Source organism: Mesocricetus auratus, unplaced genomic scaffold, assembly GCF_017639785.1.
Source record: "Mesocricetus auratus isolate SY011 unplaced genomic scaffold, BCM_Maur_2.0 Super-Scaffold_100007, whole genome shotgun sequence".
Lineage (NCBI taxonomy): Eukaryota > Metazoa > Chordata > Mammalia > Rodentia > Cricetidae > Mesocricetus > Mesocricetus auratus.
The window spans coordinates 82,251,823-82,381,041 of record NW_024429191.1 but is presented as its reverse complement, the minus strand read 5'-3'; the positions used below and the strand labels follow the sequence as shown (position 1 = coordinate 82,381,041).

Here is a 129,219-nt window from a genome sequence, read left to right as displayed (position 1 = left end):
TTTCTTTTTTTGGTTTTTCCAGACAGGGTTTCTCTGTATTGTTTTGGAGGCTGTCCTGGAACTCTGTAGACCAATCTGGCCTCGAATTCACAGAGATCCGCCTGCCTCTGCCTCCTAAGTGGTGGGATTAAAGGTGTGTGCCACCAACACCCAGATGTTATATTTTCAATTACTGTGGCTTTCTGGATATTTATTTCTCTCTATATAAGACAACTGCTAAAATGTTTTACTGTTCTCCATATACTTCCTTATTAAAATATTTGATAATTCATTTATTGGATATACAAAGCATTAATATGAATTAGTCTATATAATAATTGGTTTGGGGATATATGCGAGACATTGATAGGATCTACAAATCATTCATGACTAAGAGAAGTCAAAGTTGCTAATTCTCTCTCATGCGCTCAAGCAGCTCAGTACTTCATAAACCACAGAAAGTGAAGTGTGTCACACTAAGGCCAAAGCTTAGATGGAGAGAAATTAAATAAGTAATAGAACCATAGAATTGAGAGAAAAGTCGGTTCTTAGAAAAATTCAATAAAATTGGCAAATCTTTAGCCAGCACCATAAAGTAGGAATGAGAAGGATGCTTTCCAACACTTGATTAAGAACCAGTGCTGCCGGGCGGTGGTGGCGCACACCTTTAATCCCAGCACTCGGGAGGCAGAGGCAGGTGGATCTCTGTGAGTTCGAGGCCCGGCTGGACCGATAGCCTCCAAAACAATACAGAGAAACTCTGTCTTGAAAAACCAAAACCAAACCAAACCAAACAAAACAAACAAACAAACAAACAAACAAAAAAAAAACCAGTGCTATTCCAGCACCAAACTCAGATAAAGAGAACGACAGGCCAATCTCTCTGTTGAACATAAACATAAAAACTTTCAGTAAAATGAATGTTTTCCAACTTTTGTTTAAAAGTCAGTGTTATTCCAACACCAAACTCAGATAAAGAGAATGAACATAAACACAAACATGAAAACTCTCAGTAAAATACTTATAAACCTCATTTAAGAACACACAAGATCATTCACCATCATCAGCCTGCTTTCAATCTAGAGATGAAGACATGGTTCAATACATACAACTCAATAAATGTAATACATCACACAGCTGAATACAAGTACATGAATCACATGACAACTCAAGAGAAGCAGAAAAGGCCTTTGAGAAAACCTAACATCCCTTCATGATAAAAATCCTGAAAATAAAGGGATAGAGAGCGCATATCTCAACATGATGAACTACAATGAATTATTTCTTGGCCCTGCTGGAATTTCATAGTTTCAGGACAATCTAAGTATGCCATATATTACAGATATCTGGAGATAATTCTTTGAACTTCAAAAACACTGAGATATTATAATTTCCTGCTCACCTTTGACTACAAGCTTATCTCTTAGATTTTTACGTTCTTTCTCTGTAAGTTCAATTCCCATGTTTCCAAGAGCTTTGTCCAGGTCACTGAGATTAACCCTCCCTACTTAGAAAAAGAAAAGGAGACAGGTAAATGGCTTCAGTGCATTCAAGATATTACCACAGCTACATGTTACTTAATAGATGTTATTACCTAAGAGGTGTGATGGAAAGACAATGATACAATAAGTTATACCAATGATATAAAGTTAGTAGAGGAATGGAACTTGTTTCACTAAACATTGAATGGAAGAAAAAAGGGGCCATATAAAAAAGAAGAACTCTTGGAACTAAAGCAGAAGCAATTTACCTTTGTTTCAGAAGTAATAGAGGTTATTACTTGAACGCTTAGACTATTTGACACAGTTATAAAATAACTCTTTATTAAATAAAATAATTTTAAACTTACCTTTTCCCTTCTGGTAGAGTTTGGGAAAACTCAAGGTTATATGCAGAAATACAAATAAGAGTATTTCCTCATAAAACCAATTTGTAAGAAAGCATAAGTAATTAGTGTCTAATACTTATAAATACAGATAGGAATTTAATATTTAAATTGTTACCTTTAAGAGACTTTACAGCATCCAGCACCCTATTTTGATATACCTTTCCAGCAGCTATGAGAAAAAGGAAATTTATATCAGAATGACAATCATGTAGGTAACGTTATTTGTGACTCTAGAAATTTACTCTAAATTGCAAGTTGGTAAGCAATAGTGGGGAGGCTACCTTAAATGCCCTTCCCTGATAATGGGATTGATGACTGCCTTATATGCCATCCTAGAGCTTTCATCCCGTGGCTAATGGAAACAGAAGCAGACACCCACAGCTAAACACTGAACTGAACTCCTGGAACCCAGTTGCAGAGAGGGAGGAGTGATGAGCAACAGGGTCAACACTGGGCTGGTGAAACCCACAGAGACAGCTGACCTGAATAAGGGGGAGCTCATGGACTCCAGACTGATGGCTGAGAGGTCAACTTGTGACTGATTCAGAGCCCTTGAATGTGGGTGTCAGTGAGGAGGCCTGGGCAATCTATGGGGCCTCAGGTAGAAGATCAGTATTTATCCCTGGCATATGAATGGACTTGGGGAGCCCATTCCACATGGAGAGAGGCTCTCTCAGCCTGAACACATGGGGGAGGGCCTAGACCCTGCCCCAGATGATATGACAGACTTTGGAGATTCCCCCATGGAGGGTTTCACCCTCCCTGGTGGGGAGGAGGGGGAGTGGGGTGGAGGGGTTGGGAAGTTAGTGGCCAGTGGCCTCACAGGGGAGGAGGAGAGGGAGGGGAGAGGGAGCTGGGATTAACATTTGAAGCAAGCTTGTTTCTAATTTAAATAAAAAATGCGAGTTGGAATGGCAAACCTTGAAAAAGTGACAAATCTCTATGAGTTTTGTTACCTATGTCACTGTGTACTATGGCCACTCTCAAGATTCACCATTGCTGCTTCTACCACCATCAAGATGGCCATCATCACAGCATCCCATCACAGCAACTCAGTCATTAACGTTTGTTGGTGTTTAACTGTAGACCAATCACTTTTCAAGGTGCTTTATCCAATTCTAATTCTCATTTTGAAGATGTGGGACTCAGGATGCAGAGTGGTTAGAAGTAGCTTGTCCAAGATTATTGGGGAAGTCCTGTGCATTTGTCAATAAAGAATAAAGCACTGTCTGGCCAATAGGGAATCTAGATAGGAGGGACTAGGAGTCCAGAAGGACTCTGGGTAGGAGAAACACGGAGAGTCGACATGTAACCGCATGGGGTAGGAAGCCCGGGACTATTCTCCGGTAAGAAACATACTTAGATTAACAATTATGGGGTAATTACTTAAGTCAGAGCTAGCCAGTAAGAAATAAGCAAGGCCAACAGCTTCATAATGAATATAGCCTCTTGTGTGTTTATTTGGGACTGATGCGGATCTGGAACCAGGCTGGCGTGGCAGAGCCCAGGCGGATGGTGGGAGATAAACCAAAGCAGCTAGCAAGATAAAGCTTCTCTTAACACAAGATAACACAGTGACAGGTAATGGAACCAGGATTTGAACCTATGGACTCAGACTTGGGACTCTTCACTTCACTCTATCATTGCTTCCATTTTATTTCCACTTGATTTCTCCTCTCTAGTTCTGTACTAACTCTTCACTCTCCTCATTTTTCTTTCTTTCTCTGATCATAACTAAGCTTCATAGTTTGGGGGAAATACCAGGCTATAGCACTGACTTATTAATCAAGGTTTTAATGATTTAAGGGGTAAAATTTAATTAATAACTACATGGCTTTCATATAACCTAGAATCTAATTAATTAGTTAATAGAGTTCTAGAATTATTAGTGAGAATGGCATAAAAAGTTCTTACAAGTGCTCATAAGTAGCCATAAAGCGAATCCCTTCATAAGGCTGAAGAGGTAACTATATGGCTTACCATCAGTAGGCAGAGTTTTCTTGAGCTCTGAGCATTCTGCATCTGTTAGCTCAATTCCCAGATTTCTGAGATAATTTTGAAGATCGCTTTCATAAACCTTGTTTCCTTTAAAAAATGAGAATTCAACTATTTGAGAATTTAAGGACCATTTAATGAGTTCAAATAATGCAATACTCGTGCCTCCTAAAGAGTCACCTACAACTTGAGATTAAGCAAGGGAAAAATGAAAATATCCCTTTTTCTGGAAAGGGAAAAGGAGAGGGAAAAGAAAGAGGAGGGGGGAGAGGAAGAAGAAGGAGAAGGATGGAGGATGAGGAAGAGGATTAATTTTAATGAAGGAATCATTAAAATCATTAACTTATTGAAGCAGCTCTCTTAACACTGAATTTTGGCTGCATAACTGTCTAGTGATCAGAACAACATAGATGAGTGATTTAAACATTCACACTCTAGCTACATACTTTTTGATTTGATTTATGTGGTTAAGTGGTTGCAGTAACAAGGACAATGATTTTATGTATTTACTATGTCTATCTGAATTTTGAATAAACAATGCTTTACAGCAATTGGTATTTTTAGAAACAAAACTACAGAGTGAAACAATATGCTATGAATATACAACCCATTGGTCTACTTTAAAAACCTGAATTATATAATATCCTGCCGTAGTAAAACAATCTCAGCAACAATAAAACCCCACACATTTTCAAAGTCAGTGACTGGTAGGGAGAAAATTTAGTAAGAAGCAGTGTAAAGCTCAAGGGTGGCAACTTCATGACTACTCACCAGATATGTTTTTTACTTCATCCATTATCTTTTTAAGATCAACATTCCCATCAGCTACAAAATAACAGAAAGCCAAGTCACCAACATAGATTAAAATTTTGATAAAAGGTACCAAAGAATGAACCTTCTAAGACTTGCTCTAGAATCGTCTTTATAATTCTAATTTTTTTCAAGGTTGAAAGGGACATGTTGCCCTACATGTTAAAAATCCTGTAACAATCATGTTCCTCTGTGTATTCTATCTTTTGACTGACTCTGGATACAAAAAAATTGAATTTTGAGTCTTCTTTGGAACTAATTTCCTTGCTTGGAAACTGTAGAGTATACCTTCCTCTTTAATACATGAATGAAGCAAAACCTAAAACTGGTTCATATCACATTGGTGTGTGATGCAACTGGATTAGGGAGACTGTCCAATTTACATATGATTACTAATATTTTCATTTTAATTTGACTTGCTATTTGACAGTAAATATTGATATAAAAATTTTAATATATTATACTTAATTATATTACTTAGCAATCAACTTTGAATATTGTAGAAACTTACTAAATTCAATTAAATGCAACAGTTATTGAGTACTTCCTTTGTAGTTGGTTTGGTTTTAACTTTTTATGTATTTGGTGTTTTTTTACATTCCAATCCCAGCTCTACCTCCTTCCTCCCCTCCCCCTTCCCCTACTTTTCCCATCCCATTTCCCTCTGCTCCTCAGGGAGGGTAAAGCCTTTCCTAGGGTGTCAGCTAAGTCTGTCCTATCACCTTGATGAGGCAGGACCATGTCTAGGCTGAGCAAGGTGTCTCTCCATAGAGAATAGACTCCACAAAGTTAGTTTATGCATTAGAGTTAGATTTTGGTCCCATTGCCAGTGGCTTCATATACTGTCCAAGCGACACCATTGTCACATGTATTCAGGGGTCCTAGTTCAGTCCTATGCTACTTCTCCAGTTGGCATTGTTTCTTAAACAATAGGTACATAGTAATGCACAGCACAAAAACTTGTATGGGGTATTAAGAAATGGCAGCATGCCTTCTCAAGCACACATGTGGTGCACAGATATAACACAAATGCAAGCAAAACACATGAATCACACACACACACACACACACACACACACACACACACACACACCACATGTCTCACAGATCTTTTTCCCTGCCTAACTATACAGGAGAACAATGCTGCCATGCCATGTAAGAGCGAACTGATGAGTGCAGGTGTTTGTATTTGTAGGGAGACCCCTCTGCTCCCAAGAAGCTCATTCTTACCATCCTGCTGCAGACTCTGAATCAGGTCTTCAAGTTCCTTTTCTTCGAGTCTTATGCCCATGCTCCCCAGGAGTGAATCCAGTTTATTGGCACTAATGGTCCCTCCTTGTAAAAGACATAGGCACATGAACAAGATTGAAGGAACCCAAAGCTTCAAAAGTATCATCTTCAGCAGACACACAAGACCCACAGCTCAACAAACAGTAACAGCTAAGAGAATCCATAACGGACTTAGCTTTCCAAGTGAACCTGGCCTCAAGCACCAGTCTACACAGCACACAGTTTGAAAAGATTCACATCAATTGCATTGTCAGTTCAGCAGAGGTGGTGACAAGTCTTGCCGTTTTGTTTCATTTTTGCCAGTTATGTACAATTTGCTTTTTGTTTTCTAAAGCTTCAGATTGTTTCTACTAAAGACCAAATGCCCCTCATAAATCAATCTTTATTTTTTCCCTTAAAAAAAAAACTTCAAGTGAGGTCTACTTCATTTGTTTTTCCTTCAGTACCACACTTACCAGGGCATGGGTTTCTTTCTAAGAACAACAAAATCAAAGAGAGCAAATGGCAAGAAGCCCACAAGAGAATTCTGAGTGTAATAATTACAGCACCCATGATACAGTGACAGAAACAGCAATTACAGATCTATCGCATGTCAACAGGGCTCTAACTCACCTTTAAGGGACTTCAGGCTGTCCATCAACCTATTTTGATAGACCTTTCCGTCCTCTGTAAGAAATGCACATTTCAGGTCACAGACACACAGGAAAACTCACTAAGGTAAACTATAAAAGCTATAATTTGAAAAACAGTTATTTGACTATATAGATACACAAGGTCAAGGAGCAGAGACAGCTTTTAGCAACCTCTTCCTCCTCATGAGCAGAGTGGCAATTCGTTCTAGCTAACTTGCTTTCTTTTCTACAGCTTTGTCATTAATCTATTTCTCTATTATACATGTCCCAGTCTGTTTCTCAATCATAACTTAATGTTTAGTCTTTCTACTCATGGTTGCAACATAATTCTGGGCTCTTTCTTCCATAATCAAATAAAAGTCATTTTCAAGCTTGCCACCATCAGGGACTACAGAGATATCTCAGTTGGTAAAGTGTTTACCGAGTGGATCTGAACCCAAAACCCATGAGGAAACAGGAGGATATCTGGGGCTCCCTGGCCAGCCACATAAGCCTAAACAACAAGCTGGACGATTTCCCCTCTCCCACACCACAACCCTGCTCTCTCGCTCTCTCTCTCTCTCTCTCTCTCTCTCTCTCTCTCTCTCTCTCTCTCTCTCTCTCTCTCTCTCACACACACACACACACACAAACATATAATACTCCATTCTCTTTTCTTCCTCCCTCCTTTCTTTCTGTCTTTTTTCAGACAGGGTCTTACTATGATGACATGAACTCTCTCTTAGCACTCAGTTCTTTTAAAGAACTAATGCTAATATTCAAAATTCTCACCATTGACTGGCAAATTTTTTAGCAGCTTCAACATTTCTTTTTCCTTCAGGTCAATCCCCATTTTTTCCAGAACATGTTTCACATCATTTATATCAGTCTCTCCTCCTTCAAAACACAAAATAAAATAATTTAAATATATCCTACTTCTACAACACATATAAAACCCTATTCCATGTTAATTTTACTGCTTGATAAGGAGTAAGGACAGTGTAACACACACATATACATACACACATACACTAACACACACACACACACTAACTCTCTCATACACACAATTGGATTTGTGAGTAAATATTTTTGCTTAAAGCTAGTGAAATGCTTCATTTCATATTATAAAAGTAAGACAACACAGTTAAAACCTGGTGTGGACTACCAATGCAAAAGATATATATATATATATATTGCGTACTGAATTGGGACTTTATTATCCAAGTAAGAAAGTTATGTCAGGTTTCTGAACATTTTATATAATAAAATCAGCTACCTCTATATCATAACTTTACTATATCATTCAATGATTTTGTCTAGAATTTGCTTTTTCCTCCATATTGGAATATTTTCATGTTGTATATAAATATCAAGTAACTTTCTACCAAGACACAAAACTAAAAATTTATAACAAACCAAAGATAATAAAAAAACGTATTTTTAGGACATTAGAAAAGTCAGATAAAAGATAAAGTGGTAAGACAAACTAAATATAATTTATAATTTGATTTATATTAGTTTATTACCTGTGAGAGCTTCCACTTGGTCCATCAACGTAGTAAGTTCAACCTTCCCATTAGCTGTAAGTAAAGGTTAAAAAAATAAGATGATTTAGCACAATGGAATGTTAAAGAATGCTATTCCCTCAGTTCAACCAAATAGATGAATCCGGAAGACATAATGCTAAATGAAGTTAATCAGCAGCAGAAATAAAAGTTCAACAGCCCACCCCTTACCCTCATCCTCAAATGTGTGCTGTTTCTTGTTTTGTTTTTGTTTAGAAAAGCCAATAAGAATCTAAGACGAGTGATTTCTAGAATATCTGATAGGTAGAAAGTGAAGGGATATTTGGAGATTAGCTAGTAGGTGTCCACATGCAAACAAAAGTAAGTTCCTGTGTCCTAAGGAACAGTGAGGGCCTACAGCTCAAAGAACCTAGAATATATTTTATTAATTAGTAGAGGGGAAGAAATAGATGGATCTAAACACAAAATAATCATAAGGATATGGAAATAGCAAAGAAGTAGTATGTATTATCAAACCATATTCTATTAATTCATACACAAATTCCTTGTACTATAAAGTCTGCGTTCTGCAATTGTGCCCTACCTACATGGCACTTCGATATACAAATCTTGGATATGAGGGATTCTCTAACAGGAAATCATGCTCTTTCCCTCAATTCAGAGCTTGACAAACTATGGTTCAGGGGTCACATCCAGTTCAGAACCTTTTATTTTTACCATTTATAATCTCAGAGTTGCCTTTTAGGTAGTTGCAAACTACAAAAGAAAACATGTGTGTCTCATAAAAATTACTAAAGTTGTGGTGTTCATATGCACTGGGACACAATCTGCTTGATTGTCAGCTTTTGTTTTATAGTATAGTATCAGAGCTAGAAACTTATGATAGAGGTCACAGGGTCTGAAAAACCATAAGTCCTAGATAATGGGCTTGTGAGTTAAGATGTATCTGACTTTACGGGCTATAGAGAAACCATTATTGATAATGGCCATATTCTGCAATCCTGCTCAAATGTGATATAGCCATAATGCCTATATGCCATTGTATAATTAGAGAAAATGATAATACCTTGCACCCACAGATTTCCAGGGAAACCAGGAATGTTAAGCATGCTGGATTGTATTCTCAAAGAAAAGGATGTATAACCTGTTTTTCTATCCAAAAGGCTGGGAACTGGAGGTGATTGACAGACTAGTGATCTGCATTATCTGAAGGAGCAGACCATATCAAGCTCCCACAACCAGGTCTGGAGGTGGCTAATAGCCTAAATAACCCTTACGTTATCTGTATAGCCAGAGGCTCCTTGAAGCTCCCACAATAAGGACCAGAGACAAATGACCTCTGTGCTATCTGTATGATTGAGACCAGGCCATATCCTTCCCTAGATCTTTTAACAAATACAGATAGCCTATCTTTAGAACCCATCTTCTTGGAAAAAATCACGTGTAGTTTGAGTTGAGTTTTGATGTAATTATGCCTCCTTGAGTACTTGGGATTGCATTACACCAGGGAAATTTCCTCCAAATTGTGCCACATTTAAATATGCTGGCAATAAACTGCCTGGCACTGGACTCCCGAAGTTTGATCCATCCTGGCTAAGTTGGGATGCACCAAGTTTTCTTTCTCACCTCTTTGCAGATTGTTTTGCTGCTGGTTGTGATGCCTGCAGGAGACATCCCACGTACCTTGGCTAAGTTTTCAAATATTCCCAGTATTAGTCTTTAGAAAAAATTTTCAGTTACTATGGCAATCTTAATTGGCTAATCAAACATTACTGTTCTATCTTTGAATACCTTGTCATAGCCAAGATTTCAGTCTTATTTTCCTTTTATTTATTTAGTCATTAAACATTAATTTGTCAGTCAGGCAGTCCCCAAGAAGCTGTATAGCATTTTGAAAAGTCACAAGGATCACTGAATACTACTGGCTTTGCCACACTTCCACAGAGTGGTTCACAAGAAATTAACAATCCCAAATAGATTCACTTTATTCACACAGAAAAAGATAGATCAACATGGTTATCAGACCTCTGTTTCCATTGTTCTACATGACAACACTGAACAAGATGGTTGAGGTGACGAGTGGTGAATATAGAGGATTATCACGCTGCCCAGTGTCTCATGCCAACCTTGAGATGTTAGGTTTATCAAAGAACCAGATGGAGGGACACACATCTGTAATCTGAGAAATTGGGAGGCCAAGGCAGGAGAGGTATTGAATTTGGGGGCCAAAGTCTCTGTCTCAAGTCAGAGTCAGCCTTCTATCCTCAAGAAGCCAATTAAAAGAAACAAATTACTAGAGGGAAGAAGAAAAGAGGATGTAATGTGGTCACACTGGAAAGGAGGACAAAGAGATCCAGGGACCTAAGTCCTTCTTAAGGGTCCTAAAGAGAGAATTAGGAGGCTAAAGATGTACACATTTAACTAGTTCCAGTAAAGGTGTGACCCTGAGAATCACTGACTCATCCTTGTCTGGGCTTCAGTCTCACTGTTAGAACCTTGTGAAATCTCTCTCAGGGAGATAAGTTCCTCTTCTGGCTAGTGCCTTTTCCTTCCCCCGGCATGCGATTCCTGGGGGAGAAATTCTCATTTATTTGGGATCCATTGTTTCAATAGACTGATAATCAGATTGAGAGCCACAGGTATCTTTTTTCTTTTTTTTTTATTTAAATTAGAAAGAAGATTGCTTCACATGTCAATCCCAGCTTCCTCTCCCTTCCCTCGCTCTCCCCCCCCCCCAGTTCTCCCCCACCAGGTCTCCCAACCTCCCACCCAATCTCCACTTCATTCCCCAGGGAGGGTGAGGCCCTCCATGAAGGATCTTCAGAGTCTGTCATTTCTTTCAGGGCAGGGCCTAGGCCCTTCCCCAAGAGTCCAGGCTGAGAGAGCATACCTCATTGTGGGTTGGACACCCAAAGTCCATTTGTATGCTAGGGATAAATGCTAATCTACTACCCAAGGTCCCATAGATTGCCTAGGCCTCTCTGACACCCACATTCAGGGGGTCTGGATCAGTCCCATGCTGTCCTCCCAGTCATCAGTCTGGGGTCCAAGAGCCCCCCCCTTGTTCAGGTCAGCTGTTTCTGGGGTTAAACCAGCCCAGTCTTGACCCTTTTGCTCATTAGTCCTTCCTCTCTGTCACTGGACTCCAGGAGTTCAGTTCAGTGTTTAGCTGTGGGGGTCTACCTCTGCTTCCATCAGTCACTGGATGAAGGTTCTGTTTCCCAGACTCTCTGTCAGTGGGATTGTAGGCTGACACTCCCTTGATCCATGTCGAAATCCATATATGAATGAGTACCTACCATGTTTGTCTTTTTGTGACTGGGTTACCTCACTCAGGAAGGTTTCTTCTAGTGCCATCCATTTGCCTGCAAATTTCAAGATTCCACTGCTTTTTTCCCCACTGAATAGTACTCCATTGTGTAAATGTACCACATTTTCTCTATCCACTCTTCAGTTGAGGGGCATCTAGGTTGCTTCCAGGTTCTGGCTATTACAAATAATGCTGCTATGAATATAGTGGAACAGACCTCTTTGTTGTATGAATGTGCATCTTTGGGCATATGCCTAAGAGTGGAATTGCTGGGTCTTGTGGTAGACTGATTCCCATTTTCCTGAGGAATCTCCATACTGATTTCCAAAGTGGCTGTACAAGTTGGCACTCCCACCAGCAGTGGAGGAGTGTTCCCCTTTCTCCACATCCTCTCCAGCATAAACTGTCATTGGTGTTTTTGATTTTGGCCATTCTGACAGGAATAAGATGATATCTCAGAATTGTTTAGATTTGCATTTCCTGGATGACTAGGGATGTTGAGCACTTTCTTAAGTGTCTCTCAGCCATTTTAGACTCCTCTATTGAGAATTCTCTAGTTCTTTACCCCACTTTTTAATTGGATCCTTAGGTGTTTTGGAGACTTGCTTCTTGAGTTCTTTGTAAATTTTGGAGATCAGCCCTCTGTCAGATGGAACCTTCTCAAAAATCAATCACATACTCAGCAACATATCAAACCTCAACAGGTATAAAAAAATTGGTGGCCGGGCTGTGGTGGCACATGCCTTTAATCCCAGCACGAGGGAGGCAGAGGTAGGCAGATCTCTGTGAGTTCGAGGCCAGCCTGGTCTACTAAGTGAGTTCCAGGACAGGCTCCAAAGCAGTTCAGAGAAACCTTGTCTCGAAAAACCAAAACAAACAAACAAACAAAAAATTGGAATAGCTCCATGTATCTTATCAAACCACTATGTGTAAAAGTTGGAATTCAACAACAACACAAATTGCAGAGACCTTACAAACTCATGGAAATGGAATAATGCATATTTACATCATTCCTGGGTCAATGAAGAAATAAAAAAGAAATTAAAAACTTCCTAGAATTCAATAAGAATGAAGATACAACATACCCAAACTTATGGGACACTTTGAAAGCAGTGCTAAGAGGAAAGTGCTCACATGAAGAAACTGGAGGATAGTTATACTAGAGAATTAACAGCACAACTGAAAGCTCTAGAACACAAAGAAGCAAACTCACCCCAGAGGAGTATATGCCAGGAAATAATCAAATTGAGGGCTGAAATCAATAAACTAGAAACTAGAAAAACAATACAAAGAATCAATATAATGAAGAGTTGGTTCTTTGAGAAAATCAACAAGATAGACAAACCTTTATCCAAACTTACCAAACAAAAGAGTGTGAACATGCAAATTAACAAAATCAGAAATGAAAAAGGGGACATACCAACGGACACTGAGGAAATCCAGAGAATTATCAGGTCATACTTTGAAAACCTGTACTCCACAAAATTTGAAAATTTAAAGGAAATAGACAATTTTCTGGATAGACATCACTTGCCAAAATTAAATCAAGAACAGATAAGCAATTTAAATAGACCTATAACTCCTAAGGAAACAGAAGCAGTCGTCAAGAGACTCCCAACCAAAACAAACAAACAAACAAACAAACAAACAAAAAACCCAGGTCTAGATGGCCTCAGTGCAGCTTATACCAATTCTCCTCAAAGTTTTCCATGCAATAGAAACAGAAGGGTCTTTGCCAAACTCTTTTTACAAGGCTTCAATAACCTTGATACCCAAGCCACACAAAGACACAACTAAGAAAGAGAACATCAGACCAATATACCTCATGAATATTGATGCAAAAAAAATAAATATTCAATAAAATACTGGCAAATCGGATCCAAGAACACATCAGAAAACTCATCCACCATGATCAAGTAAGTTTCATCCTAGCGATGCAGGGATGGTTCAACATACGAAAATCTATCAATGTCATCCACCATATAAACATGCTGAGAAAAAAAATCACATGATCACCTCACTAGATGCTGAAAAAGCCTTTGAAAAAATCCAATACCCTTTCATGATAAAGGTCTAGAGAGATCTGGAATAACAGGAACATACCTGAACATAATAAAAGCTGTGTACAGCAAACCAACAGCCAACATCAAACTAAATGGATAGAAACTCAATGTGATTCCTCTAAAATCAGGAACAAGACAAGGCTGCCCACTCTCTCCACATTTCTTCAATATTGTACTTGAAGTTCTAGCTAGAGCAATAGGACAACAAAAGGAAATCAAGGGGATACAAATTGGAAAGGAAGAGGTCAAACTTTTACTATTTGCAGATATGATAATTTACCTAACTGACCAAAAAATTCTAACAGGGAACTCCTACAGCTGATAAATGCCTTCAGCAAAGTGGCAGGATACAAGATCAACTCAAGAAAATCAGTAGTCCTACTATATACAGACGACAAAAGGGCTGAGAAAGAAATCAGAGAAACATCACCCTTTACAGTGGTCACAAACAACATAAAATACCTTTGAGTAATGCTAACCAAACAAGTGAAAGACCTGTATTGTAAGAACTTTGAGTCTTTAAAGAAAGAAATTAAAGAAGACACCAGAAAAGGGAAAGATTTCTCATGCTCTTGGATAGGTCAATGTAGTAAAAATGACAATCTTGCTAAAAGCAATCTACAGATTCAATGCAATCCCCATTAAAATCCCAGCACAATTCTTCACAGACCTTGAAAGAACAATTCTCAACTTTATATGGAAAAACAAAAGACCCAGGATAGCCGAAACAACCCTGTTCAAGAAAGCAATGTCCAGATGCATTAGCATCCCTGACTTCAAGCTCTATTATAGAGTTGTAGTCCTGAAAACAGCTTGGTATTGGCACAAAAATAGATAAGTAGACCAATGGAATTGAATTGAACACCCCAATATTAACCCATACACGTATGAACACCTGATCTTTGACAAAGGAGCTAAAATTATACAATGGAAAAAAGAAAGCATCTTCAACAAATGGTGCTGGCATAACTGGATGCGGGCATGTAGAACACTGCTGATAGATTCATGTCTATCACCATGCACAAAACTTAAGTCCAAATGGATCAAAGGCCTCAATATAAATCCAGCCACACTGAACCTCTTAGAAGAGAAAGTGGGAGATACCCTTGAATGAATTGGTACAGGAGACTGCTTCCTGAACATAACTCTAGTAGCACAGACACTGAGATCAACACAGGTATCTTTTTAGAATGTCTATTTCTGCCATCCAGAAGATCCATAAATATACCTAGTGAGAGCCTGTCTCAAACAAACACCATAAAAGAATTAGCGAAGGCTTTGAGTCAGTTATTGAATTTCTTTTCCTGGAAGGAAGGGTAAACCCAACTGAAATGAATGGAAAAAGACACCTTTAGCAGAGAATAGAAACTAATTAAGCAGATAGTGAGCAAACAGACAATGAAGATAGTTAAATGAAAACTAAGACAATCTGAAGAACTGAAAGAAGAAAAGGAACTTTAGGGAACTGAGGCACATAGAGACTCAGACGTGTTTCATTGTGGGAGTTTGAGAAAAAAAAAGAAAAGAAAAAAACCCAAACAAACCAACCAACAACAAAAAGCACTAGAATTGGACTGATCCCACAACTGAGACAATTTCTTTCCTATGAATCTGTGAATGAGAAGATGTCACATAACAAAGAGCGTACTACATGTGTGTGCACATGTGTGTACGTGTGTGTGTGTGTGTGTGTGTGAGAGAGAGAGAGAGAGAGTGAGAGAGAGTGAGAGAGAGGCGGGGTGGGGGTGGAGGGGTGGATCAAGCGGTAACAGGGGAGATAAACTGGAAAAATCTGAAAAGGGACAGAGCAAAGTCATAGATCCAATTTCGGTTCCCTTGGAGGAGGTGATGGGGAGGGGAGACAGTGGCCCAGAAGATAAATGGACTGGCAGTTCTAGTCATGAGAGAAGTCCATAGTTCTGGAAGGGGGGGATTTGGTGTGATAGTGTCTCTACCTGTGTGGGAAGATAACACTAGAAAAGAAATGTATTTGTCACTCACTGTATTTCAGAACCTACAGCCAGGAGCCATCTTGAGAGGGGATTTATTGTTTGAGTCTCAAGCTATGGACACACCCTGTCACAGTGAGTAGATGGGAGATGGCCACAAAATGAGGAGGGAGGGTCAGAGGCAGACTCATGGGTGTAGGCAGCAAGGAACTGTGAACGTGTGATGGCTGGCAGCCTTCCCTTTGGAGCCAGGAGCCGCTGCTGGAAAACTGTGACAGACTTGAGCGCGCCGAATCCATCACTGCTGCATTTCTTCTTTACAGTGTTGCTTCCTGGCTGGCCACATAGAACACTGGGCAGCATTCAGATGTGAGCCTTGGTTCTGTGTACATCTTCATTTCTAAAACACCCTCTCTCCTGCACTGTGGGTCATTGATGTACAGAATCTAAAAGTACTGAGACCGGCGAGTGGGATCCTTTGTTTCTTCAGGGCTGTCTCTCCATAAAGAACTCAGTATTTTGTCCTCCCCATTTCCTGAAGCACATGGGGGACACCTCTCAGCTTGGATGTTTGCTGCTGTATGTACAGATGTGTGGGCTTGTAGATAAGTGGGAACTTGCTGTACCCACAGGCGGTGAAGCTCATTGGGGGGTTGAGGTGGAGCATAAGTGGTTCCTGATAAGCAGGAAGAGAAATTTCTAAAGTGGATTCAACCCTAAAAGTGACAACTGACTTTTCAGTGGCTGTCCCTCGGCCTGTATCAGCAATAATTAAAATAGATTCCAGGTTAGAACCAAAGTTAACCCATAATCCCCATTTCCTGGGATTCTGGGAGTTGTAGTTCTTGGAAGATGACAAGAAAGCCTCATGGAAAAGTATGATGGCCTATGGGTTTTGCCCATATAAGCTCCACCAACACTTCCCTCGAGGCCACTTAGCTGAAAAACTTCCAGGTAATGGTCCTGACTAAAATTCTGTCTTGGTCACTATTTAATATTTTCAATAAAAGTTTGTTTAATTTCTGTCAAAATGGTAGAACTGTTTTTCTGGTGAATTTCAGGATTAATATATGGAGGCCCCAGCGAGATAATTCCACCCCAAATTCTGAAGCCTAGGTCTTTCATTTGGGCTCTGGGGATACCCTTCTAATGGTGAACAGCCATGTAGCAAGTATTTTTAATTGAAACCTCCCTTTTGTTTTTGGTAAGTCATAGAAAACTTAAAACTTTTCTGCCTGGGTTTTGGATTTTGGTTTTGGGGTACCCTACTAAGCATTAGTGGGGTTTGACAAGATTCACAAAATCCTTCATTCAGGGCCCAGGGAGATGTCCCACAGTCCTCTAGTTATTTCTGGTTAATTGGGGAGTTCAGCTAGAGCCACCCGTTGTTTCTTGACCTGCCTTAGACCTCTGACTGCACGCTCTGGTGACACTGTGGACCAGGTCAAACTCAGGGAGGCCCAGCACCTTGGTGCTGTCTGCAGAGTTCCAAACACTTAGGCTGAACAAGGGAGCCAAGGATGCCCCAGGACACTGGGGGCCAGACAGAGTTTGGAGGGGCCCGGTGTGAGGTGATTAGGCAGTCCAGAAGTTGTACAAGGAGGTAACTAAAACAGCCTTCTATGTGTTACAGTAATTCCATGATATTGTGGGATAGGTCCAACACAGAATTGGGGGTCGTGGAAACCTGGAATGGTCAGCCTGATGGATAGCTAGCGTCTGGGTTGTACAGAAAAACTTAATAGAACTCTGGGACAGAGAACTCTAATTGTTAAATGTCATTGTCCTGTTTTTCCTGTTGTTGTCTTTTTGTTTTTCTGTTGTTTATGCCTTATCTTATGTGTCTGATCTTTGTGCATTATGGTTTGGGTCAGGCAATGTGGAGCTGCAGATCCCACAACCAACTCAGCTGATGTAGCCCCACCTCTTGCCCAGGAAAACTGAATTCAGAAGCTCACGAGGAACTCTTTCCCTGGAACTCCAGCACTAGAAGATGTAGGAAAAGTTTTGTTTAATTATGCAGTGTGTGGGGGTATATACACATGAATTCAGATACGCATGGAAGCCAGAAGAGGGCAGTGGATCCCTTAGAGCCAGAGTGTTCGGCAGCTGAGAGCCACCCAACCTGGGTACTGGGGACTGAATTCTGGTCCTAAGCAGAATCATACATGATTGTAACCACTCTGTCATTATCTCTAGCACAGAAAATAATTTTGGAGTTTCAAAATACTTTGCTCTTGTATGGCTATGCATCTAGAAATGCCATGAAAATAATAGATTGGAATTTTGCCTTTGGGTTGACTAACTTAGAGGATATGTAGAGATGTATGAAACTTAAAATCGTAGAGCAGGACTTACAAAAAAAAAACACCTCATTCACTTGTTTTCATTTATCTATTACTTTCTTTCCACTACATTTTTAGCTTTTATTTTAAAAAAACATTTTGCGTTTTGTTCTTACCTTTACCCAATTTTACTTATACATCTATCATTATCATGTAGTCATACTTTTATGCCTGATTTTTATTATCTTTTTTCTTCATACTGTTTTCTTTTTTCTCTTTTACTTAACATTGTTCCCTTTTTATTCCCTTGCTTCCTCCTTTATTTCACTTATTACTTATACTTTATTAATCTTCATCTTTTATTCTACCACATTTTTATTGTTTCATTTTCCATGGTGATAGATGGTATAGTAATTGGTGTAACTGAGTTTAGCTTTTTTTTCCCTACATTTGCCTTGTTTCTGGTATTGTTGCTGTTTCTGTTATTTCTTCTTTTTTTTTTTCTCTCAGTGCTAATGGAAATTGAGCCCACAAGAGAAGATGGCCACTAAAGAGATCCCCATATAAAACCTGGGACAGCTGTCCAGCTGCAATGTCAACTTAAAAAATCAAAATGAAAATTCTATCCATCACAGTGAGTAGGTCATTGTGGGGCAGACTATTGCACCTTATGGTGGTTGAGGAAGGAACAAAGGAGACCCATGGGTCTTCCTCTTCCCCCTTTATTCCATGGGATGCTGTCACCCACATCTAGGGGTGTCTTAGATCCTCAGTTAATCTCCCTGGAAATACCCACACAGACACATCATTGTGTGTCTCACCCATTACCTGGATAATTCTAAATACAATCAAGTTGAAAATTGGCCATCACAAGGTGACCTTGCCCCATGTATTGTGGGTAATGGGAAGAACGCCTACAAAATGGGAGAATGAATCTGACTAGTGAGTCACACCCAGGACTTGTGTGTCTGACTAGAGGTTTAAAGTTAAAGAATAGAGTTTCCCAAGTGAAATGAGCACATGCATCATCTGAGGAGAAGTTAAAAAAGAAAAGAGGCTTAAGCGAAATTAAGGACAAGAGATCAAGAATTCTTGCATATGTGTGTAATTAAGACTGTGGAAGGACATGATTCTTAAGCAAAGGATGGTCCTGCAAATGAAGATGCTGGAAAGTCTAGATTGTCATGTAAAGACATGTTCTCTGACAGGTCTTGACATGTCCCTGAAAAACAATGTGCTTACTATTTGAATTAGGTCTGCATTTTAGATAAATCATTGCAGCAGCTCAGTGGACAATGCATTGCAAACAGGGTAGAAGATGTGGCAGAGGGAGGGGAAAGCTGCAGTGGTAATGGCTAGTATTCGGGCATCTGTACTGGCGTGTGCTTGGGGTTCTGACAGGATACACCCTCAGCTGCAGCCACTAGGAATACCTCCTGTGCACATTCACTATGTTCCCTTTTAAAAGAGCCCTGCCCACCTCCCACCCTCCTCTCTCTCTTTCTCTCCCCCTCTGTCCCCACTTTCCTCTCTCTTCTTCTCTTTCCTCTCTCTTGTCTCCCCCTTCTCTTCCTCCCCCTTTTTTGTTTTTTCTAGACAGGATTTCTCTGTGGCTTTAGAGGCTGTCCTGGAACTAGCTATTGTAGACCAGGCTGGTCTCGAACTCACATTGATCTGCCTGCCTCTGCCTCCTGGGTGCTGGGATTATAGGCGTGCACCACCACCACCTGGATCCCCTTTTCCCCTTTTTTATGATCCCTTTCCCTAATAAAAACCCCTCTGCTTGAACCCTGTCTCATGGCATCTTCCTCTTGGGCACTGCTTTTCTTAAATTACAATAGTAATGGAGAGGCAGCTCAGTGGTTAAGAATATATACAGCTCTTGCAGAGAACCCAAGTTCAGGTTGGGTGATCACAACCACCTATCATTCAAGTTCCAGAGTATCTGATTCTTTCTTCTGGACTCTGTGGCATCACACTCACATGTATGTACTTAAACACAGACACATAATTTAAAAATTAAAGAAATCTTTAAAAATGAGGTTGGAGATATGGTTCTGCAGTTAGGAGAACAGGCTGTTGTTGTAGAGAACTCAGGTTCAATCCCCAGCACTCACATAATAGCTCACAACTGTCTATAACTCTGGTTCTAAGGGATTCAATGCCCTCTTTTGGCCTCTGTGAGCACCAGGTACATATATGGTACATAAACATACATGCAGACAATCAACCCATACACATAAAATAAAATTTAAAAAATAATAAATTGAGAAAAAGTATAAAAATCTTTTTAAAGACAATATGGAGAGAACAGTTATATTGCTGTTATGAGGGCATCAATTGGAGGTACAGGCTTGAAATATGGTTATTGTTAGAAGAAGAGCAGATAGGGATAAACTGAGGAAATACACATGGGCCCATAAAACAATTTGGGGAATAAGGGAAAGAATGGCAAAGAGGATGACAGTGTAGTTAAGTTTGGATAAATGAAAGGCAAGTGGTCATCAACTGAGAAGATAAAGAGTGAGCTTGAGACGAAAGGGAATGAATTTCAACTTGGAAATACCGAGACTGAGTTTCTAAAGAATCATTTAAGAGGTGAGGTCTGGTTAGAATGCAGCTGTATGAATCAGAAGCTCGGCCTAGACTGGAATAGAGATGTGGGACACAGAGCTCATGAGTGATTTGATGAAACACCAAAGGGACTGGCTGAGGACTACTGTTTATTAAGGTCTCTGAATATCTGTTCTGTTCCTTAACTTTTTTTTGAGGTAACTCTCAAGCATATCTTAACTACTTTGAGATGGGATTGATGACTTTGGGTCTTAACAAAATAATAGGATTTCTTTTTATGTTCCTCCAATGTCTTTTTGAGGGGAAGAAGAAAACAACTAGAAATCCTTGTATAGCTTAGTGAGGACACAACAAAAGACATGTAGCTGTTCTGTAGTGCTCACCGTCAACTGGCAGGGTTTCTTCTAGGCTTCTAAGCTCCTCATTTGTGAGCTTAATCCCCATGTTTTCCAGGATGGTGTCTATGTTATAGACATCAACTTTCCCGCCTTTGAAAAAACATTAATTTGGAAATGTACAAAAGTGAATACTTTAAAACATTATTTCAACAATTACATACCATTGCTTGGTTGAATGAACATACACTAATATTAAAACAAAAAACCTTGACGATTCACATATTTATATTATTATTCCAATTCAGCATATGACTACTAAAACACCAGTCTGACTTTGTGCTCGGGAGAACAGATAAAGTTAGTGGAGTCAAAACATTAAAATCAGAGGCTGTCTCCCTAAGGTTTCATGGTGAGTCAAACTCACTTGGTGTTACCAGCCTCTTTGCCAGCCATACTTTTGAACAAGAGAGCTTACTTGTTTTTCCCAAAGCTTTGAGTTCAATATTATCACTACTGCTTGCTTAATTAACAAAACAAACAAACAAACAAACAAAAACCAAGACAAACAAAATCCCAGTAATTATATTAAGCATAAATAGGAAATGGCCTATAAATAAGAAACAGGGTTTCCACCAGGTGGTGGTGATGCACGTCTTTAAGTCCAGCACTCGGTCTATAAGAGCTAGTTCCAGGACAGCCTCCAAAGCCACAGAGAAACCCTGTCTCAAACACCTCTCCCACCAAAAAAAAAAAAAAAGAAAGAAAGAAACAAGATTTCCTAAAAAATGTGTTACTATCTACACCATGAGATTTTTGAAAAATTTCTGTTTTCTTACTAATTCTCTAACTTACCTTTCAGATACTTCAATTCATTCCACAATCTATTCTGAAATACCATTCCAGCATCTATAATAAAGTAATATTTTATATTCTTATAACATTTTATATGCATTTGTTTACATAGTAGATATCAATGTTTTATTTCATAACAGGAATATTAATAATTATTACATGCACTATGTTACATAGAATTTAAAAATTATATGTGTTTAGATATTTGCATTACATCGCCCTCAAATATAAATGAATTTGAGAACAAGAAATTTCTGCTTTATGATAAACCTACAAAGTTCATTTCATGTTCACTGCTATGCCTCAGTGAAGCTCCAGGAGTGTCTTTGAGGCTTACCGTCCACAGGCAGGGTTTCCTGCAGATCTGAGAGCATCTCTTCTGTGAGCTCAATGCCCATGTTTCCCAGAAAGTCTTGGAGATCGTCCATAGCAACCTTGTTACCTTTGAAAAGACAGCAGTGTTAACAGTAGGAAAACCAGATGTTTAACCGTACTTGTAAGGCATGATATACAAATTAAAGTCTAATCTTTAAATAATATTTGTCTAAGTAAAACCATTGGGGGAGACATTTAAATAACTGTTAGTTTGAAAATGAGATTTTCTAATTCTGGAGATTTGACAAAATGGCAGGGATAAATATGTATATAACCAGAAAATTAGATGCCTAACCAGAAAAACTAGACATTTCTACAAGTATAATTCTTTTGATTTAAAAGACAAGAGTAAATGTTCCAAGCTGGATAGTGGTGGTTCACTCCTTTAGTCCCAGAACTTGGTTGCAGAGGCAAGTAGATCTATGAGTTCAAGGCCAGCCTGATCTACAGTGCCAGTTCCAGCCCAGCCAGGGCTACACAGAGAAATCCTGTCTTGAAAAATAAAAAATAAATCAATAATATTGTTTCTCAGAGTAACAAAAACATTTTGAGTCTCCAAAATTGTTTGTTTTTGAGGCAGGCTCTCACTATATACTCTTGGCTCTCCTGGAACTCACTAGGTAGACCAACATGACCTTGAACTCACAAAGATTCTCTTGCTCTGTCTTTTGAGTGTGGGATTAAAGATATGTAGCACCATGGCCAGCATATCTCTCCAATTTTGTCTTGCTGTTTGCTATGGTTTTCTAGGATATATGTTTATGCATATGTCTATTTCTCACAATAATATATGTGTATTTATATCATAGTAAACAAAATCCCCTATATAGAGTATCTCCAGAGACAATAAAACTAGTTCTAGGAGAAAACAAATAGCTTTTCAGTGCTAAAATGTTGATAATATAATACCTGCTGATGGGGTATCAGAAGCAGCAGATTAATTTTACAATAATTTATTGTTTTAAATGTATATGTGGATGGTACATTTGCCCCCCCGTGTGTGTGTGTGTGTGTGTGTGTGTGTGTGTGTGTGTGTGTGTGTGTGTGTGTGTGTAGGCTGGAGGCTGACTCTGAGTGTCTGCCTTTATTGCTTTCCTATTTATTCTTCTGTCATGGAACCTGGAAGGTTATGATGGCTAAACTGGCCCCGTAACAAGCTCCCGGGATCTAGCTGTCTCTGGCCCGCACTTTGGGTGCATATGTGTGCTACATGCCTGACTTCAATGCAGATGTTGGGGATTTGAATTCAGTTCCTCATGCTCATGTGCCAAACCCTTTACCCACTGAGTTGTCTCCCTAGCCCCCAAAGAATTATTCTTCAGCAATGAGTAAAAAACGAAAACCTTAAAAGCTAGCACATACTACTGGTAAAATGCCACTTAAAACAGCACAGGACGAGAGCTTCAGTATTATGTTAAACTCACCCACCTGTAAAGCTTTTCATTGTGTTGATCAACTTTTTCATTTCAACTTTTCCAGCTGGAAGAAAATAAGCATTCACATATGATCCTAAGACTCAAAAAACATGACTCATGCTATTAAATTAAACAGCATTTTAACATTTTAAATACTTCACAAGCATGAACTAGGTGTGAAAACATTTAAACATGACAAACATAAAAATTCACAATCTATTATCTTTTATCATTCAAAGAAATAAAAACCTTAATAGTGACAGGATAAAAGCTAAAGTAGATTGCTTCAAGCTTACTAGGATTGTTTGCAGTTGACATCTAAAAACTGTTCTTAGATTTCTATGTGTTGGAACGTTTGGTCTGCATGTGTGTCTGTGCAGCACATGTGTGACTGGCATCCATGGAGATCAGAAGAGAATGTCAGATCCCCTGGAACTGAAGTACTGGACACGTGTGAGCTGCCATGTGGGTGTTGAAAATTGAATCCTGGACCTCTGCAAGTGCAGCAAGTGCTCTTATCCACTGAACCACCTCTCCAGCTAATTGACAGTTTTGTTTTTTATTGGGACTACAGTACAAAGACATATACCAATGTCTTAATATAGGTTTCAGAAATGACTCCAATATAAGTGGCCCATTCTCAGTACTTCTTTGACAAGGAAGCAAACTACTTAATTTATTTGCATTGCATGTATAATAATCTTCTCTCTTTTCTAATTTAAATTAGAAACAATCTTGTTTTACATGTCAATCCCAGTTCCCTCTCACTTCCTTTCTTCCCTGCTTCCCACCAACCCCCACTCCACCCCATTTCTGCTCCCCAGGGAGGGTGAGGCCTTCCATGGGGGGATCTTCAAAGTCTGTCACATCATTTGGAGCAGGGCCTACGTCTTCCCCTGTGTGTCCAGGCTGAGAGAATATCCCTCTATGTGGAATGTGCTCCCAAAGTCTAATCATACACTAGGGATAAGTAAATGATCCACTACCAGAGGCCCCATAGACTTCCCAGGCCTTCTAACTGACACCCACAATAAGGGGGTCTGGGTCGGTCCTATGCTGGTTTCCCAGCTATCAGTCTGAGGTCCATGAGCTCCCCCTTGTTCAGGTCAGCTGTTAATGTGGGTTTCTCCAGCCTGGTCTTAACCCCTTAAATTGCAAATAAGTTTGAGGGCATTTTTGCATTCACAATGTGTATGGGAATTATGTAAAATAAAAAATGGTGTACGCATATCCCATATCTTAATTTAAAATATGATTTATTTGAGGGCTGAACAATACATTTACATCTTTTAAAGGTCAAGTACTACAGAGGAATTTTTTTTTTTGGTTTTTCAAGACAGGGTTTCTCTGTATTGTTTTGGAGGCTGTCCTGGAACTAGCTCTTGTAGACAAGGCTGGTCTTGAACTCACAAAGATCTGCCTCTGCCTCCAGAGTGTTGGGATTAAAGGCATGCACCACCACCGCCTGGCTTACAAAGGAATATTTTATTACATGACTCTCTAGGGATCTCTGGTACCCCATCTCCTAGTAATCTTGTTCACTTTAGAAGCAACTAATATGAGCACCTTCCCTTTAACTTAAAAAATGGATAAATAATAATTGAAAATATAAGTACAGTGTAGTCTTTTAAAAGAGGTATACATTGTAGAAAACTAATCATGTAAATAAGCCACCTGCTTATTTTCTGATGAGAATGCTAATTCACTTTCAATAATTTAAAAATATACACTATTATTTTTCTGGTCTTATTTTTTTAATTTTTGAAATTATGCTTAAAAATTATCCCTTCTCTTTCCCCTTTCCACACTCCCACACACTCCCTCCCTGGTCTCCTTCAAACTCATGGCCTCTTTTTCCATTATTATTACATGAATATATATAATAATACAACTGTCCTCAGTCTGTACAATGTTATTTGTATGTATGTTTTTAGGGCCGATCACTTGCTACTGGACAACTAGTTGGTGTGCTCTTCCCTGGGGAATACTATTCTTTTCAGTCCCAGCATTCCTTAATTGTCTGTGGTTCTTTTTTGTAGTGTTGAGGCCTCATGGGATTTCCCCCATTTACTTTGGCACATCTATTGGTGTTGTCATTGTAAAAATGTACACTATCATTAACTATAGTAAACATGTTGTACAACTCAATGATGTTCCTATCAAATCAGAATTTTGAACCCTTTAAACATATATCCCTTCTTTTCCTACCTCAATTCTCTCCAATCTGGTTGCTTCCAGTTTCCCTTTGGTTCTATGAATTATACTTCTTAAAGATCCAACATAAAGAGAGACAGATAGCATCTACCTTTTTATGTCTAGTTTTCCTCCATTGCTTTGGTTCTTCTTGGGTGTTCTCTCAAAGCACCAGGAATGCTAATAGAGGTGGGTCGTGTGTCTAGAGATTTGTCCCTCTCTTCTGTGAGCTTTTGTGTTTCTATGATATTGCTTGTAATGTCTCCAATTTTATTACTGATTTTGTATATTTTAACTTTCTTATTGTTTCCTTTATTAGGCTAGCTAAAAGTCTGTCAATTCTCTGCTTTCAAAGGCTCAACTTTTAGCTTTGTTGACTTCCCATTGTTTTTCTAGACCATGTTTCACTGATTAGTATTATACTCTTTATTTATATCCTTCTAAATTTGGACTATTTGGACTAAAATTCTTTCTAGTTCCCTGACGCATAACTCTAGGCAATCAATTTGAGACCTATCTTCTTCTAAAATTAGTCAGCAATCTTTCTTCTCTTTCTCCTCCCCCTCCCTTCCTCCCTTATTCTCCCCTGCTCCCATTCTTCCTCTCTTTTCTTCTTTCATTGTAACTTAACTGTTTTGAAGTGGAAGTTTTTAAATGGCCTTGATACTCACTATATACATTTGGATGGTTGTGAACTTTCAGTGACCTGCCTCAGACTCTTAAATGCTGAGATTACAGGCATATGCCATTTATGCCCAGCTATGTTTAATCATCTTTTTACCTCTTTTGTGATCGTTTTTATGGTCTGTTCTAGAGAGCTACCCATGTACTCAAGGAGAGAGCAGAGTCTGATGATGTGTTCTAGAGCATGTGTTTCTTTATTGGTTTTCTGTCTAAGTCTGTTCATTTGCTAAACCTGAAGTGTTAAAGTTCCCTATGATCACTGTATTACAGTCTGTTCCTGTCTTCTGCTTTATTAATAAGCGCTTTTCACACATAGATATGCTCCAGTGTTGGGTGCAGATATATCTATTCTGTATCATTTATTATAGCTGCTGCTCTTTGTCACAAGCTATGGTGAAAGAAAAAGATGACACTGCTACCAGTCCCCCCTATTCCTTGTCTACACCACAGTCTGAATAATTAAAGATACCTTGAAAGCTGTATCCTTACCAACTGTCTTTACCCAACTCCAAACCCCAGTTTGCATTCTTTCCTGGCATGCTGCCATTTCTTTCTATATGGCAACTTTGAGCATGCCAAATAAAATACATTATCTGTATGAAGCTACTGAACATTTTACAAGTTATTCTTATTTTAAATCGGAGGCTTTTGTTGTGGTTCTTTGGATTTTCTCAATACTTCCTTGTTGCCAAATACAGCTTAGAAGTTGTCATAATGGTTAAGCCCTGCTTGCACAAGATCAAGGTCATCATTAGCCCATCATGGATAGGGGAGAATCTCACTAGACCCTAACTGAGTTGCTGCTATATGGTGATGGCTGCTGAAGGAGTCAGATTTCCTTGGTAATTCAGCCTGTGGAAGGTTGTTCTGGCAGATGGTCCTATACACATGTGTATATGGGCACCACTAACTGTAGTCAGTAGACCTTAAAAAGAGAAAAGGAAAGAACAGAACAGGAAAGCAAATAAAAGATATGGAGGCATGAAATTGAGAAATTGGGAAGAGGTCGGAAGAGAAGCCTCTGGGAGGAGGTGGAGGGGAAAATGGAGTGTGTATATGATCTAAATATATTTTATTCACATATGATATTACCAAAGAATATAACTAAAAATAGTAAATTGATGAACAAAAACCTACTACCACCACCACAATAGAAAAACCACCCAAACAAAACAAGAACTCGAGTTCCAGTACTCTTGGGATTGTGAGATCCTACGCACTCACCATCCACTGGTAAGCTCTTGATCAAGTCCTCAAATTCCGTTTCGGAAACTTTCATCCCCATGTTTTTCATCATTGAGTCCAGTTTTCTGACATCAACCTTCCCTCCTTAAGGGAAAGAAAAGACCATGAAGACAAACTGATGACAACTGTGACAAATACAGTTATTTCCTGGCAATTACGAGATTTTCAGTATGAGGGTCAAGACCCACAGAGGTCAATTAAGACGCTCAAAATTACAATACAGGGAAAGTAAAATTTCTTTTCTGAGTCTTTTTTATTAGAATCAGTCATATTTTAAATGGGTTTAGAGATATTAATATCTATCCCCAGAATGAAACAATAAAATCCCTTTTAGGGGATTTTGGATAGTGCAACGATCATTTGTTTCTCTGATATCTCCATGAGTTTTTTCTAGCTCTGCAACAGAGTTTTAAATTGCTAACAATTTTCTTTGTTAGTAATTGTTCAGATTCCCACTCTTTTCTGCTGCACCAAAGACTTGAAAGCTCTAGTACATGGTGCATCTATCTGCTAGACAGTCAAAAGGACTGGGTGCCTGTAGATGAGGCACAGACAGCAAGCACAGATTAACAGGAGACATAAAGACCCGTGATGGACTAAAGAGTTGGTGGTTCAGTAACTATAAAATGTTACAAGCAGAAAATACTGATATCAGGTTTCATTGCTTTTCACTCACCTTTAAGAGACGTCAGGGCACTCATCAGTCTATTAAGGTAGAAATTCCCATCAACTGTAAGAAAAGCCATAATTTAAGTCAATGTAGGGTGACTTGGAGTCAGTTAACCTTAGTCAGTTAACTATTATTATTAGTTCAGCGTGATTAGTACTAATTATGACTGAAACAAACATCTTAATTTCTGATCATCTTTTTTATATCTTTCCAGGACATTTCTATATTTTTTTTTGCCTTATTCACTGGGATCAAACTTCTTTGTGGAAGTGAGGAAGATAAACGTGTTTTGAGTATTGAGGGTAACACTGAAAAATGTTTTATATGTTGGAGGGTTTTACCTGCATGTTTGAATGTACACCACATGAGGGCAGTGGTCATGGAGCTCACAAGAGGACACTGAATTCCCCTGGAACCAGAGTTACAGATGGTGAGCAGTCATGTGGGTGTTAGTAACCAAACCCGGGCCTTCCGCAAGAGCAGTAAGTGCACTTAGCTTAGCTACTGAGACATCTTTCCATTTTGCAAGGTTAATATTTTTGACCTAATGCAGTGGATTATCAGATTTTTTAAAACAGATGATTCATATAGATATAAATGTGAAAGGCAAATTTTGAAGCTTTCAGGGGAAAATGCAGGATATTTTTATGACTTTGCAGTAACGATACATAAAAAAATCAAATCTTAAAAGGAGTTCACATAAATTTAAAGAGCATGTGTGTCACAATGAAAATGTAAAGCTGTGCCAATGTCGAGGAAAAATTTAAAAACATAAACAAGAACTTAGCATTTAAAACAGGAGAGCAAGTGTTGCTGCAGAGCCACGTTTCCTGTGCCTGCTTTAGAAACACAGTTTTACTGGTGGACAGCTATAATACCTTTCTTTTTTAACCCATTAACCATAGAAAATTTTGGCCTACAACAGCAGTTTTGACAGAGGCAGTGAAGCCTACAATATTTGCCATCTGGCTTTTTGAGGAAATCATTTGCTTGCTCCTGGCATGGAATACAGAGAACTTTTACAAAGAAAAAAGAAAAATAGATGTCAACTAGCAGAATATGAGACCAGATCCCCAAGATGGCATTTTACAAAAGATGAAATACTATTTATAAATATATGGAAATTCATGATGACAATAGTTTTTTAACATAGATTATCATAGATTACCAGACATTTGGCAATACGAGGCACTGGGAAGTGGAGGGAGAATTCTTCTGCAGCAATTATGAGTTTGTTAAATATTCTGGGCTCTATCCTTCCTTTAGGTAAATGGTAGGATTCCCAACCAAACACAGTTACATTTACCAAGGACATGTCTGCCCTAGAATATTTCTTTGCCTGTTTGATAGTCTAAAAATTTAAAGATAATAAAAGAACACAAGGAAGGTTGGTGATGCGACTCAGAGTGTAAAGGCATCTGCTGTCAAGATCGATTACTTGAGTTCTGCCTTCAGAACACACATGGTACATGGTGGGAGGAGACATGGACAACATGGTATGAGGCACACACACATACATACATACACACATAAACACACATTTAAGTATAATAATTTTTGAAGGAGCATAAGGAAAATTCGGAAGTAATGTGTTTAGTACCTTGACCATGGATGGCCACAGAATTATGGGCAATATGTGTACATAAAACACACATGACTTTTTGTCTATCAAACTACTAGCAGAAAAACATGAATGGAAACAACCTAGGATATCTCAATCACAACAAAAATATAGGGCAAACTACCTAAGTAATGACAGTGCAAGTATTAAGTTAAAGGAGGGTTGGTTATTATAACAGGGTTAGTTATTATATATATTCAATATTAAGAATTTTAAGGACGTATCCCCTAGAAAATATATATATCTGTCTGTCTATCTGTCTGTCTGTCTATCTGTATGTATGTATGTATGTATGTATGTATGTGAGTGTCTTGCCTGCATGTGTGTCTGTGTATCATGTGTGGTCAGCGGAGGCCAGAAGAGGACATTAGATCCCCTGAAACTGGATTTGTAGATGGTTGTGGACCATCATGTGGGTGAAGGGAAGTAGACCCTGGTCTTCTGCAAGTGCAGCTACTGCACCTTACTGCTTAGCCATGTCACCATCCCCTCTAGAAATATTTTAAAAGCCAGTTTGCTTTTTGTTCTTCTAGGAAGTGCAACTCACTTAATCAGTGAAGATTCTAATGAGAGTACTATTCCTCTTTATTATAAGGGGTATTTGGAGGCTATAATTTTAATTTTCCTAAAAGATTATTTATCTAAAGAACTGAAGAAAAGTTAAAATGCCCAGTTGACCTTGCTCAAAGAGCATATCTGGACCACCTGTTCCTACTGTTCCCCTGTCCATCAGAATTAAAATTAGTAAAGTCTTCATGGGTGAGCATCTGCCCATGCTCTCCTGATGGATAAAGTGCTGCTTACATGCTTACCTCCAACAAGGAGATTTTTCAACAGTTCTGTGTATTCCTGTTGTGTGAGCTGTACTCCCATGTCTTCTAGAATATTTTTCACATCTTTGATGTTTTCTTCATCTCCTTAAAAAAAGAAAAGGTAACAAATTCATAAGTTACTCTAAGATTAGATATTTTAAAATAATTATTTGTGGGGCTGGAGAGATGGCTTAGCACTGGCTGCTTTTCCAAAGGACCTGGGTTTGATGCTCAGTATCCATATGGTGGATTACAGCAGTCTTTAACTCTAGTTATAGGGGATTTGGTGCCCTCTTCTGACTACCCTGGGCACCATGCATGCAAGTGGTGTCCAGACATATATGCAAGCAAAACACCCATATACATAAAAAAGTAAATAAATAAAACTTTTGTCTCAGGTACCATGGCACATGCCTCTAATTCCATCATTCAGGAGTAGAGTCAAGAGGGTCAAAAGTTCAAGCCTAGCATGGTTGATATAGTTTGAGGGCAGCCTGTACTATTTAGGGAGATCCTGTTTCAAAAAGTAAAATGAGGTGCTAGAGAGATGAATCAGCAGTTAAGAGCTCTGGCTGCTTTCCCAGAGAACCTGGGTTCAGTTCCCAGCACCCACATGGCAGCTCATAATTGCCTGTAACTCCAGTCCCAGGGTATCTGATACCCTCACACAGACATTCATGCAGGCAAAACATCAATATGCATAAAATAAAAAGAAATAAATAATTTTAAAAAACTAAAATGAAAACAAATGAATGAATGAACGATTGTGACTATTCAGTGTTAACTCCAATTGCTAAATGAAAAAAAAGCACAAGCCTCACCTAACCACTTCTCTTTGTTCTAGTAAATTAGGAAATTCAAACAGACATAAAATATAGCACATAATAAGAAGAATTCATTTGATATTTTAACTGTTTAGAAATTGATTAAAATAATTTTATAGTAAGATGTTGAATGGCTTTGTTATTCAAATTATATTTTTACCAAATACTACTTCATAATTTATAATTCTGTATTTTTTAAGGGACAGAGAAATGGAGTTACATTAATTAAAAAATATAGAGGAAAGATATCTTACAGTTAACAAGGAACAGTTAAAAAGAATTACCCTTAAAATGCAGACAATTCAAAGTTATAATGTGACTAATTAGATATAAACAAGAGCGAAAAAGAAAAATAGAGAAATCAAGATTGTTACTACTTAGTGATGAGAGTGACAGTCTTGGATTTATTGAAAATCATGTCTCACCTGTGACAATTTTTACTTCATTCATCAAGTCTTGGAAATTAACTCTCCCATCACCTATAAGAATAGATATTATGACACAAACACTGTCAAAGAGATAAATATGCAAATAAAACTTACTTGACCCAAGCAAATTCTCCTTATTATATTCTTAAAACCATCCTTTAATTTTAATAATTGGCTCTTAGGAAGCCATGGCATATTAGTCAAAGACATTCTGTCCCCATGTCTTAATGAGGAAGTGATTTAAACAATTTGTTTTATGTGGTTTTCTTTTTCCTTTTCCTTCCTTCCTTCCTTCCTTCCTTCCTTCCTTCCTTCCTCCCCTCCCTCCCTCCCTCTCTCCCTCCCTCCCTCCCTTCCTCCCTCCTTCCTTCCTTTCTTCTCCTTTTTCTTCTTTCTCTTTCTCTCCTCTCTCTCTCTCTCCCTTTCTTTTTGTTTTTTTTTTGGGGTTTTTTTGAGACAGGGCTTCTTTATGTAGCTTTGAAGCCTGTCCTGAAACTCACTGTGTAGACCAAGCTGGCTTTGAACTCACATAGATCTGCCTGCCTCTGTCTCCCTAATGCTGGGATTAAAGGCAAGTGCACCCATTGCCCAGCCTTATGTGGTTTTGTACTTACATTTATGTTCTACAATTAAAACACTAATTACAATGAATACGTGGACTAAGATGCCAATTAAAAGAAAAAATATTTTTAGGGAAATTTTAGTTAATGAAGTTTACAAAAAGCATGAAGATTCAGATAGGATGAAAGATGAACCATGTACATGCTAATTACTGTGCTGTGCTTAAGACCCATGTGAGCCCCAAACCAGACCAAATCTACTGAGGCAGCTTGAAGGCAGGGAGTATTAGAAGATATAAAAAGGACATTCAATAGTAATAGGATTATTTAAATGGAAAAATAACCAGATTGTGTATGTACTCAATACAGTTTCACATCTGTAAAGCAAAAATTGTCAAAAAAAATTCACACCTTAGACTAACCCACAGGCATATGCTTGCTAGCTTTTATTTGAAAGCCCCACCCTAGGGGACATAGCTTGTTTTAGGGAACTCCAGCTGCTGCCTTAATGGGGCTTCCTCAGTCCATTTCTACCAGATGTTTATAAGTCCTGCTTTGATAATGTCACTTTCTGCTCATTTGTTCTTTCACTTGGAAGCCTCATGGGAGGGGATGCTCCCTCGTCCCTGGAATTCTCTAATTGAGATCTCCAGCTGACTGCCTTAATAGGGCTTCATCAGTTGGTCTCTGTTGGATGCTTTGAGAACCTTATTTGATGTCTATCTGTCTATCTGTTCTGTTACTTTAGACTGTAATATACTTAATAAATTCTTATAAGCTGACCCACACACAGAAATTTGCACTTGGAAATTAAAAATAACAATCTAAAGAAAACTCAGCAGGGTATGAAAGAAAAGATCAATGAACTAGTTTGCAAGCCACACTCTACACAAGCAGGGTCATCAACTGCAGAGCTCACCGCTCACTGGCAGATTTTCTTTCAAATGATCAAGCTCCTTTTCTGTGAGTGTGATTCCAAGATTTTCTAGAACAGTGTTGATTTTATCTGCTCTAACTTTTCCTCCTTAGAAAAAGAGATATAAAGAATGAGGAACTATATTAAAATGAGAAATGTTTTTAGTATTAGATTATATTAAAATACAAAGTAAATACAATGCATTTCTAGATACTAATATTGCTTTTAAATATGAATGAATACCTTTAGAACTCTGAACTAAAAGTTATGACAGAAGAAAATTAATGAAATACCCAGCAGTGGGACTTTGAGACAAGGACTAGTTGCTTCCACTGATACTTTGAGATCTTGATAGACCTGGTTAATCCATGCTTGAAGACAGTATTTGAGTACATATTGTTAAAAAAAAACTTGTATTGGTTCAAAAATACATGCCTATCTCTATAATCTGCTTAAGATGATATCAGAGAGAACTTAAGTAGACTGCTCTGAAGTGGAACATGGATTAGGGCTGGTAGTGTATGGAGGAGAAAATGTTTTTAAATTGTAAAGCAGGGGCCCAAAGATTAGAGAAGTTAGGTGCTAACATGGGGCCCATAGGAAAAGAGAGCCACCAGGGAATCAGTGCTTCATTTTTTAATGGTGACATTCAATTTACTTGATAACATTTTCAAATTATAAAATATGAAGCACCATGAACTGTCACACTAAATTCCTCAAGGGATATTTTGGATGCCTTCTTCCAAAAGGCCTAGGACACCAGGGAGCACCCTTCCTACAGCTGGAGAGTTACTCCCAACAGGTGTCAAATGTAGAGCACCTAGGTCTGTAATAATTTCCCCAAATTCCTCCTCTGTTTTGAATTAATTGATAGGAAAAACCTTAGCCATAATCTTATGTTTGTCTATAGTTTTTCAGAGCTAAAAATATGTTCTAGCTAAAGAAATAATAATGAAACAATGGACTTTGGTCTACCAGGATTATCAGCTAAAGGCACCTGGCACCAAGTCTGATGATTTGAATTTGACCCCTAGGATCCATATGGCAGAAGGAGAGATCCAATTCCCTAAAGTTGTTTTCTGACCTCCTCATGTGCACACTCCTCTTTTAGAGGAAAATAATGCTCGATATTTCTGACCGTGGGTGTGATTACTCTGGGGTCACCTGTACTTCTTTAGCTAACTCAGAGTCAGTCTTGCCATTGTTGCCATATTTTGTATATCTATCTAGAATTCAAATGACAATATGACAGTTTATTTTGAAAAATATAAGAGACTGTGAGACCTTTCACAAAGACAAAAACAGGTCATTATAGAGGTAAAACATTTATAATAAAGAAGGTAAATTCAGAAAGTGTGGTATGATAACTTTCAAAGCCGAACTTACACGTCAATTCTCAAATTGCTTGTTACTCACCTTTGAAAGACTTTATTCCATTCAACAATCTGTTTTTATAGATCTTCCCAGATTCTGTAATGTATGACACATTAAACGCGATACAGATACTCATAAAAACATAAATTTCTTTCTTTTCCTTATCTGAGTCATTTTGTCTGAGGTGTGCTCACTGTAGCACAGGATGGCCTTGAACTTCTTGCACCCCCTGAGTGCTGCTGCTAGAAACCTGTGCAACCATACTCAGCTGCACACGCCTCTCACTTTCAGGAAGATTTTTTATTATTTATTGAACAGATATTTTTCCTCAATATATGTTTTTATTTAAATTAGAAACATGAATGCTTCACATGTCAATCCTACCTCCCTCTCCCACCCCTCCTCTCTTGTCCCTCCACCAGTCCTCCCAGCCCCCTACCCAATCCCCACATCATTCCCCAGGGAAGGTGAGGCCCTCCTTGGGGGGATCTCCAAAGTCTGTCATTTCATCCAGGAAAGGACCAAGGCCCTTCCCCATGTGTCCAGGCTGAGAGAGCATCCCTCTATTTGGAATGGGCTCCCAAAGTTCATTTATACACCATGGTAAACACTAATCTACTACCCAAGGCCCTAGTGATTTCTATGGCCTCCTCACTGGCACTACATTCATGGAGTCTGGATCAGTCCCCTGATGGAGGAGTGATGAGCAAAGGGGTCAAGATCATGATGGTAAACAAATATGTTTTTAATGCCCCAATAAAACCTGAAGAATTTAGAAATGAGAACTATTAGTCCGATAGACTGTGCAATTGAAACACCTGAGATAATTTTTATTTATTTTAGAATTGCGTACATGAAGACAATGTATTTTTATTGCAGCCACCTGCCTTGAACTCCTTCCTGTGCCCTTTCCTTAAATGCATGTCCTCTTCCTCTACAGTTATTACTGTTCTAGCTATCCCTGTCTCTATTTTGCTGAGTCCCATCGGGTTCCCACAAGTGTGGGCATACAGCTGACCACTTCAACATGGGCAATCTATCAGCAGCTTGACCTCTGACAAAACTGACCCGACCACCCTCAGCAGTTTTTGGCTTCCTGTAGCTCAAACGTTCTACAGAATAGCTGGGAAGCTTTTAGTAGGTTCAACCATGCTGATGTTCATTTCTTTTCTTTTTTTTAATTTGTTTCACACAATCCTAAAAATCGTGTATGCCAGCAGCTTCCCTTTATTTTTCTTCTTAGGCTAGCATTGCTTTGGCTGGAGGGTTTGACAGTACAAGGCCTGCTTATACCCAATGTCCTGGGTTAGGAGTGAGATGATCTTTCTATGTACAACATAAACTTTATTTATAAAATGTTTACAATACTATGTATTAAGAAAAGGGCCTCCCCAGAGTCCTATAAAACTGAGTTCCCATCTCCACAACTCACCATCGACAGGCAGCTCACTTATCAGCTTCATTCGCTCCTTATCTGTCAGCTCAAGGCCCATTTTGTTTATCAAAGCAGGAAGAAATCTTATGTCAATCTTTGGTCCTTTGAAAAATATGAAATATCATCTTAAACATTATAGAATAATTATTTTAAGAAGCAATGTAATGTTAAAGGGTTTTTAGTATGAGGAAAAATTAAAAACAGTAAAATATATGTATACAGAATCAAGAGGGATCATGTGTCATAATTACTGGCTTAAGAAGAAATGTTGGGATATATTTTATGATCTGAGGATGAGTCAAAAGAGAAGGGAATAAATTTTATCTGAACATCTCCTAAGCACGTCCTGTTGTTTGTGTCTTTTCTCATAGATGGGGGGAAGATTGATCTCAATAAGCTTCTAGATGCAGTAAAAGCAATAAGGGGTAAGTATTAACTGCTGAGAATGAACCTAAGAACATAAATATTCTACTAGATCACATTATGATTAGTTCATTTATATATCTTAACCAGAAAGCACTGTGTATTGTCTGTCTTTCTGTTTGTTTGTTTGTTTTGGCTAAACTATATTATTTTCTTTTGACATAGATAATAACAAAGTCTCTCAAGTTTGTTACTTGATATAATCTGGTTTGGGTGTTCATTATTAATGATCCAGTAAATGATACTGCCAAAATAAATGCCCTAGGAATTAATGTTCTACACATTTAACCAGCATAAGGGCAAACTGTAAGACAAAACACACACTTTATCAAGAAAATGTTATAAATTAAAACAAAAAAGATCAGGAATAGAATAGTTTCAGATTTTTTCTGCTATACTACTGCATAAAGTCTGAGGGGTTTGTTAATATGAAAATTCTCACTCACCTGTATATGCTTTTAATTCCTTAAGCAATTTATTCATTGCAATTCTTCCATGTACTAAAAAAAGAAATTCAAAGAAAGTAATGTGTCATGTTACTGAAAAATAGCAAGAGGAAAAGATTCTAGCAACACATTCATGAATTTCTTCAGCCTTAGCCTTTTCACCAGAATGAGTCAGAATAAAGAAACAAAATGCTAAAAATGTAACAATTTCAGTCATGTGACAGTCATTCAGGTCTACTCAAACCTTTCACATTCAAGAGGTAAGACTCCGGCATTTACGCTAAATAACTTTTATTTCAATCAGATCGATAAAACAGGATTTAGAGCGATTTTTATACTACACTTAATGATGTTTCAATTTAGAGTTTACTAACCATTTGCTCACATCATTAATTCTCAGTTAGTATTTAGTTATTTTTCCGCAGACTTGCTGATTCTTTTGAAGTGTGAGTTTTAACTATGAGGTGTTCCTGGGCTGGAGGATTATCCTTACTGTTCTGTCAATGTCTGCACAATAAAGGGGATGCCTCTGAGCGGAAAGTATTTAAGGTATCAAAAATAATGTCAGCGTAATGTTAGAGAGTGACCTTGAGGGGAAGAGGCAGAGGAAGCCGGAGGGAAGGAAGGAGGGAGGGAGGGAGAAAGTAAGAGAGAGAAGCATTGCTAGCACTAAATAAAATGACACTAGCAGCTCATTCCATGGCAGTAGTGTAAGTCACGTAAGAGGAATCTGGTATCTCCAACAAACATTTGAAAATGTTTCATAACTGGCACATCACCAGTGATCATTACCCAGGGAGAACACCTACCATCACTAAATTAGCAAGACTCAGCAAGCCCTGTTACTAACCAAATAGAACTAATTCCAGATTTCTGATGAAGACATTAATTTTGACTTGTTCTTACCTTGTAAAAGTAAATATGCGCCTACACGACATGACCCAGATGTTCTAGAGAATACTCTTTTAGGAAACTATGTGTTCAGTATTTCTATATGTCTATTGAAATTCTTGGACGTGTGCATCATGAGGCACACTTTGGAAAGGAATCATTGTAATGGTGATAACTAGAAACAATGAAAATATCCACTAAGTAGGAAAATTGTAAATACATTGTGGTATATTCATGAATTAAAATAATTCACAGCAACAATGAAGAATCATTTTTGTGGCATTTTTGGGCCTTTGGGGGGTTCAATATTGAGGAAGTAAGTTCCAGAAAAACCTGTGAAACACTGTATGAAAAAATTTTTAATAAAACTCATAAAAAGGTAAATACATTGTTTATTTTGAAGTAATGTTTAGGAACACACACCTATACATCTCTCTGAAATAAGTGCTTTTAAAACAAGGAGCCTATAAACATAAAATTTAGCATAGCGGTTGACTGTCAGAGGTATGAGATGGAGGAAGAGCCCATATGAATGCAAGGATCATTGTTCATTTGTAGTGCTTAAGTTACATTAAGGAATCATGGCTTTTCAATTACAAATACTCTATAATGTGTATTGTATAAAGCATAATTTTATATTTCCAAGTCTCATATTTAAAACTATGTGTTCAGTATCAGTTACATTCAAATCATGCACAGTTTCCTTAGCATAATTCTTGCCAGTCATTGGTAGAACAGTTGGACAGAATTTCAATGTGCATGGCCAAAATCAGTTGGCAAGACATGACATTGTCAATTAAAAGCATTTTTGTGACTTTTTATGCTGCTCCATACTTAACATGTCTTTTATTGCCTCACTTTTTATATCTTAAGAAATTTGGGTGATTTGAACAAAGTGAAAAGAAATTCATTTAGATGAATCTGGAATTGTAATTATTTTTCAAGTTTGAATTTTGCAATTTAAGCACTTCTGACAATTTAACATGTAGCAAGCATATCCATAAAACACAAGTAATACTGTTAGAAGTAAATGAGCACATTTACAGAAATATATCTGAAGATAATATATATCCTACTGAAGGGCACAGCCATCACTGGCAAAAAGAAAATGACATGGCATGGGATCAAAATGAGTACTTTTAGCCCAGAGTTTTCTCCAGGTTCATATTGACCCGTTTTACTCATTTGTGGTGGAATTACTCTGGGAATTGATGCACATAGCTGTTATCACCATCTCAGGCAGTGGCAGCTGGAGCCCAAGAAGACAAAGTCTAGACCAGGAGGGGTAGCTCGGAATAGAGTAGTGTTTAGGGTAGTGTGCCAACAATGCTGCCATGCATGCTTCATCGTCCTCGTCCTGGGCCAGCTGCCGGGTTTTGCTCCGGCTTCCTGGCAAAGGAATGTGTGTGCTCTTCTTGCCATTCTCTCCTGTTCCTTGTTTGCTTTGTTTTCTAGGACAGTGGCAAATGTCTGGATTAAGTGGGATTAGTGATTGTGGAAATGATCGTTTCACAGCTGGGGAGTTTAACTCACTCATCTTATCTTTAATGTTTTAATTGTACTATCACTCCCCTCCAGCTCTTCTTATTCTAGTAGAATACCTGAATAAATTCAACTTCCCACTCAAGTGACAAGAACTGTATCAGGAATGACAACAACATGAGATCATCACTCTCTTTCCTATTTAAAAAAGCCCAACTGTGCCCTGATAAACTGATGCATTCATATAAGTTCCAGATTTCCTGACTCACTTAAAAATGTCTTAAACGCTCACCATCGGCAGGCACATTTTGCTTCAGATCCTTAATTTCTTCCTTTGTGAGTTTCCACCCCAAATTTTTCAAATTATTTTCAATTTTATCGACATTAACAAACCCACCTAGGAAAATCAAGAAGAATTAGTCAAATCTGATGGATTTTAACTCCAAAGTTACTCATTTCAATTAGGGTCTCCAGTTTTAGTGAGACTATTTAGGTCACAGAAAGGTCAATAATGGGCTTAAAAGTGGAGTATATTTCCCCAGGTTAAACTGTGCTAAGTTGACAGAACTCCCATGGGGCAGCATAAAGTCTCAAAATTAAATAATGTCAAGGTGAACACAAGTCAATGGCTTCCTTTCTCTTTCTCCTCCTAGAAGTAGGGGTTGAACCCAGGGCCTTACACATGGCAAGCAAGAACTCTACTACTGGGCTCAAAAACTAGCCCCACTATTAATTTTCAAACAGGCTGAGTCATCTTTTCACTAATAAGTAGTTCTGTTGTGTTTATAAGATTATAAGGTTCATTATTTCAACTCTTACCCAAATTGCCTAAATAATTTCCTCTTATACAACTTTCTTTTTCAACAAATAGGACTATAATAAAAAGAATAAAAGCAAACCCTCCAATGTAAAGCCTGTTTGGTAACAAACACATTTGCAAAGGAAGATAAAGATGGCATTAAAATTTAGGAAAAACAATGGGTCTCCTGTTTTTTAATTATTCTCTTTACTTACGATTAAGTGATTTCAAACCATCCATTATCATGTTCTTGTGGACTTTTTCATTAGCTACAAGAAACACAAATCAGGTCACACACAAATGAATCATGTGGAGAGTCAAGAAGGCAGCAAAAGTCATAATTTAAGGTAAAAGAAATTAGTGACTAGTGGGAAGTTGGTTCTCCCCTTCAACCATGTGGGAATTGAACTCAGCTCATTAGGCTTGATAGCAAGAGCCTCTACCCTCTGAACCATCTTGCCAGCCCTCCACTTTCTCTTTTTGAGACAAGATCTCCGAGTCTGAAGCTTGCCACTAGCTGGCCAGCAAGTCTCTGGGATCTGCCTGTCCCTACTCTCCCAGTGTTGAAACTGTAGCACAGGCTGCCACGCCCTGCTCTCTATGTGAGCGCTAGAGATCTGAACTCAGGTTCCCATGCTAACACACTGTCTTAGTTACTTTTCTACTGCTGTGATAAAACACTATGACCAAGGTAACTTATTAATCATTTAATGTGGGGCTCACAGTTCCAGAGAGTTAGAGCCCATGACCATCATGGGAAGGGGCATGGCAGCAGGCAGGTGGGCAGGCGTGGTGCTGGAGCAGTAACTAAGAGCGCACACCTTGAGACACAACCATGAGGCAGAGAAAGCTAAATGGAAATAGTATGGGGTTTTGAAACCTCAAAGCTTACCCTCAGTGACATACCTCCTCCAACACACCTCCAGTCCTTTCCAAAAAGTTCTACCAACCGGGAACCAAGTATTCAAATATGAGCCTATGAGGGCCACAGTTTTTCAAATCACCACACTTGGCAAGCATTTTACATAACTCTTCAGCCCATGGATATTATTTTTAAGATGAAGTTGGATTATTAATTTCTTTTAAAATTATTGATAATTTTTATCCTATACAAGCTTACATACTGTATAAATTTGGATATCATATACAGTGATACTTTTAAAAGTTGAGTCTTTAGAGAATAATTAAAAATTTAAAGTTATTTATGTGTATGGGTGTTTTGCCAGCATGCATGCCTGATGTACACAGAGGCCAGAGGAGGGTGTTATATCCCTGAAACTGGAGGTACAGATGGTTATGAGTGGTCATATGGATGCTGGGTATCAAACTTAGGTCCTCTGGAAGAGCCATCAGTGCTCTTAACTGCTAAACCATCTCTCCAGTCCCAAAATTTACTTATTTTTATTTTGTGTGTGTGTGTGTGTGTGTGTGTGTGTGTGTGTGTGTGCATGCTTTGCCTAAATGTATGTAAGTGTACTTGATGTCCAGAGTGGTCTGAAGAGAGCATTGGAAACCCTAATGCCTGGTTGTGAGATGTCACGTGTTTGTCAGGAACTTAAACCCAGAGCCTCTAAAAGAGAAGTTACTGTTCCTAACCACTGAGCTATTGTTCCAGCCCCCTCTTATACCTTTTACCTTTTAAAGGTTATTTTCTCTCCTTCACTGTAAACCTTCTAGTGCAGTTATAGATCTCAAATGTTTCTTTTTTTTTTAATTTACGAGACAGGGTTTCTCTGTATTGTTTTGGAGGCTATCGGTCCAGCCTGGCCTCAAACTCACAGAGATCCGCCTGCCTCTGCCTCCCGAGTGCTGGGATTAAAGGCATGCGCCACCACCGCCCGGCTCAAATGTTTCATTTTAACAAGTCACTGTTCTCTCTCTCTCTCTCTCTCTCTCTCTCTCTCTCTCTCTCTCTCTCTCTCTCTCTCTCTCTCTCTCTCTCTCCTGTTTTATCTATCTATAATTACATAGGCATGAGAATTCATCTGACTGAAATTTGATAGTATTGTTGATGCATTTTAGAAAATCTTTGTGGATATTCTCAGAAGCAATAAAAACGTACATTACATCAAGACTACGTTAGTATTTAAAGCGCTTACCGCTGATGGGGAGCTGTTCCAGCAGTGCTTTGTATTCCTGGTCTGTGAGAGTTATCCCCATTTCCTTCAAAACATATCCCATATCACTGATTCCAATGTCTCCTCCTTCAACATCATAGAACCAGGCATATGTTAGTGCAGAGAAAACTTTCCGACCTCCAAACACATGTGGGGGTCTCTTCCATTACAACAGTCACATGGGGGCACATAAATTTTGCCACCACTCACAACTCTCATCAGTTGGGACAGGAACATAATTTTTCACTTGGTGTAATAATAGGCATAAAGATGCAGTATACAAGGGGTAGGTTAGCATATTGTAGGTTTAAAAATCCATTAATTTTGTCAGAATCCTATTTCTTTTCTAGTTTCCCAGTAAGAGCATTTTTATCTTTTTGACAATTTGCTTATAATTTTCTGTGCTAATTTAGATTTTGAAGTCAGTGATAATGACTATCATGATAAATATACCAGATGCAAAAGAATTTTTCTTTCAGACATTTGTACTGAAATAATGTTGAAATGCAAACGCTTTAAACTTCAATTGCAGGTAGTTCACCAACATGGAAGAAAAGGAACATAGTAGAGCCAATACAAAATAACAGTACAGTGTAAACATATAATTTGGTATAAAGTTGACTTTAGATTTATAGAAACTAACCTGTAATAGCTTCCACTGTTTCTAGCACTTTGTCAAGATGAATCTTTCCATCAGCTGCAAGAAAAATCATAATTAGCACAAGAGATTAAAAAATTAAGAATGGAAGCCTATCACAACTTAATCTGAATCAATCCAAATTCTGTGTACAGGAAAAACAAGAATCCATTTTATGTTTGGAGGATGATTGGCAAAGAAAACATTTTCTAAGTTTTATGTTCACAGAAATGATATGGATGGGACTCTGGAAATCCATATTTCTAGTGCAAACTCCAAGTTTTTTCCAGGATTTATACTGATTCAGTGATTTTTACCACCTCTCTCTCTCTGTGGTGTGTGTGTGTGTGAGAGAGAGAGAGAGAGAGACAGAGACAGAGATACAGAGAGAGAGAGAGAGAGAGAGAGAGAGAGAGAGAGAGAGAGAGAGAGAGAGAGAGAGAGAGAGAGAGAGAGAGAGAGAGAGAGAGAAAGGTTTTCCATGTGTAGCTCAGGCTGGCTCAATTTACAATCTTTCTGCCTTGGCCTCTGTGTGCAACTACACATATCCACCCACCCTTAGCTACATTTTATCTGTTATTCTATTTTAAATGATAATATGGGGTAAGGGATGATACACGTTATTAACCTTTTGTTACTAATGTATTTATAGTCTGGATAACTGTTTCTACCATCTATGGGGAAAAAATTAGAGTCATGGGCACATGACATCATTTCACTACCAAGAAAGACCATAATCTCTGGTGTGAGGGGCCATAAGGTCATAGCGGTAAGAGGGAGGTCTGAGGATCAACAAAGTGTGGAGTAGTTGACCCAGAGTGTGTCCTAGGAAGAACCTTCCCAAAGCAACTCTAAGCCCCAGCTTTCTTCTATTTTCATAATAGGTCTTATTAGGAAACATGAATTCAATGCTAAACTTAAGAAGAACATCAGAATATCAAATTGCAACACATTAAATCTGAAACATCATTCTTCTGAGCTTGAGTTTCTATTCACTCTTACACCATGAAACTTGTTCTAAACACATGTCATAAAAAAAACTAAATAAAAGATTCTCAATACAAACAAATTCTTCACTCAAAGGATTCTGAAGGAAGGTTGAATGCATGAACTAATCATAAAATTTCTAGACAAGCATTTTAAATATATGATTATGAGTCACAATACTGTAGAAAAATAACAGAGACATGATGCCCAGTAACTAGAGCTTCAGAACAAGGTTGGCATAGGGTGTTGACAGAGACATTGAGGTCTTCAGGAGAAGGGAGGGGTCCTGAAACTCCCACTCTTTAAGCCAACTCCCCTACTGCAGAATTTAAGATGTGCCTAGGAGGCAGCTCATGACAGGCTTCTTCAAGAATCAGCAGTTTTCGGTTGGTGAGGTTAGGGAGATGATCCAGTCAGTAATGCTGCACAGGCCTAAGGAAATCGAGTTCATGTCCACAGCACCCACATGAGCCTGAAGTCCTAGAACCGAGGAGAAAGAGGCAGGAGGGTCCCTAGCCAGTCTACTCTCATTGGTAAGCGCTAGGCCAGTGAGAACCTGCATCTTAGAAGGAGGAAAAGTGATTACGTAAGACATTTGCCATCGACCTTTGGCCTGTATGTGCCTGCATGCAAACATGCACATACACCTTCTTAACTGGGAACAAAACATAGTTATCTCAAGGAAGGTAATTAGAACATGGTCCTAAATAACTTGTACTAATTAGATTTAGTTATAGTCATGTGATTTTTTCTATAGATGTGCTGATTACCCTGAAATCACAGGATGTGCACATGGTTTAGGCAATTATTAATAGATTTCTATTCTTTCCAATCAGAAACAGAATTTAATTTGTTTTCACTCTATTTATTCAGCTCACTTTTCATTCAGTTATCAAGTATTTCAGGTTTATTATATCTCCCTTTTTTCATTTCATCCTGTACTAGAGAGAATAACTCTATTGTATTTAAACATGATTCACTTTTAATTTTAATTGTTTTAAAATAAAAAATTAGTTTACTCTTTTGTTAAGATAAGAGAAATGGGTAGCCATTAGTCCCTGATTGTTTCTGAACTCAGAATCCTTATACTAATAAGCTGAAACTTAAAGGCATTCCATTTAACTGATATATTTGGGAAGAAAAAAAGACTAAAGAAAATTAAACTTAGCCTGGTTATAAACAACTACCAGCCATTAATCATGGACATCACACCAAAACCAGGTGATTGGTTTCTACAGTTAGACTGTAAATGCCTACATGACTGTCCAGGACTGTTCTCTCTGAACTGGAGAGGCTGAGGCAGGAAGATGATAAGTTCAAGGCCAGCTTGGGCTGCATAGTACAACCTCATTCAGAAAAAAGAAAAACATCTGTGGTTTACACTACTGAAGTGGCTTTCTAAATTCTCTAAACGTATGGTTCTTACAGTGGCCCAGACTTTAATGTTCAAAGACACTCTGATGAATTTGTTTTTCTTTAAACACCTTAGTATACATTGTTCTTAAATTGGAACTGATTTTTCCCTTACCTTTGAAAAATAGTGGTTATATATAAAATATCACTATATATTCCTTTTTCCAAGCCCACAATCAATTCTTGTCTGACATCCATTGTGATACACAACACTCACCACTAAGTGACATTTACTGAGGTACACAATACTCACCAGTAAGTGACATCCACTGTGGTATATGACACCATAAAGTGACATCCACTGTGGTACACAACGCTCACCTGTAAGTGGTAGATTTTCTGTCAGACTTTCATGTTCTTTATCTGTGAGCTCAATGCCTAGACTTCCCAGGACAGTGTCTAGGTTATTGACTTTAACCATTCCTCCTTGGGAAAGAAACAAAAATGGAATTATGGGGAAAGCAGCTAATGGCTCCAAATATGCATATATCCAGGCCTAAAATTTTGATCTTATATTTAACACAACAAAAAGTATACATGCATATTTTTTGTCTTAGTGAATGGATATTGAAAGTTAGTTCAGTAAATCAGCTACAATCAAGCCAAGACTTTACAACAGAACTATCCTAAGGTTGAAGCATTGCTTGGGACTGTGATTATGTGCTTTGATATGTGCTTATTATGTGTTTTAATAATGACCTGCCCAATAAAGCAAGAGCATATCAAAGACAGAGCTGTCTGTATGGGGCACAGGAGGAAAACACTGGGTAAGCCTTCCTCTAACGCAAGGTCATGGCTACACCCGAGAGTGACAGCTTAAGTTCCGATAGTCAATTTTTGCTTCATCAGTACAGTTTGAGAAGTAGTAAAAATTATACCCACTTTCTCCCCCTGAATATCACTGACAACACATTCATCATCAGAAAATTCTTCAAGGGACATTGTTAACTGACATTATTTAGGAAGTCTGAAAGAGACCTCTCTCATCACACACCAACAAGCAAAACTTGATAGCATTGCACTCCCTTCCTATTCTCTGTCAGGAAAGGAGTGAAAAAGGCAGCTCAGCCACTATCCCTGCTTCCTTCTTCATCCTTTGTTAATTGGCTTTAGGGGGAAATGATGTATAAAAATATAATGAAGAATTTTTTATTTGTGAAATAAAATTAAATTAACAATCCTTCCAAATCACTGTAGGGTGAACTCGCAGGAAAAAAGGGTATTATTTTCCATATTACATTCCTTGTGTAGCTAGATTTTTAAATGATTATTTGAGGGTGCAATTTAAAAAGGTTCAAAAATGGACATCTTTTAATGATATAATCTGGATGATGACTATCAAAGAACTGTGTGTAGGAAATGGGAAATCTACATATAAAGACACAGGCACAATTAGAACCTACTGTTATAAAATGCATGTGTTGACTTGCTAGCAGATTTTTCTGCCGATCACACTTTATACAAACCTTTCATAGACTTCACTTCTTCCAGCACTCTGTTTTGATATACCATTCTATCATCTATAAGAAAAAAAGCAAAATTTATCTCCAAAGAAAAAGGAAGTCATATAGTTACTGAGCAACTGGCAAGTTCCAGTAAGTAAGCTTTTTAAGCTTTTTTTTAAAAAGAGAAATCTTCCCTAACATCCTATGAAATAAAAATAATTTTTAAAAAGTAAATTATCTTAGTGACAAAAATACTTATAGTTATAAAACCAATGAGGAGATATGCAGACACTCTCTTGATTCCCTTCGCTCCTTTATATGGCCTGGCCTCTCATTCTCTTTATTCTTCTCTCTGTTATGTACTGAGGGGCCCAAACAATCAGAGTGGGTCACACTGAAGCAATGACATTGATTCTGCTGGCAGAATTATTGAAGAGCTTGGTGAGTCTTAGATTAAAGCTCTATGACAGAGAATGCATTTTCCCATTTATTTTCAGCATTTTTACAGGAGATAATTGAAGAGATAAGTTTAGAAAACTATGCAAGTAGGCATCCAGTCCCTTGAAAAAGCATTTATATGACTCACCATCCATGGGGAGGGCATGAAGTAACATCTTCTCTTCACTCTTAGTGAGTTCAATCCCCATGTCTCTCAGAAGTCTTGGTATATCATTGACATTGATCTTTTTTCCTTTTGAAAAATAGTAACATTAACATCTGGCCATTTGAAGAACAATCTAGTTATGTCCAGTCATGAGAACCTCATCTCTACCACCTCATCTTCAACTTCAAGTAGTACACTGCAAAAATCACCTTCAACTACAGAGAACCATGGGGGAAACCACAGAGTAGTGTTCCTTAACTTTATGAAAAGAATATTCTCTTAGTAATGACTTTGTGTGTGCCTAACCAGCTGAGCAGTACTCTTTGGTTAAGAATTCTTGGCAAATTAGAATGAGAGATTTATAATTCTGGAAGGAGAAATTAACAGGGGATTTTTAATTTATGTGAGCCTTGTTTTCACAGTGGTACTCATACACGGATTCCAATAAAAGTTTTAGTTTTACTATGCACATCAAGGCAAGGGTTGTTTGAATCCTGATAAAGTAAATAATACTGTTGATTTATGAAAAATAGTTCAAATTTCTCTCCAAAAATAAAATATCTAAATTTTATTATTAAATCTAAGACAAAGCTCCAAATAAGATTTTTAGAGCACCTATTAGTTGAAACAGTCCTAAGAGAAAATATACCGACTGGATAAATTGAGAAATGATTTTAAACATTAATACACATCAAAGTGAATACTCACCAGTATAAGCTTTCAACAAATTTAGTAACTTTCTCAATTCAACCTTCTCATTATCTGGCAAAAAAACCATATATATTCAATATATATGTGCATATTGGCACTCAAGTATGAAATAGAAACAAGGTAATATTAATAGACTTGATAATTTATACCATGTTTTTCTGAATACAATCTATTGTGGGATAAGAAATATAACTCGCAACTATTAGGGATAGATTACAATATTAAACTACCTTCTTTCATAGAGTCTGCTTGATGGTTCTTATGCCCCAGAAAACTGTTAATTCTGGAAACTCTGGTTACATCAAGAACAAGCATCAGGATTTACAAATTGCATGTGCTATCATAATAATGTTTCAATTTGGATTTTAAAAGGATATCCTTATGTAATGAGTTATTTTCTGTCTCCAGTTTGTTACCCTTTTGTCATACAGAAGTAAATAGTCACCCCAATGATTAACATATTTCATAAAGCAGGAACTCAATATTTATTTGTAAAACAAATTTAAGAATAATTGCAATGAAAGAATGTTACACATTTAGAATTTGCTGAGAAATTTAAGGCAGCTTAGAATTTCAGATGTTTTTTCCTTTATTGCATAAAAAATGACTAAGAAGTGTTTTCTGTATAACACTAACCAATTGCACCACTCATAAGATTGTTATAAAAATAAAAAGAATTGTGTCTTTTGTAAAACATAATTTTCTGTTTTTCTAATTGTGAATAAAATATCTAAACACGTTTTATGTAATTGAAAAACTATTAAGACTATTAACTGAAACATGTCCCTAATAATGTGAGATTTTTATTGATCATCCTATGGACAAATGAAAGTGACTAGAAGAGAATAGCAGCTGTCTACAGTGTCACTAAATCGACAAAGAGGAAAATTTTTGTTCCATGTTTTCTACTTTAACTAGAAAGTAAAGCAGGCTACCATCTATATTTTTGAAGGACTTATGTGTGATTAATTCACATCTTACACGGCCACATTTTATGGTGTGTGAATTATACTCTAAATAGTTGCAAGTCTTTTGGTGTGCACAGAGCCGTGCAACCATGATCATGACCTAGGACCACTTTCATCACCTCAAACCTCAATCCACTAGTTTGTAGCCACCGCTTCACCCCACTTCTTCTCTGCTACCCCTTCTAGATATTTCACATTAATTGAATGATACAAAAATGTTCTCTTTCATGAATGGCTTTTTAAAAATTCTTTAATCAGTTTCTTTGACCTACTGCACTTCAACACTAATTCAGCTTCAACTGTGTTTCAGAATTTGCTTCTAAATTATTAAAGAGGTTGATTGAGACTATGGCAAAGGATCACAGGGTTTGGGCTGTGAAGTGGGACATTATGTGGCTTTATAATAAGGTAGCAGTCCAAATATTATAGCTTGATTGTTTGAAGATTCTTTATGCTGAGAAAGTGTAATTGTATGGCTGTAGTGTTTGTCCCTTATGTTAAAATGGTCTAGTTTTGAGTTGCTATTTTCTATTTTCCCAAACTTAACGCCCTCCAGACTTCCTTGGATCACTTTCCCCCAACTTTCTCTGAGTTTTTTCTAGTCCTAGTAACAGTTCTATCCGCTCTTTCAGCATCCCCTTGGATTTAAACTAAAGGCGTGCTGGAACAGACTAATCAAATCATAAGGGAGAATATTACTTTATGTCTGTTGCTATAAATGTCATCTTCTTTTTCAGAGTTCTCTGTGCAGATGCACCCATTCTCAAGTTATCACAAACATTTAGATTTACACACTCACCATCAACAGGCAGTTTCCCTATCAAATCTTCTTTCTCCATTTCCGTGAGATCCATGCCCATGTTTTGTAAAATTGTGTCAACGTTAGCAACATCCACATTCCTATCTTTGGAAAAAGAGAGGAATAGAAATAAGATCGAATAACTACAAAATATGACAGAAGCTATGCATTACTGTCATGCTGTGTCAGTCTCAAGCACAGAGCAGTATGGTTGGTTGTACAGGATCACCAGTATGAAGTTAAAATCTTTACCTTAGAACTCTTCTAGGTCATGGGCTCACTTAGTATAGTTAGTTGCCAAAGGTTATGGTGTGTGTCCTATACCACTTACAGAAACAAGAAAATGAAAGTCCCATAAATGCAGGCAACAGAAGGGTTAATTCTTGCTTCCAGTCCAGAAAAGATCACACAGTCCTGTCCCCAGAGTATGTTTATCTAAGAATTTTGAAGCATTCCTCTGATATTTTGTGAAATTAAAAGTATTATGGGTTTGCAAAATCCTTATGGTGATATGATTGACTTAGTGATGAAACAGAAAGATTATCCCTTCTGTTTTCTCATCCTTTCTCCTAGGGGGAATCCACCTTCTTAAACATGCTCAAATTTTTGCGAATATCTCATGCGTGTGGGAGGCAGTTTGCAAGCATATGTGAGAGGTGGTTTGCACAGCTATAAAGCCTACAGGCATCACGTCGTGAGCTCCTCCTGCCACTTTCATTTGTGTTCTTTTGTAGTTTCATGCTTGCTCATATAAAAACATGGAACTCTTCATTCATTTTATTACCTATTGTTCTATAATAACAATGAACCACTAATCAACCTGCTCTCTAGATGAATATGTAGGTTGTTTCCAAGTTTTTGTTAGAATAAACAGTGCTGATTGCAATAACACTGTATGTGTGTGCGTGTACATGATCAAATGATCTGGTAGACATCCCCTTCCCACTCATACACACACACACACACACACACACACACACACACTTCAGTGGAACAGCTGCAGAACAGCATATATTTAAATTTCTGTGACTTTACCTAGTCTCTTTTCAAAGTGATGAGTCATTTCATAGTCTAGTGATGCATGGAGTTTCCATTGTTTACTCTTATTGACAGGACGTGGTACTGTTTGATTTTTTATAATTTTTAAAAAAATATGACGTGTGTGTGTGTGATAATATGCTGCTTTTTTTACTTAGGTTTTCACAACTTCTGTTGGCATTAAGTACCTTTTAAATATGACTGATCATCAGATTTCTACTACTGTATTTGTCCAGTTTAACACCTAGTCTTTGATTTGTTCCTGCTGATTTGTGTTTCCTATATTCTATATAATCTTCTTCATTTGTTTTAAGAATAACCAATGTATCAAAACTAGAAAAAACCCTTCATTTTTAGATTTTTGAGGATTCTCCATACTATATTTCCAAAGTGTTTACATCAGTTTACATTCCCACAAATAGTGATTGAGGTTCCCCCTTTCCTTACACACTCACCAGCTGTTAGTTTTGTGGATCTCAGGCATTCTGAGTGTGGTGAGATGAAATCCCAAAGTTGTTTAAATTAGCATTTCCCTAATTGCTAAGGATGATGAACACTTTTAAAATTATTTCTTAGCCATTTTTATTTCTTCTATTGAGAACTGTCTGTTCAGACCCATAGACCATTTTAAAAAATGGGTCATTTGTTTTCTTGATTCTTTGTATTTTGAGTTCTTCATATATTATAATTATTATAGTGTCACTCATAATCTTAGTGGTAACCAACAGTTGTCTAATTAGACATAGACCCAACAAAAAGAAAGGAATTATACCTGGTACTAGAAAACTAGACAGCTACTTGGTCTAGTGAAGTCATGGAGCTTTAGAAGAGAGACTACTACCATAACTATACCAGAGCAGCATAGTTGCTAAATGCATTCTAAAACTAACCCTGAGCCGGGCAGTGTTGGCGCACGCCTTTAATCCTAGCACTCGGGAGGCAGAGGCAGGTGGATCTCTGTGAGTTCGAGGCCAGGCTGGACCGACAGCTTCCAAAACAATACAGAGAAACCCTGTCTCATAAAACCATAAAAAAAAAACAAAACCTAACCCTGATACACATAGATAAGCATAGCTCTTAGCCTTCCTCAAAGAAACCTCTCTCTACAGCAAAGAGATCATTACCTAAAGCCACAACAGATGCAGAGATCAAAGACTCATGTGATGCCCAGTCCCAGTGGATACATCCACAACCCTGCTCTTGCATTAAAGCTCAAGGAACACAGAGAAGGGGCAGAAGACCTAGGCCCACCACTTTCGGCCATGAGCAGATCTCCTCAGCTAATCATGAGGCTAGAGTTAGATAATTCTGAGGGCAGGAGGAGATGAACTCCGGAATAGCTCATCTGTCATTTGCTGCTGTCTAGGTTCAGAACTCTGAAGCTCAGGAGTGCACTGCATTACCCACAGCAGAGTCCCTGTGTGAAGGAGATCAACACTCAGGAGGACCTCAAAGTATGAAGACAGGTTCTCCACCTGGTGACAGTCTCAGTGCTGTGGTTGCTTCCAGATTTAGCTTCCCTGGGCTAAATCACCAGCGTTCTTATGATCATGGGAGCTTCAGGAGGGTGAGAGAACCCACCCAAACCACACAATGCAAAGGTAGGTGTGTCCAGCAGAGGTTCCTAGTACACAAAGAAAAAAAGAATCTACCTTGGTGAGGACAACTCTGGTGGAAGACAGAGTGCTCAATGCAGACTTAGCAGCGTGTAGGTCATGGGGTGCGCCGGGGAAGGAGTCCATGAGTTTTGCTGATCTCCCTCCCTCCCACGCATACCTCTGTCAACCTGGAACTTTTGAGGACCAGAGTAAGGTTCTCTAACATTTCCTGTCTCGTCGTTTTTGTTGTTTATTTTTTCCCCTTATGATTCCTGGCGTTTTGCTACTACATATTACTAATGCTACATAACAGGGCTTTTACTTCATTGTGTTTTAATGTATTTTTTTCATTCTTCTTCAAATATTCATGTGGTTAAGTTTATACATTTTTTAAAATTTGGAAGCATTTTTTTCTTTTCCTGTTTTAGACTCTCATTTTTTTCCAACTGCCTCTACCAGTTTTTCCTCCTTTCTCCTTCTCTACATTTAGCAGTATTTGATTTTACCTTGCTTTCCCTAAATGTTCGTGTATACATGCACGTACAGGTGTGCACACATGCATCTGTGTAATATAGGTATCTGGGTATGTGTGTGCGTAGGGTCACAAACTAGAGAGGGAGACAGAGGAAGAGATCTTAAGCTAGGTGGGAAAAGAGCTGACCATGAAGTATATGTGATAAGGGTCCAACAAGGAGAAGAGAAGGGAACAGGTGGAGAGGACAGCACGCAAGGGGGACCAATGGGAAGAAAGATTGGGGCAAAATGAATGAGATACATGCACAAAAATGCCTTGGGGTAGCCATTAGTTTGTATAAATTTCCTAAAATATTAATTTAAAAGCATTTTGAATGAAAAGAGTGGTTCAAGAGTATATTTGGTAAAATACACACAGAAACTATATTTGCTAAATATTATCAGTGTACTGAAGGATTCTAAATCTGGAGAACATGAAAGCTGCTTCACGGTCATGAGTCTTTCATACTCACTTTTAGAGGCAAGCACACCCTCCAGCAACCTGTTCAGGTACACTTTGCCATTGGCTGTAAGGACAGAAACCAGGTCACATGATACAATTAACCAATTAAGCCTTAACTTTAAGATTCACCCCACAAAAGATGCATGTATTATTTGCAAAAGACAAAAAAAATAATACAAACTGCAAAAAGTTCTGAGTGTGGCTTCCTAGACCCTGGGAGAATTACTGCAAGCACTCTGCTCTGCAACAGTAAAACAGAGGTGTCTTACTTCTTTCCTGTTCTCCTTCTAATTGCTCTCGTTTTTCTTTTAGGACTTCTCAACCATTCACCTTTACATATAAGTCTGCAATTTTTGAAGATATCTTCCTACTGGAATAAGAAAATAATAGTAGACATGTCCCTTTTTTAATATTGGAGAAATGACTGAAGACATAGATGAGTCCAAACGGTAATGAAACCACTGGGATTTCTTTCTAAGGTGTGGGGCTGCATGGCAGTGTCTAAACTCTCTTCTTTTTAGGTTCCAAATGTAAGTAGTTATGGAACTTTAAAAAAATTAAATGGGACATTAGCCTGACACTAAGATGTTCATCTGATAACCCATTTCTTCCAGGAATAGCATTGTTCACCCACATGAGAAAACCTCTGCTCAAATTACTTTTCTAAAAAGAAAAGTGTGATTTTACTTAGCTTACAAACCATTAGGGTTTCATGTGGCTTCTTAAGGGCTACACTGGTTCTTTAAATGCTTACCATTAACTGGAAGCTTGCTCTCTACTTGGGAGAACTCCTCATCTGAGAGCTCTAGTCCCATTTTTTCCAGAGTGTTTTTTATGTCTTCGACATTAACTTCTCCTCCTTGAAAATAAAGAAACTGAATGTAGATAAGGATGTGTATGTGATAGGAAAATCTCTTAGGTTTGGAAAACAAAAACATTTACTTATTAATAAGCAGCTTCAAAAGCTTTACAACAAAGTGACACGTGACTGTCATATCATCAGTCACTACAAAAACAACTGTTCTTCACAATGCAGTCTCTTTAGTTGTGGAAAAAAGCCACAGGAGTCTAAGTTATCCATCTGTAATACCACAGATAGATCCAAATTCAGCAATTCGACTTTTCTTTAATTATGAATGCTGTTATCTTTTGCTTTATTTAAATGCTTAATAAGTTAGAATAAGTTAGTTCAGGGTGAGGTGGTTTTGCTCCAGAACATACTTAATTTTACTAAGAAATTAAGAAAATTTTCTATTTCAGATTTCTATTTTGTATTTTTGTTGGCAACCCACTACTATTTACCAGACATATCTCTGCATTTTTCTGAAAAGAGTTTTTTTAAAATCTTGATCAGAATACTATTCATCTCCCAGCCTGCTTGCTTAACTCTGCACTCAGGTCCTTATAACCAAATGAGTAACAAGGAGGACTGGCACTGAACTGACAGACTCAGGACCTTAGTTCAGTAGACATCCTAGATTGAGAGAGAGTGGCCCTTTCATGCACTCCACCCCACCTTCATTAACTTATCACATCTCCACTTGTTTCTTGTATTATCTTAAAATGGTTTAATATATGGTGTGTTCACAGCATTTTGACTATGACAAAACCTTTGTTCTGTGTTCTCTGGGCTATCTGACTCAATGTTAAATCTGATAGCTTTGATTACAACCAGAAAAAATTAGTTTAGAGTATATCTTAGAGAATACAGAACTTTCTATCACGTTACTACACTGACACATATTAAATATGGGAAACCCAAAGCTACAATGTTAATATAATTTAGCATTCATGGGACTACTTAGAGTATAAAAGATTGTTAAAATAATTTTAATTTTCCACCTCACGGATAAACCAAAATTGTCTTAAGAAGAAGAAGAAGAAGAAGAAGCAGGAGGAGGAGGAGGAGGAGAAGAAGCAGGAAGAGGAGGAGAAGGAGGAGGAGGAGGAGGAGGAAGAGGAGGAGAAGGAGGAGGAGGAGGAAGAGGAGGAGGAGGAGGAGAATAAGGAGGAGGAGGAGGAGAAGAAGGAGGAGGAGGAGGAGGAGGAGGAGGAAGAGAAGGAGGAGGAGAAGGAGAAGAAGGAGGAGGAGGAGGAGAAGGAGGAGGAGGAGGAGGAGGAGGAGAAACAGCACCCTTATGAAAGATAGTAGATAGTTTAGCCTTTATAGAACATGAAATCAGCACCACAACTATTTAGTCATCAAGAGTACATAAGCTAATGGTGGGTATGGTACAATACAATGATCCCCCCCAATTATTTGGCCTAAGAAGTTATAGTTTGTCACTTAGCATTCTAGATAATTAAACAGAAATAGTTTCTGAACTGGAACAGTAAAATGATAGAGCAAAAAGACATGATAGCCAGAAGAGAGCATCAAAATATAATTTAGTATAGTAACAAGGGACAATGACTAGAATTAATTCCCACCTGTAACTTTCGTCACTGCATCTATCAGTTGATTGAATGGAATTTTTCCATTAACTACAAGAAAATTCAAAATTGGGCGTTAAATTCAAAATGCCACATATAAAACAAACTAGAAGATAGAGATAAACCAAAGCCCATTAAGTCTTCATCTTTACCTTTTATCTTTACCTCTTTATCAAACTCAAGAATATAAACTACAGATTTTATATTTAAACTCCACAGATTGGAGGGGAAAAGAGTCCAGTTGTAATGGAAAAATGAGAGAATGTCATCAGTATTTAGTGTGGCCCTTCCACACACCCTACCCTTGTGAAAATGTAGAACTGGACACTTTATATTTGATCTTAGCCAAAAGACCAAGAATAGACACAGTAAGTGTTAAATATGATTAATTGGGATCTAAAGACCTGAGGCACTATCAAGACAAAAACTTCTTTACACACAGGATACACTAGACATTGGGTTTTTGAATTCGGGAAGATTCTGAAATGAAGGTAAAGAACTGAGCTTTTAGCAAGTAGCTCATGAAAATGTGAACATAAATATTTTTTATTAAACACTGTGAAATGGGAATGGAATAATTAGTAGACTCAGGACACTATCGCTTCCCATTAATTCTTAGTGTCTAGACTACAATTCTTAGTCTGGTCCTTGTGACATTGTTACTAGTGAAGAAAACAACTGTACTAGTTTGTGTTGTGACATTAAGATTTGAAAGAGGGTAAAGGCACACCATGGTGGAAGGAGAACCGAGTCCTCCAAGCTGTTCTCTGATCTCCACATGTGACAGTGGCATGTACAGTCATGTAAGGAATTCATGGTCACATGACTAGAAGTTTCTGCCTTGCTTTGCAGGTGCAACGTTCTCCTTTAAGACACTAAGGGACTTACAACTCTCATCATGAGATGGCAGATTCTCCATTAATCTTTTTTGCTCCTTTGGTGTGAGCTTCACTCCAAGGTTTTTCAAGACAGCGTCCACATTATCAAGCTTAACTTCTCCTCCTTAGAAAATGCACAGGGATAGAAAATCAGAAAAAAGAGTATAAGACATGTAAAGTATATTTTTGCATTGTGCGCAATCTGAATTTAAAGGTCTTAGTTGTTACTGTCATGAAGACAGAAGAGAAGATGCACTTAGGTGAATAAGACTTTTCTGTTTGAACTTCCACTTATCACATATGAGAGCATTTGATAACCAATATAAAAACCAGAAACAAGACAGTGAGATGGCTCATTGATCAAAGACATCTGCCTCCAAGCCTGAGGACCTAAGTTTCATCTCTGGAATCAACATGGTAAAAGGATAGAACCAATTCCTCACCACGAATTGTCCTCTGTACACAGACACAGACACACAGACACACAGACACACAGACACAGACACACACACACACACACACACACACACACACACACACACACGCCCGCGGAAGGATGAATCAGAAATGGAATATCTTCCTTAATCTTCCCTTGATCAGGCACCTGCCTTATAAATAATTCATGAAATGAGATCTGGGTAATTGCCCCATGAAGTACTGGGTTACAAGTCACCATGACCAGCTTTTATATTATGGTATATTTAAGAAGGCTGAGGCAAGTGGAGTTTTAAAAAGCTGGGAGAAAGAGGACTATGTGGCATATTTTGAAATACTGTTGGTTGCAAAGATAATTAGAGTGACATCAGTTGGAAGCTGTACAGACAGTTTCTGGACAGATGTCCTATAAGTAGGTTTTTGGGATTATTGTTGTTTTGTTTTAGCAAGGTGTTACTTTGTAGTCCTGGCTGGCCTGGAACTATTGTGTAAACCAGACTGAAGTATGTGTGGTTTGTTTTTTTTGTTTTATTTATGTTTTTGTAAGTAAAACCTTGCTGTATAGTCCAGTCTGGCTCTGAACTCATGACTCCCTGCCTCTGTCTCTTAAATGCTAGATGTTTTTGGTATACATGACCATACCTAGCTCAGAAGTATTTTGTGTGTGGTGGAGAATGGGTGTCTTTGTGAGAGGTTGTAATCTTGATAATACTTATAAAAATCTGATGGAAATAACTGAATAGACAATCTGCACAAAGGAATATAGATACCTTTCATAGGCAGCACACTATCTAACATGTCAGAACAGAGCTGTGAATACAACTCTTTCATTACTTCAGTAAGACATCTATGTTTAATTATGAGTGTGATATCATTATAATAAAACAGAGTAACAGGGAAGAACACCGTCTCTCTCTCTCTCTCTCTCTCTCTCTCTCTCTCTCTCTCTCACACACACACACACACACACACACACACACACACACACACTCTCACATAGATTCAGTGAGATTGGCAGCTGAGAGAAGTTCTATTATGTTCAAGTCCTCCCTCCCACGGTAATCTTCCTGTTCCCTCTCCTCCTCCCTCCTCTCCCCTCCTGTCTTTTCTTCCTCTTACTCATACCCACAGTTTCCTGTGTCATCTTCTTAGGGTTCCATTGATGTCAATGTCTAAAAGGGGACTGTTTTCTGTGCTCAGATGATAAAGCTTATACTGAAGGGTCTGGTAATGACAGACAAATCTAAATGACAGTATCCTTACTATTTCTATGAGTTTTTAGAAGGAATAAGCACAAATCTAGACTATTCATGCAAACTCTGCAGAGAAGCTCTCTGGAGGTCTTAGACATGTTTTCAGCTTACCATCAAACGGCAGCAAATTCTGCAGGCTTTTGAGGTCTTTATCTGTGACATCAATCCCCATGTCTTCCAGAACTTTCTTCATGTCATTGCTATGAATCTTTTTTCCTTTGAAAACACAAAATCACTGTTAGAGAATAATTATTTTACAAAATAGTGAAAAATTCACTTTCACCCCCTATGCAAAAAAATGTAAGGGCAAAAAGAAATACATTTCTTTATTTATGTAGCACTATGGGGAACCACAAATATAATATAACCCCTTAATATTAACAAAACAAGGGTCTTCCGCTGTGGAGGTGGCTACTATCCTAGCACTTACAAGGTGACCTTGAGAGGCAAGAGGATCAAGAGTTCAAGGCTTGCCTCAGCTACATAGTGAGTCTGAGGATAGCATAGGCTATATGAAACCCTGTCTCAGAAAAAAACAAAAAGTCACAAAGAACTTTTTCTGGTTGTGAGCCTAGCCTTTAACAGCTAAGTCATCTCTCTGGCCTGCCATAAAGAACTTTTATTCCTTGACTGGTCTTCCCCAAATAAAAACAATTAGTTTTAATAACTAGACAATGTATTATATCACAGATGGAAATGTATGTATTCCATCATCATCTATTGTATTCTTTATCTTTTGATCTGAATAACATAGTTTTCACTTCATGGTGTTAATAATAATAATTTGACCCTGTACAATGTTAATTTTTCTACTCATTGTTTTTAAATAAATAACCTTTGGTGCTTCCTTACCCAAGCTCTCACACTAACATAGAATTTTAGTTGTATCGCTAGAGACCTAAGCTCTTGTCATGTGTTTTATCACATAAGGGTGGAAAGTTGGAACCTGCATATTTGTATCAGCTCAGAAAGGACGATAGAGGTTTCAGTTGAAAATAGTCTATGCAGAGAATCTCTTCTCCACAGCTACTGCAAAAACAGTGGAGTAGATTACAGGGCAGAACCATCTCTCCACCGAAACTCTCAAAAGTTGAGGAAAAAGGAAAGCTGTTTTGGTCACATCCAAAATCTAGAAAACAACAGGAAGCTCTCAGAAAATAGGCAAACGCTGGAGGAGGGGAAGGGCAGCTGATGCCAAGGGGACTTGGGAACAAGGGAGACCTTCCAGTGTGTTAACCAGACTTGGCCCAGTCTTCCTTGTCAGGTGCTTCCCATCACCCATGCTGGTTAGCAAGGACATTCAGAGTGTCTTACTTACCTGTAAAAGATTTTGCTTTACCCACAAACGTGTCTGTTTCCACTTCCCCCTGAACTGTAAGAAAGTGTATACATAACATTCACTTGGAAATTTGAAGCATTAAAGAAATCCAAAAGCTTTTATTAGCAGCTGCGTTTTAGGCTATGTTCTCCCCAGAGAACACAAGGGATGAGGTAACATGGAGGAAACTCACTACTTATAAATATACTTAAAACATTGGATTTTTATATACTGTCACAGGAAAAAGTGAAACTCCAATAACAAACATGTACAACTTAAAGTGACTTCTTTGGTAGGGAATTCCTAGACTGTAGGGAATCAACTATTTTTTATTCTAAAAAAATAACAAAATTTAAAATTGAGTCTACCATTCATCATTGTCTAACTTATTTCTTACTGTACTGAGATCTAAGTAACTTCATAGATAACTTGATTTTTATGAGTGTAATACTTATAATTTTAAAGTCATTCTCTCAACTCTAATGATAAGCATGTTTTCACAATAAAAAGTCCATGGAAATTTATAAAATTAGCAACTAGAAGGTATTAGCATGAAATACACTAGAAAACAATTACATTACAAATAGATGATCTTTGCTATATCATATGTTATATTTTACCACAAGAAAAATACTAAATATCTTCAGTATTGGTAAGTTATTTGAAATTGCAAGTGATATATTATAGCATTATATAAAAATAATTCAATAAATATTTACTGAATTAAAGTATGAAATAACCATTATTAAAAGTCAAATAATAATATCTGTACACATATTACATGCATATATCAGTGACAGAAATATATGTTAAGAAAAATGGGTTACTATATGCAAATTTGTATATTGCTCACAGGTGGTTAAATTTACCCCAAACAGATCCTTCTTTTTCTCCTGGACCTACTGAGGCAGAATATTCTACAAGTTATCTCTACAGCAGAGCCAGCTAGGTCAGGAAAGCGAAAATCATGTGTTTTACTGACTCACTGCCAGTTTTCAGAAACAAAGAGGCAAGACTCAACAACACGCAGGACTATGTAATGGGAATATATGTCTGGGCAGGGTACATCGCAGATAAATGTGGCCTTCTCTAGTAACTTGCATCTCTTTGATGTGTTAAGTTTTACTGTAAAAGTGAAGTTTAAGGTCCTTCTGTGCCTCTCACTTCATTGCGGATCTAGGCTCAAGCCCTCGTATTTCAGGAGAATTTACTACAAACATTTCACCTCATACCAATAAGCAATACATTTAAAATTATATCGTCGATTTAGAAGAAGAAATGCACACTCATTCTAAATGTCCATTATTTGTCTATCAATTTTTCCTCGTATGCCTTAGTGGACCTTAAATTGTTTGAAAATGAATTAGAATCAATGGCAAGGCCAAATAGAGGATGTTTCCACATAATATGTATATATTTTTCCTCATAAGTCTGTTCATGCTGACAGTATGAGAAAGACCAACTCTATCATAATTCCAGGTGGACCTATAGTTTAAAAATAATTTCCTGCTTTAGATATTGATGGAACCACACCTGGACTTAGCTTTTCTAGTGATTGCATCACTCACTGCAAGTGAAGGACTTTCTGTCTGGCAGACTGAAAATGATGAGTGAACAAGAATACATTTTAAAGAACACTTCCTATCCTTTCCAGTGACAGAATTAGATGAAACTTCAACAACATGAATGAGTATTAATTTGTCTCAAATCATAAATTGGTTGGGTTCTGTTTCATAGAGACAGCCCCCACTGAAATGTTCTCATGCTTAACATGTTTAACTTTCACTTATTTGATTTGGTAGTTAATTTACCCCTTATTCAACTAAATGTTAGACTTGCTCTCCAGCTCACCAAAGGAGATCAAGTGTCTGGGAACATAGTCTTTGGGCCATGGAGTTTCACTTAGGAATGTGAGAATGCAAGCAAAGCAAGGATGAGCCCGCTCTTCACGCAGGCCTGAACTCAGGGTCCTTGTGAGATGTTTGGAGAACGCTGTCCACCTCACCTAAGAAATGATGCTAACATCTCTTATGTCTCCTCAACCCTTCTGACCCTGATAATGATGATGATGGAAATGCAGAGAAAAAATGCTATTTAAAATTCCTCCCTTTTGACTACGTTCTCTTTTTCTCTATTTCCCACCCCCCTTTTGCTTTACTAAAAGCCCTTCCATCTTGCGTATATCCTTCCCTTCTTCAACAGCATTGTGTTTCTCTAATTCAGCCTGAGTCTAGCAATGACATCGATCACACTCTCACCCAAAATAAAAATAAAGTTAAGGAAAAGGTCAATGGAACCCAGTGATAGAGAGGGGGGAGTCATGAGCAAAGGGGTCAAGACTGGGCTGGTGAAACCCACAGAAACAGCTGACCTGAGCAAGGGGGAGCTCTTGGACCCCAGACTGATGGTTGGGAGGCCAGCATGGGACTGAGTCAGACCCATGAGCAAAGGGGTCAAGACTGGGCTGGTGAAACCCACAGAAACAGCTGACCTGAGCAAGGGGGAGCTCTTAGACCCCAGACTGATGGTTGGGAGGCCAGCATGGGACTGATCCAAACCCCCTGAATGTAGGTGTCAATGAGGAGGTCTAGGCAATCTATGGGACCTTGGGTAGTATTTATCCCTGGCATACAAATGGACTTTGGGTGTCCATCCCACAATGAGGGATGCTCTCCCAGCCTGGACTCTTGGGGGAGGGCCTAGGCCCTGCCCTGAAAGAAACAGCAGATGCTGGAGATCCCCCATGGAGGGCCTCATCCTCCCTGGGGAACAGAGTGGGAATTGGGTAGGAGGACTGGGGGAACTAGGGGTGGGGGAGGAGGGGAGGGAGAGGGAGCTGGGATTGACATGTGAAACAAGCTTGTTTCTAATTTAAATTTTTTTTAAAAAAGAAAAGGTCACAAGTAAAAAAAAACACATTCACTTTTGGGACAAATTTTCTTTCATATTTTGTATCTTCTTAATGTGAATGGCAGTATTCAAAGATCCTTTTATAGAAGTGCATATTCTCTGAGGGAAAAAATCTAAATCTATGTCAACTGCTTACCACCAACTGGCAGATTTTGTAGTAGGTTATTAATTTCCTGTTCTGCAAGGTTGACTCCCACACTTTGTATAAGAGTATCCATACTTTTGGAATCAGGAATCCATTCTTAGAAAAAGAGAATATGAGGAAAATCAGTGATGCTGTAATGTGATCATTAATACCATTAATATCACTGTGTATTATGATTATAAATCTCATAAAGATCAAGGCTCAGCAGCCTGTTTATATATAAGAAGTAGGGTCAATAATGGTGTTGGAACTAGAATTGAAATGCTCTACATGGTTGAGTTGAGCAACTGCCAAATCATCCACAAAAAAGGCTAAAGTAAATAGCTAGCGGTGATGATGGGTGGTTTTCTGAAATAGTTTCTGAGCTAGTTTTCTGAACTTCATGATTCAAAACCTCTATTGCTAATTAAAATCTATCATCAAATTCTGTTTCTACTGCTAATTAGATGAACCATCCTGCTGAAACTGGAATATTGGAAAAAATGATTGAAGTGTATTCTTCCAAGCCACAAAGTAGGAATGACCACTCCCCAATCTAACAGAAAGTAGGAAAGAACACCATAAATACGTTCTGAAGGCATTTTCTCAATCCCATTTTGGTCTTTGATGCTGATAATCTCATGTAGCTAAGTGAGCAAAGGAAAACATATACAGCTGACTCCTGCAATCCTAAAGGGCTAGCTAAACCTTCCGATTGAGAGTGAGACTAAGTGATTCTCATTTGTTTATGGGTATTTAATTTATGACAGAGATGACATGGATATCAACAAGGGACAGCCTAAGCCTTATGTATGTATGTTTGTGTATCTTATGTATGTGCGTGTGTGCATATGTATATGTATGTGTGTATATGTATATGTATGTCCAAGTTGAACACGATGCTAGCTGATCACTATCCAATGTGCACATGAAGCAAAACATCACATTTTACTCATTAATATGTATAAATATGTCAACCAAGTTTTTCTAAAATTTTAAAGTAACAAATTCCTAAAGAGTAAGAGAAAGGAATGTGTGTTCTTTCAATGCCATCCAAGCTAGCCTTGAGCTCATGGGCCTCCTGCTGCAACCTCACAAGAGCTGGGATTATAGACATGCCACATCACACATGACATAATTAGATACCCATGCAAAAAATTATTAAGGACTATTATCTTACTTTATATTCACTAATTCTAGGCACAACGATGAGCTACTGGTGAAAGGATGAATTAATAAAAATTTTAAAAGGAAACGGAAGAAAAAAGCTTCAGAGTAGACTTCATCAAAAAGGAATAGCAAAATATACTAATTAAATTTTGCTACAGTAAAATTAAGAACTTTTATTCATCAAGATACCACCAAGAGAAAAAGGCTAACAAAGGGAAGAAAGTATTTCTAATACATAGTAACATAGGATCCTTACAAAATGAATGTTTCTTATAACAAAACATAAAGAAAGATAGGTACTCATTGAAACACTTGTTTAAGTGCTTCCATAAGGAAGAAACTCAAATGGCCAACAAGACACAAAGAGATACTCATTCTTCTTAGTAATTAGAAAAATACCAATTAAAGCCACATCTGCACACTAGTGACACATGAATCAGATTGGCAGAGGTTTGAAAGACAGTATCAAGTTTTAGAACAGATTAGAAGCACCAGTTAAGTCTGATACAACCAATATAGTAAAATACTTCCGACCAAGCAGAATTGATGTACATAAGCCTTAGCAATGTGAGTCCTAAACATGCACTCTAGAAACTCATGTTTCCAGAGCACTAGGATATTTGTATGATCACTATTCTTAGAGGGGAGGAATCCTAATTATAAAAAAAATGAAAACACAGCTGTATCTTATACAGGCAGGGTTGGTGTAAAGTTAAATATAATGGAATATATATATATGTATATATATATGTATGTATAACCCAATTTATACTGTTAAAAGTAAGAAAACATAGCATCCAATGATGGAAATGTACATGGTAAAAAACAAAGAAAGTATTCAATATAATGGAACTTAGGGGCTATCTTTGTTGTTGAGGGATGTGGTCGGTGCTGGGATGTGATCGGAAGACCTGTGAGGAGCTGACAAAGTATGACTTCTTTTTTTTTTTTTCGAGACAGGGTTTCTCTGTATTGTTTTGGAGGCTGTCGGCCCAGCCCGGCCTCGAACTCACAGAGATCCGCCTGCCTCTGCCTCCCGAGTGCTGGGATTAAAGGTGTGTGCCACCAATGCCCGGCCAAAGTATGACTTCTTGACATGCGTTTTTTCACTTGACTGCTGTGTCTGTATATATAGCTCTACAACTGAGAAATGAGTTGTTCTTTTTGTTGTTTGTTTTCTGTTGTTGCTGTTTTTATTTTTTGTTTTGTTTTGCTTTTGAAACAAGGTCTCTCCTTGTAGCCCATGCTGTTCTGGAACTTTACATGTTGTCTAGGTTGCTTTACACTCCAGAACCCTCACTGTCCAGAGAACTGACTCTTACAAGTTATCCTCTGAGTTCCACTTGTATTGTATGTACCCATCCATACACACAACACACATCAGCTACAAATGTAAAAAGCCTTAAATAAACATAAGTAGGTATGCAATCTGTCCCTATTACTGACTTCTAAATTTTTATTATTCTGTTTTGGAAGCAACAGCAGTATAAAGAAATAATGGGGTTGTGAAAAGATAACATATAGATTTAATAAAAGAAAAATAGCTAATCAGTGCTCTTAAAAGTTACAAGTTTGGCCGGGCGTTGGTGGCGCATGCCTTTAATCCCAGCACTCGGGAGGCAGAGGCAGGTGGATCTCTGTGAGTTCGAGGCCAGGCTGGACCGACAGCCTCCAAAACAGAGAAACCCTGTCTTGTAAAACCAAAAAAAAAAAAAGTTACAAGTTTGGACAAAGACTTTCATTTTCTCTCCTGACGAAAATAAAAAAGATATTGGAAAGCTGGTGTGGTGGTGCATGCCTATGTTCCCAATATTTGGGAGACACAATTATGAGGATCACTGCAAGTTTGAGGCTAGTCTAGTTTACATAAAGAGCTTTAAGCCAGCCAGGGATACAGAAATGCTGCTTCAAATATAATATAATAATAACAATAATAGTAATAAATAATTACAAATAAAATCAATACTTTTTAAAAAGACTACATGGGCTATAGAGGTGGCTCCATGGGTAAAGTGTTTGATTGGAAACCATAAGAATTTTGGGCTGGAGAGATGGCTCAGCCATCAAAGGCCAGAATCACAACCAAAAGAACATAAGAATTTTCTTTTAATTTATTTTATGTACATTGGTATGAAGATGTCAGATTCCCTGTAACTGTAGTTGCATTGTAAGCTACTATGAAGGTGATGAGAATTGAACCTGGGTCCTATGAAGAGCAGCCAGTACTTTAACCACAGAGCCATCTCTCTAGGCCCAATATAAGGAATTTAATTTGAATCTCAGAACCCATGTGAAAGCTACAACACATTCTCATAACCTAAAAGCTGGTAGTCATAGACAAGAAGATTCTAGGGGATCACTGGCCAGCTAGTCCAGCCAAATCAATGAGCCTCAGGTTCATTGAGACTTTCTCTCTCTCTCTCTCTCTCTCTCTCTCTCTCTCTCTCTCTCTCTCTCTCTCTCTCTCTCTCTCTCTCTCATACACACACACACACACACACACGCAATACATGCGTGCGTGCGGGAGGGTGTGAGGGAGTAAGGAAGACCCTGAACACCCATCTCTGGTCTCTACACATGCCCACTTGGGCAAGTACACCTACCCCTGTTGGGGCCCATAAAGATGGCTGCTCTCCATCTTGTCTTAAGGTCAGAGAGTTTAAAACTGACCTTAATAAGTCAAAAGACCTAAAGGTCTAAGGTTTGGCTGCTGTAGGATGTTTCTGCCTTGGTAGCAGATGTCTAAATAACAACAGACTTGGGCTCAGGTGTGTTTACTCTTGACCCTGAAGACAGATAACAGGCATGGTTACCAGATTCTTGAAGGATTAAGGGAAGTAAGTCTATTTGTTTCTCATACATGATAATAGAAGTCTTTTTCCACGTCCCCTCCTTTTGGTTGGGTACTTAGGAATGTTGAAGAATAAACTAGGGGCTTTTAGTGTTTATTGGTTTGTCCTTCTGACTCTATCTTGTGTCTCTATTTTTTTTAATGTCTTTACCTACCCTTTCTCAATCCATATTTCCCCTCTCAGGTATGAACCAGGCAAGCCAGCTAACTCTGACAGTAGCCCCACAAAGACAGGTTCCCACTCCCCCCCCCAAATACATGCACACATACACAACACATAGACAGTTAATTACTTAACTAACTAATTAATTTAAAGAGTGTATTGAACATAAATCTAGAATATAAAATAGGAAATTTAATGAATCAGCTCATCATATCAATATTGAAAGATCTGTTCATATGGTCTATTATATGGAGATGGAAGGACCTATACTTTAACATGTAGTGTTGGGGAAGTCCTGTGTATATGTCAATAAATTACTGCTGGCCAATAGGAATCTAGATAGGTGGGGCTAGGAGTCCAGGAGGATTCTGGGAAGGAGAAAGACATGTGAAGCCATGGGGGTAGGACGCTGGGAACTATTCTCCGGTAAGAAACATACTTAGATTATCAATTATGGGGTAATTACTTAAGGCAGAGCTAGCTAGTAAGGGACAAGCAAGGCCAACAGCTTCATAATTAATATAGCCTCCTGTGTGTTTATTTGGGACTAATGCGGCTCTAGAACCAGGCTGGCGCGGCAGAGCCCAGGCGACTGGTGGGGGATAAACCAAAGCGGCTAGCAAAGAAAAAGATTCTCTTAACAAAATGGTGATCGGGAGTGGGATCATGAATTTCCACGAAAAATAACAAAAGATTTAAAGGAATTTTAGAAACAGAAGAACGGAGAGAAGCACAGATTTTTGGTAGCAGCATTTTTCTCAGGTGTGCTCTGTTTTGCTATTGACAAGCCGAGATTCACGTGGCTCGCTTACCAGAGTCTTCCTGACTCGCCATAAAAAGAAAAAAAAACAGCAAGGTTGTTTTAAGAGACTCTACTAACGATTGAAAGGTGTGTACGTACAGCTGGAAGTGGCAGCTTTTGCTGGAGGTCAGCATGGACTGAGGTGGTAAGCTGGAATCACGCTTACGCCCGCCATCTTGACGAAAAACCGGCAGTTTAAAACAGCCGCGGTTTTACAGATAAGACAGGTGGTCAGAAAAACATAAAGATTTACAGTAAAGTCAGACTTGGATAAAGAAAAACCTCTAAAGGTTTACAGTGTGTTTAAAAATATATGTGAGATTGAGAGAGAAAATGAAACGACAAAGTGGTAAATAAATAAAAAAGCCGGCGTTGTGGTGGCGCACGCCGGTAGGATTTACTCCAGAGGCAGAGGCAGGCAGATTTCCAAAGAGAAACCCTGTCTCAGAGAAAAATAAATAAAAGTAAAATAAATAAAGTAATAATAGATAAATAAATAAGCCGTGCAAAGATGGAAAAAATACAGAGAGTCTGGATACTGTCCGGTATTGTGTTTTTCAGTTTTTTTGCTTGCTCAGGAAGGAACTGCTACTAAAGTACACTTGCTTATAAATGCTGCTAAATTAATACAACTTATATCTTTTGAAAATGCCTTGACCTCAAAATTTAAGTATAAGGATATGTTACTTGGAAAAGGAGAATTTGCTTATGTTTCTACAGAAAATGAAAAGCTGAGAATTCCTTCCAGGCTTCTGTGGTTTCACGAACCAAGACCCCCGGAAGCAGTGGACCAGGTGTTCCAACGACTGAGACAGCTAAGATGATACAGCTTTACAAACCCCGAAAATACGGACGTATACAGGTTTCTGAGTTTTATCATTGTCCCCATGGTATAAACAGCGCCCCCTTCCAGCAGGAAGCAGTTTGGAATGAGCGACGTCCCAATTCCCATCTTGTTTATAAATCTTTGTTTTCATTTAAATGGGATTGTTTATAATTGGCTAGTGATCACAGCCAATTTTTTTTAATGGTAAAAAGGGGAATTATGGTATGGGTATTGCTTTTCATTTATTGATACAAATTCAAGGTCAATTTTGTGATGTTTATATTTCTCCTCTTGATTAAGTATTGTGCTTATACTGATCTTCTAAAATGTAATGCATAATTGAATACAGACTATAGATAGTTACTTATAATAGAATTTATAGTTAGGTAAGTTAGGTTTTCTAGATATACAGAAATATATTTGACATAAACAGTCTTCAAACCTCTCAAAGACCTTCAGAACATGGCATTTAAAATGGTTTAGGGTTTTTCTTGACAATGAGAAATGTCTGCTCCTGGCAGCACCAATTATGTCTGAGAGGAAAATGGGCATCGAAGAAACTCGTTATGGAGTTTGCTTTCAACATGGCAATATTAGCCATTTGGGCAAGAAACTGCTCTTGCCTAGACTGTTTGACTGTTGTTGTATAATCTGGACATGCAGGACCCACAGAAAAGTGACTGCTGAACTCAGTCTTACAGGGTTCCTGCTTCATGGAAGAGTCTAGGAGACGTTCTGCAGGACAAAGAAAAATGACTGACAGACTGCCAACGCAGATGGACAGTTTGAAATTTCCTGCTTTGCTGAGAAATCTTCTGGACACATTGTGGCCTATGGGCTGAAGATGGATGCCCCAACGTTACAGAGGAACTTCGGGTGACTGTCCAGGCAGTAAGATATCTCTGTTAATCCTAGTGTTTATATATTATCCTTCTGTGGTCTTTGATGGAGTTGAAGACAGATAGTTATAATTATAGTTTTCCTTAGTTATGATAAAAGATAAGCTACATATAGGACTTTGGACTCACAAGGATGGGATGGATGATATTTTCTTTAAATCTTGCTAAAATATTGTAACTATGTTCTTACTTGATAACTGTTCTGTCATATACAATTTGACTATGTTAAAGTTAAGACCTTTCGTTTTGTTTAAACAGAAAAGAGGAGATGTTGGGGAAGTCCTGTGTATGTCAATAAATTACTGCTGGCCAATAGGAATCTAGATAGGTGGGGCTAGGAGTCCAGGAGGATTCTGGGAAGGAGAAAGACAAGAGAGTCAACATGTGACGCCATGGGGGTAGGACGCTGGGAACTATTCTCTGGTAAGAAACATACTTAGATTATCAATTATGGGGTAATTACTTAAGGCAGAGCTAGCCAGTAAGGGACAAGCAAGGCCAACAGCTTCATAATTAATATAGCCTCCTGTGTGTTTATTTGGGACTAATGCGGCTCTAGAACCAGGCTGGCGCGGCAGAGCCCAGGCGACTGGCGGGAGATAAACCAAAGCGGCTAGCAAAGAAAAAGATTCTCTTAACAATGTAGAATATGGTATGTAAAGAAATCATATGGATCTCATATGCATCTGCCTTTGTGATTGTCATTCACTATCAAAATGCTTACTTTCTTTTTAGTTATGTGTGCAGGCATGGCTGAGGAGGGGCATGTGCATATGAGTGCAGTGCCTGCAGGGGTCAGAAGGGGGTGTCAGATCCCTTGAAGGTCCAGGTGACTCTGAACCACCCAATGCAGATGCTGGGAGCTGAACTTGGGTCCTCTGAGAGTGGTATCTGGCCTTGTAGTTGAACCCTCTCCAGACCTTCCACACTCCCTTTTCAGACTTCACCTCATCTCTCAACCTGCTCCCAGAAATATTTTCATTAGGGACAGAAACAGTCACAAAGAGCAGTGGGCACATTAGCTAGGTTGCACAACAAAAATATGATTTCAGAAATTCAGACCTTATGATCTGCCACAGAATTATTTCAAGTCATGTTTAAATAAAATTGTAATACATTAGAATGGAGAAAGACTTATTTCAGTCATTCTGCTCAGTCATTTACATTTAAGGCTAGCACTAGAATGAGAGAAGAATCTATTTTCAATGAAAATTTTAACAGTAGCTTTCCAACTTGGGCCTGGCAGAATGGCTCCCGCAGAGAAGGGTGGCGAGAAGAAGAGCCGTTCTGCCATCAACGAGGTGGTGACCTGAGAATACACCATCAACATTCCCAAGCACATCCATGGCGTGGGCTTCAAGAAGCGTGCTCCTTGGGCACTCAAAGAAATCTGGAAATTTGCCATGAAAGAGATGGAGACTCCAGATGTGCACATTGATCCAGGCTCAATAAAGCCGTCTGGGCCAAACGAATAAGGAATGTTCCATACCAAATCCGTGTACGTTTGTCCAGAAAACGTAACAAGGATGAGGACTCACCAAATAAGTTGTACACATTGGTAACCTATGTGCCTGTTACCACATTAAAAAATTTACAGACAGTCAATGTGGATGAGAACTAACCTGATGAATGAAAAATAAAGTTGGAGAACTGCCAAAAAATTTTTTTAACAGTACAGGAGAAAAACCATTTAAAGCTGGTATGCTGCAGAAAACACTCTTAATGATTTCTTATTCTCTAAACTTCCAGTTAAAGTTCTCATCCATTTTGGTTTCACATCCCTCCATTCCTCCTTATTATCTAAGGATATTCTATCACTGAATTAAAACTTTGAGAAGATACAGGTGGTGGTGGCCTACACATTTAATCCCTGTACTCAGTAAGCAGAAGCAGGCAGATCTCAGAGTTCAAGTCAGCCTGATCTGCAGAGGGAGTTCCAGGACAGCCAGAGCTGTTACATAGAGAAATCTTGTCTCAATTAATTGTGTATAGAAACTATATATATATATATATATATATATGTGCTTATATATATATATAGTTAGGTATGTATACACATGATATCACATATAGTATTTACAATATAGTCTAGATATTATAGTTTATATTTATATGATATGTGTTTGATTAATTATTTAATTAATATGAGCTAGGTGGTGGTGGAATACATCTTTAATATCAGCAATAAGGAGGCAGAGGTAGGCAGATCTCTGTGGGTTTGTGGCCAGCCTGATCTACAGAACTAGTTCCAAGACAACCAGGACTACACTGAGAAAACATGTCTAGAAAAAAAGCCCAATAAATTAAGAGTAGACAATTCTTTGTCCTACTAGCAGATTGATAGGCTACAAAGACAGGTTATTCATAAGCCAACATGTAATGTCAAAGCAAGGACCTTATTTATATAATTGTAGGTAAATATTGAAAAGTTAAAACCCTTTATATTTCTCCTCACAAATGTGCTCAATTATAAGTCCATGAGGTCACCGCAGTGCGAGTCCTTACCGTCAACTAGCTGACTTTTCATTCGTTGTAGTTTATCTTGATCCCTGTGTTCTAACTCCACATCTTCTGGAACACTTTCCACGTCTTCAATACCTAAATCTTTTGCTTCAAACATCGGAAAAATAGGTAAGAATCTCAGGCTTACACAGAATATTGTATTCATCATAGAATGTTTGGGTGGTTTCTCTTCATTAGGAACTGACTACTTTTATTTTACTTCACCTTCTCGTGTGTTAAGACCATTTACACTTTATATCATAGACACACCAAAGTTTGTAGGAAATACTCCAGAGAATTAAAACTTGTTAAAATATTGTTGTGACGTGTTTAAGAAACATTTGCTGTTGAAATGTAGATAATTTAAATTAAGCCTGCAAGCAGCATGGCAACAGATGGAGTCACTGAACGTTTTCTGTTTTGTTTTTGTGGTTCTGGGAATTGAACACAGGGTGTGCACATGGTAAGCAAGGGCTAGCTCTGTGGCTGAGCTGCATTCCCAGCACTGGAAATTTCTTACTTACCTACAACCGATGTGACAGTATCCAACAAATTTCTGAACGAAGTCTTTCCATTATCTGTTAAAAAAAGAAAACAACCATTGTTTACTTATATTGACGAAGACTTAAAAAATGTAAAGTTGCTAAACTTGGGAAATAAAGACCAATCAGAATAGATCCCCTCTGCTCACTGGACTCAGTCACAAGTATTGAGAACCACTCTATGTTAGGGAAGGCGCCTTGGTTCTTTGGGACAGGACTGCTATGAGAACACAAGAAGTTCTGTGGCTGACTTGGGTACCAATTCCTCATACTGGGTTGTCTTTCTCATCCTCACAACAAGGAGAGGTGCTTAGTCTTACTGAAACTTGATAAGCTATATTTTGTTGATATCCATGGGAGTCCTACCGTTTTCTGAATATAAATGGAGGAGGAGTGAATGTGGGGGGGGGCAGAGGAGAGGTGAATAGGAGAAGAGGAGGAATGTAAAACAAATAAATAAATAATACTTTTAAATTTTTACTCTTGTTGTCTCTAACTTCTTGAAATTTTTCTGTATTTAAATTGTTTCTATTTATGTCTACCCCAAGGAACAGTTTCACATTCATCTTTTCACCAAATCTTCAGGACAATAGCAGATATGATCATATTATCAATAATGATAAATGAAATTGCTGAAATGTAATCTTTAATATCGAAAGATGGAACTTACTATTATATGCTTGTTGAAGTAGTACTTGCTGAAAAACAAGAACTTTAAGGACTTGTGTGAAAAAGCTACCATTGTCAGATGCTCACAAGCAATTTAATTACATCTTACCATCAACCTGCAGATTTTCCTTTAGGTCCCTCATTTGATTTTCTGTAAGTTTCATGTCCAAATTTTGCAAAACAGACTCCAGTTTACTAACATCAGTATCATCTCCTATAGAAAAAAAAGTAAGCAAACTTTAGCTACTCTCTTACTTCAAGGCATTGCATCCGGAGCCTTACAGTGATCCTAACCCACAAAGACCAAGGCCCTGTAGAGTCTGTCCAGAATGACCATCAACACCAGAATGACACCCAAAGTAACTTTCCTGATCTGCGTTTTGTTAGCTAGCTGGTTGAGCACTGCTTAGGAATTCATAGTTAACAAATCTAAGGCTTTTGAACAAGAAGTATCATTTGTTTTTATTTCCTCAGTGCCCAGACTGCATTTATCAACCAATATAATAATGTATGCAAAGTTTTAATTTATTTTTTAAAGAGCCAACATGGTATCTAATTATTTCCTTTCCTTCCACTACAGAACACACATGATATCTGCAAAACTCCATCCAGATTTTTAGAAGAAATGTGCACATAGTGTAAGATTACAGACAAGGGTGGCAGAAATCACAATCCTATTATTAAAAAGTTGCACAAACATAAAACTCGGGGATCTCAAATTCATCCACTTTTCCTGTATGCATTTCACTCACCTTCAATGGCTTCCACACTATCAGCCAATTTCTTTTGGTAGAATTCTCGAATATCTGCATGAATGGTACAAATCAGATTGCAAGCGATTCATTGAGTCATTTTAAAAGCCATAATTCAGAATGATAGACACAATTGCAAATAAACAATATTATTTTAGAATGGAAAACCCTTCTATGGGGCCTCTCCACCCATTCATCTATGTTATCCCTCTTAACATTCCTCCTATCTAATTCCTTTCATTTCTCCTCTTTAATTTATTCCCATTCAATTTATTTCTTTCATTCCTCCTAGCTAATCCTGAGATTGCCTGATCACTGGTTTCTAATGTTAGAAAAGGCAGTTTTTTGGCTAATGGCAGGATCAGTGATTGACAGAGTACTTTTCAATAATGCAGTTGAACTTTCTTTTAAAGGAGAACTATTAGAACTTTATTCTAAAAAATGAAAAACTTTTTGAAAAATTTTTGGCAAGTAACTAAATGGCATTTTTATGTAAAATAGATAGATGAACATTCTCACAGAACAGGTATAACTACAAATTATCTTAAATTTTATGCAATTTAATATTCTTACCATCAACAGAATTATTTGTTAGATCCATGCTTTCTCTAGATAGGTCCCTTAAGTGCAGGATGCTTCTTATCTGAGTAACACCAATCGGTTCTCCTTCTAATGGCAGAAAATATAGATGAATAAGATGAATAAGACTTTTTTAATAAGACCTAAGAACTCTAACCACACACTGATGTTCACGCTTACCCAGTACTAACTGCTGTATGAACAGTAAGAGCACAATGATGCCTACCCATCTGTTAGTAATAACCATGGAAATGTGATTTACTTTCTGATTCCTAGTAATATATGACATTATTTAATGATGCTGTAGTGTATAGGACCAATTGTTTTCTGTAATTATGAGACAGCCTGTGCTTATTTATTTATTCAGAGACAGGGTCTCATTTAAGTAATCTTAGTCATTCTGGAAATCACTTTGCATTTGCATACCATGTTGGCCTTGAATACACAGAGACATGCACTACCATACCCAGCCAAAATTCATTGTTTTATCCCAGATAATGCTTTCTCTGGGCCTATGCATGAGGAAGGGCAGTAATAGCAAAACCTTCCTTGGGTAAAGAAGATGCCATCACCATTTCATAAAGCGTTGCTTAATTAAGCAATATATAATAAGGTCCTAAGACATTAGATATGAATTTCCATAATACAAATGTTAAAAAGAATAATAAACAGATGATTGAATAACTCAGTATGTTAAAATTAGGGTAGAGAAACAGGATTTTAGACTCACGGTATTTTCTCACTAACCTTTTTCAGCTTTTATCATATCCACTAATTCGCTGACATCAGTCTTTTCTTTTGCTATAGGAAAAGCCAGAATTGAGAGACAGATAATAAAAACATTATTGCGAAAACACTAACTGAATTTAGGAACAGGTATCTACACACTCCACACTTGCTAGTATGCTCAAATTGTAGGACAGATAATAAAAAGAATCAGAAAACCTCCACACATTTTAGCAAGAAGGTAAATATGGAACATTTGAAAAAACAATTGTATAGTTCCTTGGAAAGTTAGCCACATTTACCATTTGATTCAACAATTCCATGTGGAAGAATAATGAAAATATTTTCATACAAAAACTGTACACAAATAATTAAAACAACACAATAGACAAAAAATAAAATGATCTAAGTTTCCATCAATTGATAAATACATAAAAACAATAGGAATTGTATCCACAGAGGAATATGACTTAGCAATAAAAAGGAATGCAGTACTCGTGCTGCTATATGGATGAGCCTACAAAAGATACACTAAGTGAAATCAACCAGTCATGAAAGTCTGTAATACTCCAATATAGGACACATCCAGAATAGGTGACACATGCAGAGGAAAAAGACTTGCAGAGGCCTGGGCTTGAGAGGGGGAGGCGGTGTAAGAAAACAGGAGAGTGATGGCTATAAGGCAAGAGTTTTCTTTTGTAGCAGATGAAAATATTCTAACAGTAGGTTACAGTGGCAGTCATTCAACTTTGAATACAATTTAAAAACAATAAATTGCACAGTTTAATATTGTTATTGCCTCTAGTTATGTAGTTGTTTGCCCAAAACTCAATAACTACAACAAACTCAGATAATATAAACACCTCACACTTTATTATAGAATGTACACTACATCAGTTTAAAATTTTTCAATCAAGTCACCATATCTTAATTCATCACATTGAATCAAATGTTTAATGTGATTGCTTATCTGTGCTTAATGTAAACTATGAGGGAGTCACTGGCCCTTGAACACAGAACCCAGACCTTTGAAAATTGCCACGTGAGCCAGCTTCTGCCAAGATGACATAAAACCCAGCACAGTCTCTGCTAAAAGCTCACATTATCAGGACTGGTGAGATTGCTCAGTGGTTAAGAGCACTGATTGTACCTGCAGAGGACCCAGGTTCAGTTCCCAATACCCACACAATGGCTCACAAACACCTGTAATTGCTGTTCCAGAGCATCTAATGACCTCTTCTGACCTCCACGAGCACCAGGCACATAAGTGACAGACAGACATACATGAAAGCAAAACATCCATACAATGAAAATAAGGATATAATTTCCCATTTTATAAAGGAAGGGCAATGCTCATTTGCAATGCTATGAATCAAGTTGGAGAAGGCTGAGTGAGAATTAACTCCCAAGGTTTAACTTGTAGTGATCGGACAATGAAACAGAAACAGCAGCCAGCTTAGTGCATAGGGTTCCCAATTGCAACGCACATTACTCTAATTTACCACAGAACAGTTTTCATTGCGCTAAAAGGTCACATGAATTCAGGGTATCCAGTACTCCTCATACATGAGAAATTTAATGCTAATAAGCACCTACCCACATAACAACTGTGACAACTGGACATGTCTCGCATACAATCTCTAAAACCCAGTGTAAGAAGCAAAGCACTTCCTTGGTCAAATGCCCCAGTAATAAAGAATAATTTGGTTTCTATCAATTGCTCTGATGTCTAAGATCAATCACAGGAATATAAGACATAAATTAAGAGGCATAACAGGAGAAGACACAGTTGAAGAGAACTCAGTTCATCGACCTGAGTTCAATCCCCAGGACACACATAACAGGCACAACAGTACACACTTGCAGTCTCAGCACTGGGGAGGGGCAGACAAGCAGGTCACAGGGACTCAGTGCAATCCAGCCTGGTCTACCCAGCATGCTCCAGCCCAATGAGAGACCTGCCTGGAAGAACTAGGGTTTCATTCCCAGCATATACGTGGAAGCTCTAGCAAATTCAGTTCCAGAGGTTCTGATGCTTTTATCCAGCCTCCATAGGCACACACATACATGCAGTCAAAACCATGTGCATAATATAAATAAATCTTGAAAAATGTTTCTAAGGATCCTAAAATAAATAATCCATGGCATCTGAGGAAACACCCAAGGTTGTCTTCTTCCTCTGGTTGCCATAGGCTTATGCAAACATTTACACCAAATCTACACACACACACACACACACACACACACACACACACGCATTCACAAACATGAGTACACACAACACATATAGAGATACACAAATAAATCCAAACATTTTCAGGATATAAGACATGAAGACAAAGTTTTTTTCTGAAGGAAAGTGTCAAATGAAACAATGAATGGAAGATACTTTCATTCTGCCCTCTTGCTAGTCCTGAAGATTTTTTATTTAATGAAAACTAAAACTCAACTTCATCTGAGGAATAAGTGCTTCCCCAAGTTTTCCAAAATGCCCTTTGATACAAAGGACACTAGTTCTAGAAAACTCATATGCATGGTCACAGATACAGACTCTTCAAAAGGACTTGTTTCTGTGACACTCACCCTTAAGGCTGTCTGTCGATCTCTTGAATTCTTTCTTTGAGAGTTCAGTCTTCATCTTCCCCAGAATGTTGTCCAAACTGCGCATATCAATTTTTCCTCCTCAGAAAGGCAAGAGGAATGGAAGGTAAAAGAGACAAATATTTTTTTAAAAACACATCCATTTCTGGTATTATTAGCTTGGTTGGCAAGTGTTAATAAAGTAAGATATACAATTTATTTCTTTGTATCATAATTTAATATTTTTATATGACTATCAGAACTATAACTTGGATTTTCTTGTTCTCCAGAAGAAAATAAGATAGTTAAAATAAAACCTATTTCCTTTTAGCTTATTTTGGGACAACCTGAGAGAGCAAAACACAAGAGTATTTTACGGTTTAGAGTACAAAAGTCACAGATTTCATACTTTTAAACATAACAGAAACCACTACTAGTCACTTGAGCTTCCAGATTTCTTTCCTGTGGAGTAACTGTTCATCCTTCACTGCAGTCTGGGCTGTATGTCTCTTAACCTGATTTTTTATTTAATTTTTTCCATCTTATTCTCTTCTTATTCCCCTGACTCCTCTCTGGTCATTGGGAACTGATTATCACAGTGACAGAAGTTACAGCTGGAGAGGTGGCTCAAATATAAGTAGTTCTGGTTGCAATGTCTTGAGGACCAGAATTCAGATTCCAGTACTGACATAGCAAGCTGGGTACCCACAAACACCTGTAGCCAGCTCTGAATCTGGGGCTTGCTGGCTTCCAGGCCACCTGAGAAAATGGAAGCCTCCGACTCACAGAGGGACCCTGCTCAAAGATTAGGTGAAGAATGATAGAGAACTATACCCCACTCCCTTCTAGCCTCTGGGTGAACACCTGCATGTACGTACACTCACAAATATGGACACTCTGTTGTATGGAGGTTTCCTCAGAATTGAGATATCCCTCTGGGAGGAAGGGGAAGGTTCTTCAGATTTAGGAGGCAAACAAAATATCACATGTCTGGGAGAGCAGGAACCGACATGATTCTTGGAGGCTCCTATTCAGTTTGACAACTTAGGGAATCAGACTCCATCAACTCTACTCTGAGAGGCTATCTCCCAGACCCTCACAGCCACCTACAAACTATGCAGAGAGTTCCAGGTCACAGCTTCTGTGAGACTCACCTGTGCTGGGGTGAGCTTTTCCATGAAGCTAATGCTTTTTAAGTCATCCCAGGTCCTCTAAGAAATTCCTCATTCATACTCCTCTTAGTAACCCCAATAAATTTATCAATTAAAGCTAGACTTTGGAGAAATCATTAGTTTGGTCTATCCTGGATTCCCTTTCTGGGTTATGTTGCACCAACATATGTTGCATACATTTAGGTGAATGGATATAGAGTTCTTAAGATAGCATATGTTTGAGAATTTTTGAGGGGATGAATTTGTAGTTTTGGGCAAATTCATGGCCCACCCCAAAAATTACCAGTCTCTTGCACAGAAACCTTCTACAAACCCCCTTCTAACTTACCCAGTATTTTCCCCCACTGAGTTTAATTAAGGTTGTTTGCATGAGTGGGAGTTTGATGGGGGAAGTCCTTCTGTGTATATGTTTGTCTTATTGTTAGATAAATAAAGCACTGTTGTCAAATAGGGAAGCAAGATAGGTAGGACTAGGAGTTGAGGATGAGTCTGGGAAATGTAGTCAAGAGTAGAGAGTTGCCATGTGATCCCGGGAAGAAAGGACACATGAGGCTGGCTTCCTAGGTAAGATAAGACCTTATAGAAATATACAGTATTAGTAGTTATGGGTTAATACTTAAGACAGAACTAGTCAATGAGAATCCCTGGACATTGGCCAACAACATTGTAGCTAATATAGTCTCTGTGTTATTTGGGGTTGATGTGGCTCTGGAACAAGGCTTGCAGGAAGAATACTTGTTACAGGACTTTATTGACTGGAACATGAGCAACTTATCAGGGGCTTCACCAGTGAGGAAAATGTCAGCCATCCCCTAGACCCACTAAGAACCCACAGGCTCCCTTCAGTGAGGAGTGGGGTCTCATGGGCTTCTCCCCAGGCATGATGAAATAGTGACAGGCCCAGTCTTGTCCATGTCTTATATGGGTAACCCTAGCTGAGCTCACCAATACAATGAGTTAAGATTCACTATGTCTCATTTATGGTGAGATTTCTCAAATTAAAAGTACTCATTCCTTAGCATTTCTTAAGATAAAACAATAATGCTTCTTAGAAGTTTTTTGGAGGGATTCTCTAGTTAAATAGGAAATAGGATGGTGTGGTAAAGGGCTTGGGGAAATCAAGCTATTACTGACGTAAAAGCCTTCTTCACTGGTGTCTAGCTTCATGTTGGTTTGTTTTTCTTTTTTTCAAGATAGGGTTTCTCTGAGTAGCTCTGGATGATCTGGAACTCATTCTGTAGATGAGGCTAGCCTCAAACTCACAGAGATCCACCTGTCTGTGCCTCCTGAGTGCTAGGATTAAAAGTTTATTCCACCAACACTTGGTGACAATTAGCTTTTAGCAGTGTTGGAAAGTGCTACAAAAGCTGCTGAGGGAGAAATGTTATCAGTAGTCTTACCCAACTGCAGAGCCTTCAAATCGCAATAACAAGTGTTCCAGTAAAAAAAAAATACCTAATGGTGCAATAGTGGCATTAAAATATCAGGAGTAACCAACAAATTGTCTGATTGTGTTAAAGTCCATATAATAGGAAGGAACTCCAGCCTAACCAAGAATCTGTGGCTGGAGAGGTCAGTGGCTCTAGAGGAGAGCCTACTGCAACCATGTTAAAACCAGATACAGATTAATTGCCTTCCAACTACTGTTCCTTATACTTATATCTTACTATGGCTCTCACTCTTCCACCAAAGAAGCTGCTTTTGCAGCAGACAGAAGCTATTACAAAGAATAATGAACCCAAGTGCAGAGAATAAGTAACTGTTGAGTGCCTATTCCCAAATGGAATAATGATAACACAATCCCTATACCCAGACCTCAAGGAATAGCACAGAAGAGGAACAAGAAAGATTTACAGATCCACAAGACTAGGAGTGAAACAGTGTATTCATGACCTGACAGGGATGTTGTACCCAGGAAAGTCCCAACAATATGATCCCTGTACAAGAGTATACCAGTCTACATTCCTGCTACAAATGAGGTAAAGGCACACAGGGCCCATCTCCAGTTGAAGAGCTTTAGGTAGTTGAGAGCTACCTAAAGTCAGTTTTTTCAAGGACAAGGATGCCTGGTAGGCTACCTATGCCCCAGTGGTCAACTCTACACCCAAGTACACATGGACAACACTGACTGGTCTCAGTAGGTCATTCATGTGCAAAAATACATATCTATGCAATACACAATTGTAGATAAATACATTAATATGAGAGATGGTTGGGGAGACACACAGGAGGGGATGGGGAAAGGTAGGGTAGATATGATGAAAATACATAGTACTCATGTATGAAAGTCACAAATTTAAAAAACTAAACTAAAGCTAGCACATTAGCTATTTAATAATAAAAAAGATTTGAGTTGTAGAAAATCTTCTAAATGAACATATAAATCCCTCTGAAGAAAACAACTTGTCATTTCATAGTCTCACCTTCAATCAGCGGGTCATTCACCCATTCTGAGGATTTCTGAATTTTAGGTTCTATTTCCTTGTGTTTAGAAATTTTTTTCATGTTGACACCATCATCTCTTCCTTCAAAGCAAAAGAAATACTTTTGGAAATATTGTGAATTTGGCACAGTTCACTCACACACACACACACACACACACACACACACACACACTACATTTTAGTGTTAGATAAGAGACATAGCTCTTGTGTATGCCAAGTGGATCTTGAAGGCATTTCCTGAATTTGAATGACCTGTGGATTATGGGTGAAGCAAAAGACCATGTAGCTATAAGTCTAGCCATTCCTTGGATGATTGGTCTAGGACCAGCAGCAGAAAACAAGACAGGGATGTTCAAACCCTATATAGAACAGTACAATATTTAGTTACACCCTATATGCATCCTTCTAGATATTTTATTCATCTTTAGATAAACTTTACTACCTAATACAATGTAAGTACTATGCAAATACAAGTAGCCATGTTTAGCTAAGTGCCCAGCAAAAACTTGGTGAATAAATGAATGAATGGATGGATGGTGAAAAGCAGCACTTTACACTACTAAATTAAAAGGAAAGTTAGTCTTACCAAAACTAAACAAACACTATCGAAAACATCAGCTTCAAACCCCAAATTCTCTTGCGGGTACAATGCTATGGAGTCACTTACCATAAACTGGAGACTTTGAGGTTGATTTCTCAGGTGTTAATTTGAAAGCCATGTTTCCAAGTAGACTGTCAAGATCACGGACATCCACCTGCATCCCTTCAAAAGACACAGTAATAATGAGGTTAAAATACAAGCCAAAATAAAGTAAATATACATCTTTTGTACCATGCTTATCATGTTACCATAAAAGGTGCCTCAAGCAAGGTCCTTAAGGGTTTGAGTGAGTTGTTAGTAAACTGAAATAAGTCTATTTGATTACTTTACTACTGAAAATAAGTACATGAAAAACTACATGTTAAAAGAGAATTAAAAAGTAACTAAGGTTATTTGTAGCAGCTAGATAGCCAATCTAAAAGTTTTTTCCTAATTTATTTATTGTGTATACAGTATGCCTACAGGCCAGAAGAGGGCACCAAATCTTATTATAGATGGTTGTGAGCCACCACGTGGTTGCTGGGAATTAAACTCAGGTCCTCTGGAAGAACAGCCAGGGTTCTTAACTCCTAAGCCATCTCTCCACCTCTTAGGTTCTTAATCTGTGTTTTCTTCACTTTCAATAGCTTTCACACATTGTTGTAGCCTATTATATACATCTTGATTAGTTATTAGGAAATCCATATCCCAAATGATGGCCAAGAAGAGTTATTATGCTAAAGTAAACAAAATGTCTTACATGCACAAATGCAAACTATGAAATTATTATGTTCCTAGAATGTACCCACCTCAAAAATAATATATAGATCAAATTCTTACTATGGTAACTGTGTCAATTCTTTAGCACCTGAGACAATTATTAACACCAAGTAGAGTCATGCTAAAACACTTCCTGATTCATATTTTTCCTACTACAATCACCTTTCCGCTATTAGTATATTCACATAACTGTCTTCCTCCTTCTATTTCCCTGTAGGTCTTAACCCAGCACAACTCAATTGCATGAAGTATAATCATAAGCATTCCTTATCTCTGATGAATATTTATGATTTGAAAAAAACAGGTATATGTTTTACTAAGTGACAATCTAAATACTAAAGTTAGTTATATCTGAGATTTAGATATTTAGTATTATCTTCTATTTATAAATTACATAATTATCATAGGTAATTGGATAATGCAAATTTCTAAGTGTATAACCATAGCTCCCTTATAATTCTACAGACATTGGTAATGCTGAATAACTCCATTCATGACTATCAAGACATATCAACTGTTTTGAAACTTAATCTAATATTGGAAATGTTCACCATCAGGAAATGACTTCTCCTGCTCCAGCTGTTCTCTAGACATTCTCTCTCTCTCCATATCTTTTATGGCATTTTCCACATCACTGACACAAATTTTTCCTCCTCCAGAGTAAAAACAGAGAAATAGAAATGTTTTCTTAATTATTATAATCCCAAATTTTTAAGGAAACAATAAGCATTAAGTTGTAGATACAGAGAATTATTTTAATTCTAGAAAATTAACACCACAATGATGGTTATGAAACAGTTAAAGTTCAAGCTACTTAAAAGTTATTTGTAAAATTGGTACAAACATATATGCAATTTGGTGTATTTATATATGTAAATTATACATATATTATGTAATATATGTGTAATTAGGATAGATATCAAGAGTGAAAGATTTAAAAAAATTTCCATATACTTAAAAAGTAAAGAGAATGTTTGTAAATAAACCTACATCAAATACATTCTAAGTGGGAATAAGAATATGTGTTAGATCTAATGACCAAAGTGTGGTCTAAAACAAAGACATATCGAGAAAAATTAGCTTTAAATGTATCTGCTAAAAAGATGAAAAGACAAATAATTTAGTTTTACTCTTAAAAAAATAGAAAAGAACAGCAAACACTCTCCTCTAAAAATAGTAGAAAATAGACAATAGAAGGAAAGTCAGGATTACCAAAACAAAAAAGAAAGTTTAAACAGGAAGAACTGATGACGCTCAAAGCTGAGTGTTGAAAAAAATGGAAATAAGAAAAAGACAGTTAAAGAAAACACAAATGAGGGCTATCACCATTGACAAAGAAAACATCACTACCAATCCCACAGATACTAAAATACTTATGACAGCATTATGATCATTATACAAGTGATTTCACTATTTAAAATTAAGGAATAAAGTCCTAACAAAACACTATTTGGCAATGATGGAAGAGACATATCTTGATAGTCTAGTCTTATATTTATTATCTTTTCTCAACTGGTAGTTTAAATCTTCCCAAATAGAAATGTCTCACAGTGTTTCATGTCTAATGCAATTAAACACAAAGTCCTCCAGCTAACAGAAAAGAAGGAAAACTTTTCTATTTTAATTTTATAGATCAGGATATCTCAAAATCTAACAACATTAACATTACAAGAAAAATATCTGACTAGAGAATCAAACACATACATTCATCAGAATGCATATAAAAGGGTAGTTTTCTCAGTATATGGGTTATAACTGCCTCAAACTGGAAAAAAATCCTTGGTAATAGAATACAAGAACAAATTTTTGTATGTTTATACATACCAAATATATAATTGAAATTATAATGGAATATTACAGAAATGTACTAAGGCAAATAATCTAATTAAAAATCATTCCATGTAGCAAATAAAATCCTTACAGATTCCTATTTGATTACAGTTTATTTGTAATATACAACAATGAAAGTCAATAATCATGACTATATGCAACAATGTAAATGAAGCTCAGAGAATAACACATGCATAATGCTTAACTTAAAAAGTCAACATGTGATATGATATTCTCTGAGATTCATTAGAAATTAAAAATAATGGACTAATTAAAAAGAATGAACAATAAAATTAGCAGGCTAATAGAAGTAATTGACAAATTAGAAATAGTGGACTATAGATTTGGGACTCTATTTATAAAGAGTTGAAAATTGGGAAAATGAATAATTCTGTGGTCTGACTCAGTGTAGTAGTCTCTAGGTCTCTATGGAAGTAGTTTCTGAACTCTTGAATAGAGATGCTGTGGAGGTCTGAATGTAATTGAGCCCCATAAGTTCATAGGACATGTCACTACTAGGAGATGTGGCCTTGTTGAAGTAGGTGTGACCTTGTTGGAGGAAGTATGCCACTGTGAGGGTGGGCTTTCAGGTCTCCTATGCTCAAGCTACAACTGGTTCAGTACACTTCCTGTTACTGTGGACCAAGATGTAGGACACTCAACTCCTTCTCCAGTAACATGTCTGCCTGCATACTGTCATGTCCCAGCATAATGATAATGGTTTAAACCTTTGAAACTCTAAACCAGCTCCAATTAAATGTTTTCCTTTATAAGAGTTACCATGGGCCGGGTGGTGGTGGTGCATGCCTTTAATCCCAGCACTCGGGAGGCAGAGGCAGGCGGATCTCTGAGAGTTCGAGGCCGGGCTGGACCGATAGACTCCAAAACAATACAGAGAAACCCTGTCTCGTAAAAAACCAAAAAAAAAAAAAAAAAGAGTTACCATGGTTACCATGGTCATAGTGTCTCTTCACAGCAATAGAAACAATAACTAAGACAGATGTCTAGTGCTCATCTCCTTAGTAAATAAAGAGATGACAACAGCAAATAGCCACCTTTTGAGAAAATTATCACTGGAATCTAGCAAAGGAGAGATGGGAGCCCTATAGGCATGAATACCTGTGAACAGGACAGCAGGATAGAGACTGGAAAAAAATCTAGAAGCTATAATTCTTGTTCTCTAATCAGAGGACTAATATTTCAGAAAAAGAGAGAGAGTCCCGGTAGGCTCATTGCAGTAGGTACCAGCAATACTGGAGAGACAAAAACTCCACAGAGGACAGATATCTAAACCCACCCCTGCTGCTTTGCTTCCGATAATTAACTTGCACTATTTAAGTTGTTATCCAGCAATAATTTCCATGAATTTAAATGAAATAAATTCTCTGATTCAAAAACATTGACAGGTTACATGGATTTAAACCCAAAGCAGATAAAACCCAAGTCCAGAAATATTCTGCTTATATGAAATTGCTTCCACCAGTAAAGATATGCACAAACTAAACATAAAAGGAGAGAAAAAGATACTTCACACAAATGGAAGTCAAGATTAAGCAGGAGTTTTCACACTATCTAGACAAAGTAAACTCTAAGACAAATACCACAGTGGTAGAGATCTGACTGAGTGGTTACAAGCACTGGCTGTACTTCTAGAGGACCCAAGTTCAATCCCCAGCACCCACAGAGTGGCTCTAAACCATCTTTAACTCCAGTTCCAGGGGATCCAATATGCTCTTCTGGTCTCTGTGGGTATCAGACAAATATATAGCAAGTGCATATGCAGGCAAAATGCCCATATACATAAGATAATAATTTTAAAATTTTAAAACTGAAAAAGGGACAAATAATGTCACAATATTATGATCAAGAGATCATTTTAAACATACGTAGCAATTCAAAATGTATACATAGCCAACATCCAGCTAACAATTTTATGAAACAAACATTATTCTATCTAAAAGGAGTGGTAGATAGCTGTATGATAATATGGAGAGACTTCAATACCCATGCTCATCAATGGGCAAACAATTCAGAACAAAACAATCAATGAGGAAACACGAGTCAGATGATATCTTAGCCCTAATGACACCAACAGGGTATTTCATCTGACAGTTGAAGAGTACCCATTATTTTCGTCAACACAGAATATTCTTCAAGAAAGAATTGTATCATCACATCATAAAGCAACTCTCAATACATTTCCTAAAAACTGTATCATATCACTTATCTTTTATGGCAAAAGGACAAAATCAGAAACTTAGAACACTGGCCACTTTGGAAATTATTCAAATACGTGGATTATTTATCATGCTATTTAATAAGTAGTGGATCACTAAAAGTGAAAGTAGAAGCACAGCTCATGGCACACAGCAATGAAACAAAAGGCCTATGAAGGAGAAAGTTTACACCAGTAAGTACCAACACCAAAATCAAAGAGAAATATTTCAAATAAACACCTAATCAAGCATATCATCTCAGAAAGGAAAGAACAAACAAACTCCAAAAGTAAGGGAAGAAAATCAAAACCAAAGATTAGAACAGAAAACAAAATACAGACTAAAAAATTACAAAACATGAGTAGAATCAATAATTGTTTTTTTACAGAAGACATCAAAATTCAAAATCTTTTACATAGACTAGCCAAGTTAAAAAAGATTCAGATAAAATTATAAACAAAAAAAGACATTAAAATGATATGATAATTGCAAAGAATTACTAGAGGCCACTACGAACATCTGCATTTCAATAAACTAGGAAACTTAAATGGAAAATTTTCTGAACACATATGACCTGCCAAACTGAGTCATGAAAACAGAGAAACCCAGACAGACCAAAGATGAGTTAAGGAAATTGAATCAGTAATGAAAAGTCTCTCAGCAAAGCAAAATTCAGAACTATTCAACTTCAATGTTAAAGTCTACCTTAAAGGAAGAACTAATAATCACTTTTCTCAAATTATTCCATAAAAGTATAAGGAAGGCAACTCTTCTAAACTCATTCTATACCTGGCATAAACCAAGACAAGGTCATAACAGCCGAAACAGAGAGCTAAAGGCCAACATTTCTAAAATGACTATCATTACAAAACTCTTCAAAATATGATTAGCAAATAAAATCCAACATCAAAAAGATTATTCACCATGATTAAATGGGTTTGGCCTGTAAATGAAAGAATATTTATTATATCAACAGAATAAAAAGAAAAAATCATCTAGTCAAATATCAATAAATTCAAGGAAAAAAAGCATTTAGCAAAATTCAGCATTCCATCATGGTAAAACATTTCAAATAGAAGGATCCCACTTCACATAAAGCTTTGTTTATGACAAACCAATGGTTAGCTTGTACTGAACAACAACAACAACAACAAAAAAACAAAAACAGAAAGCTCATGTACAATCTGGAATAAGACAATGGAATCTGTGTCCTCTGTTTATTTTCAACATAGTCTGGGAGGTGTTAGAGTAACTAGGCAAGAGAAAAAATAAAAATCCTACAAATAGGAGGGTTAAAATCAAATTACACATGTTTTCAGGTGTTACAATTCTATATGCAAAAGGCCTAAAATGAAGCTAAGTATTAGAAACAATGACTGAATTTCTTCTAATTCATCCAAGTTGTGGGATACATAACCAACATACAAAATAATCAATAGCATTTTTGTAAACCAATAATAATCTTTTTGGAAAAACAATTATGAAAGCAATTCCACTCATAGTGACAGATTCAGCATGGGAGTAAGTTTAACAAGGGAAATGAAAGGCCTCCACAATGAAAATCATCAAACATTGATGCAAAAAATTGAAAAAGACAAAAGAAGTAAAGAATTTACATGCATTAGAAGACAATAAGACTGAAAAGTTCATATCACTCAAAGTGATGTATATATTCAGTGCCATCTCCAGCAAAATACCAATGGCATTATTCACGGAACTTTTAAAAAAAAGCTAAAATTGACATGAAAGCAAACAGACCACAAATAGCCCAGCAGTTTCAAACATAAAAAACAAAAAGCAAAAACAAAGTTCAATGCACCATAAAAACCTGGTTTCAAGAAATACTTCAGAGCCACAGTAACCAATGTAGCATGGTACTGGCAAAAAAAATCTAGGCATATATTTGAAGAGATGAAGTCATTGTTTCAAAGAAGTGCACATATTTCTCTTCTTCTCTTTGTGGCAGTACTATTTAACAACAGCCCATGTATGAAAACAGACCAGGTGAATGGATAAAGAGATGGAGCATATATATAGAACAGAAAATTCTTGGGCATAAAGAATGAGATGCTGTCACTTGTAGCAAGCTGGATAGAAACAGAGGACATCAAATACCGCACGTCTTTCTTATAAATAGAAGGTTTTAAATAGTTTATTTGATTGTAGAATAGAGATTATCAGTTAGGAAAAATAGCAGGGGCAAAATAATAGGAGGCTTAATAATGGTATCAAAACAAATACAAAGAATAAATTCTAGTATTACACACTGCAGTGACTATAGTTCACAAGAGCATATTTTATACATTATGAGTAACTATAAGAATCAGAAAATTCCAAATATAAAGAAGTTACAAAGAGATTGGAATATTAATTACCCTGATTTGGTCTGTACATTTTGTTTACATGTGTTGAAGTATCAACTTATCATAAGTAAACACAATTATTATATGATAATCAAAAATAAGTGATTTTTAAAAAATATTATAAAAATCTGAATCTTTAAGATTTATGTAAGATGATACAGCATTTACATATAGCCAATACATAACATCTCTTGTCTTTTCAGACAACTCTATGTTATTGGTAATGCCTAATGAAATGTAAATTCCATATAAATAATTGAGGGAATATTAGCATGTGAGAGAATAATATTATTGAGTCACTAGAAGTCTTTACTTTTAACACAAATTTTCAAATGCTTATGATCATATGATTGAATCACTGTGTAGAAATCATGGGTGTGAGGGTCAACTATAATTACCTCCGAATAGCAAAGGGAAATGACTAAGAAGTGAAACAAGAATTTTCCATATTATTGGTTATCTACCTCATCACCTAAGTGGAGGTTAAGTAGGAATATAGATAAGTTCATTTGATGATAAACTTAAAGCTGGTTATATGTGCCTATGTAATAATTTTATCTCATATCTCAATAAAATTTTATCAAATAAATTATAGCTTAGTATAAAGACTTAGAGCCTTTACACAACTTCTCACTGACCTGAGGCAACTTGCAGTATATTCACCAGTGAGTCAAAATCAGTCTTCCCCTGAGCTGTAAGAAAACATAAATTCAAGCGAATAAATTTTAAATAATGACTCAGAAAGTAGCTACAGTTTTATGTAATGCATCATTATTTAGGTTAACTTTAATTGCATAATCCTTCATTTTCAAGGATTGTTGTTAGTAAACTGTCTCTTGACCACTGAGCCAACCTGGGAAAATTATGATCTTTCTGGGCTATGATACTTCCTTGCAAGCATGATAAATATTCCCATTTATGCAGGTTAATTCTCTGAAGTTCTTAACTCTAGAAATGTCATCAATCTTTGTCCAAAACATCATTTGTTCCCTCACAATGTCAATCATAGCTTCTAACTGTTAAACATGAATACAAAGGTGGGCTTAAATGTAGGTAAAGTCCAAGAAACTAACAAAAATCCTCAGGAGATTATACATTTATTCTCTCTCTCTCTCTCTCTCTCTCTCTCTCTCTCTCTCTCTCTCTCTCTCTCTCTCTGTGTGTGTATGTATGTATATGTGTGTGTATGAGACGTGCCCAGGTGTCAGAAGATAGCTTTAGGAGTCAGTTTTCTTCAGCCTGCAGGCTTGGCAGCAAGCATCTTTTATCCACTGATCTATCTTGGTGGCCTGAGACTATAAATTTTTAAAAATCATTTATTTTGAAATGTTACAAGTATACCATAGAGTTGAAAGAGGCATATAGTGAACAACTTATGCTCACTATCTAGATTTGACTATTAGTAATCTGTTGCACTTATTTTGTACATATTGCTGCATTCACCTTTCCATTCTATGTATGGTAATTTGAGGTAGAACTGGTATTAAAGAGTGAATGAGTCAGATAGCTAGTGATATGAGAGAGCAAGAATAAAGCATGCTCCATTAATAACTTAGGTGAGAGCATGCATGAGGCAGGGAATGAAGAACTAGTAGGCAGGCAGAAAACCATGAAATTTCATTTTAAATATGCCCCAAAGCTTCCTTTCTATGTAATATCCAATGGAAATGTCTTATCAGCCCTTTGCATATCCCATCCCATAACACAGAACAGAGATCTACATAAAATTTATCTGCATGTAACTAGTTGGTAAAGGTATAAATACAGACAGGATTTTCTAGAGACAGCAGGTAAAATGAAAATTAGACAGGAATAAGACTGAAGGTGGGAGAATGAGATGAAAATGGAAGGACCAAAATTTCAACTCCAAAATGGACACTAATATCAAAGACAAGAGAGAGCTCCATTAGTAACAGAATGAGTAAAGACTAATGAGGCAATAGGGGATACATAGCCTGAAGCAGCTGTCGCCTGTGACCAGGCAAGACTTCCAGTGGAGGGACTGGGACACCAACCAAGCCACATAACCTTCAATCTACAGTCTGCCCTGCCTATGGGATATGTCGGGGTAAAGGTGTTGCAGATACTGTGGGAGTGGCTAACCAATGACTTGTCCAGCCTGAGACCCATGCCACAGGTGTCACCCACCCCTGACACTGCCTGGAGGACAGTGTCTGCATGGCCCAGAGGCCTAGGATAGAACCAAACATGACTGGAGAAAAAATGTCAATGTAATGATGCCTAATGACATTCTGCTATACTCATAGATTGGTGCCTAGCCCAATTGTCATCAGAGAGGCTTCATCCAGTAACTGATGGAGACAGACCTAGACATACAGTGAAACATTAGACCAAATTCTGAGAATCCTGAGGAAGAGGGGGAGGAAGGACTATAGAAGCCAGAGGATTCAAGGACATCACAAGAAAACCCATATAATCAACTAACTTGGGTTCATAGGGCCCCACAGAGACCAAATAACAACCAGGGAACCTGCATGGGACTATTCTAGGCACTCTGCATACACGTTGCAGTTGTGTAGCTTGGTCTTCTTGTCGGACTCCTAACACTGGGAACGGGCTGTCTCTAACACTTTTACTAGCTTTTGGGACCCTTTTCTCATACTGGGTTGCCTTGCCCAGCCTTACGACAAGGAGTGGTCCATAGTCTTATTGCAACTTGATAAGCCATATTTTGTTGGTGCCCATGGGAGGCCTGCCTTTTCCTGAATAGAAACGGGGGAGGAGTGGATAGGGTAGAGTAGGGCAAAGGTGAGAGGGGGTGGGGGCTGGTTCATTAATGAAAGGGACTATGGCAAGTACCTGGTGCTCCCTGACAAACCTGAGTAGAGGTCGGAGTCAGGACACAGAAGCCCAAGAGAGGTGTAGAAAGGACACACCTTGACTTCCTGTTCATTTCTCCTTCCACTCGATTCATTCCGCTTCCCAGCCATTCACAGCTGTGGAAGGCGACCTGAGAGTGGCAGGCTAGGCAAATGCTTTATACTAGATCTGGATTTAAAAATGAAGACAACCTTTGCTCTCAGTCTATAACTAGGTTTTCTGAGACAATGCATCACTTTTATCAGTATAAAATTAACTAGTTTTCAGAAATAATGGTCTGTAAACTTCAAGAAGTTCCATATTGAAAATTAGTTACCATCAACTGGGAGGCTTCTTTTCAGCTCTTCCACTTTCTCTTTGGTGAGGTCAATATCCATTTTCTGGAGCATGGTGTCCAAGTCCCTGATGTCTATTTTTTCCCCTTAGAAAAAAGAAAAAAAACACATGACAGTTCTTACTAATGCTGAAATGTCTCTCATTCTTGCATATGAGTTTTAACTTTTTGGCCAGAAGACAGGATTCAGCATGATTAGAATTAAGCTTACTCCCAGCAATTCTTATTGTGGAAAAAGAAACATACCACAAATTTCTGAAAGTAACAAAATCACCTTCCAGTGCATTATTTCTATGAAAAGAAATAGAAAGTTCTGCCAAGAAGAAAAGAAAAATTATTATGACTGGAACAAGAACACATTGGCTTGAGTATTTTTCTCTACTATCATTACTTAATAGAATTTTCTTCAGGAATTTAACTTGATTTGCCTGTTTCCATTGTATGAAATGCAATGATCTTTTCCTGTGAGGATTAAGTTACTTACCTGAGAAGGCCTAGAACTGCCGTGCACACAGCAGGTGAGGGATGCATTGTGATAACTAGTCTGAGTCAATATAGGACTAATCCTCTATTTTAACAAAAGCTACATCCATTGCTGTGATAACCACAGTCACTGATTACTTCTCTGCTTTGTCACTTCTAGGTCAATGCTGATATGAGAACCCTGTCTTAAAACGCAGTGGCTCTTGAGGAACAATTTCTGAGGCTGACCTTTGGTCTCCACACACACAAGCACCTACATGCACACAAATGTGCAAATACACTAGTACAAATACACTAAATATTTGTATCTCACAGAGGCCCCAGAAACTCATTTCCCTTTCTTTATCTGTGAACTGAGTTGGTATGTTCCTTAGAATATTTTAAATGTCACTGGAATTAATTTTTCTCTCATTGGAAAGGCTAGGAATAGAGCCCAGAAAGATGCTTAAGAATTCTTCAGCAGAAGGCAGAGCAAGATGGTTTCAGAATAACACTCCTCCTCCATTTTATTACAGAATTGCCAGTCTGAGTAGTTTTCACACATGAAACTACCTTCACAAGAGCTAAGGAAATCAAGTGAGAGAAGACAGGAAGGAGGGAAGTGATATATCACCCCTTCCCTAACTCCAAGAAGCACAACATGGAAAGAGATGCCTCCCACTTGGGAAAGGATACAAAATTAAATATGGTCTTCAGAACTAGAATATAGAACTGGACAAAGCCTTGTTGCCACTTGGGCTCAGGGTCAAGGCCCGAGTCCTGGATCTATCTTAGTAGGCAACCAAGGGAATACCTCCACCATGCCCCTCCTCAAACCTTTGCTAACACACCTTAACCAATTGCTGGGGGTTGGGACAGAGAAGTAAACACAGGACTTTACCTTGGAATTCGGTGCTGGGTAACTGAAAGCCAATGCTGAGCAGACCTCACCATCTCCAGTTCCCTACCTGGATAAAGTCTCCAAACTTGCCTACGTATCGGACAAAGACCAACAGCCCCAATCACATGGACTTCTTTCTGCAAAGCATCAGCCCTGGCTACCTGTGGATTTTTCAAGCCACATCTGTACACAATCATAGCAACAGTCAGGTCATAGCAGAATAGACCTTGTTCCCTCCTCTACACTACTATGATTTCAGCAAGTTGTGGGGAACACATGTGACCCAGTGCTGTAGTATTTGTAGCTGTGAGATTGCCAGCTCCTACTTTCCAAATTCTGGGGCAGCACAGCACAAAGACAATCATTCTCTTCTTTAGGGAGAGGAGGGAGGTGTGATCTAAAACTGGACCCTCATGATAAAGCCAAGCCCCAGGGAATTATCTCAACACAAGTCAATGGCTATGTATAAGGCATCTGAGCCACCCTGACCCTGGGACGGACTGCTCTTTTCTCATCCAGTCTAACATTAAAAACAACTGCAGATTTGGGATAAACTTGGGCTTACAGCAGTCTCTAGTGTCAAAACAGTGACAATACAGCAAGTGTGGACTGGCAGTAAATCTGGATTTGGGGCACATTTCTTGCTGAAATAGGAGCATTGATCACAGGCACAGAGGACAAATAGCTTGCTGGGATTTCTAGAAGGAGGAAAGTCATGTTATGAGGATTGGAATAGATGTTTGCCCCTCAGTGTGCAGATGATGATGCAGGTCCCAATTCTCCAAGAACTGCAGAGAACCATGATCAAGTTTAATGGACAAGATGAGGCACCAAAATCTATAGCGAGGAGCTGGGGAATGGACTAGTAGATACGGTGCTTGCAGCAAAAACATGATACCTGTGTTTGGATCCCTAGCACCCTCCTAAAAGCCAGACACTGCCCTACATGTTTGTAAACCAGCAGGGTAGACAGAAATATCCTGTATCCTAGGTAAGACAGAGACAGGAATAACCCTTGGGCTTGCTGGCCAGACAGCCTAACCAGCTGGTGTGCTCCAGGTTCAGTAACAGACCCAGGTTCAAAGGATGAGGTAAAGAGAGAAAGTTTGAGGAAGACACATGACATCACACTCTGATTCACACACACACACACATTGATAAATGCATACAAACCAAAATAAGTTTAAAATAGCTCTTTTAAGGAAATTCAAAGAACTTGAAGAAAACAGAGAATTCAGAAAACACAACAGAGACTGAAATATTTTTAAACAACAAATCTAAAATCCTGTGCATTTGTCCCCACACATACTGCCTAGAGTAGTAAGCAGGGAAGAACCATCTATGGGGGGTTCCCTGATGTTTTTCCTGGTAGAATTATAGCTTGTCCAAGTGGAGAGCTTCTAGTTGTAGGAGAGTAAACACTGCAACTTTATTGGCAATGGCAACTTTTGTTTGGAGCTAACGAAGTTCCAGGAGCTGTACCGTGGAATGCAGTAGTACTTTCCACCAATTACTCCAATCCATTCTATTCTAACAACAGGGTCAAAACATTCAATTGTTGGTCGGATGAATCCCTAGGTTCCTTCCATACGGCATCAGAGTGGCCGGTCCTGGTGGAGCTGGAGTACGTCCTGGAGCACAGGAGCTGGAGTTCTGGTGCTTACGTTCGTAGCGCTTTCCGTAGCTCTTTGTCCCCACCACAGTTCTTTATTCCACCTTTATCTCTTGCTCTCACACTGGGGAAATTTCCCCTAACTCCTTCCTGCAGGGCATCGTATCATTGCCAGTGCATTCCTTCCTCACAGTGCCTGCCCTCTTCTTGCATGAGTGCCAGCTGCTTCATTTTGAACCTCTTGGTGGTGCAGTTCTTCCATTCTCCAACATTCTTGGAAGTTCATTAGATCGACTCTGTCTCCCGGTCCAGCTCCGGCTCCAACAGTTATGTGAATCCTAACTGTTGTGGTTTATGTAGCCCTGCTGACGCCTTTCCATCTCAGAGATTGCCTTCCATCCCAGAGCATCCTGACACTCAGAGAGTTCGCGCTGTATAAATCTGGGTGGTTGTACCAACTCCGTTCGAAATCACTGAGTGTTTTTGAAAATATCTTCTCCAAAAGTCCCTCTCCATCATCTAGCTGGTCTATAAACTACACATTCAGAGGCTAAGGAAATGTGGTTAACAAGAAGGGGCCTTCACCACATCTGTCTGGAGTTTTCCAGGCAGGTAACTTTCAACACATAAAGTTTATCCCGGCCAGTGAGAAGGCTCGGTGGATAAACATGTTTGTTACACAAACCTGACCTGATTTTGAGCTCCAGATCCCATAGTGGAGGGAGAGAACCAACTCATAAAAATTGCCCTCTAACCTTCCATATGTACCCACACACATGCACACATATAAACACATACATGCATATACATGCTAACAACAAATATCACTTATCTAAAAGCTAAGCCTCAGAAAACTTCAAACTTTCAATCTCCTAGTCACAGCCTCCCAGGATTATAGGCATGCACCACCATTCTTGGCAAAAATATATTTAAAGCATTAGTATTCAGTCATTTTGTATCATCTTACCTGAGACGTGTGGGACTTCACCCAGTGGTTTGCTAAGCTGAGCTGTAAGACAAAGTACAAATCAGAGACCACTGTGAGATTCACAAACAATGCAAAATTCTTAACTGTGAAATAACAGAGATAACCAACCCAATTTTCATTATAGTCACATTTCTATCAGCATCCTGAGTCCCGGGATTATAGGCATGCACCACCATGCTTGGCAAAAATATATTTTAAAACAGCTAGGTGAGCTTGGGTCTCCAGGGGGACACTTCCTATCCTCTGCCCAACCCCCACCCCCTAGATCTTCCGGGGCCACTCCTGGCATCCAGAAGACCCACCCACAAGGAAAGACATCAGCCCTTCCATGCCCCAAACTCCAGCGATCCCAGTCAGCTTCAGGAAGGAAGGAGACCAGTGGAGACAGAAAGACCCCACCAGCACCCACTGGAAGAAGAAATGGGAAGAAGACAGAATAAGAGCTCACTCAGCGGTCAAAAGACCAACATGACTCCACCAGAATCTAGTGAACCAATGCCAGCAAGACCTGAAAAGCACTACATAGATGAAGCAGAGGAGACAGACCTTAAAAATCATTTTATGCAGATGATAGAGACCCTCAAAGAAGAAATGAGGAAATCCCTTAAAGAAATAGAGGAAAAAACAAAAAATCCATGAAATGGGGGAAAAATTCAAGAAATAAACAAATCTCTCAAAAAATCTAAAGAGTACCAAGAAAAAACAACCAAACAAATGAAGGAAACAACTCAAACAGTTGAAGGATAGAAAGCAGAAATAGAAACAATAAAGAAAACACTGAATGAGGGGATGCTGGAAATGGAAAAGCTGGGTAAACTATCAGGAACTACAGAGGCAAGTATCACCAATAGAATACAAGAGATAGAGGAGAGAATCTCAGGTGTTGAAGACTCATTAGAGGATATACAGTCGTCAACCAAAGAAAATCTCAAAACCAAAAAATCCCTTACACAAAATATCCAGGAAATATGGGACTCCATGAAGAAGCCAAACCTGAGAATAATAGGTATAGAAGAAGGCGAAGAAATACAGCTCAAAGGTACAGAAAACATATTCAACAAAATCATAGAAGAAAACTTCCCTAACCTAAAGAAGGATATGCCTATGAAAATACGAGAATCTTACAGAACACCAAATAGGCTGGACCAGAAAAAGAAGTCACCTCGCCATATAATAATCAAAATACCAAACCTACAGAATAAAGAGAAAATATTAAGAGCAACTAAAGAAAAAGGCCAAGTAACATATAAAGGCAGACCTATCCGAATTACACATGAATTCTCCATGGAAACGATGAAAGCCAAAAGATCCTGGGCAGATGTCCTGCAAACGCTAAGGGAACAAGGATGCCAGCCCAGACTACTATATCCAGCAAAGCTTTCAATTACCATAGATGGAGAAAACAAAATATTCCATGACAAAGCCAGATTTAAACAATATGTGTGCATGAATCCAGCTCTACAGAAAGTGCTAGAAGGAAAACTTAGATCCAAGGAAGACAGCTACACTCACAAAGACACAGGCAATATATAATCCCACTTTACATAACACCAAAAGAAAAAGGGAGGAGAAACTACACAAAATAACTTCACTACCAATAAATCAAGCACAAACAAGAATCATCAATCAATGGTCATTGATATCCCTCAATGTCAACAGCCTCAACTTGCCTATAAAAAGACACAGACTAGCAGAATGGATATGAAGACAGAACCCATCCTTCTGCTGCATACAAGAAACACATCTCAACATCAAAGACATATGGTATCTCAGGGTAAAGGGTTGGGAAAAGATTTTCCAATCAAATGGACCCAAGAAACAAGCAGGTGTAGCAATCCTAATATCTAACAAACTAGACTTCAAATTAAAATCAATCAAAAGAGATGAAGAAGAACATTTCATATTCATCAAAGGAAAAGTCCATCAAGATGAAGTCTCAATTTTAAACATCTATGCCCCAAATACAAAGGCGCCTACATTTGTGAAAGAAACATTACTAAAGCTCAAATTGCACATAAAATCACATACCCTAATAGTAGGAGACTTCAACACTCTGCTCTCACCAATAGACAGGACCTCCAGACAGAAACTTAACAAAGAAACAAAAGAACTAATAGAAGTTATGACCCAACTGGGTTTAACAGACATCTATAGAACATTCTACCCAAACACAAAGGGATATACCTTCTTCTCGGCGCCACATAGAACCTTCTCTAAAATTGACCACATAATAGGAAGCATAGCAAATCTCCACAGATACAAAAAATTGGAATAACCCCCTGTATCTTCTCAGACCACCATGCATTAAAATTAGAATTCAACAATAACACAATTCGCAGAAACCCTACAAACTCATGGAAATTGAACAATGCTCAATTGTACCGTCCCTGGGTAAAGAAGAAATAAAAAAAGAAATTAAAGACTTCCTGGAATTTAATGAGAATGAAGACACAACATATGCAAACCTATGGGACACTTTGAAAGCAGTGCTGAGAGGAAAGTTCATAGCACTAAGTGCCCACATGAAGAAACTGGAGAAAAGTCATACTAGAGAATTAATAGCACAGCTGAACGTGCTAGAACAAAAAGAAGCAAACTCACCCAGGAGGAGCAGACACCAGGAAATAATCAAATTGAGGGCTGAAATCAATCAAGTAGAAACCAGGAGAACATTGAGAAGAATCAATGAAACAAAGAGTTGGTTCTTTGAGAAAAATCAACAAAATAGACAAACCTATGTCCAAACTAACCAAAAGACAGAGAGAGAGCATGCTAATTAACAAAATCAGAAATGAAAAAGGACATAACAACGGAGGAAATCCAGAGAATCATCAGGGCATACTTTAAAAATCTGTACTCCACAAAATTTGAAAATGTAAAGGAAATGGACAATTTCCTGGATAGATATCACTTACCAAAACTAAATCAAGAGCAGATAAACAATCTAAACAGACCTATAACCCTTAATGAAATGGAAGCAGTCATCAAAAGTCTCCCAAACAAAAAAAGCCCAGGCCCAGATGGCTTCAGTGCAGAATTCTAAGAAGAGTTAATTCCAATACTCCTCAAAGTATTCCACACAATATAAGCAGGAGGCTCACTGCCAAACTCTTTTTACGAGGCTACAATTACCTTGATACCCAAGCCACACAAAGACACAACTAAGAAAGAAAACTATAGACCAATTTCCCTCATGAACATCGATGCAAAAATACTCAATAAAATACTAGCAAACTGGATTCAAGAACACATCAGAAAAATCATCCATCATGATCAAGTAGGCTTCATCCCAGGAATGCAGGGATGGTTCAACATTAGAAAATCTATCAATGTAATCCACCATATAAACAAACTTCGAAAGAAAAACCACATGATCATCTCACTAGATGCTGAAAAAGCCTTTGACAAAATCCAGCACCCCTTCATGATAAAGGTCCTAGAGAGATCAGGGATAACAGGAACATACCTGAATATAATAAAAGCAATATACAGTAAACCAACAGCTAACATCAAGCTAAATGGAGAGAAACTCAAAGCAATTCCTCTAAAATCAGAAACAAGACAAGGCTGTCCACTCTCTCCATATCTCTTCAATATTGTACTTGAAGTCCTAGCTACAGCAATAAGACAACTAAATGAGATAAAGGGGATACAAATAGGAAAAGAAGAAGTCAAATTTTCACTATTTGCAGATGATATGATAGTTTACATAAGTGACCCGAAAAACTCCGCAAGGGAACTCCTAGAGCTGATAAACACCTTCAGCAAAGTGGCAGGATACAAGGTAAACTCAAAAAAAATCAGTGGCCCTATTATATACAGACGATGAAGTGACTGAGAAAGAAATCAGAGAAACCTCACCCTTTACAATATCCATAAACAGCATGAAATATCTGGGGATAATGTTAACCAAGGAAGTGAAAGACCTGTATATCAAGAACTTTGAGTCTTTAAAGAAAGAAATCAAAGAAGATACCAGAATATGGAAAGATCTCCCATGCTCTTGGATTGGTAGGATCAACATAGTAAAAATGTCAATCTTGCCAAAAGCAGTCTACAGATTCAATGCAATCCATATCAAAATTCCAGCACAATTCTTCACAGACCTGGAAAGAACATTAATCAACTTTGTAGGGAAAAACAAAAGGCCCAGGATAGCCAAAACAACCCTATACAATAAAGGAACTTCAGGAGGCATCATCATACCTGACTTCAAGCTCTATTATAGAGCTATAGTCTTGAAAACAGCTTGGTATTGGCACAAAAATAGGCAGGTAGACCAATGTAACCAATTGAAAACCCTGATTTTAACCCACACACCTATGAACACTTGATTTTTGACAAAGTAGCTAAAACTATACAATGGAAAAAAGAAAGCATCTTCAACAAATGGTGCTGGCATAACTGGGTACTGGTATGCCGAAGACTGCAGATAGATCCATGTTTATCGCCTTGTACAAAACTTAAGTCCAAATGGATCAAAGATCTCAACATAAATCCAGCCACACCGAAACTTTTAGTAGAGAAAGTGGGAGATACTCTTCAATGAGTTGGTACGGGAGACCACTTCCTGAACATAACACCAGTGGCACAAATACTAAGATTGACAATTAACAAATGGGACCTCATGAAACTAAAAAGATTCTGTAAGGCAAAGGACACAGTCAACAAGACAGAAAGGCAGTCCACAGAATGGGAAAAGTTATTCACTGACCCCACATCTGACAGAGGGCTAATCTCCAAAATTTACAAAGAACTCAAGAAGCAAGTCTCCAAAACACCAAAGGATCCAATTAAAAGGTGGGGTACAGAACTAAACAGAGAATTCTCAATAGAAGAGGCTAAAATGGCTAAGAAACACTTAAGAAAGTGCTCAACATCCTTAGCCATCAGGGAAATGCAAATCAAAACAACTTTGAGATATCATCTTACTCCTGTCAGAATGGCTAAAATCAAAAACACCGAAGACAATTTATGCTGGAGAGGATGTGGAGAGAGGGGAACACTCCTCCACTGCTGGTGGGAGTGCCAACTGGTACAGCCACTTTGGAAATCAGTATGGAGATTCCTCAGGAAAACGGGAATCAATCTACCACAAGACCCAGCAATTCTACTCTTAGGCATATATCCAAAAGGAGGCAAATTAATACAACAAGGGCATCTCCTCCACTATGTTCATAGCAGCATTATTTGTAATAGCCAGAACCTGAAAGCAACCTAGATGCCCCTCAACTGAACAGTGAATAGAGAAAATGTGGTACATTTACACAATGGAGTATTACTCAGCAGAAAAAACAATGGAATCTTGAAATTCGCAGGTAAATGGATAGCACTGGAAGAAACCATCCTGAGTGAGGTAACCCAGTCGCAAAAAGACAAACATGGTATGTACTCACTCATATATGGATTTTAGGCATGGATCAGGAGAGTGCCAGTCTGCACTTCCACTGACAGAGATTCTGGGAAACAGGAAAGAACCTAAAAGATATGCATGGTACCCAAGAGAAGATAAATGAGGCACGATCCTCTGAACAGATGGGGAACAAAGTGAGGGATGTGGGGGAGGGGGACCTGGGAAATAGAGAGGGGGAGAAGTGAAAGAGAGAGTAGGTCGTGGAGGAACAGGAAGGTTGACTGGGGGGGTGGAGGTAGGATAGGGGGAAGAGGGAATCATAGGTTAGAAGACAGATCAGGCACTATTGTGACCTCTAGTGATCTAAACGGATGACACCAATTGGCAAGCTAAGCAATAGTAAAGATACCACCTCGAATGCCCATTCCTGATAGTGAACTTGATGTCTATAACCATCCTGGAGCCTTCATCCAGTGACTGATGGAAGTAGAGGCAAACACCCACAGTTAAATACTGAACAGAACCCAAGGAACCCAGCGACAGAGAGAGAGGAGTGAAGAGCAAATTGACAAGGAATGGACTGGCGAAACCAGCGGGGACCGCTGATCCAAACAGGGGAGAGCTCTTGGACCCCAGGCCAACATCTGGGAAGCCAGCATGGGACCGATCCAGACCCCCTGAGTGTGGGAGTCAATGAGGAGGCCTGGGCTGCCTATGGGGTCCTGAGCAGTGGATCAGAGTTTGTCCCTCGAATACTAACAGACATCGTGTGTCCATGGCACAGGGAGGGTTGCTCTCTCTGCCTGGACTCTTGGGGAGGTGCCTGGACCTTACCCTGAGTGGAATGGTGGACTCTGGATGCCTCCTATGCGAAGGGAGTTGGCGGTGGGGTGAGAGGATGGGGGGGATGGTAGAGGGTGCGGGAGGAGGGGAGGGAGAGGGAACTGGGATTGACATGTAGAGCAAGCTATTTAAAATTAAAATAAAGAAAAATATATTTTAAAGCATTAGTATTCAGTCATTTTGTATCATCTTACCTGAGACGTGTGGGACTTCACCCAGTGGTTTGCTAAGCTGAACTGTAAGACAAAGTACAAATCAGAGACCACTGTGATATTCACAAACAATGCAAAATTCTTAACGGTGAAATAACAGAGATAACCAACCCAATTTTCATTATAGTCACATTTCTATCAGCCTCCTGAGTCCCGGGACTATAGGCATGCACCACCATGCTTGGCAAAAATATATGTTAAAGCATTAGTATTCAGTCATTTTGTATCATCTTACCTGAGATGTGTGGGACTTCACCCAGTGGTATGCTAAGGTGAACTGTAAGACAAAGTACAAATCAGAGACCACTGTGAGATTCACAAACAATGCAAAATTCTTAACTGTGAAATAATAGAGATAGCCAACCCAATTTTCATTATAGTCACATTTCCATATTTCCATCCCATCCCATAAAAACACGAGAAATGAGTTCTCTTAAAATAGCATGATACTCTCATTTGAAATATTATAATGTTAAACTACATCAGGGCACTAGAACAATGAGTTAAAAGCAGGCGTGAAGAGATGGGTTAAGAGTGTTTACTGCTCTTGCTGAGAAATGGAGTTCAATTCCCAGCATCCACATCAGGCAGTTTACTATCACCTATAAGTCCAGCTCCAGGGCATCCAATGCCCTCCTGTGGTCTCTTCAAGTATCTGTACTCAATGCACACACCCATGCAAAGACATACACATAATTAAAAATTAATTTTAAGAAGCTGGAGAAGCCGGGCGGTGGTGGCGCACGCCTTTAATCCCAGCACTCGGGAGGCAGAGGCAGGAGGATCTCTGTGAGTTCGAGGCCGGGCTGGACCGATAGCCTCCAAAACAATACAGAGAAACCCTGTCTTGTAAAAACCAAAAAAAAAAAAAAAGAAGAAGAAGCTGGAGAGATGGCTCAGTGGTTAAGAGCAATAGCTGTTCTTCTAGAAGACTTGAGTTCAATTCCCAGCACCCACCTGGCAGCTCACAACTATCTTTAGCACTAGTTCCAGAGGATCTGATACCTTCACACCAATACATATAAAGTAAAGTTAAATAAAATATTTTTTAATTTTAATTTTAAATAAAAAAATAATCCCTAAAATTCATCATTTTGATATTTTTCTCTTGAGCTCTCTAAACTTTTTTTTAACTCAAGGAGAGAAAGTAATTAATTTAACAAATGTCTAGAGATTCATACTTTAAAAAATTCATAAAAAATGAAAATGTATTTTTGAAGGAAAAAAAATCAGTTGCATATACGAGTGGTCCAAGATCAAGTTCCCAGAAGACTCAGTGTCCAATGACAACCCTTCTGTTTGACAGGCGTGTGCATGCACTACACTGCAACGCCTATGTGTAAAGTGAGGGACTTTAACATATGAAAAACTAAGTTTCAGAAAATTTTAGATCTTTGGCCTTGTGTCATAAATCCTATAGCCCCAGCCTCTGAGCACTGGGTCTAAAAATATATATTTTAAAGCATTAGTATCTCAACTTCTTCCTAGGAACAGTAGAATACCACCCCATGGCTTACTAAATTGAACTTTCCCATCAACCACAGGGGGAAAGGTACACATCACAAAGGCCACAATGAGCTTCACAAACCGTAAAATTATTTTTACCTCCAGAACTTCATGCTTGCTGGGCAAGTGCTCTACCACTGAGCTAAAACCACATCCCCTGTGAAGTTATGAATTGTGAAGAGCATACAAGATCAGAAACTTTTAGATTCCCAAATGAGCCCTTCTTCCAATCCACCGAATCAATCTGGAGCAAAATTTAGAAGCTGCACCATCTTCCACAAGTATTGCATGTGTGTGTGTGTGTGTGTGTGTGTGTGTGTGTGTGTGTGTGTGTGTGTGTATACATGTACATGTATATGTGTGGTGTGCATGTTGATGTTGGGTGTCTTTGATTCTTCCGCATTTTATTTATTGGGATAGGATCTCTCACTGAACCTAGAGTTCATCAATGGGCTAGCTGGCCACTAAACCCCATGAATTCTCTTGTCTCTACATGCCCAGCAATGGAAATTACAGATGCACACCTCATATTCTCATGATTGGATAGTAAGCACTTCATCAATTAAGTCATTTCCTAGGCTCCACACCAGAAGTTTGAACTGATCATAACCATATTTAATCTACAATGAGGATCTTTATTAATCTCATATTTCTAACTCCAAATTATCTTCACTTGTGTTTTGTCCATATATTTCTCCCCTCCAACCTCTACTTTAATGAACCATAGAGGGTAAATTTCTTATCCAAAATACAGCATAAGGTCCATGGTTTTGTGTCTTTCATTTTAGATCAAGAAACACAAACTATCTTAAAAATAGCATAAAAGTGAGGCTTATTTCAGACAGGCTTATCTTAAGATGTGTTCAATTGTCTTGGGGGCTCAAATTTCAGGAGTGTGAGGTCAGAAACCCACTATCCCACACTAGAGCAGTGTATAGTGTGTTTACAATTACCTTGACAACTCTCAGATGGTTTTTCAGAGAAGCCTATTCCCATTTTCTCCAAAATGTTGTCAAGGTCACTGACATCCAGCTTCCCCTCTTAGGAAAGAGAACAAACTTTGAAAACAGTATTACAACTCCATGGCCTAAAAACAATGTCCATATATTATCCTTACTATGTTTAAAATCTATCCAACTCAAAACGAGATTTGATACCAAATCAGAAGGAAACTTTATTCCATTCAACTTGGCGCTCTGCTGCTGCCAACCATGCCACCTTTTTCATTAATACCATTACTGCTTTTGAAAATTTTTCTTTTTCTGCCCCACTTATCAAGGAAATGTGAGTTCCATGAATACAAGGTCATTATCTGATTCCATACTGTATCTCTTACACCTAGAGAGACACCTAGAACTTCAAGACTCAGTAAAGACTGTCTAAATAAATTACCTAACTAAAAGGAAACAGAGCAAGACTGAAACTTTAGCTAAAAGAATAAGGGTTATTTTGTTGTACAAACTACTAGGAATGTGGTTTATATTGTTAACAAATGCATGCTATTTTTCAATGTGCAAAGGACCAAAGTATTGTTTGTCACATATATTAAACAGCTCATTAACACAGATTAACATTTCTTATTTTAGTCATAATTTTGTACTCACCCTCTTTTTTAAGAAGATCAACTTTATCCAGAAGTGCATTTAGAGCTACCTTCCCATCAGCTGTAATTTTAAAAAATCATTTGAAAACAAAATGCCTTACACTATAAATCCACTAATACACTCTAAATATACAAAACTAAGATTAGACTTAGAATCAGGGCACTGCAGTGGTAGAATAGGAACAAAATCCTGCCTCCAGTCCACTCCCCATATCTAGTCTAGAAACCGTTGAATTAACTCTGTTCCTTGTCTCTAACACTTCTTGCTTCTCATTCCTTCTATTTCTATTTACCAATGTCCTTACCTTTTCTTTCTCTGTTTTCTTTTCCTAATCTAAGTCACTCCCAGCAAAGACATCCTGCCAGTTACACCAAAGAATTATAAAAGACAATTTTAATGAATTTGTATCACTAAAATATGATTACATCATTTTCCTCCTTCCCTTTCCTCTGTCCACCCTTTCCAACTCCTTCCATATCTATATTTTAAAGTTCAAAAGCATGAAAATTAGCCTTTGAAACTTAAAGTCATAGTAATTCAAACAGTTCCCAAAACTCTTTTCTAAGGATGGCAAGAGGTAGTGGGTGGGTTAAGATATATATTTTTCCACTGCTAGATCATTTGAACTCAGATGGACAGAACAATAAATTCAAGACTTAACCTTTCTGAATGTGTCACAAAGTTCCAGTACAGTAGCTTACCGACTCCTCATGCACATGTCTAACTCCCTTAGATAATATCCATAACAGCAGAAATGCTTACTGTCAACTGGCAGATGTTCTTGCAGATCCTGAAATTCTTTATGTGTGAGTTCCACTCCAATCTTCTCCAGGGCATTGACTAATTTTGTGGTGTCAACTTTTCCTCCTAAAAAGAGACGAGACAAATTTTTTTGCACAATTCACAATGGTGTGCCTACATAAACACATAAAATATATGGGCATATACAATATATTTCTAAACATTTGCTTCCTAGTTTCAAAGTACAAAGCAAAGCTGTTCAATAAAATACTTTTCAAAGATGATACAAAAAATATCCAAGTCATACATAGGACCACATATCATTAATCTCCTTCAAGATCATAATTGTACATGATATGACTACAACAAAAGTTTTAAAATGTGAAATTGGTAATTGTCTACCAATAAATTACATCATAAAGAAAATAAATCAATTATTTTCACTACTGGTTATTAACTAAACTAGAAATGGTATTTCTCCCCTCTAACTCAATTAATTTTTTCTGGAATTCCAATTAGTTATTCAGCTACAAAAATAACTTTTGATTAATGAGGCTTTATAAAATTAGTGTTTCTATGCAGGTCTAAAAATGAAAAGCAGAATAAATATATGATTTAGAAATAGACTTAAAAGAGATATTAGAATATGTTCAATGCTACAGTTGTATAGATTCTCTGCTGTGAGAGAAACTAGGTATTAACAGATATAAATTATTTCATTATCACTTTATAACCCAAAATAGTATGAACAAAAGAAACACTAAGTCAAATTCTCAATCACAATATATGAGAAAATCAAATAAAATATACTAAAGGATAAACATTGTAATATTTTACTTTGGTTTTTAAGTTTGGATGATTTTCTTTTGTCCTTTTTATTTCTTCTATATATTCTCCAAGATTGTATGATATGGATATGCTTGTTTATAATCATAGATAAAATTCAATTAACTGAAATATTATCACAACAGCTTAAGATTTCCATTTCATGCCTCTTACTCACTTTTAAGATTCTTGATGGTATTCATCAGATTAAGCTGACTTATCTTTCTATCAGCTGTGAGAAAAGATACAAGGACTCAGCAAAAGCAGTAATGATACCAGACTTCAAAACAAAAGCACTGCACTTTTAAAAAGGTAGTATAAAAAGCAAATCTTCAAAATTTGGTTTGCTATTACCCACTGAGCTGTTTCACTGGCTCCTCTCTTAGCAACCTTTAAGTATATAATTCCCTGTGACTCGTTATGGTTCCATAAGTTATGGCAGAGCTCCTAAATTAACTTTTCTTGCCAAATTGAAGTTTATTTTTTAAAGCTCATTGTACTATTACATGTTGAATATATTGTTACCTATTATTTTATTGTCTATTTCTATTCATGAGTTTAAATTTTTTATCTGAAAAAAGCTCCCTTTTTTAAAGTAATTTTTTCACATAGTATATTCTGATCATGGTTTCCCCTCCCTCATCTCCTCTCAGATCCTCCTCACCTCCTCACCCCTCCAGCTCCATGCCTTCTTTCTTTCTCTCTTTAGAAAACAGGCCAATAAACAAATAAAACAAAGCAAACAAACACGGAAAAGAAAACAAAACTGCAGGAGAAACACACACACACACACACACAAAGATCCCATGTATAAGTGAAATCAGGTGGTATTTGTCTTTCTGTGTCTGGTTTCTATCCCTTTGCATGTTGTCCTTCAGGTCTACCACGTTGTTGTAAATGACAGAATGTGTTCCTTTTCAGAGGTTAAATATAATACCCCATATTGCTCCATTTTTTATTACGGACACTTAGGTGAATATAGTGTAGATATTCTCATGGATTCTAGCTCTGACAAGTATGTGAAAAATGTATTAGAATTGAATATGGCTCTTAAATCACAATCTATAGTCCATGGTCCAGTAACTTTTGGAATAAAGAGAACAAGACATGATGCCATTCACAACCAAGAAACTCTTTGGTGGCTCTTCCTACCCTATGATCTGTATGGTGAAATAAAGACCCTATAAGATATAGCTTTGCCTACTTTTATAGCTCTAACTTCATAAAATAGGCAATCAAAAAAAATCTTCCTCATCTGATTCAATTGCTTACAGTTACCTGAAGGCGATCATTGTTTCCTTCTACTTCCCCTTCCTTCCCATCATCCCAAAAGAATATTGGGATGCTTTTTAACTTCACTATGTAATTTTCTTCATATCTTCACCCAACTTGCAAATGAATTATACATTATTTGCTAGAGAAAGTAAATTTATTTTTTTGTATTCTTTGAGCCTAGTATAGCTCCTAGCATATCCATGTAATAAATGAGCAAATTGAAAATAAATCTCAAGAATAAAACCTACATCTTTACACTTGTACTTTGACTTTGCTAATTCAACATAAAGGAGATTGGATAATTAAAATTTATTATAGACTTTGTTACTTTTTTACTTGTGAAATAATTATAAAATAATTAGACTGCTATACAGCAATTACTTGGAATATTTCCTTTACTACTATGACTATTTAACCTACATATTTTAAGTGTCATAAATTCTACAATACCATTGTTCTTAGTAACTTGTAAACAAAGCTTTTACAGACCTTGTCTTCTTGTTTTCCATTTCTCTGCCTATCTCTATGTCTTTCCCTGTCTTCTTTTCTAGCTTATGTTAGGTTTCCTAATGACCTCAATGGTATTTCTGAGTTAACTTGTAACATCTAGGGTCCAAGTACTTTCGGCTTAATTATTTATTTAAATGTCCAAATTATAAATAAGCACATCATTCCAAGTGATCTCGATCCCCCCCCCCATATGTACTCCTGCCAGTGTGGTGCCATTAACTATTATGTTATCCACCAGCAGCAAAGCTGGGTCCTATGAGGGTTACCACTCTAATGTTTGGACTTCCAACCTTCCAAGCTGTGAATTCATTAAACATCTTTTTCTTCATAAAAAATAAAGTAAAATAAATAACCACATACAAACACATTCCCTCCTTTAGTACCAGATACACCTGTATACTTTCACAGTAACTAAATAATAAATAAAACAAATATTAAAAATAGTTGTGTGATATCAATATTCCTTATAACTAATTCTGAAAGTCATATTTGAGAGGTATCAAGATAATTGAAATGCTCACCACTGACAGGGAGATGGCTTATGAGGTCATCATATTCTTCACTCGAAAGCTCAATGCCCATATCATCCAGGAAGGTGTTCAGATTAGCAATATCAATTTTTTCTTTGAAGATATAGAAAAGCAAATGATAAAGATGTAATTTTATAATTATTTCAGTGCAACCACACTGTTATTGTGTCAAATTCAAGAAGATAAGGTAACTCAGTCAGATAGTGACAACAGTGTAATATACTGTGCTTTTCACTAAATTTTAAGAAAAAGCTTTTATTAAAAGCATTCAATTTATGTACATAGGTAATTATTTTGGTATTGTTATTTTAAAATAAATTATCATATAAATGTCCTAGATTTCCCTAATTCTAATTTGGTAAATGTTAATAGCTAAAGCTTTTATAAACAAAAGCTCTTTAGGATCTGTGGGGGGGAGCTCATGGATCCTAGACTGGTAGCTGGGAAATCACCATAGGACTGATTCAGATACCCTGAATGTGGGTGTCAGTGAGGAGGCCTTGGCAATCTATGAGGCCTCTGGTAGTAGATCAGTATTTATCCCTAGCATACAAATGGACTTTGGGAGCCCACTCCACATAGAGGGATATTCCCTCAGCCTAGACACGTGGAGGAGAGCCTAGGCCCTGCTCCAAATGATATGACAGACTTTGAAGATCCCCCATTGAAGGTTTCACCCTCCCTGGGGAGCAGAAAGGGGATAGGATAGGGGGTCATTGGGGACAGGGGAGGAGGGAAGGGAGAGGGAACTGGGATTGACATGTAAAACAAGCTTGTTTCTAATTTAAATTAAAAAATGGGGAAAAAGAATATAAGAGAGTCAGACAACAAAAGGTTTGGCAGTCACTAGTATAAATACATCAACATACAGTGATATATTATTTAAAGCTATAGAATTGATTGTGAAAGAAAGGTACAAAAAGATGGTTTCTTTTCATTTTTAGCCTTTGCTTGCCATTTAGGCTTTTTATGTTTTTTTCTTTTTTAATTTTATGTATGTGGGTGTTTTGCTTGCATGTATGACTTGAGCCATCTCTCCAAGCCCTTGCATATTAGTGTTCAGTCACTTCAATAAGTATTAAACATTACAAATTTAGTAAATAATTAAATTATTATAAAAATGCTAAAAATAAATGTCAAGGAACTGGGGAAAAGGAATACTTACATACCCCTGGTGGGGATGGAAATTATTCTAGCCACTACAAAACTCAGTGTGGCATTTTTGGGGGGAAAAAACACAAAAATTTTCATATGGTCCTGTTTTATATTTCTAGGCATATACCCAAAAGAATTAAAGCCAGCTGTAATTGGGTACTGTGTTTACTGTGGCCATTCACAATAACAAAGTTACAAAACCAGCAAGTGCCCATCGATGGAGTAACATAGAGAAAAATGTGACTGGTATGCACAATAGAGTTTTATTCAGTTATTAAGTTTTATTAGCAATAATGAAGACTTTTTTCATTTGGAGTAAAATGTATGAAACTAGAGATCTCCATGTTAAGCTAAATAAAATATACTCAGAAAAATTAGTCTCACATGTTTTCTCTCATATGTGGAGTTTATAAAACTTAAAAACAGGAACAGAACATAAAAGGAAAAGGAGGACTTGTAAGGAATAAAAGAGAATTAGGGAAAAAGAGAAAAGACAAGATAAAAGAGATGGTGAGCCTGATCAAAGTATGTTATATGTATGCATGAAATCATCATAATAAAACTATTTACTTTGTACCATTAACAGACACTTTAAAAGAACCAAATCAATACAATAAAAAGAATATTAAAATATAGATGGAGATGAGCACAGTGTTCTGATCAGCTCACCTTTGAGCATCTTCATATCCCCCACCAATGTTTCCATGTCCACTGATCCACCATCTGTAAAGAATTTTCACACACACACACGCACACACACACACAAATATAAACTCTAATATTAAAAAAGTAGTTTTGTCATTTGTATCATTTTCCCTAGAACCTCCTACCCTCCCACTCCCACCCCTGTCTCTTGTAGTTCCATTTGCCCGTTTCTATAACAGAAAACCTAATGGCACCTGCCTCAGAACACACAGCACATCCTCAGTAAATGATATTGATTTTAATACTTTTGAAAGTAAGGGAAGCAGAGTCTACACCTATTATTTCAATGTAAATGAGAAAAGTAACACTATACATCTTTTCCCTAAAGTTTGGGTTTAAAAATGACAATGGCATCACATGGAAATGGGCAATCTAATATGTCAAATTTTATTCTAGTCTTTAGATGAAATACATGACTTTGTGACTTATTATAGAGCCTTGAGGAATAGCTTTTCACAGAAAACAGTGAGCCGCATATGTATGTCTGAATATATGGAGAGACAAAAATCAGTAGTCTGTTTCTATTTTCAGATGTGGATGTCTATAAAAATAAGTTATGGGGATATGAATTTCATTTGCGAAGTGAAAGTTACAAGCCATGACAGGATAGACTAACATTACCCTGTGGCCTCTATATATTCCTGATAATTATCTGTGTAGAAAGAAAACCTGAATTATAGTGTTTTTGTCAGTCTTATGTCAACTTAACACAAGCTAGAGTCATTTGGGAAGAGGGACTCTCAACTGATAAAAGTCTCTGTAAGACTGGCCTATTGGCAAGTCTGTTGATCATTTTCTTGATTAATGATGGATATGGGGGAGCCTAGCCAATCCCACTGTAGGTGGTGCCAGCCTTGGGCAGGCTGCCTTGAGTTGTAAATGAAAGCAGGCCAACCAAGCCATGAAGAGCAAGCTGGTGAGCAGCACCCAACCATGATTTCTGTTTCAGTTACTACCTCCAGGTTTCTGACTTGAGTTCCTGCCCTGTCTTCCCTCAGTCATGTGACTGAGTTGTAAGCAGAAACAAAATTTTCCTTCCTACAATACATGGCTTTCTGTCTTGGTATTTTATCATAGCTATTTAGCCTAAATAGCGTGGTACTGGCAAAATTCCAGACACATGGTCAACAGAATAAAAATAAGCCCAAGAAGCTATATCCATTTGATTCTTGACAATGGTGCCCAAAAGCATACTGAAAAAGCTATACCCTCTTTATCAAGTGGTGATTGATGCAAGAGAAACTGGATACCCACATGTAGAAGACTGTTCTCCATCTTTCACCCTATACAAAAATTAGTTTCAAATGGATCAAAGACCTTAAGGTGAAAGCTAATAATCACTGGAGGGATTTTGAAAAGCAGGCTGGCCTTTTAAAAGCTATGTTTTAGGGAGTAATTCTCACCTGGCAGTGGAATGAACCAGTTACTAGCAACTAAGTCTACTACACCTCAACCCGTCAAACAGTACATAGCATGACTTTTGTAATTCTGTAATGATTGCTTTTGAAGAGAGCTATCTTAGATGGTTCAAGGAGGTACCAGAACCTCCCACAGGGAAACCTCAGAATGAATAAACTAATAGTATGAACTACTATGAGCGTTTTAAAACCTCACCAGGAGCTGGCAGGTGTTCAAACAGAATCTGCTCCAACTCGTCGGTGAGTCCTATGTCCATGTTGTTTGAAACCTCATCCACAGGGCTAGTATCAATCTTTTCGCCTAAGGAAACATGACATGATGGAATGAAATAAAATATGAAATCACATGAAAGTAGGATGTCTACGTAAGTCCTACATACTATTTGAAATAGGAGAAAACCAGCCCTGGGTCTCTGTTAGACTTTATAACATGAATCATTATAAAGTTAAATAAATGTCTAGAGATATAGTTCAGTAGCAAATACTTGCTTACCATGAACAAGGTCCTGAGCTCAACCCACAGAACTGTGAAAACATTAAAAGTATAAAAAAAATGATGTATCCCTGGATGTCTTGGGAATCATTCTGTAGGCCGGGGTAGCTTTGAACTCAGAGATCTGCCTGCCTCTGCCTCCCAAGAGCTGGGATTAAAGGCCTGTGCCACCACCACCCAGCCTCAAAGGAAAATTTTTAATTTAATATAAAATCTTGGTTATATGATCATTTGATTCATTGTGACCATACAAACAGCTAAGTCTACAAGTATATTTCCTTAAAGTTCAAAATTTACAGTCTTCACTTATTAAATGAACAATTACTCAAGTAATTTTTCATTAGCACCTCTCATTTTTGTGGATTCTATTTGCAAAGAAAATAGTACAAATGTCATGTTGCATCAAAAATAGCTGCTTTATCCAACATACAGTAGCCAACAGAAATTAAGGGTCTAATAAATAAGATCTAGTGACAAATTTACATGTAAAATCAACTATTGAACTAGTATTTAAGAAAAAATGGGTATTTTAAATAAATGTGTTTTTCTATGTTTTTCCAAAATGTATATATATACATGTACATATACACACATATACATATAGAGATAATAAGATCACACATTTTTCAAATACATAAACATACTTTAAAATCAACATACAAGTTTCTCAGTACCTTTCATAACTTATCAAGAAGACATAAGAATAAACCCACAGGGAAACATTATTTAGCAAGTATAAGAAAATAGAGGCATTGTGTATTTTTCTTTATTATCTCACAAAAAAAATCAAGTAGTCAATTTTAGTGAGCTACCACTGTGAATAGCTTATACTATGAACTATGGACTGTGACTTCCAGTCCATTAGGAGCCTTAAAAGCTACCAGTATATATCAACTTTTTGAGAAATCACAGAAATGAGAGTGTAGAGAAGATGTGTTGCTGTCTGAAAAAAGTCTCAGACAGTCCTGCAGCTCCAGAGCCACAGGCAAGAAAACAAGGCTCTCTTTCTGACAAGGTGAAAGAAACAGGTGTTGGTGAGGTAAGAGTCAAAAGCCCCAAAGCAGCTGGCAAGTCAAGTCAAGGAGCAGAGCTGCCCATTTATCCAGTGAGCTGCCAGGTATAAAACATTATTTCCCTATCCTCCAATTTCCACAGGAAAAGGTTCAGGAAAGAGCAAAGAAAAAGAGAGCATTTCTACTTTGTTTTCTTACCTCCCAAACTCCAACTGAAGACTGCCTTCAATCTAATTATTTCCCAATTCATGCCTCACCCAGGAACCAGAATGAGTGAGTATTCCAATATACAAATTGATTAGCTCAGTATCCCCTTTAAAACTTATTCCTTTTGTTTTAAATTCTAACACAGAAGATTGTTCATAATTTTTTAAAAATGCATGTAATATCAATGAACATGTTATCATGGAGGGAGTAAAATTTCACAGGGTCCCATCACTAGACAAAGAACTACAGGCTGTAAGAATTAACCTCTTCCAGGGATAAGTGCCCTAATTGATTGTTCAATGCAGAGTGGTCAGCCTCGAAACCATGCACATTCAAACAACAAAAGAGGACTCAGTAGATTGGATTTATATATATTTGTACACACACACACACACACACAATAAAAGAAAAAGAGGCTATCAACCTGAGAGTAGGCATGGGATCAGCTTGAAGAAGGGTAACTACGAGATGAAGGGATGAAAAGGTGGAAGTGGTGCAATTAAAAATACCTTTTAAAGGCGGGAAAGATGGCTTGGGGGTTAAGAGTGCTGCCCGCTCTTTCAGAGGTCCTGAGTTCAATTCCCAGAAACCACATGATGGCTCACAACCATCTGTAATGAAATCTGGTACCCTCTCCTGGCATACAGTTATACCATATGCAGAACATTTTATGTGATAAATCTTTAAAAAATTAAAGAAATGCAAAAGGCATTTGTTCAATAGTTAAAGGTCACACTAAGCCTGATAGAATGACTTTGATCCCCAGTGCCCACATAGTGGAAGGGGACAATCAACTCCCACAAACTGTGTACTTTTACAGATGTGCCATCACACACACACACACACACACACACACACACACTAAATGAATGCTAAATAATTAAAAGAAGCAAAGCAATTAAAGTATTAAAATAAAAACATACAGTGATGGAGTGTGGCCCATGGTAGGGACTCTATGATCTCATACTAAGAAGAATAAATAAAATAAGACAGATGAATAAATGAAGTACAAATGTTTCCTTACATTCCACTGACAATATAAAAAGTAAGCATGAGGGAAAAAACATCTTTTATTAGAAGGGCAATTAATAACTGTTAAATAAATGATGGAGTTACAAAATTAACATTTGGCTACCATGATGGTAAAAATAAATTCAAGCCCAAATTATCAAAAGAGACTAAACACAGTATGTGCAAGTTTGATGATAAATAAGATATTTGGGCCAGGCGTTGGTGGTGCAAGTCTTTAATCCCAGCACTAAGGAGGCAGAGGCAGGTGGTCTCTGTGAGTTCCAGGCCTTCCTGGTCTACAGAGCAAGGCCAGGATAAGCTCCAGAGCTACACAGAGAAACCCTGTCTTGAACCCCCCCCCAAAAGATATTTAGTTAGTTCCAAAGACTCTCTCGTATTTTCTCAATGTTTGTAATGGACAAGGGGTACATATAAAGGATGCAGTCTGAGAACAAAGTGTGCATCCGTAACAGGAGGGTCTGATGTCATGAATTTCTTGATACAACGCACTGAGAGGAAATGGCACCATTACTGATCTACTCCTGTCAAGGACCTGATCTCAACTTCTTATGAGGAAATAATGATAAATCCAAGTGAGGGTCAGAATAGATGCTTTGTCCAAGGAAACAGAATCAAAGGAAATTCTACACAGACCCCTCCCAAGGAAATACAGTGAGAGACCCTGAAGCACCTCAGATCAGGAAACCTGCAGAGCCAGAGATGAGAGCAGACTGATGCCCATACCTGTCCACTGTTGTCATGGAAGCTCCAGTAAGCTCGGGAATTGATGTTCAAACAGCAAATGCTGGAGGCTTTCCATTTGGGAGAATTTAACGAATTGGAATTCTACTTTTTTCTTATTTCAGCTTTGTCTTGCTTTGTGTTATTTCTATGTGTTCTGTCACATGCCTGAGCACGTTCTTAAGTTGGCAAGGAGGGATTTCAAGTAACCCTGCTGGCTGTCTTGGCGACCCTGCAGTGGACTCTGCACCTATTCATGTATGATGGCCTCTGCTCTCTTCAGCTCTTGATGGCCATTTTAAAAATAATTTTAGTATCAAATTTTCATTAATAAGACGACTTCTCAGAACCATTCCTAGTACGTAGCTTTAGATTTTGACAATATTTACTAACTTGCGTTGCTAGGGTCACATTACTTTGAAAAACATCTAGTTTGCTGTCACCAACCTTATCTCCTAGGAAAAAACAAAAATAAATTCTACCTCAAGCTATTTATTTTCTGTACTAAGCAGTACACTGGTCTTTTGGAGAGAAAAGCTTATTTTTTCTTACGTTTCAAGACATTTTTTTAAATGTAATCACTATTAACATTATAGGCAATATTTTCAGGCGGTATGGTAATATTTTATTTTGTTGTTGTTACTAGTATTTCTAAAAAGTAGATGGAGGGGACGGCTGGAGGTATATATGGCTCAGTGGTCAAGATTGCTCTCTACTCTTGCAGAAGACCAAAGTTTGGTTTCCAACACCCATGTCAGACAGCTCTAAATCACCTGTTCCAAGGGATTTGACACCCTCGTCTGGCTTCCACAGACACTGGCACACATGTACATATACATATACATGCATGCACACACACATACACACTCACACACACACACACACACAGAGAGAGAGAGAGAGAGAGAGAGAGAGAGAGAGAGAGAGAGATGAAGTATATTTCTAATTCTCCAAAGATGGCATTTCTACAAAAAAATAATTTCTCCATAATGGTTTTTGCCTGGTCAAATTTATGTCATGAGCAGTAACCAAATAAGTAAACTTTGAACTTCCAAGAAGTCACGTGAAGGGTGATATAATTGCAGCTTAAAGTCAAAATTATTCATCCCACTGTTCTTTTCAGTACTGTAGGTATGAGAAACAGGAGCTCATCAGAAAACTCAGAAGGCTGAAACAACACAAATACTATGAACACTGAAAAAATAAAATAAAATCCGTGACACACTGTATAGTACTGTCAAAAATTCTACCAGACTGAATTTAGTTACTGGGAAAAACAGAAAAAAAGAGGCCTATGCACAAAAATACCAAAGAAATCAAAGTTAAAATATCAAAAGAAAAATACAAAGAAAATTGTCTTAATATCAACAATAAAACCTTTCTCTATAAATTGTAAATTAGCACTAAGAACTCATGATTTGTCATATGCTAATATGTCTTATGAGTACACTTTGGTTACAACCAAGTAATTTAACTCTAGGTACTGTTCCATTCATTTTAACTAATGTTACTTTTACATTCACGGGGCCCTCAGTGGAAAACTACAGTCATCAAGACTCTGATGTCCAGACTAGAAAGAAGAGCTAACTAACAGCTGCTGCTATTAAGGTCCTTTCCAATTGTACTACAGATTAAACATGTACGGCACAGAGGCATTAGAAATCAGGCCTTTCACAGTGTTAACTGAGCTTATGACTAACCGAAAAGGGCCTCTGGGGTTTTTCACAAAAGACCTACAACACGTCAGTATCTATCTCCACTCAACTAAAACAACAAAACTTACTTTCAGAGGCAGATGAAAGCTGTGACTTGATCAAATGCTTCAGAAACTCTTCTAAATCTAATGTCCCATCCTCTAAAAGGAAAAGACCAGAGAACATGGGGAAAGTCAATGATAAGATAACGCAAACAGGCAACTATTGCAACTGCTCCACTGGATACTTTATAGGCTTGGCTTTGAAACATGGAGATACACTCAGTCCGAAAGGCAAATTCACAGTATCATTCAGATATATACTAACCCTGCATATTAGGCTTTGCCAGCATTGCTGAAAATAATTAGACTTTGAATAACAGTGACTGGAATCTCATTAGGTGGTACATAGACGAAAGTCTAGGCTAATCCATGGTGCAAACACTTGGAAAGTTCAAGACTCATGTCACCGAGTAAAGGTACTTAGAAACATTAAGTACTCACCCCTGGGTGCCACGTTCTTCAGTGCTGCCTCAATCACATCTTGGGGTAAGGCAACCCCTGCGTTTTTCAAAATGGAGACTAGATCATCAGGACTTGTCTCATTTCTCCTAATGGAGTCCAGAGTTTTCAAGAGACCTAGCATTTCTAGGTACAAAAAAATACACAATGTAATTTCAAAAGCATTTAAAATATCCTGACTAATAACAACCATGTCTATCACTTATTACAGTCTGACCTTACTAAACTATGAGAAGTTCTTTGTGTGTAACATCTCCTAATTTAAACCACCCCTCAAATGAGGAGGTTATTACCAAATTTTCCTTGATTTATGAATTAAGAAAGGAAAATAACTTTGGAAAGACTGTTCTACCCCTAAATACACTTATTCATTTTGAAGTCAAGTTTAAAGGCCAAAGTATTTAATTCTATAGGCAAAACATTTAGCCACTATGATAACTAAGTCATTGTAGATATTTAAATTTTAATAATTTATACACACACTTACACATACCATATATATACATGGTATGTTTATATATGTCAGGTTAGGGGACCATGAGAGGGACAAAAGAAATCTGAAGGAATGGGGAGGAAGAAAAGGGTAATAGAATACATGTATCATGAACACAGAAAGGGAAATGTTGGAGGAAGGGAGGGGGCCAGCAAAAGGGGATTACAGGAAATTAGAGAGAAGAATAGAAGAGAAGCAATAAGAACTAAGTATCTGCGAAAATTCCATTAATGAAACGTATTACTTTATATTCCAATTTTCTTAAACATCTAATAATTTAAATAAAGTTTGAAAAAATAATATTATACAAAGAGCAATCTCAGAATACCTACTTATGCTCCTCAAGATTTCCTAAAGTAATTCGCTTGCCAAAAAGAGGAAAACTGGTGGCCAGTGAGCTGGCACAGTGGGTAAGGCACTTGCTGCCAAGCCAGATGACCTGAGTTCAGTCCCTCAGACCCTCACGGTAAAGGGGAGAACTCACTCCCATATGTTGTCCTCTAACATTCAAACATACATTGCACCCATAAATACACACATATAAATAAGTAAATAAAATGTAATTTAAAACTTTTTAAACAGGAAACCTAGTCATAGTTTGACTACTCTCCAGTATTTATTTTCCTTAAAATGAATTGCTCACATGTATCAATACACAAAGATTCACATAAATAATAGTAAGATGACATTAATATGTCAACAAAATGTAATATCCACTTTTGAAATTATACTATAAATTATTTCCAGATACAAAAGCCCCTTAAGCTTTGTTAAGCATCATTTCATAAACAATAACTCTGCAAGAGGTTTATGAACAATGTATCTATAAAATCTTATCAGCCACATTCTGAAGAATCAAGGAGAAAATACTTTTTGTCTGTTGAAAGCACATAGAACTTTGAACACATCCCAAATCCTGGATCTAAAAAATAATTTACTTTCATAGCTATCCAAATTGAACTTTGAATGCAGTTCTGCTTCAAGTTTGGAAAAAGACTACACATTAAACTATCTCAACATTTCTCAAAAAACGAGGTACTTCAAACAGACCCAGGGAGTTCAGAATAGCTGTAGATTTACATCTTGGTTTCAATTCATTTAAACTTTGAAAATTCATAAGTTCTAAAGATATCTCTTTAAAAAGGAGATGGCGTACTTGGGCTATCTGAGGGGCCCCTGGCTGTAAGATCAGGATCTATCCCTGGTGCTTAAACTAACCTGTTGGAGCCCATTCCCTATGAGGGGATGCCATGCTCAGCCTTAACATGGGGGAGGGACTTAGTCCTGCCCCAAATTAATAAGCCAGAATTTGTGAACTTCCCATAGGAGCCCTTATCTGATGGGAGGAATGGATGAGGGGTGGGCCAGGGGAGAGGTGGGGGGCAGGAGGAGGGGTGGGAGAGAGAACTTTGGTTGGAATGTAAAATGAAATTTAAAATTTTAATTTAAAAAAGAAAAAGAAGGAAAAATGGAGATAGCAGTTAATGAAATACATTAAAGTCAGATTGCATCCAATGTCCCATGACTAGGGTAGTGGATTAATAGAGAGAATCCCATGAGAGACTTTTATAAGTGCTATTATTTTCCCATATATGTCTTAATGGTGAATCTCGTGATAAAAATCCTGTTTTAAGAAAGAACTAATAGGATGAAGAGAGAACAACAGGCTTTCTCCCCCAAGGTTTCAGTAAAATGGCTGACAGCCAACTGATGCAGCCATCATGCATCACAAACTTGGACAGAAAGATGAATCATCCAGTTAGATTTGGGGTATTTACCAGGGTTTTTTAGGGACACATGGATATTCCAGAAAACATAAATCAAGAAAAGCTCATGACTCCATAGCCAAAGTACATTTGTTGTACAAATGTGTGCTGCTTAGTAAAACTAGAAACTGCACAAATAATAAAAATGAACCTACTCCTCCCAATGTATCTTTTACAAATTCCCACTTACCTGAACTTTTAACGAAATGTGGTGTTTCTTTCAGCTTAGTCAGCCAGTCTTTTAAATCTGTACTCCCCTCCTCTGAAAATGAAATGAAAGAATGAGCAGCTTTGGTCGAAAGTTGTTCATGCTTATTTAACGTTCAAAGCCAAAGCTATTCTTACGTGTTTCTAACTCTGGCTCTGTGATGCACAACTCAGAATGACTGAAAAGCGATATGGTTAGAACAACTCTTAAAGTCTCTCTGTGGGAGAGCCAATGAGCATATTACATGAGTTTTACACACTCCAAAGCAAAAGCTGTAGCCAATGCTTTGGAGTGCTTCTCCCCCTGACATTACGGTCTCCGGTTTTTTTGGCATTACAAGTCCTACCTAATGATTATATTTTCATGGTAACAATTCATCGACCAGAAAGTAAGTACTGAAAGTGAAACAACCACAGTGTCTAAAGAGGCCTCCACTTAAACTGTATACAGGGATGTGCACAGTCCCTTGCCTTTTATCTGTCATATACTTGGAACCTAAAGAGAAACAGCACCACAAGGACGTAGGGAACGGTAAGCAAACAATGGCAGGAACTGAAAATCACCAACCTAACTCTTTGAGGATTCTGGGGAAATCAAATTAGATTTGTCTCATGGGACTGATACAGCTTCACAGCCTCTGACCAGTGCCTGTTATTCAAGTCTCAAAAGGTAACGAGATGGGAGGAGAAGGAAAAATTATTTTTCCCTAGAATGCTCAGTATACAGAAAATGAAAAAAGAAAGAAAAGTTCCATCCAGCCTCAAAGGGAAAATCAATTGTTGCTGAATTCATTACAATTAATTCCAGATCACCCAGGTCCTTGAATTTATAAGGGAAACTAAATACAGTTTTATGTGGAATTTTAATAAATGACTCTGGCCAGGTGGCGGTGGTGCATGCCTTTAATCCCAGGGCTTGAAAGGCAGATGCAGGTGTATCTCTGTGAGTTCAAGGCCAGCTTGGTCTACAGAGAGAGTCCCAAAACAGCCAAGGATACACAGAGAACCCTAACTCAATAGATAGAAGATAGATAGATGGATAGATAGATAGATAGATAGATGATAGATAGATAGATAGATAGATAGATAGATAGATAGATAGATAGATAGATAGATAGATAATAAAAAAGAAAAACATACTATCAACAGAAATGTTTGCATCCAACTTCTGTAATTCTTCATCTGGTACATGAAGTCCCAGGCCTTTGGAAATTTGTTTCATATCATTAATACTAATGTTTTTACTGGTGACTCTGTCCAGAGCCTTTGCAAGTTCATTGGCCTCTAAAAAAGGAAATATTTTCAGTTTAGAAACAATTAAATTCTAAATAACAAACTTTAAACTGTGATTCAAAAGTTAGTATAGATAGCTGCGTTTTTTTTCATTTAAAGACAAAATAGCCCAGTTCAATTTAGAGCCCAACTCACTGGCTCTAAATATGTATTTAACCTTCATTTAATACACATGACATAGAACTAAATGCATGATAAAATCATAGAAGAAATTAAGTTTCAGTTAATAATTGGAAACTAATGTTAACGTAAAGGGGAATTTGCTCCCACATACCTATCTCCATTTTATTTAAAAACAAACACTTGAATGGGTGCTAATATAGTAATAACTAGTACAAATAATGTATTAATACATTCAAAGGATATTAGTGCCAAATAAAGAAAATAAATGTAAAACAAATCCCTGTGGAATATTTCAGGCAGATGCTATGACCGGTACAGGTACTACCTGTATTTCCCTGTAAGTAGTCTGTCCAAGAACAGTCAAGAAAATATTAATTATCTTCATCAAAGGTGCTAAAGAATTACTTAAGAAAAGTCTCCTCAGTGAGTGGTACTGGGAAAACCACACTGCTCAAAAAATAATACATAAGAATGAAGCTAAAAGTAGCAATTAATATTCCAGGTATCAACCCACCAGAATTAACTTCTGATGGAGAAAACTTGCCTTGCAACGTCTGCAAGAAATACAGACTCCAGAATATCTGTTGCTATGAATTTGGCTATATAATCTTGATATATAGAATATATACTGGGTGCTTTATATTCTCAAAAAGGCCCAGAGAAAGGAAATTCCTTCTCACTAGGGCGTCAGTGGTAAAATCTGCAGCCTCTGGATCTTATGAAGCCCCTTACTCCATTTAACCCTCCCCCACCTTTTAAGTTTGCCTGGATGCTTTACAAGTCACTTTTGTGGAGACCTTATCTGACTTCCTGGCTCTGAGAGATATACATGCCCATATCTTTGCTATTGTCAGAGAATTGCTAATTATGTCTGTAGGTTTATAAACTGGAAACCTTGTGGGATCTAGAAGAATTTTTTAAGGAGAACTTCTGAAAAGAACTTTAAGAGGGAGCTTATAGAGTGAGAAATTTTAGAGAGAACTTTAGGAGAGAAACTTTTGAAGAAAACTGTTTGGAATGGAGAGACCTCCTTTTGAAGAATAAAGAGCCTTGAGAAGAATGGTATGTGTATCAACTGATTTGTTCACCCTCAGACCTTTTTAGCAACCTGCCTACTGTAAGCCTCCTACATGAACACTCCTTAGGAAAGATGAGGGAGGGAGGAAGGAAGAAGAAAGAGATTAATAAGAATTGTTGAAAGCCAGACTTATGTGAATGTAAGACGCTCACCTTCGTCCAAGTCCTTACACTACTGTTTTCCCTTTATTCAATATGAAAAAATTAGCTATGTTTTCATGTAAATAGGCAATCAGTTTCAACAATTATGGCTCTTTTCCTAAAGTCTAAATGTGAATAAATCTTCTCAATTACACTCACCTCTAAAATCCTGTAAACGCTTACTGCTCTTCAACGCTAAAAGAGCGGTCCTTTGGGAAATGTCTCCATTTTCTATAAAAAAGAAAGGCAGAACAAAGATTAAATTAATAGTTAAGAAGCATGATGAATATCCACAATGAGCTACATCAGTTTGCTTATTGCCCCTTAAATCATGTTATACAGTTTTCTGCACGATGGACTTATTCAGAGTGCTATCCACTGTGCATCTATTCAAACCCCACTCATGTCAAAACCAGTTCACCTGTTTACTTTCCTTAAAACTTCTCTTCATCCTGCATCCCCCCTAACTACTACTCTATTCCTTCCCTTTCTATAACAGACTAATTTCTGGAAAGAAATGGTTTTATTCATATCTTCATTCACAGCTCCAACTACCAGTGACTAGCTTCCATCAACCACCACTAAACCTGTTCTTACTAAGTTTACCAGCCAACTACTTACCACCAAGCTCATGAGTACTTCCTAGATCCTGTCTAATTTAATACTTCTCTCCTTTAAACTGACTTTGCTTTCCTGTGTTAATACAGGCCCCTCTTGATGTCTTTACCATCTTTCTGGTTAATTCTTAAGGCCTTATAACTACCCTTCCTTTCTCACCACTACCTAACTGAGAGCATGCCCTAGTGCTCTGTCCCTGGCCTTAATCTCATTTCACCCATCATCTTTACTTGTCCTGTAAATATGCATTATATGTGGATGACTTCTAAGTTTCTATTTGCAGTCTGGACTATGCTTATTGCACATTTTCAACTGTCTGTCCACAATATCTCCTAAGATAAATGTTTCATATGTGTCAAAACCTGATGGTCTTCCTGTATCTTACATATGAAAAGACCTCAGATATATTATGAACTGTTTGAAGTCCCTTAATACTCCTTAATGTCTACATTTTGTGAATAACTCCTTTGAGACTCCTTCCCTGCATTTTTTAATTTTACCTAATTTCAACTCATATTTCAAATTCAAGTTCCAAATCCATCTCTTCTAAAAAAAACTCTCTGATGACTACCCCATCATATCCTGTGTGGATATGGTTCTCATTGTATGCTGTCTTATGCAGCAAGCTTCATGTTGTATTGCAGAAAACGACCTTGAACTTCTGATCCTTCTGCCTCCACCCACTGAGTGCTGGGATTACAGGAACACTGAACCATGCGTGGTTTCTGCAGCGCTAGATCAAACTCAGGGCGTCAGGCACACAAAGCAAGCACTTTACCAATGGAGCTGCACTTCTAGACACCACCTTTCTACTTTTCATATCTTCTCTCACTAAAATGTTTTCTAAATGTAAATATTTTATTTACTTTTATATGTTACATAGTACCTAGCCCCTGACATATAAAAGGCACTAAGTATCAGGTTCATCACACTACAAAACTTGAACTGGTTCTATTCACATAGATGACAATATGTCCCTGATGTCACACCATTTAGTGTACCAGTCAATATAACTAATGAAGCAATCCCCAAGCTCATTTAATAATGAATAAAAGAAAATTGTCCTGTGAATTGATTTTATTTTGCCATGCTTTTATTTTCACTTTATTATGTTTTCAACTTTTGAATTTTACCATCTATTGGCATATGTTCAACATACAAACTGACACTAGTTTCATGCCATGCATTGGTTAATCTACAATGCACTTTGCTTACATTCACTCTGCTCCCATTACCCTTCTGGTTCCCCTCATATCCTGTATAGTTCCCTTCTAATTTTAGGAATTACTTTTCCAAATATATACAATAGCTTCCAAATTTGAAAATCCTATGTCCATTTGTCTGGAAGCTCTCACTCAACCCCAAGTCATAAATATCTCAACCAGAGCAAAAAGGCCCTCTTATTCTCCCCAACAGTTTCAAGTCACTCCAACCTTGTCAGAGAGTCACCTTACCTTCCTTGATGTTCACCACATGTTCAAATCAAATGTGCCTTAACCCAGTGGAATAAGCAAATGATACTTTAAAGGGTGGTGTTAAACATGCTTACTAAATTTATTTAAGATGTTCTATTAGCCAGAGTGGCACTGAGCAGCTGCAACATCAGGATTCAAGAGGCTGAAGCAACAGGATCAAGAGTTCAAGATGTCTGGACTACATAGATACTGTCTCAAAAACTCAAACACACAAAGGTATTTTATTAAGTTTCATGACTGTTCTCAGAAGTATTCTGTTGAGGCAGACGGGGTTACAGTGGTTATACATACCATCAGCATCAAGTGTTTTCTCTAACATCTGCTGATCCTCAGGTTTTAAAGGAACATTGAGGTCACTGAAAGCATCCTTTAAGTTGGCAATTTGAATTTTGTCAGAGCTCATCAACCTGACAGTATTAAGGGCTGTTTGTATATCTGAAAGCAAACAGAGATTCTCAAAGTCGCTTCATATTTTTTCTTTGTAAATGTTTTCATGTTCTCTGTGATGAACAATAATACACAAATAATTTAGGCTTCTTGCCAAATGCATAACACAACATTGTCTCCATGGTTCTAAAACTAACTAAATTACCCAAAACTCCATCATCCTGGAGTATTTCCCTGTGGTGACCAGTTGTTTTTGTCTCAGTATGAAAAACTAAGGGAAACTGAAGAAGAAAGACTACTTAACTCAAGAGTTGGAGACCAGCCTGGAAATCGAATAAGACTTGGTTTCAAAATGAACAATGAATAAATGAGAATTGGGTATACCATTAAAAATAAAAGAATCCCAGTGTTTAATAATATAATTCAAATGGACCATATGATATAAATGTAAAATTATAAAATGATTAGATGAAAACACACAGTAATTGAGCATGAAGGCCACGTGCCCATAAGAAGCCGTAGCAAGAGCATCCAGTGTCTGAAGTCAGCTGGGCTCTATAACAAGACCTGATAGAGAAGAGGGGTCGGGGAAAGAGGAGGGGAGAGAAGAAACTGACAAGCAAAACCTTTAAGCACTTGGCAAGGCACAGATTTCTTACATATGACACCAAAAGTGCAATCCATAAAAGAAAAAGGTGATTAACTAGATTACTAAAAAGTAAGATTAATGAACTTCTAAAGACACTTTTAAGAAAATAGATACAAGCAAAAGACTAGGAGAAAATATTTGCTAATATTGTATCTTATATCCATGCCAAATTAAGAAATAATAAAGACAACCTAACTTTAAAATGAGTTTAAAAAACAAGACCAAAGAAATACAAAGAGAAAATAGGAAAATGAAAAGATATTCAACATAATAATTCACTAGGAATATGCAAAGAAAAGCCACAGTGATGAATGACTCACACTTGTGAGAGCAGTTAAATTACTACCTCAGAGTGAGCAAGCATGGAGATACTGCAGTGCTCAAATACTTCCACTACCAATGCAAATAAATATAAAAGGCTGTCACCACTTTATAAAACAGTTCAACAGTTTCTCAAAAACTTAAACATACCTCATAATATGACCCAGTTACCCACCTACTGGTAATTAACCAGAAGTAAAAGCATGCCTATATGACCTGTACATGAATGTTTACAGCAGCTTTTAGGTGGAAAGCCCCAAACTAAAGACATCATAATATATACACTGTACTTATAAAATGGGATAGTACTCAGTATAAAAGAATGAGTTACTGAAGCATGTCAAGCATTGATAAACCTTAACACTATTGTGCCACATAAAGGAGACCATCAAAAAGGATTTAAATACAAACCGAACTCTTAAGTGACAGAAAGACCAGTGATTCCTAGGGATAATAAATAGAAAGAAGGTAGAGAAGGCAGGTGACATTATCAGGTATGTGGAGAAAATCTGCCTCCATGTTCTTTCTGTGATGTGTTTATTATCTTGATTGTGATGACGACATCACAAATTATTCACTTCACCAAAGCAAGCGATTTAAACATAAAAGCATAATTTTTATATTCAAGCTATATTTCATAATGCTTCTTCAAAACAGTATCTTAACACGATGAAAACTATGACAAATACTTGGAATCAGATGTCAGCTGACCCACCTGCCAATACAGGGTCTGGTTTTTGTGTGCTTAACTTCTCCAAAATTTCTTTGAGACTTACTTCATCATTTTCTAAAAATAGAAAGTCATAATTATAAAATGGCAAAGTGATAGTGCTACTGATCACTATATGACAGAAGGTGGGACAGGCAGGCGTCAATAATCCACCATTAAACAACTAGGACAGGAGATGAAAATAGCCAAATATTCTAACTTCTGAAATGCAACAGGATCAAAACCAGAGCTACCTGAGACAGCTCTACCTAGAATCTCCTCCTTCAAAACAGAAGTTTTAACTATATTCATTTACTTGGCCTAAAATTAGAATATAAATGTTCATATATGAATGTAAAATATGTATATATGTAAAATAGACTTGATCTGGGATAAACAGAGTATATCTCTGATAAATATCTCCAGGAGAAAATAGGAATTTTAATGCAGTTTCAATATGTCTACCTTCTGTTATATCTTGTCTACCTATCTATGCCTTGTTTTTTGTTGTATTTCAAAGGCCAGTTTGTCTCTCAATTGGATGCCTTTAATCAGAAGTACAGAAGAGGGGTCTGTCAACAGGCCAAGTGCTTGCCGTTCAAGAATTAGGACCGTAGCCTTCAAGCAAGCACCAATACTCATGGTGACTTACCTGCAAAACTACTTTGTGGGGAGTGGGACAAGGGACCCTGAACAAATGGCTAGCTAGGCACTCTGAATTGGAAAGCTCTGGGTTCAAGCAAGAGATCCTGTCTCAGTACACAAGGTGGGGAGTGACTGAAGACATATGCAAACACATATGCACACAGGAGCACAGACAAACACAGGTACATGTGTGAGAGCTTGCACACGCACACGCACAGAGATGGGAGAGGGAGAGGGAGGGAAAAAGGGAGGGAGGGAGACACGGAGACACAGAGATACAGAGAGAGAGAAGGGAAGTGTAGGCATGGATATGAAAAAGGTAATTCATGCATAAAGGAAGCCATTATAGAAGAAACTATGGAGATTCATCAAAAAACTAAAGCAACACTAAAAATAGTACCACTATATGATTCAGAAACTCTAATGTTGGGTGTATACTAAGGAAATTGAGTCAGGGTATCAAATAAACAGCTCCATGCTCATGTTCATTGCATCATTATTCAAACATCATTATTTAAACAAATGCTAAGCAAGTCTTAATAAATGAATAAAGTAGACAGGATAATCACACAGACACACACAATGGGATACTATTTGGCTTTCAGAAGGAAAGTGTCATTTGAAATAGCTGAGATGAATTAAGGACAGTGACTAAAGTAAAGAA

The 129,219-nt window shown here is 37.7% G+C and overlaps 3 protein-coding genes, 1 long non-coding RNA gene and 1 pseudogene across 4 annotated transcripts; 1 reads left to right on the top strand and 4 right to left on the bottom strand.

Annotated features, from left to right (window-relative positions):
- Positions 1-1,190: 1,190 nt before the first annotated feature.
- LOC121141227 lies at positions 1,191-8,127 on the bottom strand. Its single transcript, XM_040748070.1, has 9 exons — positions 8,103-8,127; positions 7,366-7,470; positions 6,575-6,628; positions 5,903-6,007; positions 4,634-4,687; positions 3,848-3,952; positions 1,983-2,036; positions 1,382-1,486; positions 1,191-1,204 (listed from the first exon to the last, which is right to left on the bottom strand). Exons 1-9 carry the CDS (start codon positions 8,125-8,127, stop codon positions 1,191-1,193), a joined length of 621 nt encoding a protein of 206 aa, XP_040604004.1.
- Positions 8,128-20,415: 12,288 nt separating this feature from the next.
- Positions 20,416-47,350, bottom strand: LOC121141194. Its single transcript, XM_040748040.1, has 19 exons — positions 47,252-47,350; positions 46,687-46,740; positions 45,542-45,646; positions 42,827-42,880; positions 42,166-42,270; positions 40,282-40,335; positions 39,560-39,664; positions 36,895-36,948; positions 36,023-36,127; positions 34,633-34,686; positions 33,220-33,324; positions 31,738-31,791; positions 30,489-30,593; positions 28,062-28,115; positions 27,365-27,469; positions 23,277-23,327; positions 21,811-21,915; positions 21,474-21,527; positions 20,416-20,771 (listed from the first exon to the last, which is right to left on the bottom strand). The coding sequence occupies exons 1-19, from the start codon at positions 47,310-47,312 to the stop codon at positions 20,620-20,622; spliced, it is 1,536 nt and encodes a 511-aa protein (XP_040603974.1). The 5' UTR covers positions 47,313-47,350; the 3' UTR covers positions 20,416-20,619.
- Positions 47,351-47,416: 66 nt separating this feature from the next.
- Positions 47,417-118,775, bottom strand: LOC101834266. Its single transcript, XM_040748069.1, has 33 exons — positions 118,634-118,775; positions 118,220-118,291; positions 113,168-113,272; positions 111,518-111,571; positions 109,685-109,786; positions 107,557-107,610; positions 106,575-106,679; positions 105,813-105,872; positions 105,162-105,248; positions 102,938-102,979; positions 102,685-102,726; positions 96,274-96,315; positions 92,314-92,418; positions 89,795-89,848; positions 82,055-82,150; positions 81,367-81,468; positions 77,775-77,873; positions 75,213-75,266; positions 74,460-74,555; positions 73,887-73,940; positions 73,244-73,348; positions 72,448-72,501; positions 71,927-72,031; positions 62,723-62,827; positions 59,677-59,730; positions 58,470-58,574; positions 56,681-56,794; positions 55,790-55,843; positions 54,114-54,218; positions 53,370-53,423; positions 49,748-49,852; positions 47,978-48,031; positions 47,417-47,484 (listed from the first exon to the last, which is right to left on the bottom strand). The coding sequence occupies exons 1-33, from the start codon at positions 118,773-118,775 to the stop codon at positions 47,417-47,419; spliced, it is 2,649 nt and encodes an 882-aa protein (XP_040604003.1).
- LOC101827748 lies at positions 70,669-71,164 on the top strand (annotated as a pseudogene).
- Positions 118,776-123,910: 5,135 nt separating the features above from the next.
- Positions 123,911-127,999, bottom strand: LOC110340857. Its single transcript, XR_002382686.2, has 3 exons — positions 127,917-127,999; positions 126,136-126,279; positions 123,911-123,982 (listed from the first exon to the last, which is right to left on the bottom strand). It is a non-coding gene; the product is annotated as an uncharacterized LOC110340857 (long non-coding RNA).
- Between the last annotated feature and the right edge of the window lie 1,220 nt (positions 128,000-129,219).

Bases quoted from the DNA above. Each gene is read 5' to 3' on its own strand.
- LOC121141227 (XM_040748070.1), bottom strand. From the start codon at position 8,127: ATGGACCAAGTGGAAGCTCTCACAG. The intron at 2,037-3,847 runs GTAAGCCATATA...TTTTTCTCATAG, and splicing joins GAAAACTCTGCCTACTGATG to CTGCTGGAAAGGTATATCAA. The intron at 1,487-1,982 runs GTAACAATTTAA...TCTTTTTCTAAG, and splicing joins TGCTGTAAAGTCTCTTAAAG to TAGGGAGGGTTAATCTCAGT.
- LOC121141194 (XM_040748040.1), bottom strand. From the start codon at position 47,312: ATGGGGATTGAACTCACTAAGAGTGAAGAGAAGATGTTACTTCATGCC. The intron at 34,687-36,022 runs GTGAGTTGTGGA...CATACATTACAG, and splicing joins AAGTGAGCTGCCTGTCGATG to AATCTGGGAAGATCTATAAA. The intron at 27,470-28,061 runs GTGAGTGAAAAG...CTTTCCCTTAAG, and splicing joins TGCCCTGACGTCTCTTAAAG to GAGGGAAGGTTGATGTCAGA.
- LOC101834266 (XM_040748069.1), bottom strand. From the start codon at position 118,775: ATGCTAGGTCTCTTGAAAACTCTGGACTCCATTAGGAGAAATGAGACA. The intron at 92,419-96,273 runs GTAAGATGATAC...CTTTTTTCTAAG, and splicing joins TGAAGTCCCACACGTCTCAG to GGGAAAAAATAGACATCAGG. The intron at 75,267-77,774 runs GTGAGTGTCACA...CTTTTCCTATAG, and splicing joins ATCGACAGACAGCCTTAAGG to CAAAAGAAAAGACTGATGTC.